Source organism: Aquarana catesbeiana, linkage group LG03 (genome assembly GCF_042186555.1).
Source record: "Aquarana catesbeiana isolate 2022-GZ linkage group LG03, ASM4218655v1, whole genome shotgun sequence".
Classification (NCBI taxonomy): domain Eukaryota; kingdom Metazoa; phylum Chordata; class Amphibia; order Anura; family Ranidae; genus Aquarana; species Aquarana catesbeiana.
Window position 1 is genome coordinate 542,988,985 of NC_133326.1, and position 144,179 is coordinate 543,133,163.

Below are 144,179 nucleotides of genomic sequence, written 5' to 3' on the forward strand. Positions count from 1 at the left end.
GCCTCGATCTTCGCCGTGAGTGTGGACTGGCATAGGGCAATACCTGACATTACGTCAGCCACGTAGCTCAGATGAGGAGAAGCTCCGGCAACTCCGTCTGTGACGCCATGTTAGTCCTCTTCATGGCACGGGCCTCCAAGTGTGCGGGAGGAGAGGGAGTCCTGTCTCCTCAAGCGGCAGGAATCCAAGCCTTTTACCCCTACCAGCTGCTTCCTTGGAAGAGCGGCGTCCCATCCACGTGAAATTCCCCAGTCTCGGATGTATGGAAAGCCCAGAAGAAGGATAAAATCTGTGCTTGCCAGCAGAGCTCAGCAATATGCAGCCATTCAGGAGGCCATCTTGGACACGCCCCCAAGTGCATCAAACCTTAGAACGTTACCAGGGATGCCATATTCCAAGCATTGTTTCCCTGTATTTTGGGACTTCTGGGAGTGAGACAATTGCAGGAGCAAGGAGATGAGGATTCTGACAATTCCCCTTCTTTTAAAAAAAAAATAAAATGAGTACCACTGCCATAGGTGTAAGAAAAATACTTTTTTTTTAGCAGTTGCAGAAAAATTATTGCTCAGTAGACTGAAACAGGAAGGTCATCTCCATCATGTTTAAAGACAAAGTAGCTTCTATGTTCTATAATTTTTTTTTTTTTTTAAACAAAACCAAATTGATGAACTGAGAGCAACGAGATGACAGTTAATGTGCGGTAAGAGAGCAGATAATGGAGCTGAGACAATTACTTGCCTCTTGTACTCGGTTAATAAATAGCCCCGGCGGCCTGGTTAAATCACGTTGTTTTGATGAGGCGAGTGCGAAGACAATTAGCTCCTCGCGCTTCACTCTCCATTGTGCGGCGTCTACAACGCGCGGCGCGCCCACCATTTCAATAGCAGAAAATGAAGCATTAGACAAAGGTAAAACGCTCTTCCCCAGATCACTCCATTCCTGGTAATAGCGGCTAACAAAGGCACGGGACACGGAACAATGGCGACAGATGTTTCATCCGTCTTGTTTGTCGGTGTCGCCGCTCTCTCTACCTCTCTAGCAGGTTTCTTAAATGCACAATTAAAAGCACAGAAAATCCTTTGTTCGCCGCGCGCCATCTGCCAGCAAACGTGTGATGTGTGTGTTTAAAAAGCCTTGTAATCACGGCCATCCTCCGCTAATCGAAAACGTCTATATTGTTCGAGATTCCAACAATGAGCGCAGCAATTACACCGCACTTGTATCGCCTGTGAAGTCATTTAATGGACATCTGTTCGGAGCTTGTTAGGGAGGTGATGCCGGGGATTGTGGGATGGCGCACATACGCTCTTTCTAGTTGACATTTATCCTTCCGTCTAGGCTCACTCCACATCCATGGGAACAGATGGGGGAAATGAAAATGTAATATATAGACAATTGAAAGTGCCACCATATGGAGGAGCAAAGATGCGCAATTTACCAAAAGGAAAGGAGACCTGAGAACTGTTTATCTGAAAGAAGGTGAGCTGTGATCATATGGAGCCTGAAATCCCCTGAGTTAAAGAGTACCTGTGAATATACACCATTGCTGCTTTGCTTCTAAAATGACTAGTTTACTGGCAGCCACACTTATCCCCTGACTTCCAACCTTTGCAACAAGAATAAGGACATTTTCATAAGAAATCAGCAGTAGCTGCCAAAATATAATCTCAGCCTAGGTTTCCTTATATATTTAAAAAAACATAATAATATTTGTCCAGCAGGGGGAGACAAATATTAAGTGTGGACCAGCTTCACAAGTCTATACTAATGAAATCCCGACATGTCACATTACACAGCAACAGTATCAGTTTTAGCCAAGCTCCACCTTTTATCATTAAAGTGATGTTCCACCCAAAAATAGAACTTCCGCTTTAAGTACTTTTGACCCCCTGACATGCCACATTTGGCATGTCATTTTTTTTGGGGGGGGGGGGGGGAAGCAGGTACCTAGTTTTCACAGATACCCAACTCCCACTTCCTCTCCTGGCCAGTGGCCGGAAGGAAGTTCACCTCACCCCCCTCCCTCCCTGCAATGTGACATGTCCCAGAAGATTACTCGGCCATTCATAACACGGGGGAGAAAACGAGGTTTCGGGCGGCCGCATCGCTGGACCATGGGACAGGTGAGTGTCTGTTTATTAAAAGAGTAGATGCTGACTTTTAAATAGGTGCAACTCCGCTTTAAAAAGTCTTCCTTAGGGTCCAGTCAGTGACTTTGCCTAGGATGAGATGATGTCATCAGTCTACTGCAGCCAGGCAGGAGGACACATTTCCTCAGTCACCTCTCCCCCAATGATCAGACTACAACATTGTAACTTTGTAGCAAGTCACAAGCCGAGAGGCTGCAGCAGAGGCTGATCCGTGTCAAACAATTTGTGAATACAGTCAAGAACTGCACAGGCACCAGGATTTACAGGATCATGCAATTTCTAAGCAGGCAACCCAGTATTGGAAATAGATGGTCATATTAGTTGAACAAAGCTGGCACCGTTCTTCTGGAGAGAAAAACAGATGAAGGCATTGTCAGGGAGGAAACTGTGATCTGCGTATAAATTTAAAATAAAAAGTACTGGAAATGGTCCACATATTGTCTGAAATACAGTAGCTGGGAATTTATCTTACGTCCATCATTGGTGGCACTTTCTCAGTCAACTTTTCCCCCATTCCTCAATCAGCTTAGGAGAGACTTTGCCAAGTGGTCTACGACTTTGTTTTCTTGGTTTGGAGTAATATGTTCAAAATTAACATCCTCCCTTGCCTTTGTAGTTTATCAAACACTTAAAGAAGGCAAGTAAGGGTGAATCATCAAGCAATTACTGGACCACATCCCATTTTTGTAAAACAAATTTGAAGGAAAGTATTTGGGATTTTTCAAGTGCTTACATCAAACACTTATTTAAAATGTCATCATTTATTTTAACATATTTAAAATTGGTGAATATGAGATACATATATACATTGAACTTTATTCCATATAGTTCCTACTTTGCATAAATGTTTTCGGAATCCCAACATGTTTTGCCCACTGAGCTTCTTCAGGGATTATATTTTGCCCTCCACTGGTCACAGCATTCTATCAAACACACAATGTAAGTACATATTTCAACAAAGTGACTATTATATTCAAGATGCTTCATTTGCATGCTTACCTCCATACTGTTTAATATACTACTTGAACAGAATACTTGAAAACGTTGTACTATCATCCAACCAGAAACGGGGTGCTTATGCGAGACCGCAGGAGATATATATAGACCTGCCTAGGAAAAAATAAGTAAAGAGGAGACCAATATAAACCAATTATCAATGCATCCCAAGCTTCACACTACAAGGGGACATTCTGAAAACAATGAATAAAAGGTACTAGGTGCAATGCATGTATAATGCAATGCAAATGTATAATCAATTTATAATAAATTTGCTTAAATTTATACTTACAAGGAATGTATTTTTGTTTGGACCCTCCTACCACCTCCAAGTGCAGGGGGTTGCCATGGGTACTCGTTGTGCCCCATTGTATGCCAACCTGTACCTGGGTGGGAGAGGAAACTGTTTGGAACTGACATCAGTGAATATCTTGAATGCATTGTATGCATTGTAACATGGCATAGTGATATTGATGATGTCTTAATTATTTGGTCTGGTACTGGTGACTAGTTCTTATCTGAAGCCACTACTAAAAAGTATCCCTTACAGTCAATATCTCCGATTGAGAAACTGTAGCAAAGATGAAGACTTTCACCTGGAAGCAAATAACTTTTATTCTTGATTAGACCAAAGAGGCCAAGTCACAGTAGCCTACAACAAAGCAAATAGACAAAGTAATTCTCTCATTTATACCCCTAGAAGAAGCCCAGTGGGCGAAACATGTCGGGATTTTGCCATCAGAATACAATTATGCAAAGCAGGAACTGTATGGAATAAAATTTAATGTATATATGCATCTCATTTTTACCAATTTTAAAGATGTTGACATAAATGATAACATTTTAAATAATTAAGGGTTATTTGATGTATGCACCTGAAAAATCCCAAATACTTTCCGTCAAATTTTTTCAAACACTTCTGATAAACATTCCTGGATCTTTTCTAAACCAGCTCAGGAGGTAGTTTGGGAATTTTCTCTGGACAGGTAAGGCACACCGAATCTTCCAGTTACTCCTGGCTCAGCTAAAGGCTGCAAGTGATATAGGCTTGCCGGACATATTTAAAGAACAGAGAGAAGCACACCGCTCCAGGCAAACTCAGGTGCAGGATGGATCACAGTTGCAGACCTCGGCTCACCACCGTGGAAGATGAACAAGACAAGGAATTGGTCGCACACTGGAACTCCAAATTATCTTGATGCCATCTTTATTGTCAGAAAAGGGTCAGACAGATACAGGCAATGGTAGACAATGGCAATGGTTGTGAACAAGCAAGCTATCGCTTGTGAAACGTCTACCATTGCCTGTATCTGTCTGACACTTTTCTGACAATAAAGATGACATCAAGATAATTTGGAGTTCCAGTGTGCGACCAATTCCTTGTCTTGTTCGGACATCTTTAAATTATTGTAAGGCAACACATATGGCCCACATCCATAATAGGTGACATCTCTCCTCTAGTAAGCGGTGGGTCCACCTAGAACAAGCATTCTTGGATTGCAGTATAGTGAGTTTCCTGTAGCTACACCAAGATGTACCCCGGCATCTCTTTTCTCATCCAACTATTGGTAAAACACTGTCCTTATTCAGGATCTGCAGGCTCCCAATCCTGACAGAGTCCATGCCGTCTGGACTAACTCCAATGATAGGTCACCCGAAGTTCCCTCTGGGCTTCCACGATGGGTTATTTACCTTAGCTGTGCAGCAAGGCTCCTTTTTGTTTCTTTATTAAGTATTAGGCATATAAACACATTTAGCAATACACAATATCTTCAAAAAGCAGATGTCAGGTATTAAGGTTCACAGGAAAAGGTCCAACAAAGTAAAACGTTGACCCTAAAAGTACAAACAGCGAAAAAGTGAACATGTACAGTCACGATTCCATATTCAACATATTATATTACGTAAGGTACAATGCTGCATAGTGTATTCACAACTAAAGTTCCTACTAATCTTACGTACAAGAAAAAAGGAGTATTCATTAACTCAAAAACTTTGAGAACCATTCTAACCAAGGTTGCCATAATTTGAAAGTAGAAAGATTTTTCCCGATGTACAAAATAATACTTTGTACATGCAATGGATGTGTGTGGAGTCAATCACTTCTCTTAAATCTGGGACCTTGGAGTCCTTCCAGTGTCTAACTAAGAACAATTGTGCTGCTATAAAGATGTGGAGGAGGCATAGCTTCTACTCCCAATGATAGTAAGGCAAAGCAAGGGGAAATTGAAATCGGGAAGTTCAGAACCTGCTCTATCATCTTAAGGTAGACGTAAGGCAGGCTGGGGACTGCATTCACTGAGGCTGCTAAAATGTGAACTGCGGCCCAGCGGCCAGTTGTGGCTCTTTGCTAGCCTTTACCCAACCCTTGGACCACTATTACTTCCACCAATACGAGGCACTATTCCTCCCACTGACACCAGTGTTGGGGCACCATTTCTCCCACTAATACCAGTGATGGAGCACTATTGCTCCTACTGATATCAACAATGAGGCACTATTCCTCCCACTGACACCAATGATGGGGCACTATTCCTTCCACTGCCCCCAACGAAGGGGCCTTTTTCCTCCCATTGATACAAATGATGGGCCACTATTTCTCTCCATAATACCAATGATGGGGCACTATTCTTCCTCCTACTGGCCACATGGGCTATGTAATTTACTCCTACTGAACACCAAGCCTGAGGCACTGTTTACTCCCATGGAATATGAGACATTTTCTGCCCCCACAGGCCACAGTCCAGCCCCCCTAAAAAGTCTGAAGGACAGTAGATTGGCCCTTTGTTTAGTAAGTTTGGAGACCCCTTCTGTAGATGAATGTGATCAACTTTTTTGTCTTGGTCTGTTTTGAACACATTCTAAGTTGTACCTTGGTTTAAGCAATGTGTATTGAAAAACCCAACCTGTATACTTTTGTGATCTTCAAAATGTTCCTGCATGTTCTGGAAACTGAAAATAAAGAATAAAAAAAAAAAAGACTACAAGGGAAATCCTTTTTATTAAACACTGTTTATTGATTATTCACATAAATCTACAAATGAACACAAAATATCTGGAGTGTTCAGGATGAGACAAACACTTCACATAGTATTCATCAGCCACTGGTCTGATTATAATGAAATAACTGGATAATACAGTACAGATCAATCAATATTATTGCTGGCACAGAACAGACAACTACAACCCCTACAGCTGCCTATCCTGAATATTAAACTACATGGAGGGTGACCAGTGAAAAAAGTCAGCAAACTAACGCCGTCACTGGTGGTGGAAATATTGTGGCTTTGATTTTTGTTAAATCTGGAACTGTTTAGAAAAGTGTATCCGTATACATTGCAAAGGCCACAAAGTGCTGTGCAGAAATGTAAGCTCAGATGCATCTGAAACTATTGCACCATGCATGGTGAATTTCAACCATACTGGATTTTTCTTGAACCTAGTGGCTGGTTTAAAAAAGTGAAACCTCAGAGCTGTCAATCGTGTCCTAGCTTTACTGAACTAGTCACCGGGGTTGATTTACTAAAGGTAAATTAGCTGTTAACTTTGCAAGGGAAGTTACACTTTGCAAGGGAATTTTTTTTTTTATTCACCAAGCCCAGAGCTTGTTGAATAAGGTGAAATTTCACTTTACAAAGAATACTCAATCATGTGCAATGAAAAAAAAAAAACAGCATTTTTGCTTGCATATTATTTGATGACAGAATTCAGCAGAGCTTCACCTGATTTGCTGACCTCTGGGTAAATTGTCATAAAAAGTGCAACTTCCCTTGCAAAGTAAAAGCTACTGCTTTTAGTAAATACACCCCAAAGAGTCAGTGACCTGGAACAGGTATACCCCCAGCGAGGCCCTGCTTTTAGACTTGCATGCTTGTGCTGAATCAGTGACTCAGGACAATTAAAAAAAGCAAGTTGGCACAGCATTATTCATATTTTATTTCAATAGGTTCTCTTTTAACCTCCCTGGCGGTTTTCCCGAGTGTGGCTCGGGGTTAAAATTCAGTACCATTAGCGGTAACCCCGAGCCACACTCGGGATCGCATTGCAGGATCCTGGGGCGGCGTTACTTACCTTGTCCCCGGGATCCTGCGATGTCACCCGCAGTGTCCGAGGGCTCCGTCCTCCTCCGAAGCCTCTCCGTGCCAGGCGCCGTTCCCTGCGAGCGGCGCGACGCACGGGGGCGGAGCCTGGCGGCAAATTAAAAAAAAAGTAAAAATCATAACACATACAGTACTGTAATCTTACAGATTACAGTACTGTATGAAATGATTTCACATCCCTTTTGTCCCCAGTGCTCTGGCCCATGCCCTGCATGCAGTTTTACATGATATACACTGTTCTTTCTGCCTGGAAACTGGAGATTGTCCATAGCAACCAAAAAGTGTCCCTTTACATCAAAAGTGGCTTTAGACCAGCTAGAAAACAGCGATAGTAAATTAGAACACTTGCAGAATTGAGCGATAGTGAATTGTGGGAAAATTTATTTTATTACTATTTTTTTTAATTTTTTTTAATTATTTATTTTTATTTATTATATTATAATTTATGTTTTTGTGTTTCAAACTTTATCATACCCGGGATATCTACTAGACTCTGGTTTGGACAGATTTAAGTGTGTTATTGTTAAGATTTACAGACCTACAATATAAAACGCCAAATTTCCATGCAAAATAATGGTACCGCTTTCAGCACCTAAAATCTGAAATAATCATACCACCAGGGAGGTTAAAGATTTTTCTTTTTAAATAATCAGGGGGGAGCTGCCAAATGGAAAATGTAGTTGGGGGTCAAATGACCATTGTATGATTCAACAGCATCTGGTCAGATTTAAAAGTCAAGCAAATGATCACATGAAGAAGTTTCTGTAAAATTAGGTAAAATCTTCAGGAACGTATCAGAGCAGAATATATTTAAAATTAAGCTGAGAAAATGGGGAGAAACTTTCCAAAACTTAGTTTAATTCTTGTACATCAAGTCTAGGTTCACATTTATGCGCAATTTTTTGTGCTTTCCTGACACGCACAGAAATGCACTGCAATTTAGCAAACACGTGGGGGTGCCATTAATTGTTAATGGCACTCCCATGCATCTGCAAACGTGCATTTTAATACACACCAAACCACATGATGCCACAACACACTGTGGTTCAATGCAGTGCGGTTTTGGAAAAGAGACAGGAACTTTCGGTTTTAGGAACTTTTCTTTTATTATTTACATAATTTCCCCTGAATTTTACTATTACTGCTACTATGTCACAGCAAAAATCCAGTAACAATGCCTGGCCTCCCAAAGTGGTGCCAATACCGGGCCAGACTTGTCATGTGCTGCAGCAGTAATGCCACCATTATGAGTGATGAGCGAGATCAAGAGTTTTAATTTCCAACAAAATGCCAGTGAAAATAAGGAGATTTCAGCAAGTGTTAGCATTTTGGAAAAAATGTAGAAGTAGGCTGGTTCATAAGGGTGCACTGGACTTTAAAAGTCTCTAAGGGGTTACAGAAGCTCTACTTATCTATTCTGGACTGTTCTTGTGCCCAAAAAAATGAAAAATGGCCCCACATTAGCCGCGTAATATTATGCTTTTTTTTTTTCACAAGAAAAAACACACAGCAAAAAAAAAAAAAAAAAAAAGAAGAAGAATAACAGTCCAGAAATGAATATATATAAGACATAAAATGATATAAGCTAAGCTACCTAAAAACCTTCTAAATAAAATGCGCAAATTTCTCCTAAGCAGCTCAGTGAGGAAAATTAAAACGTCAAGAGCTTGGTAAAAAATTAATTGTCAAAATCAGTCATTTCCCAGCTAAATCTATTCCACTTATCCCTAAGCACTGTGCTCGGGACAAGGTCGTTTAACACCCAAGACAAAAGGTCCAAAATGCCCCCCACCTCACCCTTTGTGCTGTGAACTATTTCAGCAGCATTGGTTGCAGGTCCTGCCCAGTTTGCTCTCCTCTCCTGTACTTAACACTCCTCTGCCTACCCCTCAGCCTGGCCCCGAATAACCATCACCTCCTGGTACTGGGCAATGGTGGGAGAGGAGCCCTAGTTATAGCAGGTATCAGCTGTCTCAAATAATTGATCTATTCCACTAAATGAATAGGGTAATACTGGGATCCCCTGGCTGTTACCGAAATAAGTCTAGTCATTTCTAAATTCTAGTGCCATTAACTTTATATGATGATACAAAAGCTATACAGCTGACATGATAGAGTCGGGTCTTCGGCATCACTTTGTGCTTCACAAACCTTGTGCTTCATCAGATATTGCTCTGCGATAATTTAAAGTATAAAATAGCCTAATTAAAATGTCCTTTGGCTGCTTCAGATACAAAACTGTTCACATTTTTGTGTGCTTCTCACCACAATGTAATAAAACAGATAATCTAATGCATAAAACCCTGATTAATCCACATTAAAGCAAGCACAGAGTAAAGGGACTTCACACTGTGCCCTGATATTGGTGCATTGGAAGAGAATATATGGTTGATACTTTGAGCACATTAGTACGAGACACCTCATTCAAGATATGATTGGGAAAAGTGCTTATTGTGTTTCACAGATTTCTACAGCTAGAAAAGATTTCTATTAGCTAAACCCATGGATAGGAACACCGACACCCACAATACATCGGGCGATACTATACAGCGGGCTCTACTTGTATGTCTTGTGTTCTTTGTGTTCACAATTCGGGAGGGTGTCTAGGAGCTGCCCACCACTATGGTCCAGGAATTCTCCATCCTTCCATACTGAAATCATAAAATACAATAAAAGTGAACAAATAAGAAAATAAGAAGCCAAACCAAAAATATTTTTCTCAGATATAAAAGGCGCCCACCCTGTGCTAAAAAAAAATGTGACAGCTGCCCCTTTAAGTGTTAATCACACTATTACATAAAACCAAAATTATAAAGAAGGCGCTAATAAACTAAATATCTCCTCAGACTTACAGTGGGGACGGAAAGTATTCAGGCCCCCTTAAATTTTTCACGCTTTGTTATATTGCAGCCATTTGCTAAAATCATTTATGTTCATTTTTTTTCCTCATTAATGAACACACAGCACCCCATATTGACAGAAAAACACAGAATTGTTGACATTTTTGCAGATTTATTAAAAAAGAAAAACTGAAATATCACATGGTCCTAAGTATTCAGACCCTTTGCTGTGACACTCATATATTTAACTCAGGTGCTGTCCATTTCTTCTGATCATTATTGAGATGGTTCTACACCTGCATTTGAGTCCAGCTGTGTTTGATTATACTGATTGGACTTGATTAGGAAAGCCACACACCTGTCTATAGAAGACCTTACAGCTCACAGTGCATGTCAGAGCAAATGAGAATCATAAAGATCAAAGGAACTGCCTGAAGAGCCCAGAGACAGAATTGTGGCAAGGCACAGATCTGGCCAAGGTTACAAAAAAATTTCTGCTGCACTTAAAGTTCCTAAGAGCACAGTGGCCTCCGTAATCCTTAAATGGAAGACGTTTGGGACGACCACAACCCTTCCTAGAGCTGGCCAAACTGAGCTATCGGGGGAGAAGAGCCTTGGTGAGAGAGGTAAAGAAGAACCCAAAAATCACTGTGGCTGAGCTCCAAAGATGCAGTCGGAGATGGGAGAAAGTTGTAGAAAGTCAACCATCACTGCAGCCCTCCACCAGTCGGGGCTTTATGGCAGAGTGGCCAGACGGAAGACTCTCCTCAGTGCAAGACACATGAAAGCCCGCATGGAGTTTGCTAAAAAACACCTGAAGGACTCCAAGGAGGTGAGAAATAAGATTCTCTGGTCTGATGAGACCAAGATAGAACTTTTTGGCCCTAATTCTAAGCGGTATGTGTGGAGAAAACCAGGCACTGCTCATCACCTGTCCAATACAGTCCCAACAGTGAAGCATGGTGGTGGTAGCATCATGCTGTGGGGGTGTTTTTCAGCTGCAGGGACAGGGCAACTGGTTGCAATTGAGGGAAAGATGAATGCGGCCAAGTACAGGGATATCCTGGACGAAAACCTCCAGAGTGCTCAGGACCTCAGACTGGGCCGAAGGTTTACCTTCCAACAAGACAATGACCCTAAGCACACAGCTAAAATAACGAAGAAGTGGCTTCACAACAGCTCCGTGACTGTTCTTAAATGGCCCAGCCAGAGCCCTGACTTAAACCCAATTGAGCATCTCTGGAGAGACCTAAAAATGGCTGTCCACCAACGTTTACCATCCAACCTGACAGAACTGGAGAGGATCTGCAAGGAGGAATGGCAGAGGATCCCCAATTCCAGGTGTGAAAAACTTGTTGCATCTTTCTCAAAAAGACTCATGGCTGTATTAGATCAAAAGGGTGCTTCTACTACATACTGAGCAAAGGGTCTGAATACTTAGGACCATGTGATATTTCAGTTTTTCTTTTTTAATAAATCTTCAAAAATGTCAACAATTCTCTGTTTTTCTATCAATATGGGGTGCTGTGTGTACATTAATGAGGAAAAAAATGAACTTAAATGATTTTAGCAAATGGTTGCAATATAACGAAGAGTGAAAAATTTAAGGGGGTCTTAATACTTTCCGTCCCCACTGTATATGTGATAAATAATTTGGACTTTAAACACTACAAGATTAATAATGTGCAATAAATAACATTATTCCAAAAAAAACGAAAACCTGTGGATATAAAATCATACAGTTCATATATCAATGTGCCATTTGTGATGAGTTTGTGCACATAGAATTTAAAAAAAAAATACAAATATAAAGTCCTTATTGAAATATGTCCACATCCGATTCTATATCTTGCACTTTAATTAAATGCTTTCCATCCACCGTCTTTGGCCAAATCAAAATATAAACGTGCTCCACCAACAGTGATACAAATGCTCACTCACCAGAGCCCAAAGGCCCGCTGAACCACAAAACGTATATATCAAAGTTTGCCAGCATGGGACTCTCGATTGATTCCTCTCCACTTCGCAGATGTTCCTTCCGCTCAGCGGGATATACACCAAATACCCAGAAAGAAAATAACATGGTAATCGTGGAATGCAGTTTTATTTTAGATTTCCACTTAAAACCAATCCCCAATTATATGCACTTACATATCAGGGCGCCCAGACCGGCACCAGCTCGACCAGCATAAACATGTATATCTACGTGTACTATCCACCACACTGCCTTGTGGTGGATGACGCTATACAGCAAAATGCATAGAGGTCAGAACGCTGTTGGCATTCCCGTGGACTACAGGTGACATCACATCCGTTCGAGCAGTGAGACGCACGCCAGAATTTGGTGAGACAGACGGCGCATTTGTCTGTACCATTCATCGGCAGTGTGGTGGATAGTACACGTAGATATACATGCTTATGCTGGTCTAGCTGGTGCTGGTCTGGGCACCATGACATGTAAGCGCATATAATTGGGGATTGGTTTTAAGTGGAAATTTGAAAATAAAACCTTGGTGCACAATTACCGTGTTATTTGCTGAACGGAAGGAACATCTGAAGTGGAAGGGAATCAATTCGGGAGTCCCATGCTGACAAATTCTGATTTTATTATACATGCTTTGTGGTCCAGCGGGTCTTCGGGCTCTGGTGAGTGAGCATGTTTATTTTTGCATGTGACCAAAGACACACGGTGGATGGGAAGCATTTAATTAAAATTAAAGTAATATAGAATCGGATGTGGACAAAATTCAATAAGGACTTTATATTTGTATTTTTTAGCACTATTCTATGTGCACAAACTTTGGAGGGAGTTGAAAATCCGTGTTGCCCAGCGACAGCCCCAAAACATCACTGCTCTAGAGGAGATCTGCATGGAGGAATGGGCCAACATACCAGAAACAGTGTGTGACAACCTTGTGAAGGCTTACAGAAAACATTTAACCTTTGTCATTGCCAACAAAGGATATATAACAAAGTATTGAGATGAACTTTTGATATTGACCAAATACTTATTTTCCACCATAATTTGCAAATAAATTCTTTCAAAAATCAGACAATGTGATTGTCTGGATTTGTTTCCACATTTTGTCTCTCATAGTTGAGGTATACCTATGATGACAGTTACAGGCCTCTCTCATCTTTTTAAGTGGGAGAACGTGCACAATCAGTGGCTGACTAAATACTTTTTTGTCTCACTGTAGATGAAATTAATTCAACCGAAAACATTTACTCATTCCTTTTAATAAATTTACTGACTGTAATCTGTAAACTAATGCTTCCCAAAACAATGGGGTTGATTTACTAAAACTGGAGAGTGCAAAATCTGCTGCAGCTCTGCATAGAAACCAACCAGCTTCTAACTTCAGCTTGTTCAATTAAGCTTTGACAAAAAACCTGGTTTCTATTAAGGTTGCACTGCTACCGATATCAGTGGCGATACTAAGCATTGGCACAAATATTGGTACTCCTAAAAATACTCCGATACCAGAAGCCGATACTTTTCCCCACTGACAGCTAAAATGTAAAAAAAATAAAATAAAAACCATGGCAATTATCGGTTGTTAAGGAGCGGGGCAGGCGCGTCCTTAACAATGGATGACTCAATCATCTGTCAGTGGCGTTCCCCTGTTGACAACTGAAGTGTAAACAAAGTCACGGCAATTGGAGCTGTCAAAAAAAAAAAAAAAAAAAAAAGCAGGCGGGCAATGTTTATTAACAACATTGCTCAGCCACTGAAACAGAAAGATAAAAAACATTGTTTCTTTTTGTATCTTTCTGTTTATTCACCTACAGATCAAAGGGATGAACTTCAATCTGCAGATGAAGTCAGTTAAATACAACCTGTCAAGTAAAAATAATTTTATGTTTTTTATTAAATGTTTCTCTGTTTAACCCCTTATTAATCCATAATTTACTCTGATCAGTCTTAGTTAACTCCTTGTTCTCCTTCATTTAATTATTTTCCTGCTGCTTTTTTTTTTTTTTTTTTGCTCACTTCTATTTTATAAACTATTAATAATTAAAACTTTTTTTTTGGTTTGCTTTGTTTGTTAATATTTTTACACCTTTAACATATATTTACAGGTTTCACATTGAAAAAAGCTCAACATTTAAAATAAAATAATTTAATTTGTAAAAAACTTTTCAATGCTTTGTACCATTGCTTACAGCTGAAATGTAAACAAAACAGTTGCGGTAGGTATCAGTTAATTGGTATCGTCGAGTACTAAGAAAAAAGTATTGGTACTCCTAAAAAAAAAATTCTATCGGTCCATCCCTAGTTTCAATGCAGAGCTGCACCAGATTTTGCACTCTACGGTTTTAGTAAATCAACCCCAATGTCTTACAGTTGGGTTTTGTTAATCTACATTTCCCATTTGACAGACAGGTGCAAGCTGCTAGCTGTCAGATCGTGCAGTAGCTAATGGTTCCAGTCTCCACCAATGACCAGGAAGCAACCAGCATGATCCCTATGATGGCAGGTTAAATAATGCAGACTGAAACTGCTAAATTTGATTTGGGCACTCATGCATCAAGGAAACTGCCTCCTTCAGTTTCAGCCTGTGACTGCTGAATACAGAACTTATCTAACAATCTTTTGGCAGATTTTAGATCAAAGCAGAACTTCAGCAGTACCTTTCTTCTTGCAAACATGTAAAGAGTCACCTCTTGGGCTTCTTCACAACACAATCATTAGAAGAAGGTATCTGGAGCCCACCTTATTTTCAGTCTTAACAACTTCAAGAATCATACAGCCCTTTCCTCTTGATCTGTATTGTCACTGGACTGCCTCTTACAGCTATTTGTTTACTCTGCCATCAATCTATCTGTCCCCAGTTACTGTACTGCTGTTCTGAATGTTATATGAAGAACACAACCTCAGCATCCCTTTGGATGTGCATGCTCCTCCCTGCTGGCCACTGGGTGTTACAGACTCTAGATTAGTGTTTCTCAACTCCAGTCCTCAAGGCGCCCCAACAGGTCATGTTTTCAGGATTTCCCTCAGATGAATCGGCTGTGGTAATTACTAAGGCAGTGAAACTGATCAAATCACCTGTGCAAGATAATGGAAGACCTGAAAACATGCCCTGTTGGGGCACCTTGAGGACTGGAGTTGAGAAACACTGCCTAGATATACATTATACTAATCATTTACTTGATTACACTATATTTATAAGAGCAAAAACGTCTAAAGGGATGACGGAGGATTATTTTTTTTTTCATATAATGAATGCATGGGTTGAACGCTAACATGATCTTACTGGCAAAAAAAAAAATAGATATATATATTAATAAAAAAGATTTTATGATGAACTTTCTGAAATCAAAGACCAACAGACAGATGCAGTCATTATGTCATTTGGTCTAAAAACAGGTGTATTTTGCAAACAAGAACAATTGAGATTAGAAAAATTTAATAGCCTGTTGATTAAGGGGGAAGAGGGAAACAAAGGAAATTATTATATACCGAGATTACAGTTTAGCTTTAAATCAGCCCTTCTTAATAAATTGTGATTGCACTTTGCAAAATTGCTCACTTCCTTATAAATAAAGCTGAAAAAGTAAACTGTACAAAACATGAAAAGGGTTCCTGCCTTCAAACAAAAAAGAGCGTAATAACCCACCTGGATATCAGCCAGCTCTTTTAATACACGAGCAGCAATTTTAGGTCCATTCTCCATTGTAGGGATATGTAAATTCTGGGGAAACCCAAATTACAAGGATTAACAAATAGTTACAACTACAAATGCAAACATTTCAAACCACCAATAAGGTATATGATTAATGTTGGTCTCTTTCTAATTGATATTCAACTTTTAATCCTTTTAAAACCATTTTGTTACAAAGGAATCTGAAGATCCTTACGATTTAGTCTGTTTAGCTACAAAAGGCATTTTTCTTGCATTCGATTGCGCTTAAAATCACGCTGCAGGTTTGGCCAACTGTAGTCTGTTTTTGTTTATAAATTGTAAAAAAAAAAAAAAAAAAAGACTTAAAAATTTTTTTTTAAATTTTTTATCCATATTCATTCAATTTATTTGGGCGTCAAGAAAACTGTTAAAGGCAGGTACAGTTGTGCTCATAAGTTTACATACCCTGGCAGCATTTATAATTGCTTGCCCATTTTTCAGAGAATATGAATGATAACACAAAAACATTTCTTTCACTCATGGTTAGGGTTTGGCAGAAACCAGTTATCATCAATCAACTGTGTTTACTCTTTTTAAGGCCCCTTTCACACAGGCGGATAGAATTCAGCTTTTAGCTGTGGCTAGATCAAGTTATCTACCGCAGCTAAACTCAGACAATGCTTTTCTATGGCCCCATTCACACACTGCGTTTAGGAACGGTTTCATTACATGGGGTTTTGTGCGGTTAGAAAAAATAAATTTGACTGCATCCAGGACCGATTTTTTTGCAGCTATCTGCACATAACTGCAGGTAATTGCAGTATACTATTTCTCCTGTGGATAGCAGCAGCAACAAGGAAAGAAAAACAACAGGAAGCACATCAGAAATGGCAAAAATGTACAACTGCAAGTGATCATTGTGCCTGGAGTCTTGAAATTTCAAAATAACAAAACATGCTTTTAACAACGGCAAAATAGCCGCCCGTGTTAAAGGGGCCTTAATCATAATGACAACAGAAACTAGCTGAATGACCCTGATCAAAAGTTTACATACCCCAGTTCTTAATACCGTGTATTTTTCCCTTTAACATCAATGACAGCTTGAAGTCTTTTGTGGTATTTGTGGATAAGGCTCTTTATCTTCTCAAGTGGTAAAGCTGCCCATTCCTCTTGGCAAAAAGCCTGTAAATTCTTGGGCTGTCTTGCATGAACTGCACGTTTGAGATCTCCCCAGAGTGGCTCATTGATATTGAGGTCAGGAGACTGAGATGGCCACTCCAGAACCTTCACTTTATTCTGCTGTACCCAATGACAGGTCGACTTAGCCTTGTGTTTGTGTGACTTTGTGCCAGAAGGTTTGAGGCTTGTCTCTGTGCTGTTTGGCGTATTGTAAGTGGGATACTTAGTGGCATTTGCGTTAGTAATGGCTTTCTTCTGGCGACTCGACCATGCAGCCCATCTTTATTTAAGTGCCTCTTTATTGTGCATCTTGAAATAGCCACACCACATGTTTTCAGAGAGTCCTGTATTTCATCTGAAGTTATTTATGGGTTTTTCTTTGCATCCTGGACAATTTTCTTGGCAGTTGTGCCTGAAACACTAGTTGGTCTACCTGACCGTGGTTTGATTTCAATAGAATCCCCTCATTTTCCACTTCTTGATTAGAGTTTGAACACTGCTGATTGGCATTCTCATTTCCTTGGATATCTTTTTAGATCCCTTTCCTGTTTTATACAGTTCAACTACCTTTTCCTGCAGATCCTTTGACAATTCTTCTGATTTCCCCATGACTCAGAATCCAGAAACGTCAGTGCAGCGCTGGATGAAAGATGCAAGGGTCTGTCAGGAGTCCAGAAACTCATTGACCTTTTATACGCACTAATTACAAGCAAACAGATCACAGGTGAGAATGGTTACCTTTATCAGCCATTCAAACCTCTTTGTGTCAAATTGTGTGCATGTTATCAGGGCAAAATCACCATGGTAAGTAAACTTTTGATCAGGATCATTTGGGTAGGTTCTGTTGTGATTATGATTTAAAAAGGGTAAACACAGTTGATTGATAATAAATGGTTTCAGCCAAACACTAACCATGAGTGAAAGAAAGGTTTTTGTGTTAGCATTCATATTCTCTGAAAAATGGCCAAGAAATCATACATTCTGCCAGGGTGTGTAAACTTATGGGCACAACTGTATTACATAAAAATATAATAATAAAATTAAATGAAAAAATATATAAAACGTCAGTTTTTTTCCTGTTTTTCATGAAATAAAAGCTCCTGGGTGCTCACAGAATGAGATCTACAATGTGGCACAGCAAGCGACGTCCATATTGTCAGACAAATTAATTACATCTACCACTGATTCTTTGTCAGCACAGACAACTCAGTCTCACCTCATCCTTGTACTGTACAGTTCCAACTGGACAAACCACACAGGCTGTACCGGAACCGAACATTTCCTTCACTCGGTTTTCTTTCAGTGCTGTCAACAATTCCTTCATGGTGATGTAACGCTCAGACACCTTAAACTCACCCTGTGAAAAGGCACAAAACACATATTGTATCAGGATACTTGAACTATTTGACTCCCACCTCTTGAATTTAGAATAAACCTGCTTGATGGTTTTTGGCTTTTGGATAAATAATTTTTCTGTACATTCTTACATTTCTTAAATAAGAATCTACATTTTAAAATAAAAATTAACCCCTATCTTCAGACCTTTCTGTCTAGTGTAGCCAGGTGCTAGGCTAGAGACAGAGAGAGATTTATGACACTTCAGCTGAATGGATTGACACTACCTCGCCTCCATCCACCAGGGGGAGCTGACAAGCAGAAGGAGCTCAAGAAACATGATGGTTGGTATCACTGAATCCTGGGAGATTGAGTTTGTGAAAGAAACTTTACTATGGCAGTCTATGGACCATTGGACTACAATTCCCAATGCAAGCTGGGTATAAGGGGGGCAGAGAGCTGTGTTTTCACAGGCTGAATACAAGGAATTTCCTCTTTGCTACAAGGAGACCAAGGTGTGCATGTCACTGCTCCTGTTTGCACACATCAACCTGCTACCAGCCTGTAGCTGTGTGCTGAGGTCCAGAGTTGTTTTAGGCAGATCCAGAAGTGAGCTGACATCTGAACAGCAGGATCCTTTTTGCTATATCACTGGGACAGATGAGAGGACATTGCTGCCATTAATCTGTTGCCGCTAGTAGGCACTGAGCACATAGGGACTGGCCATCCAGCTAGCAGCATTATTTACTGCATGCAGACTTTACTGGGACTGTACTCATGTGCACCACTGTAAAGACTGGACCCCAACGCTAGCCAGCTGAAAAACTAGGGATAAAGACTGCTCACTCAGATAGAGCTTTGCCTATTGTCCATAGTAAGAGGTACTTCTCTAGGGAGTTTTGAATCTCATTGCTGCCATTCATCTAGAGTGCACCCTAAAGTTCATATAGCCTACCGATTACAGAAGAGTTATTGCAGTATTATCATTGATGTTACTGTTTTCTAATGCCATTACTTATTGCAGATTTTGTAGATTACCAGGTTTACTCCCATTTAGCTGGATAGAACTCCATCCTACGCTGTTTTAGCCTAGTGAACATATTGTCTAGTGAAGTGTGATTGATCTAATCCTTCAGTTACTTATTTGCACACTATTTACTGCAACCTGTGACAATATATTGGGTTTATTCGCCAGTAACCAGTCTGATGTTTGCTTTTGATATTGAACCTTACTTGTAAACAGGATATCTATAAATGTGCTCCCGGTAGCAGGGCCATATATCAGTCTGCTTAACCTGGTATTTCATTGTGGGTGAGTTGTTCTCAGAGGCAAGGCAGAAGAACAGAGAACCCAATCTACCAAGCAGCTCCTGCAGGGGTAACACTACACTGGCAACAGAAAGGTTACAAACCCCATGAATGAAGAAAATGAAACTCTCATTCTAAATTGTAATACATAAACCTGCCTGTATACATTTAATGCAAGCAGCCATGCCAGTTTTAGTATACTGAGATCACATAAACGGAGACACATCTTTAATATCACATCAAGCTACTACCACCAGGGGTCATCAGTGTTCTCTGTACAGCAATTTGGAATATCTCAGAGCTTTATAAATGTATAACAATAGTGTGTGGAAGTGGTGGGGATATTAGAGTGTAAATTTTTGTTTATTAAAAAAATCATACATACAGCTTATTAATAAAAACATATTTACACAACAATAAACAACTAAACAAAAACAAGCGTGCTTTCATCATCAAGTAAAGAAAACCGTTTCCTGACAAGATAACATAGAGAGAAACATTTTAATGACAACAAAAAAGAGACTACAAACCCCAAACCTCAACCTAAACACAATCCAGGCTAAGAAACATTTTGAGATATAATCGTCATCAGGATGCGATTCCAAAACCCCCCCATTAACTCCTCCCCCCACATCATTCACCCCGCATTCTGCACCAGCCACTCTCATTCCCTTTCCTCCCCCTCCCCCCACACACACCATCATCTAATCCATCACTCACTCCACCCCTAGGTGTCTGCCGACCTCCAGCTGCACTTCTACCACACCGAGCAGAGGTTGGCACCACCATACATGCTGGTCCAGCACCCTCCACTGCCTTCACTACACTAGGAGAAACAATAGGTGCAGACACAGACTTGACAACCACACTTTCTGACACTGACTGGGAGACGACAGACTGGGGGGACACTGACACCACAGATGGCCTCACAGACACAGATACTGACGGGACAGGGACACTAGGATCCCCTGGTACAACCTCCACCAACCCAGACTCTTCTCTATCCTGATGGAAGAATTCCTCCACCAACTCTGGATTATTGTGCAAAGCTTCAGGGCACCGGGTATATGGGTGACCAACCTTATCACATTAGCACTTATGTTCTGGACAGTTAGAGGAGAAATGTCCCTTGACTCCACATTTATGGCTCAGCTTAGGGTGACCAGGGTAGAAGACAGTAATCCTATCTCTACCAATAAAGGCAGAGGAGGGTAAATGCTGGATCACATTCCCACACACACTCACTGAACCTCATTGACACCGACCACCCACCCGTCCAGATTCCTCTATCATCCACAATCTTTTTTAGGGGACACAACGTTTCACCAAACCTCCTCAACCAGACCTATAAATCCTTGGGGGGTATAGACTCATTCCTGGTCAGGATAGTCACATTTTTTATCAAGGGCTGTCGCGAGACAAATTTGGGGACAGGCCCCTTCCAGTAAATTTGTAGTCAAACCTAATACTTTTCTACACTAAAATTTGCCTATTGTAATTATTTTTATGAACCCCTTCATTCTCATTTTTTTTTTACCATTTGTATACAAACAGTCATAGGTGTGTGCACTCCAAAGCTTAAACACACATGCGTGTATCTATCTATCTATCTATCTATCTATGAAATGGACCGTAGAGCAGTGGATGTCATTGGGGCAGAGATTGGTGCCAGTTTATTTTTATTATGATACTTACCAATTTTTTTTTTTTTTTTACAACAATTTAAAACATTTTTTTTTTTTTTTTACAATTTTTTAGGAGCTCCATTGGGGTACTTTGGTGAAATATCAGACCCCTGATGTCTCACTATTGAGTCAGAGAAAGGGATTCTGCAGTCCCTTTCTCTGCAGCCAAGCAGTAGGGGGAATCTGTGCAGCACAAAGTGAATAGGATGTACCCAGGCACACCTGGCTCACCCTATGTGCATGCCCATGTAAACAGTTTACATTTGTGTAACATGGAATTAAAGGGCGGGGGCGGAGAACTGGTCATACTTTGGCAGCCTTGCCTTGGGTGCCAGAGGACCTTGTCCTGGCACGCACTTTTACAGACGTGTACTCACCCATTTCTTAGCGAGGTCTAGTATACTATGCCTTGTTACTCCAGGAAGAATGATCCCATCTAGGGGTGGAGTAGCCAGTTCTAGTTCTGCAAAGGTACAAAGTAATTAAGTTTTTTTTAATTGCTGGCAATACAAAAACAGAATGTGAAGGTTAGTGAGAATAAAATAATTCCTTCAATTTAACAAATCCTTTGCAGAGTTTGAGACAGTTACTAAAAGAGTTGATAATCTTTACACACTAAATTGCATGAAATTTCCTTCCTTTTTTAAATCATACCAAAAGCAAATTCTTGTTTACTTATTTCATCTGCACATCAATGGGTATTCAAAGTGAACAGGAGTTTGCTTTTCACATGATCGGCTAGTTAAAGTGAATATTCACACACAGTTTATTGTGTGAAGGTTTTCAACTAATTTAAAATCAGCCTAGTTGTATATTGTATTCTCTCTTAGTCAGCTGATTCCTCCAATGTGCCATCACTGGCTGTATCACCTGCTGGGTGCCATATTTTATGAATGGGATGCAGAGGACCGCCAGTTGTCACATTAGCCATAAATCCACCAGACTGGGGAAGCTGACACCGAGGGGCTGCAGAGCAAACCCAATAACAATGTGAGAGATCAGCAGTTGCTTAGGAAGACGATATGGAGATTTCTAGTAAAGGGAAGTGTATTTCACTCCTCTCATGTCATGGCAGCATCTGAGGAAGAGTTAAATATAGCTGTCCGCACACATACCACTTTTAACCAGGGCTGCTGTTAGAAATCTTGGGGCCCTGTGCAGCATACCTGACAGGACCCACTCTTTCTCCAGAAAAGATCAAAATGATATGTTCACAAAAAATACACTAAAATCATTATTAGCGGACAAAGGCAACAAAATATCTGCTAAATCTAAAAGATAGAACTGCATTGGGTAAATAAAGCTCTGTTCTGTGAAGCCCTCAGAGGTTTGTTAGAGAACCTTAGTGAACAAACAGCATCATAAAAAGGCAAGGAACACACCAGACAGGTCATGGATAAAGTTGTGAAGTTCAAAGCTGGGTTTTGTTATAAAAAAACTATCCCAAGCTTTAAACATCTCACGGAGCACTGTTCAATCCATCATCTGAAAATGGAATGAGTATCACACAACTGCAAACCTGCTAAGACATGGCTGTCCTTTTAAACTGAGAGGCCTGGCAAGGAGAACATTAATCGGAGCAGCAGCCAAGAGGCCCATGATAACGCTAGAGGAGTTGCAGAGACCCACAGCTCAGGTGGGAGAACCTGTCCACAGGACAACTATTAGTCGTGCTCTCCACAAATCTGGCCTTTATGGAAGAGTGGCAAGAAGAAAGCCATTGTTGAAAGAAAGCCATAAGAAGTCCAGTTTACAGTCTGCGAGAAGCCATGTGGGTGACACAGCAAATGTGGAAGAAGGTGCTCTGCTCAGATGAGACCAAAATGTAACTTTTTGGCCTAAAAGCAAAACGCTATGTGTGGCGAAAAACTAACACTGCACATCACCCTGAACATACTGTGAAACATGGTGGTGGCAGCATCATGTTGTGGGGATGCTTTTCTTCAGCAGGGACAGAGAAGATGGACAGAGTTGATGGGAAGATGGATGGAGCCAAATACAGGACAATCTTAGACGAAAACCAGTAATGCCAAGTACACACGGTCGGATTTTCCGACGGGAAATGTTTGATAGGAGCTTGTTGTCGGAAATTCCAACCATGTGTAGGCTCCATCGGACATTTTTCGACGGAATTTCCGACAAACAAAATTTGAGATCTGGATCTCAAATTTTCCGACAACAAAATCCGTTGTCGGAAATACCCATTGTGTGTACACAATTCCGATGCACAAAATTCCACGTATGCTCGGAATCAAGCAGAAGAGCCGCACTGGCTACTGAACTTAATTTTTCTCGGCTCGTCATACGTGTTGCACGTCACCGCGTTCTTGACGTTCGGAATTTCCGACAACATTTATGTGACCATGTGTATGCAAGACAAGTTTGAGCCAACATCCGTCGGAAAAAAAATCATGGCTTTTGTTGTCAGCAAATCCGATCATGTATACGCGGCATTAGAGTCTGCAAAAGACTTGAGACTGGGGCTGAGGTTCACCTTACAGCAGGACAATGACCCTAAACATACAGCCAGAGCTACAATGGAATGGTTTAGATCAAAGCATATTTACATGTTAGAATGACCCAGTCAAAGTCCAGACCTAAATCCAATTGAGAATCTGTGCAAGACTTGAAAATTGCTGTTGCAAAGAAGAATGGGCAAAAACTTCACTCTCTAGATGTGCAAAATTGATAAAGACATCCCCAAAAAGACTTGCAGCTGTAATTGCAATGAAAGGTGGTTCTACAATGTATTGATTCAGGGGGGCTGAATACAAATGCACGCCACACTTTTCATATATTTGAAAAAAAAAAAAAATTAAAACCGTTTATCATTTTCCTTCCACTTCACAATTATGTGCCACTTTGTGTTGGTCTATCACATAAAATGCCAATAAAATACATTTACGTTTTTGGTTGTAATATGACATATGTGATATGTGGCCCAAAACATAGACAGTGTGCATTTGGGACCACTCACCCACAACTGTACACCTGTCAGATTAGGACCTGCTGCTGTGTTCATACAGCTGCCATATCCCCATCCAGTACCAGGTGGCTCCAGTCACGTGAACAAACCACTCACTCACATGGCCAGAGTAGCTGTGTGAATGAGCCCGTAATTATGTTTTTCTTTAATTGTTTTTTTACATTTTTATTTTTTAGATTTTTTACCCTGTGGAGATGGGTGGGAGCTTTGGTGAAACATCAGGAGTCTAGACAGTCAGTCTGTTTAAACCCCTGATGGCTCACTTTCGAGACAGAAATCTCTCAATCCCTTTCTCTGCAGCCTAAGCTGCACTGCAGAAGGAATGTACAGGACTTGTTCTGTACAGAGGCTTCCTGTTCATTCACAAACTGAAGTATAGTAAACACAATTATGTCACTTATGAATGCACAGAAAAGCAATCGGTACCAATCACTCGCTGTGTTCATTCGGGAAATTAGGGGCAGATAAACACGTGACATGTTTGCCGGTCCCCACTCTCCATCCTGACACCAGTCCCCCTGTGCCACACAGCAACTAAATGCCAATGGGAGGGAGAGAAAGAAAAGCCACACAGTCGGAGCTGTGGGAAGAGGTAGGTAGGATTCAGATTGAGGACCGGGTAAGGACAGGGTGGTGATCATAGCAACAGGAAGTGGGGGGGGGCATAATTACTGTAACTGATTCCCTGTAGCTTCCCCTGCAGCAGTGAAAACCAGTGGGAGGGAGGGGGGAGGAGAATCCTCAGGGGAATCAGTTTCAGGGATTGCTGATCTGATCACCCACCTCCTGCTTGTCAGCATCATAGGCCCCCTGTTAAACTGATGGGACCCAGGCCTCATACAGGAGAGCCTGCGCTATCCCCTTTATGGCAGTGCTGGGTGTAAAATCCACCAACTACTGACAGACAAGAGAGCCTGGAATCCAAGAGATTTGGGATACACTGTATACGCAAAATCTTATTTGCCAATATCTAAGATTAAGGAAGGAACAGAATCCGCAAGAACAGCAGATTATTTCAGAAGAGAAGAGTTATGCCGCGTACACACGAGCGGACTTTCTATCCTACTTGGTCCGGCACACTTTCCGACGGACTTTGTCCGCCAGGTGCGCCGGACTTTAAAACGGACGGACTTGCCCACACACGCCGGGACTTTCCGGCGGGCTAAGTCCGCCCGTCTTTCCGACGGACTTTCGCCGGAGTTCCGGCGGACTTTCAGAATGAACGGACTTGCCCACACACGGACAAGTCCGTTCATTTTGAACGTGACTCAGGTGCGACGGGACTAGAAAAGGATGTCAATCTTGCCGCTTTTATCGGCGAGATTGACACCTTGCTAGCCCCGTCGCGGGGCATACCAGGCCCTTAGGTCTGGTATGGATTATAAAGGGGAACCCCGCTACGCCGAAAAAACGGCGTGGGGTCCCCCTAAAATCCATACCAGACCCCGATCCGAGCACGCAGCCTGGCCGGTCAGGAAAGGGGGTGGGGACGAGCGAGCGCCCCCCCCCCTCCTGAACCGTACCAGGCCGCATGCCCTCAACATGGGGGGTGGGTGCTTTGGGGGAGGGGGGCGCCCTGCGCCCCCCCCCAAAGCACCTTGTCCCCATGTTGATGAGGACAAGGGCCTCTTCCCGACAACCCTGGCCGTTGGTTGTCGGGGTCTGCGGGCGGGGGCTTATCGGAATCTGGGAGCCCCCTTTAATAAGGGGGCCCCCAGATCCCGGCCCCCCACCCTATGTAAATGAGTATGGGGTACATGGTACCCCTACCCATTTACCTAGGAAAAAAGTGTAAGTAATAAAACACACTACACAGGTTTTTAAAATATTTTATTAAACAGCTCCGGGGGGGGATCTTCCTCCGGCTTCGGGGGTCTTCTTCCGGCTTCGGGGGTCCCTCCGCTTCATCTTCTCCCGGCGTCCGGTTGGTTCTTCTCCGCTCTCCGGCCTCTTCTCCCGGTGTCGCAGGTCTTCGGCCGGCCCCTCCGCTCTCTTCATGTAGCTCTATTGCGAGCGGAGGTCCGGACTTCCGGACTTCTGGGCTTCTTGGCTTCTTGGCTTCTCTTCTCTTCTCTTCCCCCAGATGTTGACACGACGCTCTCTCCGGCTGGACTGGTCTCTGAGGGCTGCGTTGTGACTTATATAGGCGGAGACCCCGCCCCCATATGATGTCACAGTCCTTGGGCATGCTGGGACTGTGACGTTTTAGGGGGCGTGGTCGACCACGCCCCCTAAAACGTCACAGTCCCAGCATGCCCAGGGACTGTGACATCATATGGGGGCGGGGTCTCCGCCTATATAAGTCACAACGCAGCCCTCAGAGACCAGTCCAGCCGGAGAGAGCGTCGTGTCAACATCTGGGGGAAGAGAAGAGAAGAGAAGCCAAGAAGCCAAGAAGCCAAGAAGCCCAGAAGTCCGGACCTCCGCTCGCAATAGAGCTACATGAAGAGAGCAGAGGGGCCGGCCGAAGACCTGCGACACCGGGAGAAGAGGCCGGAGAGCGGAGAAGAACCAACCGGACGCCGGGAGAAGATGAAGCGGAGGGACCCCCGAAGCCGGAGGAAGATCCCCCCCCCGGAGCTGTTTAATAAAATATTTTAAAAACCTGTGTAGTGTGTTTTATTACTTACACTTTTTTCCTAGGTAAATGGGTAGGGGTACCATGTACCCCATACTCATTTACATAGGGTGGGGGGCCGGGATCTGGGGGCCCCCTTATTAAAGGGGGCTCCCAGATTCCGATAAGCCCCCGCCCGCAGACCCCGACAACCAACGGCCAGGGTTGTCGGGAAGAGGCCCTTGTCCTCATCAACATGGGGACAAGGTGCTTTGGGGGGGGGGGCGCAGGGCGCCCCCCTTCCCCAAAGCACCCACCCCCCATGTTGAGGGCATGCGGCCTGGTACGGTTCAGGAGGGGGGGGGGGCGCTCGCTCGTCCCCACCCCCTTTCCTGACCGGCCAGGCTGCGTGCTCGGATCGGGGTCTGGTATGGATTTTAGGGGGACCCCACGCCGTTTTTTCGGCGTAGCGGGGTTCCCCTTTATAATCCATACCAGACCTAAGGGCCTGGTATGCCCCGCGCTCGCCGCAATAGGAAGATTTGTTTTTCCTATTGCAGCGAGCGCGAGATGCAATACCATCCCCTCGTGTCGTATTTGGTCTGTCGGACCAGCCTACACACGAGCGGGCTTTCCGTCGGACCAGCACACACACGAGCGGACTTTCCGTCCGAAACTGAGTCCGACGGAAAGATTTCAAACATGTTTAAAATCTAGGTCCGGCGGGCTTTTGGGAAGAAGTCCGCCGGAAAAGTCCGCCGCCGCCCACACACGGGCGGATTGTCCGGCACACTCTGGTCCGCCGGACCAAGTATGCCGGAAAGTCCGACCGTGTGTACGCGGCATTAGATAGAGGAAGGAGCAAAGTCCTCAAGCAGTGCAGAGTATTTCGGGAGGAGGAGAGTGAGATAGAGGAAGGAGCAGAGTCCTGCAGCACAGCAGAGTATTTCAGAGAAGAAGGGTTGGATAGAGGAAGGAGCAGAGCCCTCCAGCAGTGCAGAGTATTTCAGGAGAGGAGAGTTGGATAGTGGAATGCGCAGAGTCCTTCAGCAGTGCAAAGTATTTCAGGTTACAAGTGTGGTATAGAGCAGCCTTTTTCAACCAGGGTGCCCAGGCACCTTTGGGTGCCTTCAGGTTTCTTCAGGGGTGCCTTGGCAAAATGCCAAAAAATTCCCCAATTTATGTAGATAAGCCAGTTAAGCTAAGCTAGTTACACAAAGCCACAAGTTTTCCTTGCGCATTATTACACTCTTCCAGCCACCGGCGTCCTAACAACCAATGACATCAGTTGATAAGAAGAATGTCGGGCACTTACACAGCATCCTTGTTTGCCCCTCCCCTGCCGCTCTTCATTGGGTCACAGTAGCTGAGTGATGGCGAGAAACTGAGGGACATGAGAAATAAATAAATCCCCTCTAATGTTGTGTGCCCTCTGTGTATGGCTGTAGCTGTGATATGTAAAGCTATTTGTTTTGTTTTTGACATTTTAGAATGGGGTGCCTCGAGATGCATAATTTTAAAGGGTGCCATGACTTAACTGCTTCCCGTCATAGATATAGCTGAATGACGGCTACAGCGCGGACCTACATTGCCGGGAGGCTGTCAATATACATCCTCCCCTTTGCATGCTCCCCGCGCGCCCCCTGCAGGGCGCGCATGGCACACTCTGTGATCACCGAGTCAATCAGACTCGGGTGATCACAGATCGGAGTAAGAGGCCGATCCTGGCCCCTTATCACGTGATCAGCTGTCAGACAATGACAGCTGATCACATGATGTAAACAGCAGATCGGTAAAATTTTATTTGGGTACAGTGTAGTATGACCGCGCAATTGTCGTTCAAAGAGTGACAGCACTAAAAGCTGAAAATTGGTCTGGGCAGGAGGGGGGTTTAAGTGCCCAGTAAGCAAATGGTTAAAAAAAGGTCCTCCACAGCACAGCAGAGTATTTCAGAGAAGGAAAGTTGGCTAGAGGAGGGAGCAGAGTCTTTCAAGGGGGAGAGTTATAGGAAAGACATTTCAAAAAAGAAAGTTCTGACATTGTCGGACTGATTTTTTTTAACTTTACATTTTATATGTATAACAGAGAGCTGAGAGCAGGATATTTACCAGATTCCGAAAACGTGATGTGACCACAATTAAGACTTGGAGATAGAGACATTCTATCTAGATGTCCTGGGCTGTGCGCAGTTACAAATACAACATTGTCTTTGTTTTTCTCATATTTTTGGCAGGAGAGGAACATTTAAGTCCAAAATTGGATTGAATTGAATTTGCCTTCAGACCATCTGCCCCCACCCAGATCTGTGCTCTGTTCTCCTGCTTTGTGGTTCTGCAACACATACAACTTCTACAATAAACTCACTCTGTACATTATTTAAAGAGAATTCAATGATCACCTAATGCAACATGATGGATAGAGTATATAAGGTACATTTAAGAAGTAAAGTATCAGTTCCATTGTTCTTTTCCCATCTGACACCAGAATCAGAAAGTTTGCTGCATTTATAATACCCATTCAACAGCTGCATGGATCTACCCTGAGGGTGTGACAGGACAGTGAAGGAGAAGCAGCACAGTGATGAGGACAACTCTACAGCTCCTTTCAGTGTTTCTTTTGCACTGCAACATAGCTGATTGTTTTCTTTGTGCTGCTTCTCCCTTCACCAGTCTGAGTTCTGCTGCACAGGGATTGTAAGAGGCTGATACCTGGTCACATTGAGGTACACAGACTGCTTGCAATTACATGTATTGATGTATCAGTGAATATAGAGCTGCATTACTGTGTGTCTTTTATATATGCCTGATGTTCAGCTTTAAAGTGTCACTAAACCCACATCATAACTAAAACTATCAATAAATGGTGTATTACATGTTATTCATACTCACTCAGTTACTATGAGTTTTCTATACTCTGCAAAAAAACCTGGTTGATCCTGCTGCTCTCTATCTCCACCTTCTGTTCATGTCCCCAATTCAGCTAAGGATTTTGCAGAGTAGTCTTGGCAGTTCTGCACATGCTCAGTTTTCAGTGACTTTCTATGCGGAGCATTTCCTCTCTATCACATCTGAGCAGCTCAAGTGACTATATAGTCTCACATGTGGGCAGCCCACTCCCTCCCTTCTCCTCCTTGCCCCACCAGCTAAACACAATGGGGGCAGGATAGTACATGTAGATTAATGGAAGCTTCACCTCCCTCTTATTCTAAGACACAGGCTGGAGGGGCATGACACAGCCTGTGACTGTCAGAAATCTGTCCACACCATGTTATTTCTGCAAAATAATAAAGATCTGATTTAAAATATATATTTGTGTTACAATTTAAAACAGTTTATTGATATTATTTATTTTCTTATTTTTACTCTGTATTCCAAAGGCTGTTTTTTTATGTTGAACACGTGACCAGCAGCAGAGGATTAGAAGCTCCTTCTGCTTAGGTTCCCCTGCAGACAGGCTGGGAAAAACCTGGGTCATGTGACAGCTGTAGATCGATTAAGGAAAATGTAATTAGATGTTTTTTTGTCATTAAAATAAATTACAGTGCTATCATCCACATACAGAAATAGAAGGGACAATCTAAATTGAACGGTTTGTGTTTAGTATCACTTTAAGAACAGAGCCCGCCAGGCGAACAGTATTTCAAGAAACAGCTGAGCAGTGAAAGTTTCTGTTCAAGTTTCCTTTACATAAATAAATAACCTACCTCCATTTTCATTTGTCCAATACAGGAAGAGGTTCATTGTCCCAACTTCAGTGATCTGCTCATCTTCCCCATATAACCAGAGGACCTGCTGACAACCCGCATCCTGAGCCTCATACTGCGCAAACAGGGAGTTCCCATAATTCCTGGGGAGAAAACAGATAACATACATCTATAAAGTGCAGCACCAGATAAATCAGTGAATCACAAATGCTGATCAGGAAACACAACAACTGACTGAAAGGCTAATGGGCAATATAGTTACATAGTAGGCGAGGTTGGAAAAAAAAAGAAAAGACACAAATCCATCTAGTCCAACCCATCATTCGTGTGATTATATGTCAGTATTACCATGTATATTCCTGTATGTTGTGGTCGTTCAGGTGCTTATCTTATTGTTTTTTTAAATTATCGATGCTCCCCGCTGAGACCACTGCCTGTGGAAGGGAATTCCACATCCTTACTGCTCTTACAGTAAAGAATCCTCTCAGCAGTTTAAGGTTAAACCGCTTTTCCTCTAATTTTAGTGAATGGCCACGTGTCTTATTAAATTCCCCAATGCTGAAAAGTTTTATCCCTATTGTGGGGTCACCAGTATGGTATTTTTACAATGAAATCATATCCCCTCTCAAGCGTCTCTTCTCCAGTGAGAATATGTTCAGTGCTTGCAACCTTTCTTCATAACTAACATCCTCCAGTCCCTTTATTAGCTTTGTTGCCCTTCTCTGGACTCTCACCAGTTCCAGCACATCCTTCCTGAGGACTGGTGCCCAGAACTGGACAGCATACTCTAGGTGAGGCCAGACCAGAGTCTTGTAGAGCAGGAGAATTATTGTTTCATCTCTGGAGTTGATCTCCTTTTTAATGCATGCCAATATTCTGTTTGCTTTGCTTGCAGCAGCTTGGTATTGCATGCCATTGCTGAGCCTATCATCTACTAGGACCCCCAGGTCCTTTTCCATCCTAGATTCCCCCCAGAGATTTCCCCCCCAGTGAGTAGATTGCATTCATATTTTTGCCACCCAAAAGCATTAATTTACATTTTTTCTACACTAAACCTTATTTGTCATGTAGTTGCCCACCCCATTAATTTGTTCAGATCTTCTTGCAAGGTTTCCACATCCTGCGGAGAAGTTATTGCCCTGCTTAGCTTAGTATTGACTGGAAATACAGAGATTGAACTGTTTACCCCATCCTCCAGGTCGTTTATAAACAAATTAAATAGGATTGGTCCCAGGACAGAACCCCCGGGGGACCCCACTACCCACCCCTGACCATTCCGAGTACTCCCTATTTATCACCACCCTCTGAACTCGCCCTTGTAGCCAGTTTTCAATCCATGTACTCATCCTATGGTCCATGCCAACGGACCTTATTTTGTACAGTAAACGTTTATGGGGAACTGTGTCAAATGCTTTTGCAAAACCCAGATACACCACGTCTACGGGCCTTCCTTTATCAAGATGGCAGCTCACCTCCTCATAGAAGGTTAATAGATTGGTTTGGCAAGAACGATTCTTCATAAATCCATGCTGATTACTGCTAATGATACCGTTCTTATTACTAAAATCTTGTATATAGTCCCTTATCGTCCACTCCAAGAGCTTGCATACTATTGATGTTAGACTAACTAGTCTGTAATTCCCAGGGATGTATCTTGGCCCTTTTTTAAATATTGGTGCTACATTGGCTTTTCTCCAGTCAGCTGGAGAAATCATGTTCCCTTTTCCACATTAAGCAGGGCTTGCAGAGTACTTCCATGTGTCTCTGAGCAATTATCCTGTACTGTCTAACCTTCCCTCTCCCTATGTGCACAAAACACTTTCAGAACACAAGGTGTGCTTAACTGAATCCCAACTACAGCCATTTTTTTGTCTTTTTTAACTTTAGACAGATGGGGGAAAGGGATATTACCTCTGGCAGGTGTTTATTAACAAACTGTTTCATAGTTTGTTATAAAATTTTGCAAACAGGTAATTTTTCTCCTTTACTGATGCTGATGAGGTGGCACTGATAGGCTGCACTGATGGGAACTACTGAGGCAGCACTAGTAGGCACCGATGAGGCGGCACTGGTGGACACTGATGAGGAGGCACTGATGAGACTGCACTGATAGGTGGCACTGACTGGCAGCACTAGTAGTTACTGGTTTGGCATCACTGGTGGGCACAGATTGGCAGCATTGGTGGGCACAGATTGGCAGCATTAGTGGGCACTGTTGGGACTGCACTGATAATCAGGACACTGATAATCAATCCACTGATTATCAGTGTAGATGTCCCTTTTACACAAGCCGGTTATTGGCTCTCTTTTCCTCTCCTCACGCTGCCAGCATAAGGAAAGGAGTGCCAATAACCAATAGCTGTGATTAGACTGATTGGCTCTTTACCTCAATCTGTGATCAGCAGTGTCTTGGGGACACTGATCACAAACTGCGCTGCCCGTGCCCCGCAATCACGGGAGGCTGTCATATGATGGCCTCCAAAAACTAGCTGGCCACGCTGAAGCCGTCATTCGGCTATAGCGCCGTTGGCAAGTGGTTAAAAGCCAACAAAATTTTGAAGTACTTTCAAACAACATCCGTCGAGTCATCAAATTGAATGTACTGAGTATTTTTGTACAAATGTTGATACATATATTTGTACGAAAATTTGTTCTAAGATGTACTAGTGTATGGCCGTCTTAAAACAAATTGTTCTATCTGAAGTTAGGTTTTAACATGAGACCATTGCAGGCCATGCACGATTATACAAGGAGCCTTTATAAAGGAATCTGGTCAATTTCAGGCAAAGATATGGTGTATGGAAGTTATTGTGACAATTTAGGGCAGACACTACAATGAGTTACAAAAGTAATACGCACCCTCCAACCTTGCTGTCTCCAGTGCCTCCCTTCCAAGCGCGGACGTACTTTGGATTGGCCCACAGTGACACTGGACTAAAAGCCCCACTTTGGAAATAAGCCCCGACCGGGCTGAGGATGACATAGAGCGCCGCCTTGGAAGGTCTCTTTACACCTAGAGAGGGCTGCAAACATAAGAAAATCTCTGAATTCACCTGAAATGAAGGAGTGCTGACATATACAGAAGCCAAGCCCAGATCAACTACCAGACCCCTTTCATACTGAGGCAGTTTTCAGGTGTTTTAGTGCTAAAAATAGCACCTGTAAAGCGCCTCTCAAGCCACCCCAGTGTGAAAGCCTAGTGCTTTCACAATGGGGCGGTGCGCTTGCAGGACAGGAAAAAAATCTCCGCAAGCAACACCATTGGAATGAATGGGCACCGCTTCCGAAGCACTTGAAAAGCACTTCGGAAGCGCCGCATCACAGCCACCTTTAACCCCTTTTTAACCCCTTCTTGGGGGTTAAAAGTAGCGCCAAAGCCACACTATAACAGCGGTAAAGCGCCGCTAAAATGAGCATCGCTTTACCGTTAACGTCCGCACCGCCCCAGTGTGAAAGTACCCTCAGAGTTTACCTATTAAATTTGATCTCCAGCCTTCCCTGCAGTCTTTTTTTTTTTTTTAAATTCTATATTTTATTTTTTTTCCAAAAATTATTATACATATAAACAAAAACTTTTTTTTGTTGCATGCATATCAAAGAATATATCTTAACATAAATGAATTCTTTTTTCATCCGATATATACATAAGACCATTATTTAAAAAAAAAAAAAAAAAAAAAAGAAGAAGGAGGGGGAAACAATATCCCCCCCCACTCTCTAATCCAGGGATATGCAATTAGCGGACCTCCAGCTGTTGCAAAACTATAAGTTCCATGAGGCATAGCAAGACTCTGACAGCCACAAGCATGACAAAAAGAAAAGGAAAAGAAAAAAGGTTAGATTCTCTCCACCCTCCCCCGCCAGCTCCCCCTCCACAAGCGCACAGCCATATTTCCTAGTACATACGAAAAGGGACCATGATTTCCATTTTAAATCCCTGCAGTCTTGCACAGTTATAAAGGCTCCTCTCCTGTACGGAAATGGCTTACTCTGATTTCACTGCACACTGTGAGCTTCTCATAATGTGCATTAAAACTGCAGGTAGAGCTCGCCTCATTTCCTGGCTGCAGAACATCTATCATCATCATCTAACTGTTTCCTCCTCAGCCTGATTGTCCCTGGCCCACCACTTCAATTCATTGGATTTTAGTTCTATCAATCATGGAGGCTCAGCATCATATGTGGGTATTATCTAAGGCAATTTACATGCAAATACAACCTACCTAGTAACACCCACTCCTCCAGACTGACATTCACCCATCAAGGCATTTTGGTATTTGATGAAATCACTGAATCCAAATAAGGTATGTAATGATAATGGAAAGGTTTGATTTAAAAAAAAAAAAAACATTAGTTTGTTGATGATGGGGGAGGGAGGATCAGGGAAGGCAAAATATGGACGGAATAAACCTCAGCTCCAGTGTTAATTTCGTTGACTAAAACATTTTTATCGACTAAATGAATACTATTTTAGTTGGCTAAAATACAACTAAACTAAAACAATTGAGAGGACTAAAATACGACTAAAATTAAAATGGCATTTTAGTCAAAAGACTAAAATGGGACTAAAACTAAAATGCCATTTTAGTCAAAAGACTTATGCCCCGTAAACACGGTCAGATTTTCCGACGGAAAATGTGTGATAGGACCTTGTTGTCGGAAATTCCGACCATGTGTAGGCTCGATCACATATTTTCCATCGGATTTTCCGACACACAAAGTTGGAGAGCAGGATATAAAATTTTCCGACAACAAAATCCTTTGTCGGAAATTCCGATCGTGTGTAGACAAAGCCGATGGACAAAGTGCCACGCATGCTCAGAATAAATAAAGAGATGAAAGCTATTGGCCACTGCCCTGTTTATAGTCCCGACGTACGTGTTTTACGTCACCGCGTTTAGAACGATCGGATTTTCCGACAACTTTGTGTGACCGTGTGTATGCAAGACAAGTTTGAGCCAACATCCGTCGGAAAAAATCCTAGGATTTTGTTGTCGGAATGTCCGAACAAAGTCCGACCGTGTGTACGGGGCATAAGACTAAATCTAATTTGAAATTTGACTTCAAAGTTAACACCGGTCTGTAGTGCATGTTCACACCTCAATACCATAAATAATATCATATTCGATTTCTCACTCCAGCAGCATATAAATGAGTTTGGAAATTGTAGAGAAATGTTAACTAATGCATTACAATTTAATTACACCCATTCAATTTTAGACAACTAAAATTGGTTTTAGTCGACTGAAATATACTGGAGATTTAGTCGACTAAATACAACTAAAACTAAAACAATTACAGAAGACTAAAATGGGACTTAAACTAAAATGCCATTTTAGTCCTAAGACTAAGACTAAACTGAAATTTGCTGCCAAAATTAACACTGCTCAGCTCTAATAGCTTTTAAATGGTTATAGGATTAGAAGCCCCTGTTTTTTTTGCTGTCTGTGTCTCTGCAGGAGGGATTCTCCCTCTCTTTTTGTTGTAATCAGTGGCGTAGCGTGGGGGTGCAGGGGGTGCCGTGGCCCCGGGCGCGACATTTAGGGGGGCGCCAGTATGTGTCACTACTGGCTGCCTCCTCCTAATTTCAAGTTCCTGTGTCCCCTGCGCTCCAGCCGCCATGTTAAGTGTCCGGTGCCCTGTGATTGGGCGTATGGGGGTCATGTGAGGCGTAGGGCTGGCTTGTCCTCGATCGCTCCTGAAGTCCCGCCTCCGCACATGACCCCTATACGCCAAATCACAGTGCGCTGGACACTGAACATGGCAGCAGCCAGAGCGCGGAGGGAGAGAAGCAACAATGTGAGCTGCCGCTGTCTTCTCCTCCTCCTCCAGACAGATGCAGGCCAGGACAAGAAGGTGAGTGAGACTCCCTCATGAGAGTCTTGTTACTGGCCCTGGGGGGTGCGAGAGAGAGAGACTGTAGGCAGGACAGTATAGTGTAGGCTGTGTAGTATAGTGGTCAGTATAGTGTAGTATAGTATAGTGGTTAGTATAGTGTGGAGGTCAGTGTAGTGTAGTGGTCAGTGTAGTGTAGTATGGTGGTCAGTATAGTGGTCAGTATAGTGGTTGGTGTAGTATAGTATAGTGGTTAGTATAGTGGTCAGTATAGTGTAGTTTAGTATGGAGGTCAGTGTAGTGTAGTATAGTGGTCAGTATGGTGGTCAGTATAGTGTAGTTTAGTATGGAGGTCAGTGTAGTGTAGCATAGTGGTCAGTATGGTGGTCAGTGTAGTGTAGTGGACAGTATAGTGGTCAGTGTAGTATAATGTGGTAGTCAGTATAGTGGACAGTGTAATGTAGTATAGTGGACAGTGTAGTGGTCAGTGCAGTATAATGGTCAATGTAGTATAGTGGTCAGTGTAGTGTAGTGGGCAGTGTAGTGTAGTATAGTGGACAGTGTAGTATAGTGGACAGTGTAGTGCAGAGGACAGTGTAGTGCAGTGGTCAGTGTATTGGACAGTATAGTGTAGTGGACAGTATAGTGTAGTGGACAGTATAGTGTAGTGTAGTGGTCAGTGTAGTTCACAGTGTAGTGGTCAGTGTAGTTCACAGTGTAGTGGTCAGAGTAGTATAGTGGTCAGAGTAGTATAGTGGTCAGTGTAGTGGTCAGTGTAGTGTAGTGGTCAGTGTAGTGTAGTGGTCAGTGTAGTATAGTGGTCAGTGTAGTATAGTGGTCAGTGTAGAGTGTAGTGGTCAGTGTAGAGTGTAGTGGTCAGTAAAGGAATCAGGTTGGTCAGTGTTGAAATCAAGTTAGTGTAGTGGTCAGTATAGGAATCAGGTTGGTCAGTACTATTGTATTGGAAGGGACTCGGGGAATGCTAAAATCCACAGGTTAGGGGGCGCAAATTACTTGCCTTGCCCCGGGTGCTGACAACCCACGCTACACCACTGGTTGTAACAACCATTGTCAAAGTATTAAAATATTACAGCTGTTACCACAGCATCCAAGAATGGGTTTCCCCGCACTATGCAGAGCTCTCACTTCCTTTTGTGTCACTGGGACAGGAAGTAATGGGAAATCCCCCCCAGCAGGACACCGTCATGGGGATCTGAGCACTGCTTTATCCAAAAAAATGAATAAAAACGTTTCCAAGTGCAGTTCATTGAAATCTGATGGTTGCCAAGGTTTACTGCATCAAAACGATTTTTTTAGACGCTACTGTCAATTGTATGCTCAGTTGCTATTAAATATAAAATAGTTTTGGTGGATAGATAAAAGTAACACATTTTTTTTTTTTCAGAAAAACAAGTAAAAAAAAAAAAAAAAGTAGTGGGCTCCAGCCTCCAGAGGTCTCACGATCGATTGTTATCAGTCATGCAATGCTCTGGTCATTGGTCATGGCAATGATCCTGTACAGTCTGGCCATATATTAACCATGGCTGCCATTCAGATTGCGATCTCACCTCAGTGCTCATAAAGATGGGGCGGACGTACAGACTGGCATCGGTGGACTTTGGCACCCACTCTCTGTCTATGTCGATCAATTTCTTGATGCATTCCAGAAGTTCCTTCTTATCGAAGGGCTGAAAACACAAACTGAGTTTAGAATAAAGTGGGAAGGAAGACATTTTCCTGTGCACAGCTTACTTCATGTCAGCAATCCTACGGATGCACAGTATGATCTGAAATCCCAGATAAAGGACTACTGAGCATAGATTACAGTATATAACAGAGCATTGATCATTATCCACACAGAAGTTTCTAAAAGTTTTAATGACTGGGTGTATTTAAAGCGGGATTCCGGCCGGCTACATTTTATTTTTTAAGTCAGCAGCTACAAACACTGTAGCTGCTGATTTAAATAAGTACACTTACCTGTCCTGGGTTCCCGCGATGTCGGCCGCCCAAGGCCGACCCGTCCCTCGGCTCTCGGGTCCCGGCACCGCCATCCTAAGTAAGGGAAACAGGCAGTGGAGCCTTGCGGCGTCACTGCCAGTTTCCTACTGCGCAAGCGGCGATCTGTGAATGGCCCCGTGGTTTTCTGGGAACACACACAGTTCCCAGAAGGCAACGGGGCCGCTCACCGAGGAGAAGTACACGCCGCGGAATAGGAAGAGGCAGATTAGGAAGACTGCCTAGCAACAAGGGTTTCAGGTGAGTACATTTTTTTCACGTTTAAAAAAAAAAAAAAAAATTTTAATTTTTTTAAATTAAAATTTTTTTTTTGGGTGGCCCTCCACTTTAAAGGGTTAGCCTCCTAAAACTGATACTTCAATGTTTGGTAGATACTAGAGAATGAAACTAGTTGAAGGTCTTCTATCTCTTGGGGTCTCTATTGATAAAATCCAGTTGATGAATTTCTGGCTCTACACACTTGCTGTGCCCATGGGTTCCCACAATGTCTGTGCTGAGTTCCAGGTCTGCACACCTGCTGTGTCCATTATGAGGGGTTCCCACCATCCTTGTGCTGATGTTATACCCCAGAATTGATGTCCTTCTGAGGCCAGCCTGACCAGAATAAGGATCTGCTACTATGAGACCTTCAGAGGCTATAACAGGGTAATAACCGGCACCCATTAGTACAATAAGGAAGAATAGAGACTGACATTTTTTACATTCTCTGAAAGTCCTTACAGTCATACAAATGTCAGTAACTAGTCTAATCAGGTTACTGGTTTATAAGACTTTCTAATATGCCTCCAGCTAATGCTGGGAGAGTCCTTGACTGCAACATAACACAACAGATCCATAATACAAAATGTGTTCAGGCTGCGTTTGTTCACATGTACCGGCAGAGTCATTCTGATGGCAGAGCGCAGCATTCGATCCATGTTCAGTTGGGGTCGAAACAATCGGATCTTCCCATCCACACCACGGTAAGCCTTCAGTCCTTCAAACAGCTGAAGGAGAAAAGATACAAATTATTATGTCATACAATGTGCAGTAAAAATATTACATTGAATTAAAGCTGAACTCCAACCATTCCTTCAAGTCTTTAAAACTTGAAAGTCAGGAGCTACAAATCCTGTGGCTGCTGACACTTAATAAAAAGGACACTTACTTGTCCATGGGATCCGGTATCATCCTTGCCCAGGCTAGTTCTTTACTAGTCTTCGGGTCTCTGGCGCCGGCATCTTTAGTGTGGGAAGCTGGCTATGACAAGCTTGTGGCTTCAAAGTTGGCTTCCTACTGCGCATGCACAAGCTGCACTGCACTTTGTGAATGGACCCACAGCCTTCTAGGGCCTGTGATGTGTCCCAGAAAGGTGCGGGTAGAGATAGAGGAGAATTAACTTCTGCTTGGATCTCCTAGGCAAACCAGATGGAAGTGAGAGTGGGTACAGGTCAAAATTAGGTACTCCCTCCGTCCACCCCTCAAAAATAAATAAAAAGATATACCGAATGTGGTAGAGGTAAAGGGAGAAGGACTTAAGACGGAACTTCCTCTCTTGGGTGATATTTCTGCTTTAAGTGGAACTAAAGTTCCACTGTTGTTGGCTGTGAGCAGGCAGGATTTTCATTGCAGAAGAGACATGCAATGTCTGTTCTGTGCGAAAAATACTTTTACTTGCTTGTTTACAGCACCCCCCATCATGTAAACTGAGCTGCACATGTGCAGCTGAGCTTTCAGCAGCTGGCCAGATTGGTGTGTCCCGGATTGACAGCCTCCTGTGCTGGAGTGACGTCATCTCGCACCAGTGAATGAAGCTGGCCAAATACCAGGTACACAGGAGAAGATGCCAGCACCTGCAAGGAATGGGGCTATTGAAGGAAAGGCAAGTATAAACTGACTTTAATTCTGTTTTAAACAGTTGTACAGGCTCCTCTTCTATACTGAAATAGCTTTCTCTTATTTCACTGCACACTGTGAGCTTCTCACAATGTGCATTAGAAGCTGCAGTAAGTCAGATAAAACCCATCTCATCTTCTGGCTGTAGGATGTCAAGCATCATCCAGCAGTGTCCCCTCAAGCCTGGTTGTCTTTGACCCACCCCTTCCATTCACTGGATTGTATTTCTTTTTATCGTGAAGGCTTTGTATGAAATACAATGTACACAAAGAAGCATCTGAAATAAAACAATGGGGTTGATTTACTAAAGGCGAATCCACTTTGCACTACAAAGTGCACTAGGAACGCACTTGGAAGTTCAGTCGCTGTAGATCTGAGGGGGACATGCAAGTAAAATAAAAAACAGCATTTTTACTTGTACATGATTGAATGATAAAATCAGCAGAGCTTCCCCTCAGATCTACAGTGATTGCACCTTCAAGTGCGCTTGTAGTGCAGAGTGGATTTGCCTTTAGTAAATCAACCTCAATATATCTTTAAGTAGATGAAACCCAATCTCTAAAATGTCACTGAAGCTTTAAAATACTATAAATCTGCAGCTTTCAATAACATAATCCTGGGTGATCCTCCAAGGTCCTTGTCCAGGACAGGGTGACAACATCTTGTTCCCCAGTTGTGCTCCTGCAATGTCACCTGGCCACATCCCAGGTAAAGACTACAAGTGCCCCTTGGCCCCTAATCCCTCCATACTCTATTGAAAACTACAAAGAAAGTTTTGCCCATAAACCCACTTTCAATATTTTACATTGTGTGTAGAGCTTTCATGCAGACCCAAATGAGGGAAGAACATGGGACAAAGGGATTGGTTTCTAAAGCAGAGGCCGTAGGTAGATGTACATCATCAGCTCCCTGTAGTTATAAACAGCAACTTGATCCTGACCTCATACGGGCCAACGATGCTGATCCAAAACATGCAGCGAAGGGTAACAATCCTCCCACTGTGAAAGCCCCAACACAAGTTATCACGAAGGTTAATATCACCACACCGGCTGCAGCAGAAGCTTATGGCTAAAAATAAACATGATCTAAATAGGATCAAACTGCACCAGATTCTGATCCTGCTGACGTTGGTTTACGAGCTGTACCCTCTATTCCACACTATAAAACTCATTGGATCAAAAAAGGGAAAAAAAAAAACAGCTCCGGGGAGATCTGGATTTCTACTGGGAGATGCAGATGGATGGTCAGCATTTGGCATATACACGGGCATCTACACACCCACCCTGTCTGGTATCAGAGGGTCAGACAGGTGGTGTGGCACTCATTAGGTCCCCTATATCCCTTAAGATAAAATAAAAAAACTGATTTAGTTGCAATAGTCACTTTCAATCCAGGGCTCTTCCTTGCAGTACTTCTTTTCCACCAAAGATGCCCTCAGTCTGTCACTCTGCTCTCTCCTCCTATCAGCACTTTCTTTGCCAGTGCATGATCTGATCCTGGCTCCTTGTGCTATCCCCCCACCCCAATGAGGCTGATCTGACACTGGGTCATATGTACAGTGGGGAAATTATTTGATCCCCTGCAGATTTTGTATGTTTGCCCACCTGCAAAGAAATGACAGGTTTATAATTTTTATCATAGCTGTATTTTAAATGATCAAGACAGAATATCAACCAAAAATCCAGAAAAACACATGATACAATTGTTAAAAATTGAGTTGCAGTTCAGTGAGTAAAATAAGTATTTGATCCCCAAGCAAAACATGACTTAGTACTTGGTGGAGAAACCCTTGTTGGCAATTTGCGCACAGAGGTAAGAAGTTTATTGTAGTTGGTTACCAGGTTTGCACACATTTTAGGAGGAATTTTGGTCCTCTCTTCTTTACAGATCTTCTCTAAATCCTTAAGGTTTCTTGGCTGTCGCTTAGCAACTCGAAGTTTCAGCTCACTTCATAAATTTTCTATAGGATTAAGGTCTGGAGACTAGCTAGGCCACTCCATTGCCTTAAATGATAAATAAAACCAAGCGCAATAATGGCCACACCGTGATGTATAAACTAGATGACTGTAAATCAAGATATGTGAATGCACGTGAGAATAAACTCTGATTAAGTGAATATTAATAAGCGTTTGATTGAACAATACAAAATCAAGCTGCTATCAATTAAAAACAGTGATCAGAATCCCATAGAAATTAAATTATATATACAAATATAAATTGATGCGCTCTAATAAATAGTTCAATCAATGTGAATAAATAAGAATCGTGCTAAAAGCCAAATGTGATCAGGTATAGATAAAAAACTGCAAAGTCGCTAAAATAAAATGAGTTTAGAGAAAAACGTGTGCAACTCTAAAAGTATTAAAAATATTAGAAAGATGTGCATATCCAATGTAAAATGTGCTGAGGCAAGTAAAATTTCTCCAAAGTAAGAAATGCAAAGGTTAAAATTATAAGGCGAATGTGTGCAGGTGTGCTAAAATGCACTACAAATTATGAATAGGCTAAAAAGATACATACAATTGGTGCCAATACTCCAAAATAAAAGGTAAATGTTAAAGTTACTAAATAAATAATACTTAATTGCACATATTCCCTGTGATAAGCACTAAACACTCCATGATGCTGAAAATTAATAAATGTGTAAATATATGATAACTTATGGCAGTGTTGTATACAAATAATTGATAAATATAAATAAATAAATGCCAATTGGGTGCGATTGAGCATAGGTGGTTTAGTTCATGAGATGGAATTGATAAACAACAGTTCACTCCTCAGTATCCTGCAATACTTGTATGTTCACATTATAGATTATTTCCTCCACAGCCGCAATAATGTAACTAGTATTTTCTCCGTCCCAGATGATTTATGTAAGACAAACAAAGAAAAGAATCATTGCGCAATATTGCTACAAGGAAAGTCCACAAGCAAAACAGCACAACAACACTGCCATAAGTTATCATATATTTACACATTTATTAATTTTCAGCATCATGTGTTTGCATTTCTTACTTTGGAGAAATTTTACTTGCCTCAGCACATTTTACATTGGATATGCACATCTTTCTAATATTTTTTATATTTTTTTGCACACATTTTTCTCTAAACTCATTTATTTTAGCGACTTTGCAGTTTTTTTTATCTATACCTGATCACATTTGGCTTTTAGCACGATTCTTATTTATTCACATTGATTGAACTATTTATTATAGCGCATCAATTTATATTTGTATACACTCCATTACCTTAATGTGCTTCTTCTTGAGCCACTCTTTTGTTGCCTTGGTGGTATGTTTTGGGTCATTGTCATGCTGGAAGACCCATCCACGACCCATCTTCAGTGTTCTGTCTGAGGGAAGAAGGTTATCATCCAATATTTTAGAATTCTCATCCAAGATTTTAGAAATAATGGCCCTGTCCACTGGCCCCTCGATACGGCAAAGTCGGCCTTTACCTTTAGCAGAGAAACAGCCCCAAAGAATAATGTTTCCACCTCCATGCTTCACTATAGGAATGGTGTTCTTAGGGTCATAGTCCGCATTTTTCTTCCTCCAAACAAGGGAAATTGAGTCAATGCCAAAGAGCTCAATTTTGGTCTCATCTGACCACAGCACTTTCTCCCAATCCTTCTCTGAATCATTTAGATGCTCATTGGCATGACTGTACATGTGCCTTCTTGAGGAGGGGGACCTTTCAGGCGCTGCATGTGGCATATTGTGTGGTTTGTTAGATAACTGTGGTCCCAACAGTCTTATTTATTTTGTTTCAGGTACTTATATAGCGCCGTGAATTTACACAGAGCTTTACATACACACATTGTACATTCTTATCAGTCCCTACCCTCAAGGAGCTGCCTTGAGATCATTCACAAGCTCCTCACATGTAGTTCTGGGCTAATCCCTCACTTTTTTCATGATCATCCTTATCCTATGAGGCGAAATCTTGCACAGAACTCCTGACCAAGGGCAATTGATGGTTATTTTGTATATCTTCCATTTGCAAATAATCGCTCAAACAGTTGTCTCCTCCTCACCAAGCTTCTTCCTGATGGTCCTGTAGCCTATTCCAGCCTTGTGCAGTTCTACAATCTTGTCCCCAACGTCCTTAGACAGCTCTTTGGTCTTGCCCATGATGGTAAGGTTTAAATGGAGGAAGGAGATTCTGTGGACAGGTGTCTTTTATGCACATAAGGAGATGTCGTTAGGAGCACCTTCTTAAATTGACAGGACTAGTCTGTGTACCACATGAGCACATACTGTAGCCAGTCTGTGGGAGCCAGAATTATTGTTGGTTGGTAGGGGATCAAATACTTATTTTACTCACTGAACTGCAACTTAATTTATAACATTCGTATCATGTGTTTTTTTTCTGAATTTTTGGTTGATATTCTGTCTCTATCATTTAAAATACACCCATTTCTGATAAGAAATATAGACCCTACTATTTTCCCCACTGTAGGTACTTACATTGTTTCCATTTAAAAAATATATATGTAATTATATATAAAAGAACCTGGGGTCACCTCAGAAGTGCCCCTGGCAGAAAGGAGAAAGATTTGGACTATCTCGGTACCTCAAGGACATAGACAACGTTATATATTAAAAATAAAATTTAATAGAAAATAGAAGGATAAAAACATTGTGGAAAAAAAAAAAAACACATTAACAATGACTGTTAAAATACAGTCAACAGTTCCAGACATATATACTGCTTGAACATTGTAAAAGGAGATGAAAATGACCCCCAGTGTTGAGATGGGGTATCAAATACGATGCATCTTAGTGATTATCCTTTACTAGTTTTGCAGCAAAAGCAAATATTTAAAGAATATGCAGTTTAGACAAGGATCAATAAAAGAAAGAGAAAAGAGCCCCCCCATTTTTGCTTCCCCTCTTTTTCTCCTCTCTATGTTATCACCAATTCCCTAGTGCCTCCTGTGTCCGCCTTGGGGGGGGGGGGGTACGCCTTTGGGTGCCTCGGGCGCCTACTGCCGCAGCTTTCAAGGGTAAACAATGCATATCTCTTCTCAGAACCCATACCAGTTCTGCCTTATGTTAAAGAAAATATATTTTTTGCTTTGAAATATGTATTCATTTTATATACAATTGTTTAAATATGAAATTACAATCATGATTTATTTCAATAGATGCTTATGACTGGCTCCTTCTGAAGAAGCAGCTTTTGCTGCGAAACTAGTAAAGGATAATCGCTAAGATGCATCATATTTGATACCCCATCTCAGCACTGGGGGTCATTTCCATCTCCTCTGCAATGTTCAAGCAGTATATATGGCTGTAACTATTGACTGTATTTAACAGTTATTGTTAATGTGTTTTTTCCACAATGTTTTTATCCTCTATTTTCTATAAAAATGTATTTTTAAAAATATATAACATGGTCTAGGTCTTTGAGCTACTGAGATCCAAATCTTTCTCCTGCCAGGGGCACTTCTGAGGTGACCCCAGGCTCCTTTTTCTTTAATAAATGGATGATGGTACCCACCCCCACTTTAAAAAAAACTCTTAATGAGGCAATAGCCTACTGACAAATGTAATTATATATGAATGAAAACAGAGCTTCATTAATTTGAGCCTTTTACAAGTAGTATCAGTCTAGAGTTCAGCTTTAATACAATTAATACTACATGATTATGGTTAGAATGCCGCAGTGTATCGGAGTTTGGATTCTGAACATGTTGGCCTCTATATTGATAAGGGATATAGCTGTACCCAATAAAACAGCCACTGACTGACTGTACAGAGATGCTGAGTGCTGCCACTGCCGTTTGCCTGCTCACCTGGATGGCATAGTGAAGTGCTGAGCAGGCAGGGTGGATGGAAATGTTCTGGAAAGGCTTGATGGTAGGTTTCTCCCATCCGTTCTTCACTGACCATTCAACAATGAACATGTGATCAGTAAATGCTGAGCCAAAAACCAGAGTGCTTGGGTCAGGCTTTTCTTTGGGTGAGGTGGTCAGTTCAACAGTGATGTCCGACGCCTGAAACACAGAAAAAAAAAAACAGATGACGTTTATTAGATGCTCTGCCATCTCTGATGGTCAGGGGAAAATATACCTCCAGCCATGACTGGCCAATAACACTGCAGTCAGAGCTGTGTGCGGTTTTCATCAGTGTCTGAAAAAATAAATATTTGCATCTCTCAAAGGCTAGAAGCCCATCACTGAGTGGTGCACCAGAGGACAGCTTTCATTAATGATAAATGTAATATAAGCAAAGGGGAAGAAGCAGGAAGGTACAACTTGGGACTAGTAGTCCATCACTGATGGGTGACCCACAGGACAGCTTCCAATGATGTTAACCTGTAACTTTAGTAAAGGGAAAGAAGGGGGAGATACAACTTAGCACTAGAAGTCTATCATTGATTGGTCCACCAGAGGACAGCTTTCATTAATGATAAATGTAATATAAGCAAAGGGGGAGAAGCAGGAAGGTACAACTTGGGACTAGAAGTCTATTACTGATGGGTGACCCACAGGACAGCTTCCAATGATGTTAACGTTTAACATTAGTAAAGGGAAAGAAGGAGGAAGATACAACTCAGCACTAGAAGACTATCATCGGTGGATGACCCAGAGGACAGCGCCCAGTAATGATAAAATGTAGAATAAACAAAGGGGCAGAAGAGGGGAGGATACAGCTCAGCAGCAAAGGTTTATCATTGATGAGTGACCCAGAGGACAGCCAATAGCAGGTGATCGCTATTAGTAGGAGCAAGAAGTGAACATTCAGTTCTCAGATTACATGCAATAATTCAATGCAAAAAAAAGCTGAGATGAAACAGTGGCGGCGTTACCATTCAGTAATTGTAGATAAAGCGATATTGAACCCAAAAAACTAAAATGAATTATATTGCAGCTTACCAATCATTAGAATTGGTGGCAGCATACGATTTCTTTTATTAGGCTTTTTCCTTCCTGTTTTCACCTGGTGATCTGGCCAGTAACACACCTCCTGTATTAGTAAAACACAGCTCTGGAGGAATGAGCATAGGAGGCACAGTGGACAACAGTATTGTCAGTCTGGGGGGGGGGGGGGTAATTGTGATCACCCCTGCCAGTGTTGAGTCGATTGTCTCATTTATCTAAACTGACACATTCTGCTGGAAAGTTTTTGTGGTGAAAAAAAAAAAAAAAACAGACTTGCTGGCTGGATCACCAAATGAGAATAGAAGGAAGCTTAAAAGGGCAACTAATACAATCATATCTAAGAATTGGTAATCTGCAATATAATAAATGTTTGCTTTTGAGTTCAATACTGCTTTAAAGCGTATCTATGGTCAAAATGTAAAATCATATATACATATCCACATTGTATTTCAATTCCTTCTAGCCTATTTCTATTAATCTGGATGATCTTGACGTTTGTAAACTTACACTATATTACCAAAAGTATCGAGACGCCTGCCTTTACTCTTTAACTTTAATGACATCCCAATCTTATGCCTCATACACACAATCGGACTTTCCAACAACCGTGGATTTTTGTTCGAAGGATGTTGGCTCCACCTTGTCTTGCATACACACGGTCACACAAATGTTGGCCAACAATTACGAACGTAGTGACATACAAAACGTAAGTGATATCTCCATTACATACTTGATTCCGAGCATGCATAGACTTTTGCCTTCCAAGAAGAGTTAAAGCTGTTATAGCTGCAAAGGGTGGGCCAACTAAATAATGAACCCTACGGACTAAGACTGGGATGCCATTAAAGTTCATGTGCGTGTAAAGGCAGGCGTCCCAGTACTTTTGGTAATATAGTGTACTTTGTGAAGATCACCACACATTTACTTACAGGAATTCTGTGACACATATTCAGGATGTGTCAGGGCTGGGCTCAGCCCTTCCTTCTCAAAGCTGGCTGCTCAGCTGTTGGCTAATTGGCAGCTCCTATCTCTCCACAGTGACTCACCTGTTGAGGATATCCTGCTCGTCAGTCCTGCCTACTTAAGCCGTCCAGTCCAGATGATCTCTGCCTTCGCCTTGGTCACATCTCTAGAGACTTTCTCCTGTGTTCCTGGTAAAGACTTGCTTGGCTGACATTTCTTCTGGCTCCAGATCCTGCTTGCTGTTCTACTACGCTCATCTCTGGCTCCCTGACGTTTTGGCTTGTCTGACTATCCGTTCTGGTTCCTGAACTCTGGCTATGTTTTGACTACGTTTACTCTGTTTACTTTGTTTTATTACTAATAAACAAGTGTGATTTAACTGTACTTCTGCTTCACTCTGATTGTTTCTGACAGGATGCCCTGTGAGTAGGCACTGCTGTCACACATTTCACAGAGCCTGCCTTCTGAACTACGGAGGTACTGAGAGGAGGAGTTTCAGCAGACAGAATCCATACAGGAATCACTGCTTGCAGGCAGCAAGGTACCATGGGTTATGTAGTCCTTGGAAATTGCACGTAAGCAGCAGAGGAGAAGCTGTAAAGCATGTGGGGAATGCAGGAAGTTGTAGAAAAAGATGTCCAGCAGACAGGCAGCGCTCACAACATGAAAGGAGATTTTTCAAATAAGCTAATATTGGATTGTCAGATATAAATATTGTTTGTATTGTTTTAAAAATGCGGATGTTATAAAATGAAAGTGTATGCTGTGACCATAGAATTCCTTTAAGTGGCAGAGAGGCCGGTGTCTTGCCGAATAAGTTCCTTCGGCGGATAAGTTCCCCCCCTGTACTGCGCAGGCGCAGTGCCTGCGCAGTACCAACTAGTAACAGCCGCCGGAGATAGCCGAAGCTAAAAATCCACAATCAGCTGTACACGGCGCCTGCGCTCTGGGTCCAGGTTCCTTCCCTACCATCCAAGTGGACCTAGAGGGGGAATCTAAAAGAGCCGGACGCAGCGAGGCCGTGCCCGAAGCGTGGCGAGCGAAGCGAGCCCACGAGGGGCCCTCTTACAGGCGCCGTCTACAGCTGATTTGGACCTATTCCCCTTCGGCTATTTCCGCCGGATCCTACTGCGCAGGCGCAGCGCCTGCGCAGTAGAGGGGGTCCTTATCCGCCGAGTGGAACTTTCTCGGCAGAACACCGGCCAGTAGTGTATGAAGAGGGTAGTGTTGCTCAATCTCTTTGTTTCAGGCTGTCTGCTCATTCTTTGTTTGCCTCCTTTATAGCCTTTATCTGTATGATGTAGTGGTAGGGAATTTTATGACCTCTTTACACCCTTGCACTTAAGTGTCTGATGAATTCACAGTATGTTATGACCCTTCCATACAAGATCCTCTCCCTCTGTTCCTTTAACAATTTAGAGCATGCGATCACATGCCCACACACGATGTGGAAAAAATGTTCTCCTGTACAGAGAGAAAAATGTATAACTGAGTCAACAAAAAGGAAATGACCTTGTTACAGCCAGTAACAGCGGCACTTCCAGGAATTCAAACAGAGATAACGTCCTGCACTATACAGGTCGTGCAACAAGCAAAACCCCATCTAAAAACCAACACCATTCTTGTTAAAGGGTCCGTCCACCTGATATCTCAACTTTTAGTAGATGCTGGGGAGTTAGGGCTCATTCACACTTGCTCTGGTCGCTGAAAAGTGATCCACATTCATATTGCTCTTCAGAGAGCATCTGACAGGTGGGGAGGAGGCATTGTATTGCCTTAAAGGGGTTGTAAAGGTACGTGTTTTTTGACCTTAATGCATCTTATGCATTAAGGTCAAAAAACACCTGGCAGTCACCGGCCCCCTAGCCCCCCGTCTTACTTACCCGAAACCCCTTCATTTAGTCCGTGGGGATGCGCTGGTTCCTTCTCCACAGGCTCCCAGCTCTTGACTGGATAGATTAATAGCAGAGCAGCCATTGGCTCCCACTGTTGTCAATCAAATCCAATGACGCGGGCGCCGAGGGGTGGGGCCGAGTCCGGCATTCTGTGTCTATAGACGCAAATGCTGGACTCAGGAGTGCGCCCGCAAGGTAACCCCCTTTGGGGAAGCGCTTCTCCAAGGGGGTTATCAGTTGTGGAGAGGAGTCGCAGGAGTTGCCGGGGGACCCCAGAAGAGCAGGTTCGGGGCCACTCTGTGCAAAACGAGCTGCACAGTGGAGGTAGGTATGAAATGTTTGTTATTTAAAAAAAAAAATAATTACCCTTACAATCACTTACAAAATTTAGCGCGATCTTCAGGCAGGTCACATGACTCTCAGCCACTTTCCAGGCCCACTGCAGGAGAGGCTGAGCGGTCATGTGATCTCGCCAGCTGATGTCAGAGGGACATCTCGGCCCCTCCTGCAGAAGCCATATATCAGATGTATACAGCGGCCGCGAGTCACGTGATCGGCCTGAAGATCATTCTAAATAGGTATTTACAACCCTCGTTTTTATAAAAGACTAATGCAGTGTGCTATGCCAGGCTCTAATAGAGGGTCTGGCAGTGTTTGTTATATATGAGTTAAGAAACACTTTAAAGCTTACACTAGCAAGTTGCAACCACATGCACAGTGCAAGAAGAACTCTTGCCATGGTCGTGAAGCAAAGCATTGAGGCTCCAGTATGTGTACACCTTTAGCCACTGCCTCTGCATCTAAGGAGTAGCAGCTGGGGGGCAGTAAATCATAATTTAACCAACCCTCAACTGCTAATGTGAATGAGCCCTTAAAGTGGTAGTAAACAGCATTTTTTTTTATATTTTTTAACCTTGTTAGACGATGGCATAATGTGCTAGTGTGCATCGTATACTGGCAGTTTTGAAATACTTACCTTAGAGGGAAGCCCTCCAGGAGGCACGCTGTCTCCACTGAGGGGGCTTCCATCTTCACCCGATCTTCCTTTCGGGTTCGCGTCCTCGGGCATCAGATCGCCATGTCGCGATGACTTCACTCCCACGCATGCGGTATGCTGTCCCTTCAGAGCATGTGCCAGTGACGTCACCGGCTGCACGGTTTAGGAGATATTTACTGTACCTACAGGTAAGCCTTGCATGTAGGTACAAGATCAAAAAAAAGGGTTTACTTCCACTCTAAAGTAAAAGAAAAGCTTAACTATTTTGAACCCCCCCACCTATCCTGCCTAACCTGTATGGCTGCTGCAAGGAAGAGGAGGCCAGCTGTCCATTCCCTTTGTTTGGCAATTCCAAGCCTAATAGCCTTAAAAATGGCCAGACTTATTTTATAGATTTGTCTTCTATTCATTTCACTGAGGTTCAGATTAACATTCAGCAGCAGTTCAGTGACTGTCCAGTGAATAAAACCTAGGTAGGTTTGTTTCAGCCCTATTAGTAACTTTATTGGGGCTCCACAATACATTAGAGAGCTTCAAGACTATAGCAATCATCCAGCCCTACTGTATTTATTATACGGTATGGAGCACCAAAAACTTCAAGGAAGACCAGGAACTATGATGGGTCGAATATGCCATTGGAGCTCCTGGGGGAAACATCGGACTTAATTGTAATATCTCATATGTTGTGTTTTGTTTTTACCAAACAGGCTGAAATGGAAAAAAAAATCCCAAAATCTGATTTCCCCACTTCAGATCTGTAATCTACAAGAAGCTGTTTGTTCTGAGAAGGAATTCTTCAGTAAGAAAACAGAACAAAATGTTATCCTCTTACAAGGATAATCCCACCAAGAGAGCTGCACAGAGTACCCAGTGCTGGACATGACAGGATGGAACATTGGACTGTGCCCCACTATGAGTCTCATTCCCCGTTAGAACAGTTAGATGCTGCAAAATGCGTTACTGGACGAAAAGCTAAGCTAAATGAATTCAAGATTTAAAAAGACAACCTGTAGCTGGGAAATATAATGCGACCATTAAAAGGTGATCACTGGAATAAGTATGTATTCTTTAACCACTTCAATACCAGGCACTTTCCCCCCTTCCTACCCATGCCAATTTTCAGCTTTCAGTGCTGTTGCGTTTTAAAATGACAATTGCGCGGTCATGATACACTGTACCCAAACAACATTTTTATCATTTTTTTCCCACAAATAGAGCTTTCTTTTGTTGTTATTTTGGTGGTATTTGATCCCCTCTGGGGTTTTTATTTTTTCCTGAACAAATAAAAAAAAAAAAAAAAAAAGACCGAAAATTTTGAAATTCGTTTCTTAGTTTCTGTTATAAAAGTTTTTGTAAATAAGTAAGTTTTCTCCTTCACTGATGGGCACTGATGAGGCTGCACTGACAGGCACTGATGAGGTGGCACTGATGATGGGCACTGTTAAGCGGCACTGATGGGCACTGAAAGGCTGTACTGATGGGTGACACTGATGGCCATCACTGATAAGCAGGCACTGACAGGCATTAGTGATGGGCACTGATTGGCATCATTTGTGGGCACAGATTGGCATCCATGGTGGTCATCAGTGGCGGGCATCCCCGGTGGTCCTGGTGGCATCCCCGGTGGGCATCCTGGGGGGGGGTGGGGGGGGGTGCTGCGCTGATAATCAATGAGCGCAGACCCCCCCTGTCAGGAAAGCAGCCGATCGGCTTTCCCCATTACTGCGTCTGTCAGACGCGATAGAGGAAAAGCTGATAGACGGCTTTTCCTGTTTACACCGTGATCAGCTGTGACTGGACACAGCTGATAACGTGGTAAAGAGCCTCCGTCAAAGGCTCTTTACCTAGATTGGAGTTGCGGTGTGTCAGACTGACACACCACAACAGCGATCGCTGCGTGACCCTGCGGGCGTGCCCTGGCTCATTATCCTGAAAGACATCATATGATGTCCAGTTAGGATAACGGAACCACCGCCTGGCCGTCATTTTACTATAGGCCAGACGGGAAGTGGTTAAATAAGAGACATATGTATCCTTACATTAATCTTGGAGTGCTTTGTGTATTTCGTCCAGATCTGTACAGTAATCCAGTGTGATACTTTACCTTTGTGCAGGAGCTTCCTGTAATAAAGACCGGTCATTGCTGTTCTCTCTCCTTGTGCAGAGTAACTGGTCTTGTCTCCACCCCCTCCCATAGTTTCCTGCAGTCAGCCTATAGTGAGTGGGGCCTGCTAGACCCCTCCCACAACTCTGCCCTTTGCACAGGCTGTGTACAGCTCAGTGATGAGATCACTGCTACTTTTATATGGTATTATCTGGGTTTGTAAAGTCATTAGGTGCAGAAAATATGGATTTATATTCTAAGTGGCTATATATTTAATTTAATGTTAGCTTTAAATGGCATCAGGCTCCATAAGCTTAGAAAGCAATCTTCCACCTTGCAGAGGCCCGAATTACTTATTTGGAAGCCCCTACCCAGAAACTTTTGGTTTAAGAAAAATAATTAAAAAATATCCTACACTCTGGCTTCTAGGTAAGAGTGATTTCACTGGTCCTTCTCCTGGGAAATTAGGGAATCCTAAATACAGTATAGAGCACATTCCCATAGGTTTTGAGGTACTCCACTTTCCCAGGATTCTAAGAAATGTCCAATGTTCTCACTTTTGCTTATAAGTCAGGGCATCATTTCTATTTTACTTCTACCTTCCCTTTTTTTATTTTTCTCCACAGTAGATGGATCGCCAAAATCTAATAGACATTTTAACGTAATTCCAAAAGTTACCTTCTGTCTTTCTAAATCTACAACTTTCATGAAAATAATTCCTGGTGGTCTCCTGCCATGAATGTCCTTGTTCAGGCAATTCCTGTTATGACAATGCTCTGTGCCTGTTCCACTTGACCTTCTGTATGTTCACCTTGTCACAAAGGCTTTTGAGACTTTGAGACCACACACAGTCATTTCAATACACGATACAGGCATGGACCATTGTTGTCACCATCAGGAAACCTGCCTTCAGAAATGTCATGCAGCCATCACTGAAGTGCATGTAGACAGGAACTGCCTGCAAAAGAGGCTGCAGGGAATCAGGAGTATTAAGGTGTAGCAAAGGACAAAAGAAGTGAAAACAGTGGGGATATTTACTAAAGGCAAATAGACTGTTGCTCCAGAGCTTAGTAAATGAGGCAAAGCTTCACTTTGCAAAGAATACCCAATCACGTGCAAAGGAAAATGTAAAAAACAGCATTTTTGCTTGCACATGATTGGATGATGGAATCAGCAGACCTTCTGCTCATTCACTAAGCTCTGGACCAACTGCACTTTGCAAAGTGCACATTCTATTTGCCTTTCGTAAATCAACCCCAATGTTTTTATTAAAGCTACGCTCCTGGCAAAATAGTAAAGATTTGTCTGCAACATCTTGTGGAAAACATTAAATATATTAGCAGGACAGGTAAAGAAAAGGTGTTCTGTTAACTGATTTTTTTGGAGACAAGGTTGATATCTCCCCACTTTTTCTCTCAGGGTTTGCTTACCTTAAAGTGGACGTAAACCCTCACATATACCCAGTGAAGTGAACATCCTCAGATGCAGTGTTACCAACCTACCAGATTGAAATTTACTGGCACAACACCCAAAATTAACTGGCACCACCACGTTTTTACTGGCATTTCACAAAAGTTCCAAACTTACATTTTTAGGTGCAAATTTCAGTATTTAGGCTACAAACAAGTATGCTAGGCAAATAGCAATGTGGTTTAAGGTAGATATTAAGGTACAAAAACATATTTTTTTATTTTCGACATAATAAGGGCGAATTATCTAGTCCAATCACCTCCTGCCTCCATCACCTGTCACCATCGCTCCCTGCCATCATCGCCCCCTGCCTCCAATCGCCCCCTGCCTCCAACACCCTGTGCTACCATCCCTCCCTACCACCATTCCCCTCCGTCACCATCATACCCTGCCTCCACCCCCCTCTGCCACCATCACACCCTGCCTCCACCCCCCTCTGCCACCATCACACCCTGCCTCCAACCCCCTCTGCCAGACTGCCTCCATCACACCCTGCCTCCACCACCACCTGCTCCATCCCCCTCTGCCACCATCGGCTGGGCTGTCAGTCACTCCATCCCCGACTTCCCCCGGTCCCCGCATGGACTCTGGAATCTGGATTGCCTGGCCCTGCGAGATGCGCCCACGCCCCCCCCCCCCCCGCCGACCGAATACAGGTTCTGCTTACCAAGCTCCGGAACTGCACATGCGTGGTCCCAAGCCAGACCGGTCACGGCTATTTTTTACTGGCACATTCCCACTACTACGGGCATTTACGGGCGGGGAAAAAAGTGCCCATTTTTACGGGCTACCTGTAAAAATACGGGCGGTTGGCAACACTGCTCAGATGCAACACTGCACTGATACACAGATCTTCCTGTTCAGCACTGAGAGTGGATTCTTGGCATACACTGTGTGACAGCTGATTGGAGGAAAAAGGCCCCCCCCAACTCCACATAGGCAAAGGAAAGAAGTCATATGTAGAGCTGTGCTGTGACAAGACAAGCTCTCTGCTAATCTATTTATAGCACCCACGCAAATTTCAGGCTGCTTTTATCTTGGTTGACAGGGAACTTGTCAGAAGTTATCATGCTGATAACACAGCAACACGGGACTTAGTGCTTTGGAGAGAAAGATAAGAAAACACTACAGATGTCCGATATATGTGCTTAGGTCAAATTTCACAAATCAAGTTTACATCCACTTTAATGGGGTCTGTTTTCAACAAGCTCCTAGCCTCATCTCTCCTATGCGTACATGACAGGGCTGTCACATAACAGCCCTGTGTAGTCTTCAGTAGTACAGAACAGTGGGGGGAACCTTTCTGTGGATCCCTTGCTGTCTTTTCCCTCCATGAGGATCCATCAAATTTAATGGACAGTCCGTACAAGTCAGACACTGCAGCCCTGTTGATGATGGGGGTAATAACAGAAAGGAGAGAACTCCCCTGTCACCAACCACAGCGTGGAACAGTTATTGTAATGTCCGGGCACATTACATAGGACCTTCCAATCAAAGCCCAGCCATAGCAAGGATTTTGGCTGCTACAAGTTGGGTCACAAGTAAGTAAAATGTCTTAATTACATATTTTACAATTAAAAGTATTACAATTATGGACTATGCTTGGGAGAATCAAGGATTGGGAGCACTTAAAAGATGATCCTGGTGTTGGATTTTAACAAAAAATGAACTAAATGCCATTCAGTTAGGGTTTACATCTACTTTACATAGCAGTTTTTCAATCTAAGGATGGGGGAAGTGCTAATAATTAAATGACCCTTCCATTGTTAGCTTTACTAACTTAGGGTAGCCATTAAAGGGCATCACTTAAACTTTAAATTTCTGCATTAATAAGGGAGTAACATGTTACAAGATTCTACTAGGACCTTTCTCTGGAAGTTTTCCCAGATGTTTTACTCTACACAAAGCGATCAGAGGAGAGCAGTGTAACTTTCCCGCGCTCTATGGTCCCAGCGCCAAGAAAAGCCCCAGCTAGGACAAAACTCTGTAGTCGTTTTTCTGCCGCAGGAGTCGAGCTGATCCAGACAGCGGGAAGCGGAGGAGATGGAGCAAGACAATACAAATGTCTTCCAAAAACAACTGCAATCGCAGGAATGTGCGACTGTGCCAGATGTCAGAGGGAGGGTCAGGTCACACGAGGTCAGTTCTGGAGGAGGAGATGAAACGTCGACTAGTACAGCACGAGATTCTGACAATCTAAAATACCGGCTAAAATGTTTACTTTATACAATATGTATTATATTAACCGCTTCAGCCACGGAAGATTTTACCCCCCTTCCTGACCAGAGCACTTTTTGCAATTCGGCACTGCGTCGCTTTAACTGACAATTGCGCGGTCGTGCGATGTCGCACCCAAACAAAATTGACATCCTTGTTTTCCCACAAATAGAGCTTTCTTTTGGTGATATTTGATCACCATTGCGGGTTTTTCTTTGCGCTATAAGCAAAAAAAGAGCGACAATTTTGAAAAAAAAAAAAAAAAAACACGCAATTTTTTTTAATTCTTGCTATATTAAATATCCCCCAAAAGTATATAAAAAAACTATTTTTTTCCTCAGTTTTGGCCGATATGTATTCTTCTACATATTTTTGGTAAAAAAAAAATCGCAATAAGCATATATTGATTGGTTTGCGCAAAAGTCATTAGTGTCTACAAAATAGGGGATAGTTTTATGGCATTTTTATTATTCATTTTTTTTTTTACTAGTAATGGCGGCGATTTTTATCGGGACTGCGACATTATGGCGGACACGTACCTGCTCCCACTTCCGCTCGGATCACTTAATTCTCCCTCCCCGCAGTCTGTTGGGACACCTCGCATGTCCAAGAAGACTGCGGGACCTTTCACAAAGCACAGCACGATCATGCGAAGTGGGCAGCTGGCTATGAAGCCGAAAGCTAGTGAAGAACTAGCCCGGATGAGGATAGTGCCTGATGTTTGGTCTGGTGAGACCAAAATAGAACTCCATGGCAGAAGGTCAACGCTATCTAGGGCAGAAAGTCAACAACGCTTACAACTCTGAGGGCACTATCCACACTGTAAAGCATAGAGAACACTATCCACACTGTAAAGCATGGTGGTAGCATCATGTGGTGGTGATGCTTTTTTTTTTATAAGTTATTGGGAAACTGGTCAGGTCCAGCCAAATACAAGGCAATTCCAGAGGAAAGACTGTTTGGGCTCATTTAGACCCTGGCGTCCTGGTGCTTTTGTTACTGCACATGCGTTAGGATGCCTTTTTTTGCATGTTAAAGTGGAACTAAACTCTTCCATCCTTTACAGCCAAGGAAACTGCCATCTTAGTCTCTGTTTGATCTGCAGTTGACATGGTGCTGATGCCATGATCAGGTATATCACTGCGCATTTGGTGGCTTGACATTGCATTGAGCACAAACGACTGACAGTTATCGTTATGGTATGCCTAGAGCTTAACTATTTTGGGAAACTGTTATATTGATGGGTTTAGTACTGCTTTAATGTGCATGGGCAGCCCAGGAAAATGAATGGGTTGCCCATATACCAAAGTGTCCAAAAAAAAAACAAGTAGGCAGGTAGTGGTTAACGCAGCCCTGATTGGGAAGGTTAGTGTTAATTGTGTTTCCCGCATCTTTCTAGGTGGGTTTTCTTGGGTCAATAAACAGGACGGAAGCCCGGACCCTGGGGGGCAACTTACTAAGGGTGCTCTGACAGAGACTGGGCCCTGCTTACTTGTCACGGACCCACTTACCACTGTCACCAGAGTCTGGATTTACAGTGCCATGCCAAGGTCAGATTTCCCGCTACCTAGGGGGATTGCTGGGGCTTGCAGTTTTCTCTGAAGAAACTAAGCATGAACTCTGTCAAGAATGGACTCCTTCCTATGCAGATATGCTGGGGTGGCCACAAGCCTGAAGTTAGGGACTAGGGATGTTAGGAAAATACTGCACTTTATTTTAGACTGTGGTCTGTTTATATCATCATGTTAATTTATTCATGTATAGCATTTGAAACTTTGCCTTTGCCTGGTCTGCAGTTAAAGGGTTGTAATGCAAGTAACTGGCACATCCAGTTTATAGCTTGGGTCACTAAACACACTGGGGTATGAAGATAACAGTACAAGAGTTAAGGTGTTTGTAACCCTAAAAATGATCCTGCCTGTTCCTGTGTCCCCCTGTCTCTGCTCACCTTGGTAATCATGGCTGCTGAGCCCTGATTACCGTGGTCAGTTTGAGTGAACCCATCATCTGCAGCTCTCCTCTGTGCCCCTCACCCCTCCCTCCCTGTCAGCTTTGTGTGTCTGTGTCTCCGCCCCCCCTCCTGCCGCTATTAGTAGTCAATAAAAAGTTTAACTATTGTCACTGGCTGCCCCTCTCTTGTATCCAGGCATAATGAAATTGTTTCTTTTAAACTATGCTTCTAAATACCCTTTTTCAACTATGTTCAGGCTATTCACGTGACTCCCGGCTGCTCTGCTACTCCGGGCTACAGAGGGGGGAGCTGAGTGGCCACATGACCTCTCCGGCTGACGTCTGCAGGAGATCTCAGCTCCTCCTGCTGTAGCCCTGGACCGGAGTAGCAGAGTGGGCGGGAGTCATGTGACTTCCTGGCTATAGCTGAAAAAAATGGTATTTAGAGACAAAGTTTAAAAAAAACACTTACTAGTGCATTATTCCTGGATTCAAGAGAGGAGCTGCCACTGACAATTATTTGAAAGGTTATTATTTGAAAGGTAACAACCACTTTAATACAGTGTGAAGACACAAGTGGTTAACAAGGGTAATAAAGGTTTCTCTAGCAGCCTGTCATAAACGTGTACATGTGCCAGGTGGCATAGCCTTTTGCAGTGAAGGAGATGTTGGCACGCCTTCCGCAGCGATCCGTCTCTCATAGCCATGGGAGCAGATCAGCACTGCTGGGGCCCTCATACTGTACACAGGTACGGAAGAGGAAGCGTTAAGTGTAGTGCACGCATGGAGTCGGCAAGACCCCATACCGTTACTGGGAGTGAGGCAGCGGTTATACACTGGACAGTAGGAGATGGGCAAGGGCTCTGCATGTCCCTCCTAAATACACAAGTAACTGTGATGATGTATATCTAGATCGAGAGAGTAATGCCGCGTACACACGACCGGACTTTATGGCATACTTTGTACTTTCCGAATGAACGGACTTGCCTACACACGATCAACCAAAGTCCGACGGATTCGTATGTGATGACGTACGACCGGACTAAAACAAGGAAGTTCATAGCCAGTAGCCAATAGCTGCCCTAGCGTTGGTTTTTGTCCGTCGGACTAGCATACAGACGAGCGGACTTTTCGACCGGACTAGAGTCCGTCAAAAAGATTTGAAACATGTTTAATTTCTAGGTCCGTCAAACTTTTGGGGAAAAAAAGTCCGCTGGAGCCCACACACGAATGAATTGTCCACCGGACTCCGGTTCGCCTGACCAAGTATGCCGTAAAGTCCGGTCGTGTGTACGCGGCATTAGAGTTAATTCGTCTGTTCAAGTTAAGGTACCCCATGTGCAAGGCAATTACCCTAACCAGAGTCCCCAGCGTAGCCCATAAGAACCCAACCCAGGGCAGGCCTCTCATGTGAACCAGAGAGAACTTGGCGATCACCTTATCCCTGCACACAAACAGACATGTGCCAGTTTTGGCAAAGCAACACACCAAGGTAGTGCTTTGCCATGTGTTGTGGTGCACAGCAAACATGGGTGTTGGAGCTGCACTGCCCTAGTGATGAATGACAGAGCAATGCGCTAATGCACATTGATTCCCTCACTGTTATGCCGAATGCTGAATGTTATCTGAGTCACTGACTTGGAACAGGAACAGAGATACTAGAAAATTCTGATACTTTTCTAACACTCACCAGCATGCTTTTTCTGGACCTCTTACTCAAAAAAAAAAAAAAGTAAAAACAGCCAGACAACTAGCATTGTTGGAGATAGCATTGCAATAGCAGCCCCCATACTTTCCTGACCGATGTATCCTAAATGGTAATTGAAGCAATGTTCTGTCTTTAACACAGCTGCAGTGTTTTATGGATAACATCAACAGATAATTGGTTTATTATACTTGTAGCGCGGAGTTTAAGTGATGCTGCCAAGATTCCGGTCTATTTCTGGGTACATGCTGAGCACTGGTGGTTGGTGAAAGAGGAGAGGAAAGGATTCGTCCTGGCTGAGAGACCTTTGAGAGAAAGTCTCAGTCTGCTGAACAAATAATATTTTACTGAGCAGGTTTTTGAGACTCATCCCAGGGTTCCTGAGATCTGCACAATGTATGTATGACAAGATGGAACAAAGGAGCAACTCCAACAGTTTATAACTAGCAAGGAAGATCGTCCATGGGAGGGGCATGACCGATTTCTCAGTTCCCAGCCAGCAAAGGAGACCCATTAAAACTTTCAGCATTTTAATAAATGCCAAGATATTGTCTGCTCTTGGTGTGATTGCGGGAAACCGTCCCCGCTGAGAGAAGACAGTGATTATCGCTAGCGGCTATAGCAGTCGCTATCGATAATCATAAGAGAATCCGGCAGGCTGGTTGTACCCAAGTTGATCGATTAAATTGTTACATTCAGCCTGCCCATTAACGGTTCGAATCTCGGCCGGTTCCTGCTGAACTGGCCAAGATTCGAACCGTCTATGGCCGGCTTTAGACACAGGCTGGAGGTGCATGACACAGACTGCGACAAGAAAAAATTGATGGAGTGTGGAAGGGTCAGAACCACCATCAAGTTTCTCTAGTGGTCTGTGTGGGAAATTCAAAATCCCCAAAATCTTCTGATTGAGACATCTGTTCCGGTGACAACTGTACCATACACTGGTAGTGGTACGAATTTCTTAAAATGGGTGGCCCCGTTGGCCCCTTCCCACTCATCATCCCTCAATTGAAAAATTTAAGGAACCAGGCAGAAAACTGCATCCAATCAGGTGCAGTCACTGTTCAGGAATTCCGACAATCGCTGGTGCGGGCTGTCTTAATACGACAGCCACAGTGATAGTTTTGTCCCCTAGCAGTACAGCGTGAATAAAAAGGAATTTGTAGGCTGAACGAAAAAAATCTAATAGTGCATGGCCAGCTTTAGAAATTATTTTTCTTCAACCTGGACAGATTTTGTTTTATTTCCTATTGTGTCTCTGGAACAGGAAGTACAGGGAAATCTCAGCAATAGGATACAGACTGCAGAAAAAAAAAAAACATGACAGAGGTTATCTTTCCACATTTCATGCCGCCCCATCCATAAAAAAAAAAGCTGGCTTTAGATACACTTTAGGATACAGTAGAATAGGAGAGATCAGGACTTAAAACAGACGCTTCTGCTTTATATGATCATAAGCTCTGGTTATCATGCACATGACTGATGGATAACATATGTTGTACAGTTATATTAATCCCTTCTTACCGTTCTACTCCCAATAAATCAAACACACCAACTTGGAGTAAAAAAGGCCGTAGCAGCCTACTTTATTAAAATAATATATATTTTAACTTTCTTATAAAACTCTTTTATCAAAACAATCTAACAATAAAAACATCTTTTCTTCCCTGAGAACATTTTTAAACTAAAGAGCGTTGGTCTGCGCTATCACTTGAAATCCTTCTGCTGTTCATCACCCACTCAGCACTGCGGTACTTATCAAAACTATCTCAAACTATGCCTCAAGCCGACAAGCTGGCTCAGAGACTAACAATTCCCGCAGTGCCCCATTATCACTTCCCGGTTAACCTCCGTTAACCGGGAACCAAAAGACCTCCGGATCTATAACACCGTTAGATCCACCCACTTACTTTTTCCATCTTCCTTCTTTTTTACAGACCAACGCCCGCCACTGCATCCCACGAGTAATACCTTACTCTTGGATGCCCCTCCACACCCTTATGGCTCGTTGTATTCCATCCTGCAAACCTAACATCCACAAATCTAACCCCACATCATTAAGATGAACCCCATCAACTCTCAGATATCTCCACGTTTCAAATTCTAGTTCTGGATGTCTGATTGCTAAACACCCATTGCGTACCATAAATTTGCTTATGTCCCTATTTATCTTTTTTCTGGCCCGATTCACACCTTCCACTGACCTGGCCATTCTCCATGATGTCCTAGCCACCATATCCGACCATAGAACTATAGTTTTTGGGAATAATTCCATTAAACGCCACACATCTCCTTTTATATCGCGCGAAATGTCCACCATGGATCTGATACTTAAATCATTACCACCTAAATGCAAAATTAACACATCCGGTGGTCCCTCCCGCAGGGCATGCTTTTTAACTTCAGGAAGTAATCTACTCCACAGCATTCCAGGTACTCCCAACCACTTAATATAAACCTCCCGTTTGTCAAAACCTAACTGCCTACCATCCCTACGAGCATCCCCTCTTCTTGCCCCCCAACATACATAAGAATGGCCCATAATCCAGACCATTCCTGGCGCCGCACCTGTAATTAGAAAAAGACAAGAAGACTATACTAAAACACTATCCCGCAATAACAACTTCCATTACTATTACTTAATTATCCTCCTTTAACCATAGCTTCCTTTCCCTTATACCACCAAATGAGGCCTAATGTAAGACCGAAACCTGTGAGATTCCCACCTTCCAATGCGTTTTACCGCCTCCACGTCCAAACCCAATCTAGCTGCTTCAGTAGCCGCCCCAATCCTAAAAGAGTGTGATGAAAATTCTTTTCCTTGTAATCCCACCCCTTCTAGGCACCTTCTAAAAATTGTGATGAACTGGAACTTAGATAAAAAACTACCGTCCTGGTGAATCAATAAAGGACCCTGTACCCCTGGCCGTACTTGTAAGTACTGCCCAACCGTGCTCACCGGGCACAGGAAAGATCCCTGAATCGGGTAAACCCTCACTACCCTGCCTTTTCCTACTTGATCAGTTTTTGATCGTTTGACCACCACCGTCAAACCTCCCCTCTCAACCTGAACCTCTTGCCAACCCAAACCACCCTGAACTTTTTTAGCCGGACTGACCAGCTCGCCAATCCTGAATGCCCCAAAAAAAACCATTACAAAAGCCGCCTTAAACAACTCTACCTCATACTCTGAAGAGCATACCTCCCTCAACTTCTTCACAATTCTCCCCAGAATAGAAAACGTCACAGGTCTTCTCGCATCCTTTACGATTCTATTTTTTCTATACCCTTTAAGCGCTTGACGCACCCAAAAATCTTTCGTGACATCCCGCTGACCCTGCAACTTAAACAAGAACGCTAACCCTGCTAACTGCATGTTTATCACCGCCACTGACGCCCCTTCCTCCATTTTTCTTGCCACGTAATATAGTAGCAACAAACGCAAATTGTTTTCAGACGGCTCTTCCCCTAAGACCTGAAGAAATCCCGTCCACTCTTTCCACACTTTTGAGTACGCCGCCCAAGTGGACCCACTTACCGACTGTTTGATCCATCCTGCGATGACACCAACGGAATCTCCCACAACCAATCGGGACAAGGTACCCCTTGTTGCTCCGCTTCCGGCGCCAACTCTCGGAACCTGTCCCACTGGAAGCGAGATAACGCATCAGCGACCACATTCTCAACCCCTGGCAAATGTACGGCATGAATGTACACATTCAATTGCAAACATCTTAACACTAAATGTTGCAACAATTTGATTACTGGCGGAGACGAAGCCGTCACCCTATTGATAACCTGTACCACCCCCAAATTATCCCCGTGAAAGCGCACCTTCAGATCCCTGAAGGAAGTGCCCCATAGCTCTACCGCCACTACTACTGGAAACAGTTCCAATAGTACCAAATTTTTGGTAAAACCCTCCTCTATCCATGATTGAGGCCAAGGACCTGCACTCCACCGCCCTCGAAAAAATGCCCCAAAACCCGTGGACCCTGCCGCATCGGTGAATAATTCAATATCAAAATTACTTACCGGGCCCGCCATCCACATCGCCCTTCCGTTGAAAGATTCCAGAAACGTATGCCATACCCTTAGATCATCTCTGTGCGACTTTACCAATCGCACAAAGTGTCTCGGTGATTTCACCCCACCTGTGCTAGCCGCCAGCCGGCGGCTGAACACTCTCCCCATAGGTAGTATGCGGCAGGCAAAATTTAGCTTACCTAGGACCGATTGCAGTGCCCTCAGCTGCACTTTCTTTAAGCCAAGTAACCCCGCAATCTCTTTTTTTAAGTCTTCCAATTTGTCTTCCGGCAACCTACATTCCATGGCCTCAGAATCAATGACAATGCCTAGGAACGTGATGACCTTGCAAGGTCCCTCCGTCTTTTCGTTTGCCAATGGAATGCCGAATCTGTCAGCGATATGTTGCAGTGTCGCCAATAACACCGAACAGATCTACAATCTGAAGCTGTCCGGGTGTACCGGCAATAATCGAAAAGCCGATTCGACGTCGGCTTTTGCCATCAACGCTCCTTTGCCATAACGCCTCACCCAACCCACAGCGGCATCAAATGACGTATAAGTCACCGAGCATGCTTCCGGATCAATGGCATCATTCACCGATCCACCCTTTGGGAAAGACAGGTGGTGAATGAGCCGGAACTTATTGTTTTCTTTCTTGGGCACCACACCAAGCGGTGACACCACTAAGTCAGCTATTGGTGCACAACGAAAAGGACCTCCCATTCTCCCCATTGCAACCTCCTTTGCCAGCTTTTCAGAAACCACCTCCGGATGTTGCAATGCGGACCGTAAATTATTTGGCACTTTGGGCACTATAAGTAACCTGCACGGTATCCTAAACCCCCCCGTGAAAACCTCGTCCAACAACCTCGCAGCTTGCCTATCCGGATACTTACCGAGAAACGGGCGCATCCTTTCCACTATCACCGGAGTCCTCCCTTTTGTTCCCAACGTCCCCAAATCTGCCTTTTCCTTGCTTAAAGCATCTAGATGCTGGATGCGTTCCCCCGCAGCCTGAGCACTCGTGCTTATACTTACATGTCGCACCAAATTTACAGGCTCCGGAATTGTATTGCCAACACACCCCCTTTTTATTTCCAGCCGAGTGTCCCAGGGCAAATGGTCCACCGGCTCCCCCCTGAAAAAACTGGTTCGGAGCCCTCGTATTCGTCATCAGGCGCATCCACAAGCTAATGTCCTTGTGGTCCCAACGCAGCTCTGGCCGTATCGCTCTCCTCTGCCTGAACTGCTCGTCGTATCTCAGCCAGCCCGTGCCGCCATATACTCTGTAGGCCTCCCCTATCGCATCTTGATAGCAAAATAATGCTGAACAGTGTTCCGGATGTTTCTCCCCAATCACGCTTGCCATGATAGCAAACGCTTGCAGCCAGTTTGCAAACGTCCTTGGTATCAGCCGATACCTCCTCTTCTCCTCATCGTCCTTCTTGGAACTGTCTGGCTTAACCCTATCCAAGTTAAATTTTTCCAAAGGTAATAGTGAAAATATTTCCACGTACTCACCTTTCCACAATTTGTCCCGTACTTCCTGTTTTAAATGTGCTCCTAAAGGCCCCTCGTAACACACATACACTTCGCAGCGCGCTGCATCAGCCAGCCTAGTTATATCCTGCCTATCTGTCGTCTCTGTAGCTTTTTCCTTCCCCTGCGCAGCTTCACTCCCTGCAGACTCTGGGGCGGTAACCGCAACCGTCACTGCGGGCGTCCCCACTCCTGCCGCATTAATGCTACCCCCTGCTGGCGGTACCCACGCCGCTGCCGGGCTTCCTGCCATGCGCTCTCCCACCTCAAACTTTTTCACCAAATCTTTTATACCCTCCAAAAATCCCAATAAGCCTGAGCCCCCCGCTTGTGAGGCCGCCCCCCTTATGTTGCTCTCGGGCCTGTTTGTGTTTTGTACTACACTGCTTCTCCCAGCTAACCCCAGATGTGGTGACTTACCGGGCTGCACAGGTGTTGCCCCATCAGCCGACCGTCTGCTCTCCTCCTCGTCCGTTCTCCTGGAAGGGGGGGCCGCCTCCTCCTCCGATTCCGACACCTCCTCTCGATCTCCTGGATCTTCCTCTGCTTCTTCCACCTCCGAAAGCCCGCCTGGCCTGGTAACTGAGGCTGCCGCCGTCATCTCTGCACTTTCTTCCCTGTTGCTGGTATCCTTCCTGGAAGCCTTGTGGACAGCAGTAGCAGGGCCGGTGCAGGATACCGCAGCCCTGTATGCCTCCACTCCTCCATCCCTCCTTCCTCCTCTACCTCTGGCTTTTTTAGCATCCTTCCTGCTGTCCCCTGCCGGATTAGACAGCCCAGGGACAGCCGCATCTCTTTCCACCGCATCTGCGCCCTCCGCCGTTAACCGTGGGGCGGGGCTCGCGCTCACCGCTCTACTCCTCCTGTCAGTCCCGCTGCGCTGTCTCTCCCCGCCATGCGACGCCGGGGATGTGACAGCTCCTCCGCTCCTGCCGCCTTGCTTCTTCTTCGCCGGAGGGCATCCCTGCTCTTCTTCACCGCTCCTTCTTAGTCTACCGCCCACCGCCCGCTCTGGGGAGAAACGCTCAGGCGGACGGGACCTCCGTGCTCTGACGCCGCTCCCCTCTCCCAGTGACATTCGCTGTTCAGTTCTCTCCATTGCCGCCCCGATCGCAGCCTGCAGCCATGCCGTGCCCCTAACCTCAGCCTCCGCTCTAAACTGCGCCATTATCCTCTCTACCTCTGCCATGTTCAACTTTCCTCCAACTTTCCTCCAACCTTCTGTTAACCCCTCCCAGGTCAACCCTCTTAAATAGTACCCCACCCTATCCTGTCCCTCCCCCTCGGCTCCATTTTAACTCTACCTTCCCCCCACTGTTCCCACTGTCATGTATGCCCTCCATTTTAAGCATTACATGCTGCATTTTGGGCCTTTCTTGAAAAGGACTTAGCCAAGATATGACATGCGGTAAATACAGTACAATGTGTCATGTGTTTGGATAGCTGTGTCACACCCAGCTGCACTTTCAAAAAATGCTGCTGCAAAACCAAACCAGAAAATTGGACATTATTACTTGTCTGTTTGGAAAGCATATTTACTTAGTATTGGGGAGTTCAGCAGAGTCATGATTGCTTTGACAAATATCTTCACATTCACCGTTTCATGTTTTCAAACGCTGTAAGAGACAACCACTTTTCAGGTCTAATGGCAGTAGCAGGGCCCTATACTTCTGTCTGTGAAATCTATATACAGCTGCGCTGTAGTTGGGTGCCCTTGGGTTATATGATGTGTTATGGGAGCTAAGCAAATTTACTGTTCCTAAGAGAGGATGTAAACGCAGGCTAAGAGTGATACATGCAATTTAGAAAGTGCCAGGAACTCAGCTGAAAGAAGGTCACGGGACGGAAATCAAAAGGTCTAATAAGCAGGTTGGACACAGCGCCTGGAGGTAATGCAGAACTGCGGCAGAGTCCAGCACTGAACAGACAAGTCACATGTCATAGCAAAAAGTCAGGAGGTGATGTCCACTCAAAGCCAGGATAAGCAAATGAGAAGCAGGACAAACCCACCAGGTCTTATTCGTAGGGGCAGTAGAGAGTAAGCCCCTCTGGTTCAGAGATTGATGTGACTGGTGTTCAGTGTTCTCTGTACAGCACTGCAGAGTATGTCAGAACTATATGGATTATATAATAATAGTGTGTAACTGTGGTGGTGACAGAGTGTAAGCCCCTCTGGTCCAGAGACTGTGTTCTCTGTACAGCACTACAGACTATGTCAGAGCTATATAAATGTATAATAATAGTGTGAGACTGTAGTGGGGTCATTAGAGTGTAAGCTCCGTGTTTTCTGTACAGCACTGCAGAATATGTCAGAGTATATAAATAAATAATAATAATGTGTCACTGTGATGAGGACATTAAAGTGTAAGCTCCTCTGGTGCAAAGACTGATGTGACTGGCTCAGTGATCTCTGTATAGCACTGCAGAATATGTCAGAGCTATATATTTATATAATAAGGCCTCATGCACACTGGACATTAAAATAATGTTATAAAAACGCCAGTAGCTTTGCAGTGAGTTTTTCAACTTCTTTCAAAATTTTTACAATATCGTTTTTTAGCGTTTATTAGCGTTTAGCCTTTTTTTTTTTTTTTTTTTTGAAGAAAAAGAAAATTTTTTTTTTTTTTTCAATGGATCAAAAACGTTAAAAAAAACGCTGGTGAGCAACGTTTTTGAGCGTTTATCAGAGTTAGAGCGTTTTTACAGCTGAAAAACGTCTCTTAGAACCCACTGGCTTTGGGGTTTTTTTTACTGCTCAAAAACGCCACTGCCCAAAACTGCTGATAACAGCCTAATGCCCTGTACACACGGTCGGACTTTCCGACAGAATATGTGCGTTCAGAGCTTGTTGTCGGAAATTCCGATTGTGTGTGGGCTCTATCGGACTTTTTCCATCGGAATATGTCAGAGCTATATAAATGTATAATAATAATAATAATAGTGTGTGACTGTGGTGAAACATTAGGAGTGTAAGCCCCTCTGGTTCAGAGACTGATGTGTTCTCTGTACAGCACTACAGACTATGTCAGAGCTATATAAATGTATAATAGTGTGTGACTGTGGTGGGTCATTAGAGTGTAAGCTCCTCTGGTGCATGGACAGATGTGATTGGTTCAGTATTCTCTGTACAGCACTGCAGAATGTGTCAGAGCTATATAAATGTATAATAATAATAATAATAATAGTGTGTGACTGTGGTGAAACATTAGAGTGTACGCTGTTACTGGCTTAGTGTTCTTTGTACAGCACTATGGAAAATGTAAAATAATAATAATAATAATAGGGTGTTACTGTAAGGAGGACATTAAAGTGTAAGCTCCGCTGGCGCAGAGACTGATGTGAATGGCTCAGTGTTCTCTGTACAACACTGTGAAATATATTAGAGCTATATAAATGTATAACAATAACAGTGTGTGGCTGTGGTGGGACATTAGAGTGCAAGCTCCTCTGGTGCAAAGACAATTTTAGTTGTGTGGTCAATATTGGTTTATTTGTTGCAGAATTTTTCTATTAATAAATAATATATATCAGTCAGGAAACGCCTTATAAGAACACAGCACCCACGATGTAATATTCACCTTAAAGGCACCAGGTACGTGATCATTATCCACATCATAGCAGGGGGCTCCATTCTCGCAGCCATTCTTACAGTTCTGTTAAAGAAAAAAAAAACAAGAAGTTAGCCAGAAGATGAATTATAAGGCAATGAGCAATATTAATGATTGTTGTATTTTGTGGCCACGTGTCTTATCTGACTGCTATGTACACAGAACATTTATGGAGGTGAGATGATCTCTGATAAGTTCATATTTGCACAATATATTGCTAGATAAACATGGCCTTCACATGACAATATAATGTACCTCTGGAGTCACCTTCGCATACGACACTACAGAAGTGTGCGGTTCAGAGACATTTATTTCTGAACCCTATAGAATCATCTGCTGCCTCTCCATTCAATCTGAATTTAGGATTTCGACTTTTCCTTGTGATCACCCCATACACCCAACTTGTCTTGTTGTCGGCTTCAATGATTCCACAACACATCAAAGTAAAACTTCTTGGCATGAGAAAATTGTGACTTTAAAGTAGAACTTTTCATTTGGGGAGGGTTATAACCCCTGTCAGATTTTTTTGCCATCTGTGTCCCATTGCAGAGATTTCACTTCACGTCCTGTCCCATAGTCAAACAGGAAGTGAGAGGAAATCCCTGCAAATTAAAGGGAATTCTTCTGGGACCACCAGGTCACCAGAACTAGTGTCCCCATAGGAAGATTTCCCCCCTATTACTTTTCTGGGGACAACCCAAAATGTAGGATTTCCTTTACTTTCACTTTCAATGATAATGGTAAAAAGGACAAATAAAGAGGGCGAATCTCCCTAATGGGGGCACAGACAGCAATAAAAAACTGACAGGGGTTCTAATCCCTCTTCACTCTATCCAAAACTAAAAAAAAAGTTTTGCCTTTAGTTATACTTTAAAGTATAACTAAAAAGGTAAAACTTTTTTTCTTTTTGGATAGAGTAAGGGAGAGTTATAACCACTGACTTTTTTTTTTTTGCCAATTGTGTCTCATTGGAAGATAAAGGGAAATCTCCCCTAAGCGAGGGAGTGTCTGGTTGTCACCAGGGTCTTCACATCTGGTGTCCCCATTGGATGATTTCCCCTCTATTACTATTCTGGTGATAACTTAATTTTTATTTTTTTTTTTTTTACTTTTTACTCTCGAAGATAATGGTAAACAGGACCCATAGAGAGGGTGAATCTCCCTAATGGAGGAACAGACAGCATAAAGATACCAGACAGGCGTTTTAATCTATCCAAAACTGAAAAACATAAAAAAATGTTGCCTTTAGTTACACTTTAAGACAAAAGTTTTGATTTATTTTTTGGATAGATTAGAACACCTGTCTGGTATTTTATGCTTTGTGTGCCTCCTTTAGGGTTGATTCACACCTATGCATTTTTTGTGCTTTTTGCATTTTACAGATTTGCATACAAAGAAACCAAAACAAATACGTTCTGAAATGAAGTTATGTGTAATAAAATGGAATGACACCAGGAAAAAGGTATTGAACCCGCTAACTGAAATTTATTTAATTGTAGCGGTACCCTCGTGAGGGCTGCCGAGTGTTGTAGTCCACCTGTCACCCTGCCCAGCCAGGTACACAATTTCCAGTCACTCTTATACAGAAAACAGTCCATGCACTTTGTTATGTATTTTTATTGAGGGGAATTAACTTGGATGGGGTAAGGGTACATGGGATGCCCAGATGATGAAAACGTTAAAGTTGGGACTACTATATACATCCACAGTATATAAAATTTCCTCTTCTCCTCCTGTGCATCACTTCCTTTCTTTCTCTCCAGCACTTTACTGGACAATTGATCTCACTCTCCAGGACTAGCTAGCACTGATTTGGTAGGCCAGAACACACTCAACCAGGCCTAAAATGAATGCCCTTTGCAGGCAGGGACCGCGGGCCCCTTTAATGTAGTGACAAGAAACTATGGTAGTCTTTTAGTGCTGGCTGTCTGCGTGGCTACTGAGCCCTGTACCACATCTTCAGGCCCTGCCAGCCCTCATGGCTGCAGCTGCCTCTCTCCACTGTCCATGTTTCCACAGTTCTCTCTTCTGGTTCTGCACCCATTCCAGACTGCTCTCTATCAGTCCTCACAGGCGTGTCTCCCCAGTCCTCTCAACTGTGCTTCACTCACCAGCCCAACTGGCTGCTGCGACCTGTTGTTCCTCCTTGAAGACTTGCCTAGTAATGCTTTCTCCCGCTGTCCTCTGCTTGCTCCTCTTGGCCAGGACACCTTTGGGTGTTGTAGGAGGGTCCCGTCCGCACCCGAGCCCAGGTCCAAGGTCACCCCCCCCCCCCAGACTGTGGGGCTCCCTCCAAGGCCACCGACAGCCTAGCACTCCATCTCCAACTTCCACCCGAACAACTTCTTCCCAGCTGGGATGACCCCCTGGGTATTTAAGGAGGCCTGCCCCCCGCCAATCCAGATTGGGGATTGGTCAGGGATCCTCAGAACACCCCAGGCAGCTCCAGCTCCCCTCTCCACCTCTCTTTCCAGAAAACACCAGAACGTTTTGGAAAGAAGTTGGAGGTCCTGGTGATGCTGTCTGAGTCACCCAGCACTACCCTGAGCCAGCCCTGTCTAAATTTACCTACTCTGCCAAAAACCTATATACAATACTCTAGCAACCTAGAGGGTTCTAAACTATACTTCGTACAAAGTCCTTTGTTGGTAATGACAGCTTCAAGACGCCTCCTGTATGGAGAAACTAGTTGCATGCATTGCTCAGGTGTGATTTTTGGCCCATTCTTCTACACAGTCTTCAAATCTTGAGGGTTTTGTGGGCCTCTTCTATGAACTCTGATCTTCTGTTCTTTTCATAGATTTTCTATTGCATTTAAGTCAGGTGATTGGCTGGGCCATTCTAGCAGCTTTATTTTCTTTCTTTTAAACCAATTGAGAGTTTCCTTGGCTTTGTGTTTGGGATCATTGTCTTGTTGAAATGTCCACCCTCGTTTCATCTTCATCATCATGGTAGATGGCAGCAGAGTTCTATCAAGAATGTCTTGGTACATTTTTCCATTCATCCTTTCTTCAATAATATGACGTTTGACAGTACCGTATGCTGAAAAACAGTCACACACCATGATGTTCCCACCTCCAAACTTCATGGTTGGTATGGGAGTGTTTTTGGGGTGATGTGCAGTGGAATTTGACCTCCAAACATTACATTATTATGGCATCCAAAGAGTTCAATTTTGGTCTCATCTGACCATAATATATTCTTCCAGTATTTCACAGGCATGTCTAAATGTTGTGCAGCAAACTTTAAACAAGCTTCAACATGCTGGTGAGTGTGGATACAGGCCATGGCAGTTGAGTGCATTACTTATTGTTTTCTTTGAAACAATTGTACCTGCTAATTCCAGGTCTTTCTGAAGCTCTCCACAAGTGGTCCTTGGCTCTTGGAAAACTCTTCTGATAATTCTTTTCACTCCTCTGTCAGAAATCTTGCGAGGAGCACCTGGTCGTTTCCGGTTTATGGTGAAATGATGTTCTTTCCACTTCCCGATGATGGCTCCAACAGTGCTCACTGGAACATTTAGAAGTTTAGAAATCCTTCTGTAACCAATGCCATTAGTATGTTTTTCAACAATAAGGTTGTGAAGGTCTTGAGAGCGTTCTTAGCTTTTACCCATTATGAGATGTTTATTGCGTGACACCTTGGTAATGAGACACCTTTTTACAGGCCATCAGTTGAGACTGAACCAGCTGATATTAATTTGCACTGACAAGGGTCAGGATTGCTTCCTAATTACTGATAGATTTCAGCTGGTGTCTTGGCTTACCATGCCTTTTTGCACCTCTCTTTCTTCATGTGTTCAATACCTTTTCCCTGTGTCATGCCATTTACCTTCATTTCTGAACTTATTTGTTTTGGTGTCTTTATATGTATTGATTGCATGGGTCGTTACGGACGTGTGTGTGTGTGTGTGTGTGTGTGTGTGTGTGTGTGTGTGTGTGTGTGTGTGTGTGTGTGTGTGTGTGTGTGTGTGTGTGTATATATATATATATACATATACACACACACATATACATATATATATATATATATACACATACACACACATATATGCACACACATACATACATTAATGTTTTCAAAGAAATTGAGCGTGCCAACTTTATAACAAAAAATGTCAACTTCACATTCTCAATCACGAAAATGATTTTTTTATAAAGTAAATGCTGTAAACTACTTTATTAGTGAGAAATTAACATCCTGAACTCACGCCTCAGATCAGCCCCAATTCCTGCAACTCCACACCTCAGATGAGCCCCAATTCAAGCACTTTTCACACCTCAGATTCCTGTCCCCCCTGCTCATCTGCCCCACCACTGTACCACCCTGGTCATCTGCCCCACCAATGTACCCACTTTCTCATCTGCCCCACCACTGTAACCCCTCCTGTACTTCTGCCCCACCACTGTACTAACCTGCACATCTGCCACACCTCTGTACCCCCTGCTCATCTGTCCCACCATTGTAACCCCCTGCTCATCTGCCTCACCAATGTTTCCCCTTTCTCATCTGCCCCACCACTGAATCATATTCTCATCTGTCCTAACACTGAACTTATCTGCTCATCTGCCCCACCACTGTAACCACCTTTCTCATCTGCTCCATGACTGTACCTCCTGCACATCTGTCCCACCTCTGTCCCCCCTGCTCTTCTGCCCCACCACTGTAACCCTGTGCTCATGTGTTCCACCAATGTACCTCCTTTCTCCTCTGCCCCAACACTGAACCCCCACTGCTCATGTTCCACTGATGTACCTCCTTTCTCCTCTGCACATCTGCCACACCTCTGTACCCCCCTGCTCCTCTGCCCCACTGCTGTAACCCCCTGCTCATCTGTCCCACCAATGTACCTCCTTTCTCCTCTGCCCTAGCACGAACCCCCCACCACTGTAGCCCCTTGCTCATCTGCCCCATCACTGTACCCCCCTGCTTTTCTGTCCCATTGAACCCCCTTCTCATCCCTCCCACCACTGTAACCCTCCTGCTCATCTGCCCCATCAATGTACCCCTTTTCTCATCTGTCCCACCACTGTACCTCCCTGCACATCTGCTCCACTGCCGTATCCCCATGCTCTTCTGTCGCACTACTGAATCACCTTCTCATCTGTCCTAACACTGAACCCATCTGCTCATCTGCCCCACCACTGTAACCCGCTCTCTTATATGCCCCACCAATGTACCTCCTGCACATCTGTGTCACCTCTGTGCCCCCCTGCTCTCCTGCCCCATCACTGTAACCCCCTGGTCATCTGCCCCACCAATACACCTCCTTTCACATCTGCCCCACTGCTCTACCCCCTGCGTTTCTGCCACATCACTGAACCCCCCCTGCTCATCTGGCCCAACACTGTACCCCCTTGTTCTTCTGTCCCACTGCTGAACCCCCATCTCATTTCTTTCACCACTGTACCTCCCTGCACATCTTCCTCACCACTGTACCCTCTTGCTCTTCTGTTCCATCTCTGAACCCCTCCTGCTCATTTTCCCCACCACTGTACCCTTCTGCTGTACCCTCTTCTCATCTATATGTGATATGCAGAGTGGTGAAAGGAGCAGAGATGAGACACATCTACCTGTCCTGGTACACTCATCCTGCTGATCCACCTCTCGTATCCAGCCCACGTGCTTGTATGTGATGTATGGGATGTCACATACAGTGGCTTGCGAAAGTATTCGTCCCCCTTGAACTTTTCAACCTTTTGCCACATTTCAGGCTTCAAACATAAAGATATAAAATTTTTATTTTTTGTGAAGAATCACCAACAAGTGGGACACAATTGTGAAGTGGAACGAAATCTTTTGGATTTTTGAAACTTTTTTAACTAATAAAAAAATGAAAAGTGGGGCGTGCAAAATTATTCGGCCCCCTTGCGTTAATACTTTGTAGAGCCACCTTTTGCTGCGATTACAGCTGCAAGTCGCTTGGGGTATGTCTCTATCAGTTTTGCACATCGAGAGACTGAAATTCTTGCCCATTCTTCCTTGCAAAACAGCTCGAGCTCAGTGAGGTTGGATGGAGAGCATTTGTAAACAGCAGTTTTCAGCTCTTTCCACAGATTCTCGATTGATTTCAGGTCTGGACTTTGACTTGGCCATTCTAACACCACGTTTATTTGTGAACCATTCCTTTGTAGATTTTGCTGTATGTTTGGGATCATTGTCTTGTTGGAAGATAAATCTCCGTCCCAGTTTCAGGTCTTTTGCAGACTCCAACAGGTTTTCATCCAGAATGGTCCTGTATTTGGCTGCATCCATCTTCCCCTCAATTTTAACCATCTTCCCTCTGTCCCTGCTGAAGAAAAGCAGGCCCAAACCATGATGCTGCCACCACCATGTTTGACAGTGGGGATGGTGTGTTGAGTGTGATGAGCTGTGTTGCTTTTACGCCAAACATATTGTTTTGCATTGTGGCCAAAAAGTTCGATTTTGGTTTCATCGGACCAGAGCACCTTCTTCCACATGTTTGGTGTGTCTCCCAGGTGGCTTATGGCAAACTTTAGACGAGACTTTTTATGGATATCTTTGAGAAATGGCTTTCTTCTTGCCACTCTTCCATAATTGGCCAGATTTGTGCAGTGTACGACTGATTGTTGTCCTATGGACAGACTCTCCCACCTCAGCTGTAGTTCTCTGCAGTTCATCCAGAGTGATCATGGGCCTCTTGGCTGCATCTCTGATCAGTCTTCTCCTTGTCTGAGCTGAAAGTTTAGAGGGACAGCCAGGTCTTGGTAGATTTGCAGTGGTCTGATACTCCTTCCATTTCAAAATGATCGCTTGCACAGTGCTCCTTGGGATGTTTAAAGCGGGGGTCCACCTATCTATGTTTTTTTTTTTGAGTTCATTCACAAACTTTTCTTCTCAGCATTACATACTCACATATTGTGTGTAATATGTCCGCCTGTGTCAGATTTCGTCGGAAAGAATAATTTATATTATTCACTGCAGGCGGTTTCCATCTTCATTGTGGGCATTTGAAGCCCACAAGCATTTATTTCCTGGATGTGGTGAATGCTGTGCTCCCAGCATTCACCGCTCGTTCCCGCACATGCTCAGTGGCATCCTGGGAAGCCTGAGACTAGCTCCCAGGAGTCTGGGAGAGGCTAGAAACACGCCTACTCCCACGGGAGGAGAACCAGGAAGTGCAAAGAAGAATAGAAAAATAAAAGGTAATTACGGCAATTTAAATTTTTTTAAACGGCATGTCAGCATCTAGGCAAGGAAGAGAATACATACAGATATTGTTCAAAATTTGGGTGGAACTCCGCTTTAAAGCTTGGGAAATCTTTTTGTATCCAAATCCGGCTTTAAACTTCTCCACAACAGTATTGCCTGGTGTGTTCCTTGGTCTTCATGATGCTCTCTGCGCTTTCAACAGAACCCTGAGACTATCACAGAGCAGGTGCATTTATACAGAGACTTGATTACACACAGGTGGATTCTATTTATCACCATCAGTCATTTAGGACAACATTGGATCATTCAGAGATCCTCGCTGAACTTCTGGAGTGAGTTTGCTGCACAGAAAGTAAAGGGGCCGAATAATTTTGCACGCACCACTTTTCAGTTTTTTAAATTGCTAAAAAAGTTTAAAATATCCAATAGATTTCGTTCCACTTCACAATTGTGTCCCACTTGTTGGTGATTCTTCACAAAAAATTAAAATTTTATATCTTTATGTTTGAAGCCTGAAATGTGGCAAAAGGTTGAAAAGTTCAAGGGGGCCGAATACTTTCGCAAGCCACTGTACAAGCATCTGGAATAGATGCGCAATGATGAGCTCAGGTCAGGTCAATGATGAACTCAGGTCATTTTCTGGAAGCAGCGGGCCTGTGTGCAGGATCATAGTGTGGGCCCCCGCAGCTGAGTAAAAGTGGTTGGGTGTGATTTTCATTGTGCTGAATAATGGCTCTGGCTTAAAGGGACACAGAGTGCAGGGGTTCAGTAGTAAGTGACGCAAAGGTTCAGGAATAATTTCAACAAAGTTCCCAGAAGCTCAACAGTAATTCCACAAACTGTTATCTGATTGTGGTTTTCTCAATCACAGTGAAATCCCTTCTTTCTGAAATTTGTAGTGGTAATCAAGCGAGTGATTTTCCTCCAGGTGGTGGTGGTGGGGGCTATCAAGACTGTGATTGGTTTTAGCAGTGGACAATGACAGTCCTCCTCCTCCTGGAAACAGGGACTGCCCCCCCCCAGCGGAACTGCACCCAATCTCTTCCCCATCACAAAATCTGACGATCGCAGCTACAGCAAAGTTAGAGAACCAAACAATGTTTCCCATCTTTTACAATGTGTGGGGGCACAGTGCAGGTGCGGCATGGGGAACTCTGAAATTGGAATGCATCAGTGTCTCACTGACATTTCCCTGCGCTAATCTGCTGATTGGGGGGGGAGTCGAGTGCCGGCAAAAGAGGCTTTGTGTGCCGCTTGTGGCACCAGTGCCAGGGGTTGCCTACCCCTGCTCTAAACCTTGTTGAATGTATCATTTTACAAACACCATGCGGTTGGGGGTGGTTCCATCAGCAAACTGCACTTATTCTATAGATGACCTTGATGCATTATTATGGTGTTCTCAGACTGCACACATTACCAGTGTTAGATGGCAAGGGAGATGTTATGAATGAGGATCCTTGTAATGATTAACTCCACCTGGACAACACACACACGAGTTACCAGGCCCCGTCACGGTACATTACGCTAAACTATTTTTTTCACTCCTGTGAATTTTTTCACACGCATTTTAGCGTGAGATTATGAGCAAAGCCTTGTTAAGATAAAATAATATACACAGAGCAAAGCATTCAACTTCGACCCAAGATTCTCCACATCTCCACATTCATTCCACATCAATTCTCCATCATGACTGCAATAAAAAGTTTTCTGATAAAGATATCTGACAATATAATTAATCTCTTAAAACATTTGGCCTTGGATCTGCTTGAGAGAATGATTGTAAACCATATACAGCACAGGAGTTCCCAACTCAATTCATTTTACTGCTATACAGAGGAGAGTTAGAAAAAAAAAACATTGAGCCCTCGTTCACATTGGTGCGATTTGCTATGTGATTTGACAGTTCCAAATTGCAAGACCGGTCGCACCCTATTGCTGGCAATGGAACCATTCGAATCGTCGCAACTCATGTCGAAGCGACTTTGAAAAGGGTTCCTGCACTACTTTTTTCAGATTTCATTGTGACTTGCATAGACTTCTGTTAAATTAAGTCCCAAGCCGCAATGAAATCTGAGAATAAAATCGCACAGATCTGCGGTTTTGAAATTGCACTGAAGTAGCGCAATTTCAAAGCCGCACTGGTGTAAACCAGGGCTGATGGAAAAACAAAAGGTTTGACTTGTCACAGGAACAGGAGGTGAGAGGGAACATTCAATGGAGAAGTCATTGCTGGTGACCACTGGGTAAGAGGGAATATCTCCTTACTTTGTCAAGATTTCTGCTTACTTCCTGTTGCATCTCTGGGACAGGAAGTGAAGGTAGACCCAATTGGGCACACACAGGGAACAGGGATAGCAAGGGTCTATAGGAATTAGGGCTGGAGGAGAATGGAGGAGAGGCTATAGAAACACGGGGATTGGGTGGGGAGTTTCAGAATTGAAGGGTGGGGATGGGAGAGGGGCTATAGAGATTGAGTGGGTAGTGATAGAAGAGGAGTTGAAGGAACTGAGGAGTAAGGATAGAGTAGGAGGTTAGAGGAATGGAGGGTTATAGGAATTGAGGGGGTACGGATAGGGGGTTTAGGACTTAGGGGAGGGGTGACAATGAAGGAGGGGTTACAATGAGGGATAGGAGTTTTGTACAACAGGTCATGGAGCAGGGTTTCTCAACCAGGGTTCCTCAAGAGGTTGATAGGGGTTTCTTGAGCAATTACTAAGTTCCCAGTGACGCCATTGATCTTTTTAACCATAAACTGTAAGGAGAATTCTTCCTACTGACCCTCATACTAATGTACACTATGTTATCAAATGTATTGGAACACCTGCCTTTACATGCACATGAACTTTAATGGCATCCCAGTCTTAGTCCGTAGGGTTCAATATTGAGTTGGCCCACCCTTTGCATCTATAACAGCTTCATCTCTTATGCGAAGGTTGTCCACAAGGTTTAGGAGTGTGTCTATGGGAATATTTGACCATTCATCCAGAAGCACATTTGTGAGGTCAGGCACTGATGTGAACGAGAAGGCCTGGCTCGCAATCTCTGTTCCAACTCATCCCAAAGGTGTTCTATCTGGTGCAGGCCAGTCAAGCTCCTCCACCCCAAACTCTCTCATCCATATTTTTATGGACCTTGCTTTGTGTACTGGTCTAAATCATTTAGTGGAGGGGGGATTATGGTGTGTGGTTGTTTTTCAGGGGTTGGGCTTGACCCCGTAGTTCCACTGAAGAAAATTCTTAAGTTCATAAACATACCAAGACATTTTGGACAATTTAATGCTCCCAAGTTTGTGGGAACAGTTTGGGGATGGCCTCTTCCTGTTCCAAACATGACTGCGAACAAGTGCACAAAGCAAGGTCCATAAAGACATGGATGAGCCAGTTTGGGGTGGAGGAACTTGACTGGCCTGCAAGGAGTGCTGACCTCAACCCGATAGAACGCCTTTGGAATGAAGTAGAGTAGAGACTGCGAGCCAGGACTTCTCGTCCAACATCGGCGCCTGGCCTCACAAATGCGCTTCTGGAAGATGGGTCAAACATTCCCATAGACACACTCCTAAACCTTTTGGACAGCCTTACCAGAAGAGTTGAAGCGTTTATAACTGCCAAGGGTGGACCAACTCAATATTGAACCCTACGGACTAAGACTGGGATGCCATTAAAGTTCATGTGTGTGTAAAGGCAGGTGTCCCAATACTTTTGGTAATATAGTGTATCATGAATTGCACATATAGTAATTTTTAGAAGGGATTCCCTGATATCAGAAAATTATTTCAAGGGTTCCTCTGTGTTGAAAAGGTTAAGAAAGGCTGTCTTAGAGTGACATATTAAAACAGAGGAAGTCATAGTGCTTGGGGTTAGTCCATCCAGGGCAGGGAGTACAGGAGTGCCACTCACAGCCTCATGCTCACACCTTGCCCTGGGGCTTAGGTAGGTCAAACTATCTCTCCATAGCAACCAATGCATTCTCATCTGACACCTGTCTGTCATTTTTCACTTTGAATAAAGAGTAAAGATTTGATGACTTGGTATGAAAGGGAATGAGTTCAAGTTCACTGTTTTGTACATGTGTGATGATTAGGTGTTTAAAGCCTGCAGGAAGAAGCATTACAGAAAATGTTGCAATAAATACAGAAATTTGATTTGCAGGATATAGCGCAGACACAGCTGGGGCAGAGTGTGGCCTCCCAGGGCCCCTAACAAACAATTGGTTCCAGAATCACAGGATGCTGACATTGGGAATAGTGGATCACATAAACATCCCCCTCCCTCTTCATCCTGCCAGAGGGTGAAGGGATAAAAAGGTATAGGGATGTCTGACATATATAATGAGGCCAATGTGATTGGAGGATCCTATGAGCAGCCAGTAGGGAGGGTAGAATTCTGTTAAACATTATGGATGTAATATAAAGCCATATATGGCTGACGTGTAATATTAATAAGAGGGATATCAGAGAGCTATGCATTATTAGTCAAACACTGATAATCATACTCGAGTCTTCACTGTATAGATAAAATGATGTGTCTGTAAATTACATAAGGACTGACCTCCATAGGGAACAATGGTAGATCTATAATTCAGATACATCTATATACAGAGCCTGCAGCATTGTTATAATAGGGAATAATATAAAATGTAACCTCAATGGGGGACAATACTGAATCTATAGCTCAGTGTACAGAAACCTCTATATACAGAGCATGCAAAATTATCTAATAGGGATTTTATCAAAACTGACCTCTGTAAGGGATAACACTGAATCTATAGTTCAGTGTACAGATACATCTATATACAGAGTATGCAGCATCCTATATGATGGGGATTATATCAAATCTGACCTCTATAGGGAACAATGCCGAAAACATAGCTCGGTGTACAGATACATCTATATACAGAGCATGCAGCATCCTATATCATGGGGATTATATAAGAGCCAACCTCTATAGGGAACAATGTTGTGTTTCTAGCTGGGTATACAGATCCCTGTCTCCTCCTATATGATGGGGATTCTATAAAGGACAGTATGCTGGGACAGGTGACATGTAGATTATATAAGCTCCTCTATATGTGATGTAATTTCTGTACGATGAGGTTATATAAGAAGGGTGATCGGGCAGAGAGGTTTATTCTACAGTTACGTGACCCCCTATAATAAGCGCCCGGGCCCCTCCCTCCCCCGGGTGATGCGGGTTACCTGGTGCCCCGGTACCCTCTGCCGCTGTGCCAGGCTCGCCATCCCGCTCCGCCTCCACCCGAGTGACGTCACCCTTCTTCCCAACCCGCTGCAGCTCTACCCACCGCTGACGTCAGAGCCCCCCTAAGCCACATAGTACTCGGGTGTGCGGTGACGTTAAGACTTCCCCCCAGCGCTGAGGATAACATTGTATCAGTCAGTGTGCTCCGTACTTATAAGAACCATCCGACTGAGCTCGCTGTAAGGTCGGAATTACAATGTGATGTCATCAGTAGATGATCGTCATTGTGTGTGATGTCAGAAATCTCCTGAACCTACGTCATCATGTCAGAAATGACAAGTGTCATTTTCATTACACTGTGCATCATTGATCATCTGTTTAGTGTGACATCATCAATGCATGCATGACATCATCCCACGCTAGCACTACTGGAATGATTTTCCCGTACGCTACATTACACCATCTCATTGCGCTGACATACACATTACTTCACAGGTTACCGCAACACGCCGTGCGTTGGGGTTTTGTGGTGCCATTTAATGTCATACAGTATGTGGTATTTTCATGCAAGTCAGCAGAAGAATTATTTTGTTTTTTAGTGGTGGCCTGGTGGGTTATGGTGACCTTCCTGGAAAGTTCTCACAATATTTCCGGAGTTCCCCCTTAGATGCCTCCCTGGCATGGCACCATGTGCGTACCCTGGAAGGCCTGGCGCAGTGCCGCAAATAATCTGTGAACAATGTGTTTGCACAAGCTGATTACACTGCCACAACTCTGCCAATTCTTTACAAGTCGAGCGAGATAATACGGTGGGCATTTGAGGTCGTTCCCCATAAAAGTCTCATGACAAAATGTGGAAGGGATTTATGAAGGTTCTGGAGTTTGCTGAGCTCCACAAGTGCCAGTGGTGATGCACTATCTATTATGGTTGGCCTGGTGTGCAACATTTTTATTACTTGCCGCGGGAGGTTTCATAGACGCCACCCAACCTGTAATACTCCAGGGATGAGGAAGGTTTGTTATGGGTCATAGTTATGAGTTCAGGAACCGCACTGAGATCTGGTGTACACACTGGTTGTTAGAAAAGTTTTAGTCAGATAAAAGAGCTTCCAGTGCCTGAAACATGACCACCAAGGCCAGCCATACACCGGCCGAGATCCGAACCTTTAATGGGCAGGCTGATTGATCAACTTGGGTACAACCAGCCTGTCAGATTTGCTTCAGATTATCACAAGCGGCTGCTATAGTTGCTAGAGACAATCACGGTCTTCTCCCAGCGGGGACGCAAGGAGAAGACAATTGGCGACTTGCCTGTCAGCACTGTCTGTGTTGATGGGGGGAATGATACGAATTTCTTTCCTGCAACCCGTGAGATGGTTTGAAAACATTTAAACTCGTTACTTCGAGTGCCTGAAATATGAGACTGTCTAAAGACCCTTAGGCTGGGTTCACACTTATGCAATGCCAGACATCGCATGTGATTTGCACCACATTGCTGTACACATCACATGCAATGTATGTGCGCTGCAAATTCAGCGACACAGTTTGTATGGCTGGAATTGCATCACATTCGCACCAAAATGGTGCAGAACCCTTGCGATCCAATTCCACAGTTCACACCGGATTCCGCAAACCGATTTGGGAGTGTCATCAACTTTATATTGACACCCGCAGTGGTTCCCCATTCTCAGTGTGAACTGCTGGCAATTCCGATGCAATGCGGAATCCTGCACAGAAATTGCGGTGGTTCCCACATCACGCCAGTGTGAACCCAGCCTTAACTTTAAGTGGTTGAAGCATGAGATGATTTTAGGCTTTGTGAGGCTGGCTCAGGCAAAACTTAGACACGAGGCCCCGCTCACAATGGGAAAAATAATTCAAGCAATCTGTCCATCAGCTATGCAGCAGGCCTTCCCTTAACAATGGATGAGTCTTCAGTTGTCAGCGGGGTTTCCCGCTGACAGCTGACTGTAAGAAAAAACAAAAAACATTGCCGGCAAAAGGAAAATGTGAAACAACAGCATGGGGTCCAATCCATACCAGACCCTTAATATCTAAGCTTGCAGCCTGGCAGGCCAGGAAAGGGGGGAGAGCAAGGGCTCTCCCCTCCTGAACCATACCAGGCCATATGCCTTCAACATAGGGGGGTGGGGTGCTTTGGAGCATAGTACCCCTACTTGTTCACCCCTAAAAAAAAAAAAAAAGTGTACTGAAAACAAACAAAAAAAAAAAAAAAAAGGGGGAAGACAGTAGGCAGTTTGACATGTCCTGTATTTAAAAAACAAAAACATCACCTGGTGTAGATCCATCGTCAATCATGATGCCCGCCGCCACCGCCGACCTGGAAAAAAAAAAAAAAAACCTCCGGTCCTGACGGAGGCTCCTGTCGTCTGAAAGCTCTTAAATAACTAAGGGGCGGGGCCACCCAGTTACGCCACCGGGTGAACCCACACCCCTGTGACGTTATTAACCGAGGGCATGCTTGTTTAAGAGCTGTCAGACGGGTTGGTGGTGGGCGTTGGATCTACACCGAGGGACATTTTTTTCTATTTTTGATTTTTTAATAAAAGGACTTGTCAAAAACCTGTGTTGTGTTTTTATTTACTTTTTACACTTTTTGGTGAATGAGTACTATGTACCCTATACCTTCTCACATGGGGGGGGGGGGGGGGGAGATACCATACGTTTGAGGAGTCATGCCAAAAGAAAATTCCAACTTTTAGACCATAAATACATAAAAAAAAAAGAAGTTTTACATCTCTATTATTAACATTCCATAATAGACATTAAAAAGACAAAATATACATTACATTTAGACAAGAGTAAAAAAGTATACGTTGATGTATATTGTAATGTAGCACATTATGATTTATCATAACAGCAGAAGTGTATATTGTAAACCAGGCACTATGTTCTATACCGATGCGTTTCGTGAAATAGAGTTCACTTCCTCAGGTGATAAACAGAATTTAAGTTAATAAGCAACATCTGCAGAGAGACCATGTCATTAAAGCACAGAATATTGGGACATGTGTGCCGAAATAAGGTAATACATAAAGGGACAGAGCTCACATTATCAATGAAGAATACAATATAAAAGTTTCACTATACTTACACATCGATCACTAAAAGAGAGGAAATTGGGATCATCTCTCACATAAAAAAAACAAAAAACAAAAAAAACAAACATAAAATGCAATGAATAGGCACCACTGGAGTATTTGCTTATCAGCTTGAATTCTGTTTATCTCCTGAGGAAGTGAACTTTGTGTCACGAAACACATCGAGATAGTACATATCAGATCAGTGCCTTGTTTACAATATACACTTCTGCTGTTATGATCAATCATAATGTGATACATTGCAATATACAGTACATCAACATATACTTTTTTTTAATATGGTCTAAATGTAATTTTTTTTTTAATGTCCATTATGGAATGTTAATAATAAAAGATTTTATATTTTCATGGTCTAAAAATTAGAATTTTCTTTTGGGGTGACTCCACAAAAGTCCCATGGGTACTCGTTTTATATATGTGAAGAACCTTTCATTCATTCGATGCAAGTTCCTTGAATCATGGAGGCATCACATGCAGGCATTACCTAAGGGAAATGCCCATACAGCATGTGCTGCACATACCCATACGGCATGTGTTGGAATGCCCTCTCCTCCAGACTGATATTCACCCATTGATATTTGCAGAACTCCTCCCAAGAGCCAGCCCAGTACTTGCATCAAGACTGAGTCTTCTTGAGAGGAGTACTGAGGAAGGGTGCTGTGATGTCATCAGGAAGCTATCTACAGCACCCTGCTAGCTCCTCCCACAAGCCAAAATGTGCCTGCATTGCATAGAGAAGCACAAAGAAGACCCAATAATGATGTCACCGGTTCTAAAATAAAATATCTAATAAAAAACAGAAACATTTCAGTGACAGGTCATTGAATGTAATTGAAGGTGAAATTGATAATTTTGCTGCAAAATCAATTTCAGCAAAATATCTCCACTCATCCCTACAGATGTGTAACATACCCTCGTAAAAAAAAAAAAAAAAAAAAAAAACTACAAATAAACATTGTTGTGCCATTCTGACTTGAACTCACTGGAAGTCTGTCAGTTTATAAATGTTTTCACCCAAGATTCATAAAAATCAAATTGACAGTAATTGGGAAAAAAGTGTGAATCTTGAGTAAAAGTTGGTTGAATTTTTCACATTTATTCGAATTGTCGTTAATAGGGGAAATGTGTGAATCCTAGGTGATTTGATTGTAGCCGTATTAGTGCAATTGTGACAGAGAAAATTGAGTACTGTCCGTGATACTTTTTTTATTTGCACTAACTGCTTGGACCTTGAAGAAGGGGACATACCCCGAAAGCTTGTCCTGAAAAATTGTATGTTAGTGCAAATAAAAAAAAAAAAAAAAGTATCACGGACAGTACTCAATTTTCTCTGAATCCTAGGTGAAAGTTGTTTGACTCTTGTGTGAAAACATAGATTATAGATTATAAAAAGATCGCTGGAGTTCTGCTTTTACTGGGAAATCCAGAAAGCATGACCTGTATAGTAAGAGCAAGGAGGCTGTAAGTGAGCAGAGAGGAAGAAGCTGCTGCTTTTCAACCACAGTGTTTTCTGTAGCAGTTATTAGATATTGTGGGAAACCAAATAGGAAGTTTGTCTAATTATATTCACAGCAACTATTGCACGAGTTTCTGTAAACTCTTTCAACAAATGCCCTAGCTTTAGAAGTAAACTGTATCTGGGCAACATTTAGTTTGCTTTCTTCACTGTATCACAAACAACTGTCATTTTTTTTCCCCCATCCTTGTTTTCTCAGCGCTACTGATCTCCTACAGCCTCTTTGCAGCCACTATCTGTCTACATGCACTCCAGTGATGGCTGCATGCCATTTCTTAGGGTGGGATTACCCAGGAAGTCTCAATATGTGTTTCTCAACGGTGCTCAGCGTCCATCCCATAATCCAGTGTTTATCCCCAACACCCTACTCACTGCACCACTGTGGGATGTGGGGGTATGAATATCTGAAAGCCAACCGAGGAATGTCCAGGTCTGTACATTGTGCAGCAGAGGGGTTTTGATTTTGTCATTTTGCAGTACCTTGTCCTAGTTACTCAAGTTAGGTCTCTTTCACACAGGTGGACCCAATTGGTAGTCAGTTCGTTAGGCGGACCCGATCAGACCCTCCATTGCCCTCTATGGAGGGTTGACACCCACCACCATCTGATCTATTCGCTAATAACAGATGGGTGGAGGATCTGTTCGCCATCTGTCTGGCAAGTCAGATGACAGTCAAATGGAAATGGACAGGTGGTCCGTTTCCATATGACCGCTCATAGAGGACAGTGGGCTGACCGCTCATAGAGGACAGTGGACTGTGTCCATGTCTGCTCTGCATAAGTGGAGCGGAAACGGACCTCTCATCCGCCTGCTCAGTGGGGATCAGAGCAGGCGGACCCGCTGCCAGAGTCCGCCCATCTGAAAGGGGCCCTACTGATTATTATTATTACTACTATTATTATTACAGGATTTATATGGCGCAAACGGTTTGTGCATCGCTTTACAGTATGAGGGCAGACAGTACAGTTACAATACAATTCAAGAGGAATCAGAGAGCCCTGCTCTTTAGAGCTTACAATCTAAGATGAAGAATTGTCAATGCCTTTTGGATAATGATCATACCCGTATATTCCACTGGTTTAAAGCCTAGAGTGGATCAGTACAAAAGACCTACAAAGTATTGTCTCCTGTACTGAACATCTGGTTATTGTGTATGTTGTGTTGTTTCATTTTGTTAAACGCCTAGGCCAAGATACAGCGTTGACCCTTATGCTTATGCAGGACAAAAACTTGATTTTATCAGCCCTAACTCCCATTTGCTCGACCCCTATCATTTCGTACCCAAGCTTTACCCCGGGATTACACATTAGTCATTTTTTTACAATCCTGAAAGATAACCTATTCAGGGTGCGACTTTTCAATACGGGAGGTACCTGACATTCAAGCTATGTTTGAGCCTCCTCTCCCTCTGTGGAAGGCACTGCAACTGTGTAATTTCCTAACTCACCATTGGGGAAGGATACTCTCTCTTCTGACCTCCACGGAGTTTGAAAATCTTTGTTTATCACAGGAAGCTGTTCCACATGGACTTTCACAGTCCTATAGAATATCACATCCGCAGAACTTGTTGCCCCCGGAGTTCCTTCTCAAATGGGAAAGGGATTTGGGTGTTACTTTCACAGAACAGCAGAGGGACAGAACTATACAGATGACTCAGAAGGCCTCCATCTCTAATAAGATCCAAGAAACTGCATACAAATACTTAACTACATGGTACAGAGTCCCCAAAACCCTGCATCAATTGTTTCCCCAGAGCTCCTTGTTATGTTGGAGATGTCAAAAGGGAGGAAGGCTCCATGCTCCATGTTTTCTGGTCCTGTGAGGGTCTTAAAGATTTCTGGCCACAAATCAAACACTAGATGCAGAGGTTTACTGATATCCAGAATCCGGATGATGCAGCCGCTTTTCTGTTGCATTTGACCCTCATGTCCTTGAAACGGTACAAGGGCTCTCTTACATTTGCTGAACATTGCAAAAGATTGTATCCCGCTATTTTGGAAACAAACCACACACTCGCCCATTAAGACTTGGTTTACCAAGATGAAAGAGGTTCAACTAATGTAAGATCTTATGGCAGTGGCACACCATGGAGAGGAACGGTTTCGTAAAACACGGTTTTAATAAAACGGAATTCACTTTCACATCTGAATATCAGGATATTCTGGACTCTCAACCTTGACTCCCTTGACTCTCCCTTTTGAGGTGATGCCTTTGACCCCAACAGGCTTCCTTGTGCCAGCTATGCTTAGACAGCATACTCACTTTCTTTTTCTTACCTCTTTTCCCCTTTTTTTAAACTCCTTTTTGTCTTGCTTTTCCATTTGTATTAAAAAAAAAAAAAAGTTAGAGGATACAAGCTTGTCATGGTTCCTTGGGCAAAAGGAACTCTATGGCTACTGTCTGGACGCACCTTGTTTTAGCTAGTCTATCTGCAGCGTTTTTACTGTTGACTATATTCCTGTATGTGAACTATGCTCCTTGCACATGCCGACTGTTGTCTTGTGGAAGCCTGTATGAAGTAAAATCCCACGAATAAAGAAAAAAAAATAAAAAGCAAATCAATGTCCCTTTCTATGTAACCCAGAGGGGTTGGCACCTTAAAATCTAATTTTCTGCTAGTGCGATTCGCTCCTTGGTTTTCCTGGACAGAGGTGCAAGATAAAATCTCAGGCATTTCAACGTTTATTTTTTGGTGGGATACCCTTTTCTATCCTCATCTACGGCGATGCAGACACTGCAGCTTTTATCATTCCAGCACTGTAACTGCTTAGGTGTGATAATAAAAGGCGACCCTCTCAATCATCAATTAGGAAGGAAATGGTGAAACACAGCTTTTTCAGAATTACGAATTGTGAATCTCTAAATCTTCCAGAAATGTGCTGATCACACACCCCAGGGTCGGAGATGTTATAGTCACACAGATGAAGTTTTGTCTGCTTGGTGGTTTCTTTCTATGGAACGCCTTTGACGTCCCACATCTGCACAGACACGTGGGGTTTCCTTTTCATCGTCTGCGTGGCTCACGTTGACATCACGTGAATGAGCGCGCAAATCATCTGAGAACTCAATTAATTAAATTAAGGCTAACAGTTATACCACAATAACAGGAAGCAGATGACAATGAGCTCCTCTCAGCCAGAAATGGGCACTGCTGACATGAAACATCTGGGTTTCTTAATATAGTGTACGCTCCTGAAAAAATGAGCACTTTGCATTTAAACTCAGAGGATGTGGCCTGTCTAGAAACTGGCAGGATTTCTTATTCTGGCACTGAACACATGGCTGCTAAATCATTGTACTAGTCCTTCTTTCTTATCCTCTGAATGGACTTGAATGTGACACCATGAATTCAGTGTGTTCCCTGGTTCCAGCTCCTCCCTCCTGCAGCCCTGTCCACATATAGATAGGTCATCATGTGACATGAGGCTGTAGTTCCAGCATGACATAAAACCAAGTAAATTTTCTGACATCTCCACTTTTCCAGTGTTTACTGAACCAGCATAGCAGCTCTCTGATTTATTTAGTTAGATGACCATATTACAGACCGAAAGACGTGACCTTCGAAGGTCTGTATCTGACTTCTGTGTCTGGCCTGGGAAATTCTGGTTTTAAAATCTGCAACTGTCCTGTAGAAGTTGTACTCCCAACAGTGCTCGAAAGCTGCTTTGAAGGGGCAAGTGTTATCAGAGAGTGCAATGACATTATTTATAGAGTTTTAGAGTGCAGAATCCAACCCAAATTCCAGATGGCCCATAGCAGCCTTGTAATTGTACGAGGGGCTGCTGGAAATAGATTGGTACTCCCAAAGTGGTACAGAGGCTGCTAGTCACCGAAGCACAGTCCCAGTCTAGGAGAGATCTTTTAAGTATTTATTGCTGCAGAATTTTAACAGAAGAGGGGTTTAGGGTCACAGGATACTCCAAACTGATCAGTAACAATGGGAGGACAAAAATTCTCCCTAGATCTTGTAACAGCAGCTCTTCATGGAGGTAGGAATCCATGGCCAGTAAGTATATCTAGGACCCTACAGCAGTCCATGTAACCACTTCTAGCACCAAATACCCTTCTGGCACTTGCACAGCAAGGTCTTTACTCAGTTTTCCAGAAGCTGTCTGCCACCCCAGCATCCACAGGTAGATCCTCAGTGAGGGAGATTACAAGATCCCTCTCCAGACCAAGGACCCCAGTGCAGTACCCCAGCAAATATTGTCCTCTGGCAATCTTCCCTAGGCCCGCAGCCCAACAGCTGCTGAGGCTCAGACTGAATATTCCTATCTTAGTAGAGCTACCTCCAGGGTAGGCAGCCCCAAGAGAACCAGAACCCTCTCCTAAAAAGGGAAATAACACTCTGTACAGGACTCCTGCACATTTATCGCCTCCCCAGCCACCTTCTGGATGCCTCACTCCAGGAATTGGCTGGGGTGTGATAAATATTCAACTGATCATTTTAATCTCCATGCCTTATACTCAGGAAACTTCTTTCAGAGGCCGGTGGGAGCAATCAAACTCTCAGCTCAGGAAACACTGAACAGATCAAAACAATCACTACTTGCACTCACTACAGTGGAACCAAAACTAAATTTAACCTTGCAATCTAACTAGGAGGATGGTTCTACAAAATGTAACTATGAGCTTATTTCTAAAGACCAGCAGGAGTCCCTGCCTATGTAGCAATTGATGAGAGGTCGGTAAACTTTCTATTATTGCCAATGAAGGTGTTTCCAGTAGGGGTACCGTGTAACCTACGGGGAAATATTAGATCCCTAAGAGAAACACATACAGTGCCTTGCAAAAGTATTCACCCCCACTGGCATTTTATTGGCGTTTTATTGCCTCACAACCTGGAATTACTATGGATTGTTTGAGGATTTGCAACATTTAATTTACAGAACATGCCCACAACTTTGAAGATTTTTTGTTTTTTTATTGTGAAGCAAACAACAAATAGGACAAAATAACAGAAAAAGTCAATGTGCATAACTAGTCACTCCCCTAAAGTCAATACTTGTAGAGCCACCTTTTGCAGCTATCACTGCTCCAAGTCGCTTTGGATAAGTCTCTATGATCTTGCCACATCTTACCACTGGGATTTTTCCCCATTCCTCCTTGCAAAACCGCTCCAGCTCCTTCAAGTTGGATGGTTTGTGCTTGTGAACAGCAATCTTTAAGTCTGACCACAGATTTTCTATTGGATTGAGGTCTGGGCTTTCACTAGGCATTCCAACACATTTACATGTTTCCCCTTAAACCATTCAAGGGTTGCTTTAGCAGTGTGTTTGGGGTCATTGTCCTGCTGGAAGGTGAACCTCCGTCCTAGCCTCAAATCAAACACAGAGTGGTACAGGTTTTGCTCAAGAATATCCCTGTATTTAGCACCATCATTCCCTCAACTCTGACCAGTTTCCCAGTCCCGACTGCTGAAAAACATCCCCACAGCATGATGCTGCCACCACCATGGTGTTCTTTGGGTGATGTGATGGTTGGGTTTGCGCCAGACATAGCGTTGTCTTTGATGGCCAAAAAAGTTAAATTTTAGTCTCATCAGACCAGAGCACCTTCCTCCATACATTTTGGGAGTCTCCCACATGCCTTTTCGCAAACTCAAAATGTGCCATTTTGTTTTTTGCTGAAACTAATGGCTTTGCTCTGGCCACTCTGCCATAAAGCCCAATTCTATGGAGCGTACAACTTATTGTCGTCCTATGTACAGATACTCCAGTCTCTTCTGTGGAACTCTGCAGCTCCTCCAGGGTTACCTTAGGTCTCTGTGCTGCCCCTCTGCTAATGCCCTCCTTGCCCGGTCCATGAGTTTTGGTGTGCAGCCATCTCTTGGCAGGTTTGCTGTTGTGCCGTGTTCTTTCCAGGGCCGGTACAAGGGGTGGGCAGAAGGGACGGATGCCCTGGGCGGGACCATTTACTGGAGGAAGGGGGGTGCAGTAGAGGCCACGCTACAGACCGCTTTGATCTGTGGCTGCAGCACGTTCCCTTCCCACCTCCTCCTCCTCTTGTTTGACACACTGCGCCGGGAGCGCTGTGTGTCACACAGCTGGGTCTGTGTGTGTGTTCGGCGCCGCCGTAAAAAGGACCTGCCCCCCTAGAGCGGCTCATGTGGTAGCAGATTGAATCAGTGTTCCGCCTATCACACGAGTCAGTCTAAGGGGGCGGGACCTTGTTACGCCGCCGAACACACACACAGATCCAGCTGTGTGACACACAGCGCTGCAGGAGATGTCGGCTGTATGATCCATCCAGGGCAGGGCTAATTATGTGACTTCTGAAGGTAATTGGTTGCACCAGAGATTTTTATGGGCTTCATAACAAAGGGGGTGAATACATACGCACATGCCAATTATCAGTTTTTTATTTCTGAAAAATAGTTTTATGTATATATTTTTCTAATTTTACTTCACTAACTTAGACTATTGCGTTCTGATCCATCACATATAATTCAGATTGTAACAAAATAGGTAAAAAGCCAAGGGGGTGAATACTTTTGCAAGGCACTGTATGTGACTTCTGAATGCCTGATAACTGTCATGCTTCATACAGCGTGCCTTAAATGCTATCCCAGGCACACAATAACTCAGAATGTATATCTAAGGCTCAAAAATTGGCCCTACTTCTCCGGGATAGGCAAATATTGTCTAAATACATAAGAAGTGTATTCTTACTTGAATCTTGGTGTGCTTTGTGTATTTATCCAGATCTGTGCAGTAAACTAGTGTGAGACTTCACCTCTGTACAGGAGTTTCCTGTAATAAAGACCAGTCATGGCTTCTCTCTCTCCTTGTGCAGGGTGACTGGTCTTGTCTCCGCCCCCTCCTGTAGGTTTCTGTAGACAGCCTGAAGTGGGTGGGGTCTGAAGGGCCCCTCCCACAGCTCTGCTCTCTGCATAGGCTATGTACAGCATAGTGATAATGTTACTATGACATCATGGAAAAATGAAAATGATAGGACAAGGTTTTCTGCCTGATGCCTATATTTCCTGACAGAAGCACTGGAGGCACGATGAAGTGCTACAGCTTTACAGTGTCCGCCTCTTCCTAATTTTTATTATGTGCACTCTTTGCTAAAAGTAGGCCGAGGCACAAGGCACAGAATGCCGCCTCAACCTTTTCAGGGAGCTAGTGAGGTCACCGAGGCACGAGGCACTTGTTTAAAAAGCAATCTATTTTTCTGCAGTAATTCCAACAAACTGGAAACACTCAGTGCCTCTCCTATAAAACACATCGGTCATTATACCAGGATGGGGGTGATACAAATATCTTCCCAGACACACAATGACCCATTTACAAGGCGCACAGCTGTCCCCAGATAGAAATCTCTTAGATTGTCTCTGAACATCTTGAAACACATGAACACAATATCCGGCTGAGAGGACACAAAAACCTCCTCCGCTCGCTGCAGACTCTGGATTATCAGATTACTAAATCGTTTTCCACCTGAAAGTGTATCTAAACCCAAAGCTTTCCTTTTTTAGTTTTTGACTGGAAAGGATAATAGTTAAAGATGAACTCGAGATGAACTTTCCTTCAGTCTTGCATCATCTAGCCCAGGGGTAGGCAACCTGGGACCCTCCAGCTGTTGCAGAACTACAAGTCCCATCATGCCTCTGGGAGTAATTGTAACTGCCAGCCTTGCAATGCCTTATGGGAAATGTAATTCCACAACAGCTGGAGGGCCCCAGGTTGCCTATCCCTGATCTAACTCTTTCCTCCCCGGCCTGACTGTCCCTTTCATTCATTGGATTTAAAGCGGAGTTCCACACATTTAAAAGTCAGCCGCTACAAAAAAGTGTAGCTGCTGACTTTTAATGATCAGACACTCACCTGTCCCACAGTCCAACGATGCGGGTGTACAAAGCCTCACTCCTCTCCCCCTCCTCTCTGTGGTGCCGGCATTCCAACTGTGGGCGCCCGGCTGTGGCTCCACAGAGCCGGGAGCGCACTGCTCATGCTCGAGCCGCGCGCTGTGAATGGCCGGGCAATCTTCTGGGATCTGTGACATGTCCCAGAAGATTGCAGGTAAGGGGGAGAGGTGATCTTCCTGCGCCAGGGGAGGAAGTGGGAGCTGGGTGCCTCTAAAAACAGGGTACCCGCTCCCCCCCCCCCCCCCCAAAAAAAAAAAAAAAAAGACATGCCAAATGTGGCATGTCAGGGAGTCACCATTTTTGGGTGGAACTACGCTTTAAGTTCTGTCATTCATGGGTGTTACCTAGAGTGAGCCTGCCTAGGTGAGCCCACTTCTCCAGACTGACATCCACCAGTCAAGACAGTAAAGCGGTGTTCCACCCGCAATTTTTTTTTTTTTAAAAGTTAGCAGCTACAAACATTGTAGCTGCTGACTTAATAAGGACACTTACCTGTCCAGGGAGCCCGCGATGCCGGCCCCCCGAGGCCGATCCGTCCATCGAATCGAGTGCAGGCGCTGCCATTCTAATGAAGGGAAACTGGCAGTGGAGCCTTGTGGGAGCCTTGGTAAATAAAGCAACCTGCCAGGAGTATAGAAAGACATGGCTGCAAAGCACAGAAAGAAGTGAGAAAGAAAAAAATTGAGGGTTTAGTGAAAGCAGCAGGGGGGCTTCTACAACTGAAAAGGTTTTATTTGTGAGAATGTGGAAAATGCTGCCAGTCTGAAGACCCTGGGAACTGAGTGTATTGTCAGGGACAGGTGAGGATTTGCAGTTCTGAATATCATATGTCACAATGATGAAAATGGGATCCCACTGGAAATGGAAGGGGCCCACATGTGGCAGCTGAGACTCTGGGCTGTATTCCTCCCATAGATCAAAGGGCGACCTGCTGACCCCTCATCGGTGGCCCCTATGGAGGGCAGCAATAATTGGATCTCCATCTCTCAGCAGGATCAGACTTGTTCAATGTGCACATTCCAAAAACTTCCCAGCAGAGAGGAGACATGAATCAAAGAGGAGATCCCTCCAAGGATCAAGTTGCACATTGTCAGAGATTGGGGTCATGTCTGCGCATGGTAGGTGCTGATCTGCCTGCCTGTCCTAGGACCACAAGTGGATGAGGATTGTAGAGCGCCCTGTGAACACACAGTATGGGCCTCTATTGATACAAATGATTATTGCTGCATGCATATGCTGACCAGTCTGTCCCCAATGATTTTCCTGCTTTCCCAGCCACATGTTCGCAGAACCACCAGTGGACCCAGTCCCATGTCACACAGTCTGAGCGCACCCGTAGACAGACAGCTGTGAAGATACATCCACATAAAATACTGATACTGCAGAGATTTAATAAACAGATAGTCTGTAGTCTCTGACAAACTCCTATAGTATGTCTCTGACCATCTCCTGTAGCATGTCCGCAGTCTCTGACCATCTCCTGTAGCATGTCCGCAGTCTCTGACCATCTCCTGTAGCATGTCCGCAGTCTCTGACCATCTCCTGTAGCATGTCCGCAGTCTCTGACCATCTCCTGTAGCATGTCCGCAGTCTCTGACCATCTCCTGTAGCATGTCCGCAGTCTCTGACCATCTCCTGTAGCATGTCCGCAGTCTCTGACCATCTTCTGTAGTATGTCACAAGTCTCTGACCATCTCCTGTAGTATGTCACAAGTCTCTGACCATCTCCTGTAGTATGTCACAAGTCTCTGACCATCTCCTGTAATATATTTTCAATCTCAATCTCCTGTAATATATCAGCAGTCTCTAACCGTCTCCTCTAATATGTCTGCAGCCTCTGACAATCTCCTATATGTCTGCGGTCTCTGATCATCTCCTGTAATATATCTGCTATCTGTTACTATCTCCTGTAATATATCAGCAGTCTCTGACCATCTCCTGTAGTATGTCTGCAATCTCTGACCATCTTCTGTATGTCTGCAGTCTCTGATTGTCTCCTGTAGTATATCAGTCAATGACCATTTTTTGTAATATGTCTGCAGCTTCTGACTACCTTCTGTCATATGTTTACCATATCTGACCATCATATGCTGTATGTCTGCAGCCTCTGACCATACTCTGTAGCAATAAATTGACTGAATATTATGTGTGGCCCACAGGCGATGCCAGAATCAGAATAATCAGAGCCAGAATAACTGTCTTTATGTTGTAGGTTGATCACTGCTGATAAAATGAAAATGTCTTTTTTTGCATTTTTGAGTTTGCAAGTTGGCAGTGACCGATCAAAAGGTGGGTGAAAGTACTTCCGGGGTGAAGGTAGTTTTAGAAAGTGGTGAAAACTTTCTAGCTGTGCTTGGTGTGAACATAGATCATACTCTCATTTCACATAAATACAGACAGCAAGAAAAAGAAAAACACAAAAACAAAGGCGAGTTGCAAAATGTAGTAAAAAATGCATCCATTTAGAAAAAATCTGATGTTCTTTGCAATCATGGACACTCACAATCTAAGAATAGGCATGGAGAAGAACATTGCAGACCAGAACTCTTGTGTGATAGGTCAGCTACAAACATTTCTATGGTCACCAAAATACCTGAATTTCAGCTCCACCCTCCTAATGATGGTAATTATGGTAATTATTGGCTCCACACTACCAAACACGATAGCCTACTGCTCACTAAATCAGTCTGCTCTAGAAGATCATATAACAGGTTGGTTAAAGGTGAATCCAAGAACGACAGCGGGTGTAAATCGTCCTCACATGAACCGTACTATGGAGCTTATTATAACGAGTGATGCTTCAATGCTTTTATGTTGGCCATACACTAGGGTTGCCACCTCATCCCTTAAGGCTGGGTTCACACTGCTGCGGTGGCAGACATCGCATGTGATTCGCAGCGCACTGCTGTTCACATCACATGCGATGTCTGTGCTGTGCGATATCAGCCATACAGATAGTATGGCTGATATCGCACCGCATTCGGTCCAAACTCGCACAGGACCCTTTTTTTTGTTCGGACCAAAATCGGATCGCATGGGTGTTCACACCTATGCGATCCAAAAATGTCCGAATTGTCAGTTCGCATTGCGATATGCGGGCTGAACTGGGGGTGTCATTAACATTGTATGACACTCCCCAGCAGTTCGCATATGGCAGTGTGAACTGCCGTGCGAGTTGGTGCGATGCGGGAACCCGCAGTAAATTCGCTGCGTTCCCGCACCGCAGCAGTGTGAACCCAGCCTTAAACCCGAACACATATGAATTACACAGGTTCTGTGGCTGATTAAGGTGGTAATTAAACTCACTTGGTGCCTTATCTGCATTAAATTAGCCTCAAAACCTGTGTAATTCATATGTGTTCAGGTTTAAAGGGATGAGGTGGCAACCCTACCGTACACTGGAAACCGCACTGGTGACCACCTACGAGTTTGATCAATCCATGGTCAGAATTTGGTCAACTGTGAAGTGGTAACTGGGCAATAAATTGAAAGGCTCAATATAGTTTATTGAACGATTGAACCAAAAACAGAAAAATAACTATGGAAGTGTGTTTGAAAGCGGTCAAATTTTGGGCAATTTTAATTCCATATTCTTGTGGCTGATCAAAAACTCAATAATAGTTATTTTTTCAATTGCTTTGCGAATCTGACAAAAAAAAATGGAAATTAAGGTTGGATTGTTCAATCACATAGCCACTTACATAGTCAGCTTACGGGTGCATTCATCATTCATACTTTTGTATGAGTGAACATACAAAAGCATAGTAAACAAAGTTTACTATGCTTCAGGTATGAATGAACACAGTAAGTGAGTGTGTTCACTGTGTTCGTTTACAAAAGGAATGGGCTGGTAAAGTACATATTTACTAGCCCCATCCCCACTTATTCTAAAACATCCCCCCCCCCCCACCACAGTAGCTAAGGGGAGAGGAGGAAAGCCAGCAGCACTGTGGGGAGGGGGGGGGCAACTCGAGGGAAGCGGCACTGCACAGAGTGATTAGGGTGTGCACACCCGGCATACCCCCTGCGCACACCTATGTCAACAGATATGGCCACCCCATATAGAATTAAAAACAATAATCAAGATTGTTAAAGATAACCAAACACTGTCCAATCCACTTATTTCCTTGCAGCCAAATTAGCCAGAGATCAGGCAATACAACTATGTTAGAAAATACAATCCAAGGGAACATTTTCAGTGCAGTTCATTCACTGCTAGCTGTGTGCATGAGTCACTGTGACATGTGCTCTGTCTTATCTGTCACTGTCACACACAGATCTGTCTCTGTCACCTTCTTGCTCGGCTCCTTGTAGGGCTGAGCTCAGCTCTATGGTCTGTGTGGGGAACATACACAGGAGCGCACTCATATACCAACCATATAACTATATCCTCCCCTCTGATACAAGGATGAGGGGCAGAGGATGGCTCTTCTGTGCACATATCAGATTTGCAAATGACAGCCACAGTCATGGTGTATACATGGTGTCATAGGCCATTTCACCCAAAAGTAACATTTCAGTTCTGAGTGGATATTAGTAAGTAAATGCAGCAAGATGCGCAGCCCCCCCACCTTCCCCATATCAAAAAGTCACATTTTCCTAGTCTTTTCCAATATGGTGAAATTATGGGGGGAGCTGTATACTCTCAGGATGGTCACAGTGGATGAGCGGAGCAGGAGGACCAGATGTGGGAATCTCAGGGCTGGAGTATCTAGCAGGCATTAGAAGATGGTTCGATGGTTCAATCATGCAGCATCCATCCAAAACCAAAATATCAGTGCCAAGTACAGTAATGCTTAAAGAGGAGCTGCAGTCTGCTCACATAGTTTGTAATAAAAACACCTTTGCCATTCTGAAGCAACCACTTTGCATATTTTATATATACTGTGATTCTGTACTTGCCAAAAATGCTGCAGAAATCTCCCTCCACCGAGTCTGGCTGCATCCATTTTAACTGTGGGCAGCTGAAGCTGCTGCCTGTTCACTACCTGGATTTACACAGACACACAGAGGCACGCCTCCAGCTCTGATTGGCCCTCTTATGACTCACCCCCCCCCCCTCCTGGCAAACTCTCATGAGAGTGAGCTGTGCATGATGTCATAAGCCTAGGCTTTTTACCAGACAAGAAACAGGAAGTGGGCTGTATAAGGTATTTACTTTCAGAAAAAAAAATGTTTTTACTCTCCAAAGTTAAAACAACAAGGGCAGAAGATTTAACAGATGGAAAGTGAAGTTCCGCTTTAAGACGCTTGGATGAAGATTATCAGGGAAAACAAAAAACATTTTGGTTGCTGCAAATGACAGTATAGTGGTAGATATACAGGCACTGGTTTTATGTGAACCTGCAGTGGTCTTCCAAGGTCAAGGAACTTCTCCATGTCTGATAGAGTTTTACCTGTCCTTAAATCAGTTTTTCCTAATTGAATAAATGCCTTTTACATTCATTTTTCTACCTATTTAACTGGCAGATATTAGAAACTAAATTTGTTTGGCTTTCACTGCCAATAAAGGAGAAGTCCAGCCTGAGCTCATTTGGCTGGGCTTCTCCTAAGGGTCACAGGAGTGCAGCAGAGAGCGGTCTGAAGTTCGCTCTCCCCTGACTTCACAGGAATCAGTCCCAGCACCGCGTCATCCTGACAATGGAAATCTGGATCCACCGGGTGCCTGGACTGACACCCCTCTGAGACGGCCGCTCCCCGCCCCTCCATAGCTCAGCACTCCAATGAGCGTGGAGAAGCAGAGACTAGCCACTTGCCGACCGCCTCACGCATATATACGTGAGCAGAATGGCACGGGCAGGCAAAATCACGTACCCATACGTGATTGCCTTCCCGCGGGCGGGGGGTCCGATCGGACTCCCCCCCGGTGCCAGCGGCGGTCGGCATTTGGCTAGGAGCGATGGGAGACAAGGGGGAGACCATCCGATCGTGGCCCCCCCCCTCGCGATCGCTCCCAGCCAATGAGGAACATCCCCTGCCTGTGTATAGTACACACAGGCAGAGGATGTGATGTCATCTCTCTCGGCTCGGCAGTTTCCGTTCTAGCGCCGAGGAGAGAAGACATGTAAGTGCACCAACACACACACACACACAGTAGAACATGCCAGGCACACAAAACACCCCCGATCCCCCCCCCGATCGCCCCCCGATCCCCCCCAATCACCCCTCCCCCCTCCCTGTAACACTGACACCAAGCAGTATTTTTTTTTTTTTTTCTGATTACTGCAGGGTGTCAGTTAGTGACAGTTACTGTGGTAGGACAGTGAGTGTTACCCCCCTTTAGGTCTAGGGTACCCCCCTAATAAAGTTTTAACCCCATGATCACCCCCTGTCACCAGTGTCGCTAAGCGATCATTTTTCTGATCGCTGTATTAGTGTCGCTGGTGACGCTAGTTAGGAACGTAAATATTTAGGTTCGCCGTCAGCATTTTATAGCGACAGGGACCCCCATATACTATCTAATAAATGTTTTAACCCCTTGATTGCCCCCTAGTTAACCCTTTCACCACTGATCACCGTAAACCCTTACGGGTGACGCTGGTTAGTTCGTTTATTTTTTATAGTGTCAGGGCACCCGCCGTTTATTACCGAATAAAGGTTTAACCCCCTGATCGCCCGGCTGTGATATGCGTCGCCCCAGGCAGCGTCAGATTAGCGCCAGTACCGCTAACACCCACGCACGCAGCATACGCCTCCCTTAGTGGTATAGTATCTGAACGCATCAATATCTGATCCGATCAGATCTATACTAGCGTCCCCAGCAGTTTAGGGTTCCCAAAAACGCAGTGTTAGCGGGATCAGCCCAGATACCTGCTAGCACCTGCATTTTGCCCCTCCGCCCAGCCCAGCCCACCCAAGTGCAGTATCGATCGATCACTGTCACTTACAAAACACATAACTGCAGCGTTCGCAGAGTCAGGCCTGATCCCTGCGATCGCTAACAGTTTTTGGTAGCGTTTTGGTGAACTGGCAAGCACCAGCCCCAGGCAGCGTCAGGTTAGCGTCAGTCGCGCTAACACAAACGCACGCACCGTACACCTCCCTTAGTGGTATAGTATCTGATCAGATCAATACCTGATCCGATCAGATCTATACTAGCGTCCCCAGCAGTTTAGGGTTCCCAAAAACGCAGTGTTAGTGGGATCAGCCCAGATACCTGCTAGCACCTGCGTTTTGCCCCTCCGCCCAGCCCGGCCCAGCCCACCCAAGTGCAGTATCGATCGATCACTGTCACTTACAAAACACTAAACGCATAACTGCAGCATTCGCAGAGTCAGGCCTGATCCCTGCGATCGCTAACAGTTTTTTTGGTAGCGTTTTGGTGAACTGGCAAGCACCAGCGGCCTAGTACACCCCGGTCATAGTCAAACCAGCACTGCAGTAACACTTGGTGACGTGGCGAGTCCCATAAGTGCAGTTCAAGCTGGTGAGGTGGCAAGCACAAGTAGTGTCCCGCTGCCACCAAAAAGACAAACACAGGCCGTCGTGCCCATAGTGCCCTTCCTGCTGCATTCGCCAATCCTAATTGGGAACCGACCACTTCTGCAGGGCCCGTACTTCCCCCATTCACATCCCCAACCAAATGCAGTCGGCTGCATGAGAGGCATTTTTATGTCCTCCTGAGTACCCCTACCCAACGAACCCCCCCAAAAAAGATGTTGTGTCTGCAGCAAGCGTGGATATAGGCGTGACACCCGCTATTATTGTCCCTCCTGTCCTGACAATCCTGGTCTTTGCATTGGTGAATGTTTTGAACGCTACCATTCACTAGTTGAGTATTAGCGTAGGGTACAGCATTGCACAGACTAGGCACACTTTCACAGGGTCTCCCAAGATGCCATCACATTTTGAGAGACCCGAACCTGGAACCGGTTACAGTTATAAAAGTTAGTTACAAAAAAAAGTGTAAAAAAAAAAAAAACAAAGCAAAAAACACATACAAAAATATAAAATAAAAAAAAATAGTTGTCGTTTTATTGTTCTCTCTCTCTCTATTCTCTCTCTATTGTTCTGCTCTTTTTTACTGTATTCTATTCTGCAATGTTTTATTGTTATTATGTTTTATCATGTTTGTTTTTCAGGTCTGCAATTTTTTATACTTTACCGTTTACTGTGCTTTATTGTTAACCATTTTTTTGTCTTCAGGTACGCCATTCACGACTTTGAGTGGTTATACCAGAATGATGCCTGCAGGTTTAGGTATCATCTTGGTATCATTCTTTTCAGCCAGCGGACGACTTTCATGTAAAAGCAATCCTAGCGGCTAATTAGCCTCTAGACTGCTTTTACAAGCAGTGGGAGGGAATGCCCCCCCAACGTCTTCCGTGTTTTTCTCTGGCTCTCCTGTCTCAACAGGGAACCTGAGAATGCAGCCGGTGATTCAGCCAGCTGACCATAGAGCTGATCAGAGACCAGAGTGGCTCCAAACATCTCTATGGCCTTAGGCTCGATTCACACCTATGCATGTTGCTTTTGAGCGTTTTTGGAGGTTTTTTTTTCCATGCCTGGCACGTTTTTGAGCAGCGTTTTTGTAGCATTTTTGCGGCGTTTTTGCCGCGATTTGCGTTTTGCGTTTTTTTTTTTTTTTTTCTTTTTTTTTTTAGTCTTAAAAAAAAATTACAAAAAAAAAAAAAATAAAAAAAAAAAAAAAAACGGCAAAAACGCACCAAAAACGCTGCAAAAACGCTGCACTTGCGTTTTTGATGCTTGTCCATTGAAATCCATTACATGCAAAACGCTGCTTTTTGCATGAAAAAAAGTCCCCGACCCTTTCCAAAAACGCAGAGATACAAAAAAGCATTGATGTGAACATGTTCCATAGGAACCCATGTTAAAAAATTCCCATGCATTTCTGCAAAATGCAAAATGCATCAAAAAACACGCTAGTGTGAATGGAGCCTAAGAAACCGGAAGCTACGAGCATTTTATGACTTAGATTTTGCCGGATGTAAACAGCGCCATTGGGAAATTGAGAAAGCATTTTATCACACTGATCTTGGTGTGGTCAGATGCTTTGAGGGCAGAGGAGAAATCTAGGGTCTAATAGACCCCAATTTTTTCAAAAAAGAGTACCTGTCACCACCTATTGCTATGATAGGGGATATTTACATTCCCTGAGATAACAATAAAAATGATCTAAAAAAAAAAAATATGAAAGGAACAGTTTAAAAATAAGATAAAAAAAAGAAAGCACCCCTGTCCCCCCTGCTCTCACGCTAAGGCGAACGCAAGCGTCGGTCTGGCGTCAAATGTAAACAGCAATTGCACCATGCATGTGAGGTATCACTGCGAAGGTCAGATCAAGGGCAGTAATTTTAGCAGTAGACCTCCTCTGTAAATCTAAAGTAGTAACCTGGAAAGGCTTTTAAAGGCTTTTAAAAATGTATTTAGTTTGTCGCCACTGCACGTTTGTGCGCAATTTTAAAGCATGTCATGTTTGGTATCCATGTACTCGGCCTAAGATCATCTTTTTTATTTCATCAAACATTTGGGCAATATAGTGTGTTTTAGTGCATTAAAATTTAAAAAAAAGTGTGTTTTTTCCCCAAAAAATGCGTTTAAAAAATCGCTGCGCAAATACTGTGTGAAAAAAAAAAATGAAACACCCACCATTTTAATCTGTAGGGCATTTGCTTTAAAAAAATATATAATGTGTGGGGGTTCAAAGTAATTTTCTTGCAAAAAAAAATAATTTTTTCATGTAATCAAAAAGTGTCAGAAAGGGCTTTGTCTTCAAGTGGTTAGAAGAGTGGGTGATGTGTGACATAAGCTTCTAAATGTTGTGCATAAAATGCCAGGACAGTTCAAAACCCCCCCAAATGACCCCATTTTGGAAAGTAGACACCCCAAGCTATTTGCTGAGAGGCATGTCGAGTCCATGGAATATTTTATATTGTGACACAAGTTGTGGGAAAGAGACAATTTTTTTTTTTTTTTTTTTGCACAAAGTTGTCACTAAATGATATATTGCTCAAATATGCCATGGGAATATGTGTAATTACACCCCAAAATACATTCTGCTGCTTCTCCTGAGTACGGGGATACCACATGTGTGAGACTTTTTGGGAGCCTAGCCGCGCACGGGACCCCGAAGACCAAGCGCCACCTTCAGGATTTCTAAGGGTGTAAATTTTTGATTTCACTCTTCACTGCCTATCACAGTTTCGGAGGCCATGGAATGCCCAGGTGGCACAAACCCCCCCCCAAATGACCCCATTTTGGAAAGTAGACATCCCAAGCTATTTGCTGAGAGGTATAGTGAGTATTTTGCAGACCTCACTTTTTGTCACAAAGTTTTGAAAATTGAAAAAAGAAAAAAAAATTTTTTTTCTTGTCTTTCTTTATTTTCAAAAACAAATGAGAGCTGCAAAATACTCACCATGCCTCTCAGCAAATAGCTTGGGATGTCTACTTTCCAAAATGGGGTCATTTGGGGGGGGTTTGTGCCACCTGGGCATTCCATGGCCTCCGAAACTGTGATAGGCAGTGAAGAGTGAAATCAAAAATTTACACCCTTAGAAATCCTGAAGGCGGTGCTTGGATTTCGGGGCCCCGTACGCTGTAGGCTCCTAAAAAGTCCCACACATGTGGTATCCCCATACTCAGGAGAAGCAGCTAAATGTATTTTGGGGTGCAATTCCACATATGCCCATGGCCTGTGTAAGCTATATATCATTTAGTGACAACTTTGTGCAAAAAAAAAAAAAAAAAATTTGTCACTTTCCCGCAACTTGTGTCAAAATATAAAACATTCCATGGACTCAACATGCCTCAAAGCAAATAGCTTGGGGTGTCTACTTTCCAAAATGGGGTCATTTGGGGGGGGGGGGTTTATGCCATCTGGGCATTTTATGGCATTCAAAACTGTGATAGGTAGTGAGGAGTAAAATCAAAAATGTACGCCCTTAGAAATCCTAAAGGCAGTGATTGGTTTTCGGGGCCCCGTACGCGGCTAGGCTCCCGAAAAGTCCCACACATGTGGTATCCCCATACTAAGGAGAAGCAGCTAAATGTATTTTGGGGTGCAATTCCACATATGCCCATGGCCTGTGTGAGCAATATATCATTTAGTGACAACTTTTTGTAATTTTTTTTTTTGTCATTATTCAATCACTTGGGACAAAAAAAATTAATATTCAATGGGCTCAACAAGCCTCTCAGCAATTTCCTTGGGGTGTCTACTTTCCAAAATGGGGTCACTTGTGGGGGTTTTGTACTGCCCTGCCATTTTAGCACCTCAAGAAACGACATAGGCAGTCATAAATTAAAGGCTGTGTAAATTCCAGAAAATGTACCCTAGATTGTAGGCGCTATAACTTTTGCGCAAACCAATAAATATACACTTATTGACATTTTTTTTACCAAAGACATGTGGCCGAATACATTTTGGCCTAAATGTATGACTAAAATTGAGTTTATTGGATTTTTTTTAGAACAAAAAGTAGAAAATATCAATTTTTTTCAAAATTTTCGGTCTTTTTCCGTGTATAGCGCAAAAAATAAAAACGGCAGAGGTGATCAAATACCATCAAAAGAAAGCTCCATTTGTGGGAAGAAAAGGACGCAAATTTCGTTTGGGTACAGCATTGCATGACCGCGCAATTAGCAGTTAAAGCAACGCAGTGCCAAATTGTAAAAAGTGCTCTGGTCAGGAAGGGGGTAAATCCTTCCGGGGCTGAAGTGGCTAGAGATGCTGACTGACAGTCAGCTGCTCTGCTCAGTGAGCTGTGAGAACCAAGCCATTGGCGATGTTCGATCGCTCGGTTTTCAGTGCAGAGGCGCTGGGGGACACATGGAGCATCGGAACGATGCTGTATCCACCTAGGTAAGTATAAATGGGAAAAAAAAATAAAAATAAATCCATACTTTTCTTTTAATGTATCAAAAATCAGAACATTGTATCATTAATGCAAATAAAAGCCACGCAAATTCAATGTAATAGAATGCCTGTAAAATAAAAAAATAAAAAAAGCCTCCAACACAAAACTCGCTTCAAAGTTACAATGTTGCAGTCAGATCACTGGGGGGGATAGAGGAGACTGAGGAAATGTTTCCTCCTGCCTGCAGTAAACTGAAGACATCATCTCAGCCTAGCCAAAGTTATTAACTGGAGCTCAAGGATAGTTTTAAATTACAAAAAGTGGATTTTTTTCTGAAAAAAAGCGATATTGTGACAGTTCAGGTATTTATTCTTGGAGAAAGTAAAGTTAATAAAAGGTCTATTTTAACTGTTTTATTTACTGTTATTTAACTGTTTTATTGCAGTTTTTCAAAATGTTAAAATAAAGAACTGACAATAAAGGTTTAAAGTAAACCCTGTGGATCCTTCCAAGGGAGCAGCCAACGAGGGCGAGGGTTGTTAGTGGTTATAGGAACCTGTCTGTATGAGTGCTGCAGAATATGTTTACGCAGGACCATGTCCAGGAACGTGACAATGAACCTGGATTAATGACCCTTCTGTCCAGTCACCAGACCATCTGCAACAGCTACATTGAAACCCATTGACAGCTGATAGTGTATAGCTAACCTTAAAGTGGTAGTAAAGGCCGCTTTGTGATTTTTACCTACAGGTAAGCCTATAATAAAGCTTACCTGTAGGTAAAATGAATATATCCTGAACGTGCACCGTTTAGGAGATATTCACCCTGGATGCAGCACGTGACGTCACCAGCACATGCTCCCTGAAGGTACCTTGCCGGACCTTCAGAGCTTCGTGCCGAAACCAAGGGTCCCCGCATGCATGCGCGGTAGTGACGTCATCGTGGCTCTGGCCAATCACACAGTCGGAGAGCACGAACCCAGAAGAAAGATTGTGGGAAGATGTCAGCCCTCTCAGTGGTGAAAGTGCACCGGTGGAAGGCTTCGTTCCAAGGTAAGTATTTCATAATGTACTAGTATGCGATGCATACTAGCACAATATGCAATTGCCTCGCAGGTGTTTTTTTTTTTTTTTCAGCCGGGGTTCACTACTGCTTTAAGCTAGCTATACACTAGTAGATTTATTAATATTGGTTTGACGTACTGTACATCATTCTAGAGCAATTCAAAATATATTTTGCTTTTAACATTCAATTTTGAAATGAATAGACTTTACTGAAAGAAAACCATATACATCAATTTGACTCCACTAATGAATAGAAAATTAAATTAATTTTCTTAAACTGAAAAAATGTAAAACAAAATTCTATTAGTGTATACAGTAGCCGGCTTTATATGGATCAGTGGTGTGGCACAGTGTGCATTTCTATGGGGGCACCAAGGATCTGCTTCTTAGCTGGGTACTTACTACCCAGGCATTGAACCCTCAGCAGATTTTTTCTATCCACATACTGTAGAAGATACAATTCGTTTTGTCAGACAGCTGACAGCAGTAAATCAGAATCCAGCAGCAGCCAGAATGCATCACACTGCATGAAATGTTTTACACAGCAGGAGGGAAAGAGGTTTACAGACTGACACTCTGAATCTGAACCAAACACTTATATAATGTATCTGAACTGCAAGCAAACAGCTAAAAACACAGCTAAAACCTACAGATGGGAGTTTTATTTTTTTTTTATGCCAAAGATTTTTTTCTTATGTATAGGCAGTCCTGAGATTTACACATCCTAGCCAGACATAAGAGTGTAGTTGGTGGCCTGACTTTTCTCCACTCCAGTAAGAATAATAAAGCCTGGTTACCTCACCATTTACAACGTATGATTGGACAATGAAGGAGCAGCAGGAGATTGATAGCCACATCTCTCTGCTCTCCTGATAACAAGCTCTTATTAATGCCTCTCCCACTCCCCTACAGCATTCTGCTGTACAGGGGTGGTAGTAAGGGGGCTGATGCCAAGTCCAAGTTATTTCCACTAGTTGCATTTAAACACATTTATTGATTTTAATGAATATACAACTGCATCATATTTGTTATTTTATTTGCTTCCAAAGATATGTTGACTTTTGTTGCATGACAGCAAAAGATTGGTAGAAGGTGACAGGCCTGACAATAGCTCCTAAATACATCAGTGCCATCACACTAGTGACACTGGATGGCATTACATATTGCATTGCTCTGGGCACCACTCTCATTCCAGGAATATGGCCCTGCTGTGGCGTTACTGACATGGTGCTAGTCTACCTCTGGTGACATGGGATAGTTAAGCACTACAATTTGGTGCCATAATAAGATTTAATTGAGCTTCATGTAATATAACCCTTGAACCATCTCTGGGCAGCATGGAGGCCACTCAGGTCAGGTAAGTGACACCCCTGCAGAATGCCACACAGCATGTTGTTCAGTCGCTATGCAATCACATGATCACAATGTCAACAAAGCAGCTATTAATGTATTAATATGTATGTGTTGCCTATGCTGTGATTGGCCCAGGTACCATGTGATAGCTGTGGGCCAATCACAGCACCCTGTACCATGTGATTAGCTGTAGCCAATCACAGATTACTAATGGTCACAGCTGTCATGAATGGTTAACCCATTCATGACAGTTGAAAACTTTGCTGTTATAATGATCTTCAAGTGTAGGTAAACCCTCCTATCGTTTTCAGCCAAGGAAGCTGCCATATGTGCCTCTGTTTATTCTACAACTGCCATGATGCTGCACATGTGATCAGTTATGACACCAGCCATTGTATGGTTTGACAGATTGGTTGTGCTCTCAACCAATGGGAGTGTTACATTTCCGGCACGTGCTGGAAATGAAACAGTTTTTTGGATGGGTTTACTTCCGCTTTCATTGTAACAGCAACCAAAGTGTAAGAAAAAAAAAAAATAAAAAATTAAATACATTTTATAAAAAAAAAATTGAATAAAAAGGTTTTTTTAACATACTGTCACCAGTCAGTGTCCCTGATCACCGCCACACCAGTCATGACAATGCTGTACTGCACTGGTGATAGTATGTATATAAAAAAAACAAAAAACAAAAAACAAAAACAAAACAAAACAAAAACAACCTTGCCATGCCTCTTACTAAAAGCCTGACTGTCTACTTTCCAAAAAGGGGTCATTTGAGGGGGGGTTGGCAGATTTGTACTGCCCTAGGATTTTTTTTTTTTTAGGGCCACAAGAAATGAGTACATCAGGATTGATTAATTGTCAAATATACAGTATCTCACAAGAGCGAGTACAACCCTCACATTTTTGTAAATATCTTATTATATATCTTTTCATGTGACGACACTGAAGAAATTACACTTTGCTAGAATGTAAAGTAGTGAGTGTACAGCTTGTATAACAGTGTAAATTTGCTGTCCCCTCAAAATAACTCAACACACAGCCATTAATGTCTAAACCACTGGGAACAAAAGTGAGTACACCCCTAAGTGAAAATGTCAATATTTTGTGTGGCCACCATTATTTTCCAGCACTGCCTTAACCCTCTTGGGCATTGAGTTCACCAGAGCTTCATAGGTTGCCACTGGAGTCCTCTTCCACTCCTCCATGATGACATCACGGAGCTGGTGGATGTTAGAGACCTTGCGCTCCTCCACCTTCCATTTGAGGATGCCCCACAGATGCTCAATAGGGTTTAGGTCTGGAGACATGCTTGGCCAGTCCACCACCTTTACCCTCAGCTTCTTTAGGAAGGCAGTGGTCGTCTTGGAGGTGTGTTTGGGGTCGTTATGTTGAAATACTGCCCTGTGACCCAGTCCCCGAAGGGAGGGGATCATGCTCTGCTTCAGGATATAACAGTACATTTTGGCATTCATGGATCCCTCAATGAGCTGTAGCTCCCCAGTGTCGGCAGCACTCATGCAGCCCCAGACCATGACACTCCCACCACCATGCTTGATTGTAGGCAAGACAACCTTGTCTTTGTACTCCTCACCTGGTTCCCGCCACATACGCTTGACACCATCTGTACCAAATATGTTTATCTTGGTCTCATCAGATCACAGGCCATGGTTCCAGCAACCCATGTCCTTAGTCTGCTTGTCTTCAGCAAAATGTTAGCAGGCTTTCTTGTGCATCATCTTCTGGGATGACAGCCATGCAGACCAATTTGATGCAGTGTTCGGCGTATGGTCTGAGCACTGCCAGGCTGACCCCCCACCCCTTCAGACTCTGCAGCAATCATACGTCTATTTCCCAAAGACAACCTCTGGATATGACGCTAAGCACATGCACTCAACTTCTTTGGTGGACCACGGCGAGGCCTGTTCTGAGTGGAACCTGTGCTGTTAAACCACTGTATGGTCTTGGCCACCGTGCTGCAGCTCAGTTTCAGGGTCTTGGCAATCTTCCTATAGCCTAGGCCATCTTTATGTAGAGCAACACTTCTTTTTTTCAGATCCTCCGAGAGTTCTTTGCCATGAGGTGCCATGTTGAACTTCCAGTGACCAGTATGGGAGAGTGAGAGTGATAACACCAAATTTAACACACCTGCTCCCCATTCACACCTGAGACCTTGTAAAACTAACAAGTCACATGACACCGGGGAGGGAAAATGGCTAATCAGGCACAATTAGGACATTTTCACTTAGGGGAGTACTCCCTTTTGTTGCCAGCAGATTAGACATTAATGGCTGTGTGTTGAGTTATTTTGAGGGGACAGCAAATTTACACTGTTATACAAGCTGTACACTCACTACTTTACATTGTAGCAAAGTGTCATTTCCTCAGTGTTGACACATGAAAAGATATAATAAAACATTTACAAAAATGTGAGGGGTGTACTCACTTTTGTGAGATACTGTATATACCATAGTTTGTGGACGCAATAACTAACGCAAACCAATTAATATACCCTTATTTTATTTATTTCAGGTACTTATATAGCGCCAATTTATGCAGCGCTTTACATATACATTGTACATTCACATCAGTCCCTACCCTCAAGAAGCTTGCAATCTAAGGTCCCTATCTCACATTCATACATACTAGGGACAATTTAGACAGGATCTAATTAACCTACCAGCATGTCTTTGGAGTGTGGGAGGAAACCGGAGTACCTGGAGGAAACCCACGCAGGCACAGGGAGAACATGCAAACTCCAGGCAGGTAGTGTCGTGTTTGGGATTCAAACCAGCGACCCTTCTTACTGCTAGGCGAAAGTGCTACCGACTACACCACTGTGCCACTTACTGAAATTGTTCTTAGCAAAGACATGTAGCAGAATACATTTTGACCTAAATTTATGACTAAATTTGATTTTATTAGATATGTTTTATAACAGAAGGTAGAAAATATTGGTGTTTTTTTTCCAAATTTTCAGTATTTTTTATTTATAGCGCAAAAAATGTAAAACCCAGTGGTGATCAAATATCACCAACAAAAAAAGCTGCATTTGTGTGAGAAAAATTATACAAAATGTAATTTGGGTACAGTATTGCATGACTGCGCAATTGCCAGTTAAAGTAGCGCAGTGCTGAATAGCAAACAATGTCCATGGTCATTAAGGGGATAAAACCTTCCGTAACTGAAGTGGATATATTACATAGGTGGCACTACTTAGAAAATATACATTATATACCCCACACAGATGTGCCAATATGACAAGCATGTTGCATCATATCCTAGCACTGGCAATATGGGGAAAAAAGGAGGAAGACTGCAGGGTGCCAGGTTTATATAGTGCTGTACCCCCCCATTGAAGAGTGCCAGGTGTGTACAGCGCTGTACCCCCAATACAGTATAGGAAGGAGCCAGGTGTATAAAGCATTGTACTCAAATACTGTAAGAGTATACAGCACTGTACCCGCCACTGCAGTACAGAAGGGTGCTTTTCCCTACACTGATCCCACCACCATATGTTAGGCAGTACAGTGCTGAAAGTATCTGGGCCCTTTAAGAAAAGGATAGAAATATTATTGTATATTTCATACTGATAAGAAAATACCGGAGAGTTACCAAAAAGAGAGGCAGAGAGGAGAGAGAAGGGAAGAGTCTAAATATGGTGTAATCTATGCTGTATTACAACTGGATGTATAGCAATGGTTCTCAACTCCTGTCCTCAGGACCCACTAAGACCCCATACACACCATTAGATTTTCTGCAGATTTTTGTCTTCAGATGTACCAAAACCATATAATATGAGGTCAAACCTTAAGACCCGAGTGCTTTCACACTGGAGCGGTGCGCTGGCGGGATGCTAAAAAAAAAGTCAAGCCGCTTCTTTATGGCGCTTTAGGAGCGGTGTATACACCGCTCCTAAAGTGCCCCTGCCTATTAAAATCAATGGGCAGCGCGGTTAAAATCACCCCGCTAGCGGCCAAAAAGCGCTGCTAAAACTATGGTAAAACACAGTTAAAAATAGCAGCACTTTACCGCCGACGCCCCCAACGCCCCAGTGTGGAAGTGCCCTAAGAGTATGAATTTGTATGCAATCAGCCTGGCCCTTGCACTACATTGTTTTGGTAAATCTGAAGACAAAATCTGCAGAAAATCTAATAGTGTGTATAGGGTCTTACCAGGCCAGGTTTGCAAGATAACTGAAATACATCACAGGTGGTATCATTTGCTGCTGAGTGATTGCAGTATTCTAGTCTGCATCTCCTCAAGGTAATACATAAAATCTGGCCTGTTCCAGAATAGTATAGTATATGGGTCAGGGTATGCGATAAAATGCGATATAGAGGATATTATGGGGTTGCCACCTCATCCCTTTAAACCCGAACACATATGAATGACATATGGGGCTAACTTAATGCAGATAAGGCATCAAGTGAGTTTAATTAACACCTTAATCAGCCACATAACCTGTGTAAATAATATGTGTTCGGGTTTAAAGGGATGAGGTGGCAACCCCAATAGCATATGGGTCAGGGTATGTGGTAAAATGAGATATAGGGCATAGTATGTAATAAAATGGGATGTATAACACATGGGGCAGGGTACACAGTATAGGCGGTGTATATTATAGGGCACATAGTATACAGGGGATGCATTGTACACAGCTTCTGGTAAAAGTAACCAGCACCGAAACGACAACATGATACATGGCATACACTATGCATCTTTAGCATATTGGAAGGTAGCAGGCTGCATAAGAATGGGGAAGGTGGTATAGGAGGGCAAAAAGGGACTAGCATAATCTGCATAGTATGAAAGTGCCATATTGTATACAATAATGCCAGCAAAGGATATACAATGTATACATTAGTGCCAGCAAGAGATATATAGTGTATACAATAGAGCCAGCATGGGATGTATAGTGTGTAGGTGAGCCAGCAAGTTCTCAATAAAGTACAGCAGAGACAGCATGCGTTGGCTCCCTTGAAGCAGGAGTAGCAGAAGCATGTGGTGTATAATATATATATATATATATGAAGTATAAAAGTACATTTAAACATCAGTCCCAGCATGTGGTACAGAGTACACACAAGAAAATGTTAGTGCCCCTACAGTGTGCCCCCCTCTTACCTCCATCTGGGGCAGTAGACGAGGCTGATACAGCCCGGACACGTTGCAGAGTTGTAGTCTGGAATGAATTGTGACTTGATATCCGCCTGTCGGGAGGAGACTCTCCACCACTACTACTCCTCCTTCCTCTGCTGCTAGTAGTACTACTACTCCTCCTTCCTCTGCTGCTAGTAATACTACTACTCCTCCTTCACTCTATATAAGTCCTCCTTCTCTCCTCTGCTTGTGTTACGCTTTCTTCCCTCATCTATCTGTACTACTTCTCCATCTGTATGTATTATTTGTCATCATCTGTCCGTATTACTTCTTCATGTGTCTGTATTACTTCTTCATCTGTCTGTACTACTTCTCCTTCCCATCTTTATCTACTACTCCTTCCCTCCGTTGTCTGTACTATTTCTTATTCCCTCCACTGCCTGTACTACTCATCCTTCCCTTCTCTGGTTGTACTGCTCTTCCTAACCTCCTCTCTCAATACTCCTCATCTTCTCTCCCTGTGCCATTTCTTCTCTCTCTGTTCTCTAAACTACTCATCCATCTCTCTTTTCTATGTACTACTCCTCAGACCCTCTTCTGCCTGTACAATTCCTCCTTCCCTCATCTGTCTGTATACTTCTCTTTCCCTCCTCTGCCTGTACTACTTCAATTTCCCTCCTCTGCCTGTACTACCCCTTCTTCCATTATCTGACAGTACTACTCCTCAGTCCCTCCTCTGCCTGTACTATCACCCCTTCCCTCACCTGTCTGTACTACTCCTCTTTCCCTCCTCTGCCTGTAATACTTTTTCTTTCCTCCTCTGCATGTACTACTCCTCTTTCTCTCCCCTGCATGTACTAACCCTTCTTCCATTCTCTGACAGTACTACTCCTCCTCCTCTCCTCTGCCTGTAATACTTTTCCTTCCCTCCTCTGACAGTACTACTCCCCCTCCCCTGCCTGTAATAATTTGTCTTCCCTCCTCTGCCTGTACTACTCCTTCTTCCCTCCTCTGCATGTACTAACCCTTCTTCCATCCTTTGCCTGTTACAGTACTCCTTCCCTCATCTGCCTGTACTCCTCCTCCTACCGTCCTTTATGTGCACTACTCCTTCTCCCCTCCTATCTCTGTACCACTTATCCTTCCCTTCTCGTTCTCTCTGTACTACTCCTTCTATCATCTGTACTCTCCCCCCACCCCTCCTTTGTCTGTACTACTACTTTTACCTCCTCCACCTGTACTCCTCATCCTCAACTTTTATGTACTACTCCTCCTTCTGTTCTCTGACTGTACCACTCCTTCCCACATCCCATTGTACTTCTTCTCTTCTCCTCTGTCCTGTGGTCCTCTGACTGCACTACTGCTACTCCTCTCCTGTGCCTGTACTACCCCCTTCCCCCTATACTCCTCTTATTGTAGTGCTTGTCCTTTTCTCCTAGGACTGTACTTCTCCTCAATGTACTATTTCTCTTCCTCTCCTCTGATTGTACTACTTCTCCCATTCTCTGCTGACTGCACTATTATTCCTACTTTCCACTGACTTTACAACTCTTCCTCTCCTCTATTTGTACTTACCATTCTCTATGTTGACTTTCACACTCCTCTCACTATACCACTTCCTTTCTTATCACTGTACCACTGTCCATCCTCCACATTGCATTTACTGCTCTTCCTCTCCAGCATCACCTGCCACATATTTTGACTGTTGCTGCTTCATCCTCCCTCTGATCACCACTACAGTAGGTTCAGGCCTGTTGAGACATTCCTTGTGACAGTTTTCCTTCATCTGCTACAATGTTAATCTCATCATCACTGCTACAAAGTGTAGTGCTGCAGCTGATTATTATTCTTCCTTCTAGCCTTCAAATGTTCATCGCTATTGTTACATTACTTGTTGAAATCATCATCTGCTACATTGTTAGTTATGATAATCTGAAGCCATTGCTGCTCCATCTTTACACATTACTAGAAGTAATGGCTAATATAGTTTGTAAGAACCTTCCTCCATCCATAGCTGAGCTCCTCATCTTCTCACTGCTTTGATAATAATGTCCTCTCCTCAGCAGCTCTGTATCCCATCCCTGATCATCCTGACACTGATTACTGGAAATAATGACCATCCTAATCCATACCGCTGCCGGGTATTAGTGCGGAAACCAGAAACATGTATCTGACATTTTATAATTCACTGTTCCTGTGTCATTGGATATACAGGCTGATTCTGGAGCATCTTCTGCTTTTCTACCACTGAGGCGGAGCAGAAGGAGGGGATGATGATGATGATGATGATGGTGGTGTGAAGAGTGCGGTAAAGTTTAGCAACCACATCTTTCCTCAGCTTGGGGCAGTCAGAGTTACTAGGGGGTTCTGGCACTTATACATTATTCCGATCGAATATTATCTGAGCTTACTTATTTATTGACCCACAGGCCCCTGTGGGGAAATAAAGCATAAGCTCCTCTGTATACTAATACAGGGTGTGGCTGTAGGGGCACATTAGAGTGTAAGCTTCTCTGGTACAGAGACTGATGTAACTGGCTCAGTGATCTCTGTACAGCATGCAAAATATGATAGAGCTATAGAAATATAATGGTGTGTGACTGTGGTGGGACATTAGAGTGTAAGCTCCTCTGTTGCAGAGACTGATGTAACTGGCTCAGTAATCTCTGTACAGCACTGCAAAATATGTCAGAGCTAAATAAAAATATTATATTGGTGTGTGAGTGTGGTGGGGGCATTAGAGTGTAAGCTCCTCTAGTGCAGAGAATGATGTGACTGGTTTAGAGTTCTCTGTACAGCACTGCATAATATGTCAGAGCTATATAAATTTATATTAATAGTGTGTGACTGTGGGAGATGTTAGAGTGTAAGCTCCTCTGGATTAGAGACTGGTGTAACTGGCTCAGTGTTTTCTGTACAGCACTGCAAAATATGGCAGAGCTATGTAAACATAGTATAATGGTGTGTAACTGTGGTGGGGACATTAGAGTGTAAGCTTCTCTGGTTCAGCGACTGATGTGACTGTCTCAGTGTTCTCTGTACAGCACTGTGAAATATGTCAGAGCTATGAAAGTGTACAATAATAGAGTGTGTGACGGTGGTGGGACATTAGAGTGTAAGCTCCTCTAGTCCAGAGACTGATGTGACTGGCTCAGTGTTCTCTGTACAACACTATGGAATGTGTATGTGCTAAATAAATGTATAGTAATACTGTATGACCGTGGTGGGACATTAGAGTGCCAGCTTTTCTGGTGCAGACACTGATGTGACTGTCTCAGTGTTCTCTGTACAGCACTGTATAAATGTATAAGATGTATAGATTCAGTTTTTACATAATGTTCTGATGGCCATGGCATCTTGTTTAAAAATCTGGTTGCCTGTCATACACATAAAGCACTTTTTAAAAGGCTTACCCCCAGGTTATGTACCATTTGAAAAAAACATGTATAAATATAAAAGAAAACATATACATTTGTAAACTTGGAGATGTTTATGTAACATAATAAACACTCACACTGACACAGAGAGAGAATCAGTATACAAACAACAATGACCCACACTAATGAGAGTAAATGATAAATTACTGCATTATGTCAATAAACCACAAAATTATTATGGAAAGAAAGTGTGTGCTCAGCACATGACAGTATCAACCCTACAGAATCTCCCAAAGTGTATTGTTAATGGAGCTGCAGCACATCTACAGTATACATTTCAAAAGCATTCCATCCCATCCATACTAACTAGACATGTTTATACAATGCATTATGGTAACACATGTCATTTTCTGTGCTGTATTATATGGAACCATCCAGGGGGGTGCATGCAGAATGCAGCATGCAGGAATTCTGAAATTCTGAAAATATTTGGAAACAGCCATTAACAAGCCCTAAGATGGTGACATCAGCTTCACCAGTGATATGGGAATTGAGGTTCAGCTCTGAAGTCGTTTGTATTTAACTATAGGAGAAGATATTTAAGGCTCTATTCACACCTGAGTGTAGCAATTTACTGGCGTTTTTCGGGTGTTTTTTTTCCAAGCGTTTTTGCAGCTTTTTTTAAACGTTTTTGCTGCTTTTTTAAAGCATTTTTGCAGCTTTTTACATGCGTTTTACAGATTCAGAGAGAGGGAGAGCATATTAGGAGTAGACATCAGTGGTGGCGGCTGTTGTTTTTTTGGGGGGGGCAGCAAACAACCCCCCCGGGCCGCTAGCACAACTGCCATCTACCCCCCCCCCCCACAACGGCACAGCACAGCACTAAACCCCCACCACCCCCACCACCACCACGCGCTGTCCTTACTGTCCTGGATGCGGGCGGTGAGAGCAGCAGTGGGACCTGATGCAGCCATCTTCCAGCGTGGTGGGCTCAGGGAAAGCTGCTACGGTGTCTTCTCCTGGAGCAGCTTCCGCGGTGCATCTCCTCTTTGCTCCTACCAACACTAGGCATCCAATAGGATCGCCTGATGTTTTGGCCAATCCGGAAACGTGTTTCACACCTGCTTCCCAATTGGCCGAGAGGAGGGTCAGTGTTGCCCTCATTCGCTGTTGCAACACACCTGGGTGGGCTCCAGATGCATCCTATGCAACCCAAGCCTGTCCTATTTTGAAGCCTATTAGATCCTCTGGCTTTAAACAGGTGCTTCAAAAAAAAAACCCTGGCCACTGTAATTCATGTGCCCCGTGCCCTGAAAGGGGGCGACCGTGGATAGATTCATGCTATGAATTAATCTATCCACTGCATATAGGGGGTGGCGAGGAGAGAGGGGGTGGCGCCCGGGCGCCCCAAATGGACAGGCCACCACTGGTAGACATGTACAATTCAGGTCAGTTGAAAAACGATCGACCGATTCAAATTCTGTGTAAAGAATAGCTGGTTGTTAAGCAGCGAGCTGGGAAGCTGATGAGTCATCAGCTGTCAATGGGCTTCCCCACTGACAGCTGAATGTAAAAAAGAATGCCGGCAATGAAAAATAAACAGAAAAAACTGCATGGGGTCCCCTCCCCAATTCTGCGGGTCTGTTATGGAATTTAAGGGAAACCCTATGCCAAAATTAAAAGAAAAATGGCGTGGGGTCCCCCCCCCAAAATCTATACCAGACTCTTATCCGAGCATGCAACCGGCAGGCCAGGAAAGGGGGGGAGAGCTAGTGACCCAACTTTTTGAACCATACTAGGCTACATGCCCCCACTCCAAAGGGCCTTGTCCCCATGTTGATGGAGACAAGGGCCTCTTCCCCACAGCCCTGGGCTGTGGTTGTGGGGGTCTGTGGGCGAGGGGCTTATCGGATTATGGAAGCCCCCTATAATAAGGGGGCACCCAGATCCCCCCACCCCTATGTAAATGAGTATAGGGTACATAGTACCCCTACCCATTCACCAAAAAAAGTGTAAAAAGTGAATAAAGAGTTTTCAAAAAATTATTGACCGATCTGAATTGTACACGTCTACCCCTAATTTCCTCTTCCTCTCCCTGAAGCTGTAAAACACTTTTTAAAAAGCCGCAAAAAGGCTTTTAAAAAGCTGCAAAAACACCCGAAAAATGCCAGTAAATCGCTATGCTCAGGTGTGAATGGAGCCTTACAGCCCAGTCCAGACAATTTAAAGCCTAATTCGAGAAAATAAATTTGGTTGGTGTGTTTGTTTTGGATGGGGTAGGGAGAAGGTGGCCGTACACAGTTCAAAATTGAATTGAATTTTGTCAAAGGAACCCATCAGAAAAGGTTTCCCCGAACAGTGCCCTCACCCAATCAGATGCAGGCACTGTCCAGAATCAGATATTCAGCAGCTGCTGGAGCAGCAGCTGCTGAATATAAGAGTCAACAGTGGGGTTTCCTCTATCATTTTCACACTGTTTAGCTTGAAGGGAGAAATTTTATTTTTCTAGCCTTAGTTGCTGATCCAGAAAAATATACACATGTATGACCAGCTTTAAGCTAGCCATACAACAGAGGTGCTCAACCTGTGACCTGGGGGATACATGTGGCTCTCGGAGCTCTTTGATGTGGCCTTAAACCAGGGAAGAGCACTTCCATTTTTTCCTGCAATTTCGGTGCCTTTCTAGCGCACCACAACTTCTGAGAGAGGGTTTCCAGAAACTGCACCACGCCCCCAAGATATAATAGAAGTCTATGGCAAAACCCAGATAACTGCACTGCACCCGCGGTGCATGTAAAAACGCAGCGCATCAGTGTAAAAGCAGCCTTTTGGGGGGTCTGGACAGTAAGGACTCATTTACATTTGCAGTTTGGGTGGTGGGAAAACCCTATACAATTGAGATGTGTTTTTACCACACTCCCCCCCAACCAATGGTCTAGCATCAGGGGTCACAATGGACCCCCCCCCCCATGCTCCATGGGGCCCGTGTAGCTTCCCTTTTACATTCTGTTATACACTTGGACAGGAGGGGCGGCATATACAAAAACCAATTCTCTCCATTTTCCTCCTGCAACCACTGAAAGCCGGCTTTTCCTCCTCTACCTCCCACCAGCATTCAGAGGCTGCAGGAGGATAAAATGTTCATTATGCTATTTAAAATAAATAAATTCTAAATTCTGAACTATATTGTTTTGTTGTGGCCGAAACCGGTTACCAAATCACTTAAGTGGCCCTCGCTATCCAAAAAGTTGAGCACCCTGCCAGGGATTTTTTGTCAGTTGCCTGCGGAATCGGCCAAAATTTGATTAGTGAGTGGTCCTGCCGGCACCACTTGGCTTAACAAGCTTCAATCTGAAGATTAACGAGGCTGGGTAGAATATTGTCCGCTGAACATTGATTGCAGTCACCCAGCTGAAGTCATTGTTCAGGTATTCTGACCATCACGGGCGCCGCTTTTCAGAATACAGTAGTCGGGGGGGGGGATTTGTCCATCTGCACTGGTTAGCATGGATGGAGGCCCGTAGGTTGAATGAATGAGTGTATGGCCAGCTTTAGAAACCCTGTCTTGTGTTGTCTGTGTCTCACGTAAGAACATTTGCCCTAACTTTTTTCCCTGTGGTACACAGATCAGATATCACTGGGATAAAAAGATTAATTAGACAGCAACAAACACTTGGCACAAGCTGTAACCTTTCCCCGCTCTGCTGAAAGACATGGTTCAGCTGTGATGAGCTGCTGCTGGTATCGGAGGGGGTTATGCCCATCTGGGTGGATGACGTGTGCGTAAGGTTCACAGCAGTTTCAACATTTCAGTCATTTACATCTGTTACTAATTCATTTTTTTTTGTAAAACAGGTGTACACCAGCGATATAGCAACTTGGAATTCTTGCATGTAAAATATACATTTTAGATGTCCGTGAAAAATGTGAGTGTTCTGAATAGTTTAAATGTGAAGATGGCAAATTATTTTGGCAGCTAGGGTTGACACCTCATCCCTTTAAACCCAAACACATATGAATTTCACAGGTTCTGAGGCTAACTTAAAGCATATAAGGCACCAAGTGAGTTTCATTACCACCTTAAAGTGGAGTTCCACCCCCCCAAAAAAAAAAAAAAATTAGTAATGTTCTTAAAAAAAATAAAAAAAAAAACATTTGGAGAAAAATTTTTTTTTTACTCACCTCCAAATGCCTGTTGCTAGGGGGTCCCTCATAGTCTGCCTCCTACGGTGCCTGGGCTCCTGACGTCACTTCTCACGGCGCAGGAAGGGAGATTGCCTCTCCACCCTCCCTCTTGTCAATTATCTGGGACACGTGGCCAGTGACGGCGCGGCTCGCGCATGCGCAATGGCTGCCCGGCTGTGAAGCCACAGCCGGGCGCCCACAGTTGAAATGCCGGTGCCGACGAGCAGAGGGGGGGGCGGACGAGCGGGGCTTTGATCCCCCACATCGCTGGACCCTGGGACAGGTAAGTGTCCAATTAAAAGTCAGCAGCTGCAGTATTAGTAGCTGCTGACTTTTTAATTTTTTTTTTTTTTAAATGGGAACCCCACAGAAACAGGCTAAAAGCATGGCAACTTGCAGTGGCGTAATTTCCTAATGGCACCACTCCCGTGCATGCAGCACGGGTATGCCATCCCTTCTGAGCGCATGCGCCGGTGACATAACCGGCTGCATGCAGTGCGAATATCTCCTAAATGGTGCAAGTTTAGGAGATAGCCACTGTACCTACAGATAAGGGATTTTTAAGGCAATGAAATCGCTGTCATGTGGGTGGAAGCCCATCCCCCCCCACAGTTAGGATCACTCCCTAGGACACACATAACCCCTTGATCGCCCCCTAGTGTCTAACCCCTTCCCTGCAAGTGTAATTTACACAGTATTCAGTGCATTTTTATAGCACTGATCGCTGTATAAATGACCATGGTCCCAAAATAGTGTCAAAAGTGTCCGACATAAAAATCGCAGATCGCAGCCATTACTAATAAAAAAAAATAATAATAAAAATGCCATAAAACGATCCCCTATTTTGTAGACGCTATAACTTTTGCGCAAACCAATCAATATACGTTTATTGAGATTTTTTTTTTTTTTTTACCAAAAATATGTAGAAGAATACATATCGGCCTAAACTGAGGAAAAATTTTTGGGTTTTTATATATTTTTGGGGGATATTTATAATAGCAAAAAGTAAAAAATATTGTTTTTTTTTTTTTCAAAATTGTCGCTCTTTTTTTGTTTATAGCGCAAAAAATAAAAACCGCAGAGGTGATCAAATACCACCAAAAGAAAGCTCTATTTGTGGGAAAAAAGGACGTCAATTTTGTTTGGGTGCAAAGTTGCACGACCAAGCAACTGTCAGTTAAAGCGACGCAGTGCCGAATCGCAAAAAGTACTCTGGTCAGGAAGGGGGTAAAATCTTCTGGGGCTGAAGCGGTTAAGATCCGTGGTCTGTTTGATATTCTTAGGCTGGAGATGAAGGGTTCTTTATGGCCTTCTAGAACGCTTTTGGATGTATTCTGACCATGATGTGATCCATGTGTGCGGGGTCTGAGAGGGGGGGCTCACAATGTGCCTAAAATCACAGTGATGTCACCAGGTTCATGTCACAGAACATGTGTTCCTGCATGACAGGTCATCTTTATACGCACCATGTCCAAGTGTCTATCATATTTCACTCCTCCCTCTTGGCTGGTCTCTGTTCTCTTCCTGCCAAAATTCTAACACATTACCACATGGAAGACCACATAGAATCTAGTGGGGGTCTGACACAGCTATCCTGCGAGCCTTATCCTTTATTAAGATGTAAAAATGTTGACGTTTTTACTCGTCTTGCAAGCTTTAAAAAGGCATAAATGTGAAATATACAGCATAATAATGGTGGAGTAGAGAATCAGCAGGGGAGTTTTGTGACCGGATGATGACTCACGCTAAGCAAATATGCATTCTGAATAAATTCCATTTAACTTAGGCTTGGTTGGATGCGTTTTGAACCACATGCGATTCGCATGACATGTGAAATAACATTGATTTCTATTGCAGTGCAGTTCAGGTGCAAATTCTAGGCTCAATAAGTTCCGGTTCACACTTGTGCACTGCAAATTAGCAGCAAATTCTGTGTGGATTCCGCATGGCATCCAAATTGCACCCCATTCATGCGAACCGCTGCGGATGTGTATGTTAAGTTAATGGTACCCCAAAAGTGCGATTTGCAGAATCGGACCGCATAGGTGTTCTGGTATACCGATTCTGGTACACCAAAAAAGGGTCCTGTATGATTTTGGTGCGGATTCGGTTTGATTTGAGCCATCCAGAATAATGGCCCAAATTGCACTGCTGAAGGACAGGAATGGGGTGCAATTTCTGTTCAAAATCGCATGCGGTTCCCGCGCCACATAGTGTGCACTGGCACTGAGTGCTATGTGAACGCTTCTGAATTGCACATGCGTTTAGTTGTATTGGAAGTTTGGAAGCACCAGGGAGGGTGGAGGTGACCAAGAACCTGATGGTCACTCTGACAGAGCTCCAGCATTTCTCTGTGGAGAGAGAGGAGAACCTTCCAGAAGAACAACCATCTCTGCAGCACTTCACCAATCAGGCCTGTATGGTAGAGTGGCCAGATGGAAGTCACTTCTCAGTAAAAGGAACAAGACAGCCCACCTGGAGTTTGCCAAAAGACACCTGAAGGACTCTCAGACCACGAGAAACTTGTTTCTCTAGTCTTATGAAACAAAGATTGAACTCTTTGGCCTGAATGTCAAGCGTCATGTCTGGAGGAAACCAGACATTGCTCATCACCTGGCCAATACCATCCCTACAGTGACGCATGGTAGTGGAAGCATCATGCTGTGGGGATGTTTTTCAGCGGCAGGAACTGGGAGACCAGTCAGGATTGGGGAAAAGATGTGTAGCACCCCCTAGTGTGGATAGAGTGCTAGTGATAGGTTTTTGTTTGTGTAGGTAAATTTTAAGGCTTGGCTGGTAGCCATGCCTGTGTGTTTTTCTGGGTTGGGTGAGTGACTCAGTTAGACTGGATGACTCAGCAGCAGCTTCTTTGGTAACTCCTTCCTGGTAACTCCTTACTTGGAGAAGGTTCCAGAAGCAGTCAGGAGGAGTTGGCTGGAGTATTCTGAGGGCCCTGACCAATCCCCAACAGAAGGGTTGGGCAGGGGGCAGGCCCCCTCAAATACTCAGGGTCAGCCCAGCAGAGGTACGGCAGTGTGGTGTTTGGTTGGAAGATGGAGATGGAGTGTAATGCCCCGTACACACGGTCGGACTTTGTTCGGACATTCCGACAACAAAATCCTAGGATTTTTTCCGACGGATGTTGGGTCAAACTTGTTTTGCCTACACACGGTCGCACAAAGTTGTCGGAATTTCCGATTGACAACCACACGGTCACGTACACCACGTACGACGAGACTAGAAAAGGCCGGTTCAGAACCAAGCGCGGCACCCTTTGGGCTCCTTTTGCTAATCTCGTGTTAGTAAAAGTTTGGTGAGAGACGATTCGCGCTTTTTCAGACTTGTGGCTTTCAGATCGTTTTCTGCCGTTCAGTTTGTGCTTGTGGGTTTGTATCTGCTCTTCAGTGCGTGCAAGCAAGTTCCGCGTGACTTTAAGTAGTCATTGTATTCTTGTTCATTCGTTACTGGTTTTCAGGTCGCTCTTCACAGGCCTTGCTGTTCTTCAGTGCGTTCTGTTACTTCGTTCTGAGCAGCCGACCGTTTTCTAGCCATGTTTCGTATGCGTACTCCTCGTAGAGTTCGTGCTGTGCGGGGGCTTGGTGTTGGGGTCCTGACCTTGACACAAGTCCAGTCCATGAACAGGGTGGGGAGGAGTTCATGGACCAAGAATTGGTTGCTTCGGCGTGACCAGTTCTGTCATATGCCTTTGCTCCGTGAGATCCGTGAGAATAATCCTGATGATTTCAGGAACTTTCTCAGGATGACGGACCCCGTGTTTCACCGTTTGTTGGCTTCGCTGACCCCCTATATTAGCAGGTAGGATACCTGCATGAGGCAAGCCATCACTCCGGAGCAGAGGTTGGTCGCTACCTTGCGGTATTTGGCCACAGGGAGAAGTCTGCAGGACTTAAAGTTCTCGACAGGCATCTTCCCCCAGGCTCTGGGGATCATTATCCCAGAGACCTGTTCTGCCATCGTACAGGTCCTGCAGAAGGAGTATATGAAGGTAAGATTTTTATGCTTTAATATCACATTTTATTGTATTGAATGTTTGCTAATATATTGTATTTCTTCCCTCATTCCCGAATTAACATGATTGTAATATGCTGTGAATGTCCCCTTTGTCCTCATGCATGCTGGATTTTTATGTAATTATTATTTTAGGTCCTTCATACATATTTGCCCTTCAATAACCTCTCCAGCATGGTGTCTCCTGCCCCTATATTCACCTCATGTAGTCACTTAACAATGTATTTTATCAGCTCCATAGTAGTGCTTTACCCCAAACACCCCCTAAAATGTTTGGAAATGTTATTTTTGATTTAAATTCAGGCAGAGTGCCAGAGGCTTTTTTTTTGTGGTGTCCCCAAATTTTTTGTAACCCTCCTTCCCCCAACTGCTAAGTCAGCTGATCCCAATTCTCTATCCTCAATCATCTATCTGCTGACTTTGCCAAACCCATACACACTATACCCATCTCTTTACTGGTCAGATTTATGGATGAATTCCCCAAAGCATGTAGTGCAAGGGCCTGCCTGTATACTTTCCAATGGTACTGTTTAAAGTTTTTGTATCCTATTATTATCTTGATAGGTAATAGCAGAATGTTCAAATGTGCTCAAATGTGTACAGTGTGTATTTATATCTTTGTATTATGACACTTCTTACCTGTCCAGTGGTCTGCCAATAGTGTAACTAAGGAGGGGCTGTTCCAAGTAATACCCTGTATTTAGGCATTCATCTCTCAATGAAGTGAAGAGGGTTACCTGTCCAAGAGTCCCCCCCCCCCTATAATGTTAGAAATGGCCCATGAGAGGGGGGGAGGGGGAATATGATAGGTGTACCTTATACTTTGTTGTTGTTAAATTCCCCTTAGTAAATGCTATCTGGAGGTTGCCCCATAATGTTTGTGTATAATCTGCTTGCCATGTATCTTTGAAAAAATAGTAATGTTTTTTGTTTTTTCCTCAACAGTTTCCTTCAACGCCACAGGGATGGCAGACTGTGGCCTCCCACTTTGCCCAGCCGTGGGACTTTCCTAACTGCGGAGGGGCAATTGATGGGAAACACGTCCACATCGTCCCACCACCCAACTCGGGGTCGTACTATTATAATTACAAGGGGTTTAATAGTATAGTGATGTTGGCGGTGGTGTCGGCTAATTTCGAGTTCTTGTATGTGGACGTGGGGAAGAATGGCCGGATGTCCGATGGTGGAGTGATCGCCCAGACGGAGTTCTACAGGCGTCTCCAGAATGGCAGCTTGGACTTGCCACCTCCAGAGGACAATGTTGAAGGTCTCCCATTTGTGTTCGTTGCTGATGAAGCATTTGCGCTGGGGGACCACGATGAGGACCCTCACCCCGGAACAGAGGGTTTTTATTTACCGGCTGGCCAGAGCCCGAAGAGTGGTGGAGAACACATTTGGAATCCTGACCAGCCGGTTCCGATTATTTCTGACACCCATCCATATGGCGGAGTATAAACTGAACCATATAATACTTGCCTGCTGTGTTCTCCATAATTTTTTAAGAAAACATTAAGCCAACTATGCTGGCTCAGTTGGGCCTGAGGCCGGAATCCCAAATCCATCAACACTGACGGCGCTTGAAAGTGGCCGTCCTGGCTTGCCCTCCCTGAATGCCCGTGATGTCCGGTTACGATACCTGGAGTTCTTTGCGGGTAGGGGGGCTATCAATATGCCAGACAATCTGTGACACCTTTTTCAAATAAAAAACAACCAAAAGAAATTCTTGGTGGACATTTACTGCTTGTGTTTGTTTTAGCTGACTCTGACAGAAATGTGTTGAGTGCAGAAAATGTCGTGATTGGGTAACCTTATAAAAAACAGTGTTGACTGGTACTTCCTAAATGCAAAAACACATTTCACTATAAGTGCACTTGCAACTGCACTGAACCTGCACTTGTAGTGCAAAGTGTATTTGCCCTTAGGAAATAACCCCCATTTTTGCCTAAAACAGCAATTACATCACCCCAAAAGTGTTGTAGTGTTGAGACAATAATCCACATTCTTGAGTAAGGCACTTTTTTATACCTGCACAATCACATATGCATTTACCAAAGGTTTTAAAAACAAACCAACATGTTTGTTGTATAACAATTTTTGCAGTAGCATTATCAAAAATCGAAATATCCATTTCAGATAAAACAGGCCTATGTAAAACCAACAAGAAAGCCAAAAAACTTGAACTTACAAAGTTCACATATGGTAAAACCTGAAGGCTATATCAGACATCAGTATTTAGGAACTGAGTTTGATATAGCGTTCAGATGGGGGGAAATCACCCCTGGAAAACCCAAATTTGGAAGATGCACACCAATTTACGAATGTCAACATGTGCTATCTGCCATCAGGGGGGATCAAGGGACGTGTTTTGGGGGAGCAAGCCCTTCCTCAACGCGACTTTATAATTGAGGAAGGGGTTGCACCCCCAAAACGCGTCCATTGATCTCCCGTGATGGCAGATAGCACATGTTGGCACACTGTGTGCATCCTCCAAATTTGGCTTTTCTAAACATTGAAAAAATTTTGGTAAGATTGGACCACGATAAAACAAGTGATTTTGTGGGGTTTGAATTCGCCCCAAAACATCAATGATGTTATTATTTTTTTAATAACATCACTGATTTGTTGCTGGATGTTTTGCAATTGGAGATTACACCCCATGATCTCCCCGATCAGTATCTGGGCACTTTCAGATGTAAAGCGTTCTCTCTCCCTCACATCACGATCACCTAAAAAGAGATAAAGAACAAAAAAAAGGTCTAAAAAATCTGCCACCATCCATCTCTTTTACCTGAGCCTGTGGTCGCAGACACTCACCTGTTGTGGTGCCAATCTCCACCACATCTTCTTTTTCCTCCTGCTCAGCTTCTTGGGTTGGTATTTCCCCTTCTTCCAGAGGGGGGGGTCTCTGGTCTCCTGGGATGAGGGGTGTCCGAGTCTTTTCTCCCCTATGTAAAACAAAAATGGTATAATTAGCACACAGATATTTGATGGCAGAACTAGAAATAGGAAACATTGCTTGGAAGTGGGGTACAATTGTCTATTTTAGCCGAGTTCCAAGATGTATATTTTTTATTGCCCTTTGTCAAGCTGCAATACTTTACCTGTTTGGTACAAGCTTCACAGATGTAGCCCCCCCTATAGTATACACTGGAGCATCAGTGTGCCCCCCCTAATAAAAATGGTGTTCTTGTGTCCCACACTAGTGCTCCAGTGTCCAGATGTGAAAACAGCTGCTCAGTGTCCTCTCCTTACACACAATCTAGTTTGCATTTCATTCTAGTAACAAACCCATCTACACAAACAAATATTTGGCATCCAAGTAGGCCCCCAAAAATGTGGGAAAATGCATATGGCCTAAACAATGGTGTTCTAGAGGCCGAAAGAAAAATGTTTGATACGAACGAATAATGGGCCCATGAACATTAAAGTTGACCTTTTTAAACGTTACAATTAATAAAAGCATTTGGAGCAGAACGAACGTAATAAAGACAGAAAGAATAGGAACACAGCACAACTACTTACTTTTTTGCAGCACTCTCCGGATCTTTCGGTACTGCTCTGGCTCTCTCAACTTCAGGTCCGACCACCGCTTCCTGAGCTGATCTTTAGATCTTCGTACCCCGAAATTCCTCTCAAGACTCCTGACCACTTTCGCCATGATTTTGGCCTTTCGGATGTTGGGGTTGGGGTAAGGCCCATATTTTCCGTCATAGTCGGACTTCCTCATGATGTCGACCATCTCCAACATCTCCCCAAACGACATATTTGTGGCCTTAAAACGTCTCCTTCTGGATCGGGACGTGCCTGGATCCGGGCTTTCCTCCTCCTCCTCCTCGTTGCTAGAATTAGCACGCACCCGCTGTAACTCCGCCATCATGCTCTTCCCCCACTGCGCCGAACGAAAAGGGGCGGGGAATACACTAGAAAGAACGTCAGGGGCGGGCGGAGTTACACGCATGCGCAGTGTGTATAAAGCGTAACACGCGTGCGTATTACGTACGATCTGTGAGCGGAGGAAGGAGCATTGGACGCACCGATCGTAAGAACGAAGGTAAGAGACAAACTTGTGCCTATACTGCTTCTAGATTGAGGCCTATATTGTAACAAGATTAGGAGAGTTTTGTCTGACATTAGGCTTTGTCTTGTGTTGTGTCTTGCAGTGAACATGGATATCTTAATGAAAGACAATGACTTCATGTCAGTATTCATAGATATGCTAAGTGAGCTGCCCTGTCTGTGGGAGATTACCCACCCCCATTTCAAGAACCAAGCAAAGAGGAAGGCAGCACTGGAGCAATTGTGTGAAATTGTGAAGCAGGTGATCCCCACGGCAGACATCACTTATTTAAAGATTTTCATTGGTGGCCTGAGGAGCACATATCTGAGGGAGCGCAAGAAAGTCCTGGATTCACAGAGATCCGGAGCAGCAGATGACATCTATGTGCCCAGGATGTTGTACTACGACAGGCTGCACTTTCTGGCAGGCCAGACTGAACCCAGGCCATCCCTCTCCAGTCTTCCTTCCACGCTTCCTTCCCCCCCGGCTGAGGCTTCTGACGCCCAACCTGGGCCTTCCAGGCCACATGTGGAGGAGCCCAGATTGAGCCAGGTATAGCATTCTTCTAAATATTTCTGCTTGTCCAATCAATGATGTTAACTAGATGTTAGTTGGGAGTACTAATTTAGGATTGTGATTGATGATGCAAAAACTAAAACCATGTCCCTTTTTCATACACAGGCAAGTTTCAGCCAGGAGGTGGCCGGGCCAAGCCGGCTGGCTGATATCAAGGTCCCTCCACCCCCCCTGAAAACAGAAAGTGGCAGTAGGTGGAGTACCCTAGAGGAGGCTGCTATAGCATTCTTTTGGAGGGCTACAGAGGTCCTGGGAGCACTCCACACCATGCAGGAGAACATTGCTGCCTTCATAGCCTATAAAATGCAGAGGATGGAGGAGGGCCAAAAAGTCATGTGTGAGGCCCTCATATCGGAGGCTCTGAAGAAAGGTATGAGGGGCCAAATTACACCTCACACACAGCTTTGGGATGGTCCTCCTCCTCCTCCTGCAGGTCCTCCTCCTCCTCCTCCCTCTCCTCCAGGTCCTCCCAGTCCTCCGCCAGGTCCCCCCAGTCCTCCTCCTCCTCCAGGTCCTACTCCTCCTCCTGCCACATCTCCAACTGCACAGCCACAGCCCGGAAGGAAGCGTGGAAGGAAGACCAGACAGTGATTGCCCTGGGTCCAGTCTGGTCGGCCAAAAAATGCAGCCTCTTGTGGTACCACAGCCTGGGGACACTGATGTCATCTGCTGCTATCCAAGTCTCTGTGAATCCCGGACCAGACTGCCCTCCCTTAGATATGGACTCCTCAGGCCACCAATTTTGATGTTGAAGAATTGATGTCTGCCGTGGGGGTCCCAGGCTTCGCTAATTTCTCCTGTTGATCCAGTGTTGCCTTCCTCTTTGTTTGTTTCTGATCCCTTAATAAAGGATTTTTGTTTGGAATTATACTCTCCTATGTGTTTTACTTCAAAAATGACAGTTGGTTTGTGAGGATTCAGGTACATTTCAAATATACAATGTGAAATGAACAAGGGACACCAACAACAATCTCCTTGAGATTAAATAATAAAAGATATCAATGGTGTTGGGGTAACTTGACACACAAAACACAGACAAAAATATTCTGGAGTAAAAATAAAAATTACATTGAACAAAGATCAGCCTTGGAAAAAATCCAAACATTAAAGAAAAAAAAAGGCTTAAAATCCAAAAAAAATAAAAATTAAAAAATATAAAACTGTCAGATGTGACAACTAATAACAATATATTCAGGGAATCCCACTAAAAAAACACAAATAAAAGTTTGTGAGAAGTGTGTGTGAATATGAGCAGCAAAACTACTTAATTATTGTCACATTATAAAGAAGTGCGCTGTATTAAACCATTTTTAACATTGCAGCGTGACGAAAGTGCTGTATCCATTGCGAACGCTAAGTTTACCAGAACGAGCTGTCCCGTGTCGGAATTTCTTCTGAGCATGCGTGGCACTTTGTGCGTCGGAACAGGCCACACACGGTCGGAATTGACGCGATCGGATTTTGTTGTCGGAAAATTTTATCTCCTGCTCTCCAACTTTGTGTGTCGGAAAATCCGATGGAAAATGTCCGATGGCGCCCACACACGGTCGGAATTTCCGACAACATGCTCCGATCGGACATTGTCCATCGGAAAATCCGACCGTGTGTACGGGGCATTAGACTGTTGGAGGCCTTTAAGAGTAAAGAGTAGCTCCCCAGTCTGGGGGGGGGGGGGGTGAACTCAGGCCTGGGCTTGGGCACGGAATGGACCCCACTTCATGACACATGGGGGGATCCTGACCAGGAGGCACAGGAGCAAGGAGAGGACAGCAGGAGAACACTACAGGGCAAGTCTCCAGGGAGGAAGACAGCCAGGAGGGCCGCTGAGTGTTACAGTTAGAGGACTGAGAGGCATGCCTGAAGGGACTGGGTGCAAGTCAGTCTGGGAGGACTGTGGAGAAGTAGCCAGGAGGGCTAGTGAAAGGGGCAGCTGGAGCCAGGTGGGCTGGCAGTGCCTGAAGAGGCGTTACTGGAATTAGTAGCCAAAGAAAGGACAGCTAGCACCAAAGACCTCTAGTTTTGCATTCACAAGGATCTGAGATTTTGTTGGAACCAACCATCAGTGCTAGCTGGTCCTGGGAGTTGTAGCTCTAGAAGCAAGTTTGTGCTGGAAGTAGAAGAAGAGAAGTGTATATACCGGATGTATGTAGTTGAGTCCCTGAGGAGTTTCTACTGATCAAATGGGCACCCCATAATAACCCTTCCCCATCCAAGTTCAATTCCCATAAATAAAAAAAAACAAACAAAGCTGCAAGGACTGCTTCTTGTATCAGGGATGATTGAGAAATGTATGTGCCTAGCTGTGCAGGGTGGGAGATAACCAACATTCACCAGTGGCTCCTGCGGGGGTAGCACTACAGATGAATGCAGCAATGTACAGAGGCATCCTTGATGCAAACCTGCTCCAGAGCGCTCTGGACCTCAGACTGGGGCGAAGGTTCATCTTCCAACAAGACAACGACCCTAAGCACATACCCAAGATAACAAAGGAGTGACTACGGGACAACTCTGTGAATGTCCTTAAGTGGCCCAGCCAGAGCCCAGACTTGAACCTGATTGAACATCTCTGGAGAGATCTGAAAATCACTGTGCACCAAGGCTCCCCATCCAATCTGATGGAGCTTGAGAGGTCCTGCAAAGAAGAAATGGGAGAAACTGCTCAAAAAATAGGTGTGCCAAGCTTGTAACATCATATTTAAAAAAAAGTTGAGGCTGTAATTAGTGCCAAAGGTCCCTCAACAAAGTATTGAGCAAAGGCTGTGAATAAGTATGTACAGGCGATTTATTTTTTTTGTTTTTTTATTTTTAATAAATTTGCACAGATTTCAAACAAACTTCTTTCACCTTGTCATTATGGGGTATTGTTCGTAGAGTTTTGAGGAAAATAATGAATTTATTCCATTTTGGAATAAGGCTGTAACATAACAAAAGGTGGAAAAAGTGAAGCGCTGTGAATACTTTCCAGATGCACTGTATAACACAGCTGTAACAAAAATCTGGTCCTGAGCCTTGCAAATTCACATTGGAAATGCACCTGAACTGCTGAACAAATGCTTTTTTTTATTCGCAGTGAAAACGGACATACAATTCGCACTGGAGAGATAACTGGCAGCATACACAGTTTTAGACTTTAGCGCTACGGCTAGTGAAGTCGCTAACTACAACACATGAATGGGGCTGGTGCACCAACAAATATGGTAGCAGTCTAATCACACCAATAACACTTTGAACATTCAGAGAATTTGACTAGTATGTTTACTTGCCTTTTTTTTGGAAACAGGCTAGATCCTGTTAGGTTACTTTTTCCTCCTAACACCTATAAAAACAGAATTCCATTCATCATCCCACAATCAACTTCCTGATTGCATCACACCTGTATATAAAACAGGACTGAGCTACTACTACACTGCTCTGCACAATTACGCTCTATTGTACAGGAGTGACATCACCACTCTCCAGATATAAGTTATATTATAGAGGAGTGACATCACCACTCTCCAGATATAAGTTATATTATAGAGGAGTGACATCACCACTCTCCAGATATAAGTTATATTATAGAGGAGTGACATCACCACTCTCCAGATATAAGTTATATTATTTAGGAGTGACATCACCACTCTCCAGATATAAGTTATATTATTTAGGAGTGACATCACCACTCTCCAGATATAAGTTATAGTATAGAGGAGTAACATCACCACTCTGCAAATATAAGTTATATTATACAGGAGTGACATCACCGCTCTCCAGATATAAGTTATATTATACAGGAGTGACATCACCGCTCTCCAGATATAAGTTATGTTATACAGGAGTGATATCTCCGCTCTTCAGATATAAGTTATGTTATACAGGAGTGATATCTCCGCTCTTCAGATATAAGTTATATTATACAGGAGTGACATCACCGCTCTTCAGATATAAGTTATATTATACAGGAGTGACATCACCACTCTGCAGATATAAATTTATATTATACAGGAGTGACATCACCGCTCTGCAGATATAAATTTATATTATACAGGAGTGACATCACCACTCTCCAGATATAAGTTATGTTATACAGGAGTGACATCACCGCTCTTCAGATATAAGTTATATTATACAGGAGTGACATCACCACTCTGCAGATATAAATTTATATTATACAGGAGTGACATCACCACTCTGCAGATATAAATTTATATTATACAGGAGTGACATCACCACTCTCCAGATATAAGTTATGTTATACAGGAGTGATATCTCCGCTCTTCAGATATAAGTTATATTATACAGGAGTGACATCACCACTCTGCAGATATAAATTTATATTATACAGGAGTGAGGTCAACTCTCTCCAGATATAAATTTATATTATACAGGAGTGACATCACCTGTCTCTAGATATAAGTTATATTATACAGGATTGACATCACCACTCTCCAGATATAAATTTATATTATACAGGAGTGACATCACCGCTCTCCAGATATAAGTTATATTATACAGGAGTGACATCACCGCTCTCCAGATATAAGTTATGTTATACAGGAGTGACATCACCACTCTCCAGATATAAGTTATGTTATACAGGAGTGATATCTCCGCTCTTCAGATATAAGTTATATTATACAGGAGTGACATCACCACTCTCCAGATATAAGTTATGTTATACAGGAGTGATATCTCCGCTCTTCAGATATAAGTTATATTATACAGGAGTGACATCACCACTCTGCAGATATAAATTTATATTATACAGGAGTGACATCACCGCTCTGCAGATATAAATTTATATTATACAGGAGTGACATCACCACTCTCCAGATATAAGTTATGTTATACAGGAGTGGTATCTCCGCTCTTCAGATATAAGTTATATTATACAGGAGTGACATCACCACTCTCCAGATATAAATTTATATTTTACAGGAGTGACGTCACCTCTCTCCAGATATAAATTTATATTATACAGGAGTGACATCACCTGTCTCTAGATATAAGTTATATTATACAGGAGTGACATCACCACTCTCCAGATATAAATTTATATTATACAGGAGTGACATTGCTCTCTAGATATAAGTTATATTATACAGGAGTGACATCACCACTCTCCAGATATAGGTTATATATTACAGGAGTGACATCACCACTCTCCAGATTATGGAAAATTGTTACCAAATACTTACCATAATTTCCCTTTCCTGGCCTATCCTCACGTCAGCACACTATGAGTTAACGCCTCATCTGGCGCCCACATGACCACCTTTACCTAGCTGAATAAAAGACAGCCCTTCCCCCACTGATGTGTTCGATAATCTAGCCTGCGACAGGCCACTTGGGAGGGAGTCCTGTGCTGACGTGAGGATAGGCCAGGAAAGGAGAATTACGGTAAGTATTTGATAACAGTTTTCCATACTCCTGGCCATACCTCACATCAGCACACAATGGGATTTAACTAGCTGAATAAATGGGTGGGAGGGAACACATGAAAAGAAACATTGACAATCGCAGAAAAGCTACCAAAGACAAAAATAATTTATATGTCTCGTCCCAAACTTTGCAGAACTTGCCGACTGCACGCCTAGCTTGTAAAGTTGAATGAAGGGCTAGCCATCTCTCATATACTCTTCACTGACATCCTGGCATAACTGCCCCAAAGGCTGCCACCCCTCAGTTCGAAGGAGCTTGCCCCTGTTCCTGAGCAGAAAGGCCCACTTCCTGCATGCCAATCTAATCACCCTGGTGAACCCATAGAAGATGACTCAAGAACCTGACGGGGAAATGAAAAAGATTGTCCACTTTCCTCATGTCTTTGATCTTTGCATGTACACTGTTAGCAACTTGTGTAAGGACCTGAAGTCTTCCTGCTGTATACTCAGTAACTCCATGTGAATGCTTGTTGGGACTGCCCCCAGGTTTTCCTGGAAACTGGATACCACTTGGAGACGGACTTAGTATCACTAAAAAAGGCACAAAAGGGATCTTTGCAGGAAGGTGCTGCAACCTCCAACATCCTTCTGTCTGAAGCAACTGCTGTCAGAGGAACTAGTTTTACCACTAGGGACAGCAATGGAAATGAAGCTATTGGAACAAAGGATACCTGTATGTGAACTTTCAGAACCAAGCCTAGGACCCATGAAGGGAACAAGAATTTCCTTGGTGGTTGTAGATTATGGATTACAGCCTGCATGAAGCATTTATTCAATGGAGTTGTATGCCAGACCAATCTCAAGCGCTGATTGTAAAAAAATGTCTAGAGCTGGGGACACAGGAGAGAAAACTTTGCTGAGTAAACAGAACAAACTTCCTTCATATCCTCATATGTAGCGTTCATGGTCTTGTAGTCTTTGCCAAGGTCTGAACCAACTCGGATGAGCCTCCCTGCACCTCTAGTCAAGTCATTTCAATAGCCAGGCTATTAGGAGTCTCACTGGATTGGAGTGCTGCCATTAATGTTGGCATAAAAGATCTTGTTTGACTGGAAACAGGATTGGTGGTGCTGAATGATAACCAAGGCCTCTTCGCCAGGTGGAAAGCACCTGTATGGCATAAACGTGTTTTATCCAAATCTTCATAATCAAAAGAGACTGGAGGAAGACAAACACCAAAACGGAAAACACCTATGGCATTGTGAAACCACCTTCTATATCACTTCACCTTTGTACATTGTTACAAATACCAGAAGCTGTGTGTTCAGAGGACTCTCTATGAGAACTACAGCTGGAATGTACCATAGAGCCAATACTAGTTGAGATATGTCTTGTTGGAAAATAATTTGCCCAACTGATCCGTTAGTGGATCCTGCTTTCCCGGTAAGTAGACTGCCTTTAACTGCCTGTAAGCAGCTCTCTGTCCAGCAAAAAGTAACAGGAAAAGACAGACACTTGGTGCCCCCTTGGTGGGCAATGTAAGCTACTGCTGTCTTGCCAATCATCAACTTTACTCGGGCCCCTTGGAGAAAGATCCTAAAAGGCTTGCAATGCTAGAAAAAACTGATTTAAGTCAGTCAGAGCATTTGCATTTCACTAGGCTCCAATGGCCTTGCACTTGTATCTTCAGACTGGAGGCAGACTGGCATCCAACGTCAGAATTATTCCATCTCCTGGGCTGATAGGCACACCACAAAAGAGGCACACTGGTGTCCAAAACTCCAGTTCTTGTTAATTTGTGCAGACACAAAGACTTTCTGATCCATAGAAAGCCCATTCTATTGACAGAGGAAGGCAAATTTAAAAGCCCCCCCCCCCCCCCCATGTGCCACCTGGCCCAAGGCAACACTGGAATGGCTGCTGTAAAATGTCCCAACGGGGACAATGCAATCCCTCGCTGACATAAATGCTGTCTCCATGACTCTTCATACGCAGATTTTCATTTGCCGTTTTGGAAAACCTCTTGACATATTTGGGTATGATAAAATACCCCAAAATCCTTCATAGCTTAAGAAGGGGTTAACTGCTTTTCCTGTTTGTTCACTAGTCGACAACTTGGAAAAGGATTTCTAGGACAAGGTTGTGATGCTTTGCCAGCTCCTGGCTTACACCTGTGACAATCAAAACATTGTCCAAGTAATGGCATAGCCTTACCCTCAAAGACAGATTACTGCCACTACTGCCTTCAAAATGTTCAAAAAGTTTCTTGGTGCCATGCCAAATTTTTAAAATGGCAAACACCTAAACTGGAAGTGACAGCCAGTCACTGCAAATCTCAGATGTCTCTGGTGTTACACACTGATTGGTATATGGAAGCATACGTCCGGCAGGTCGATTGACTCTAACTGGTCCTCATGCTGAACAATCGCCATGAATGCTTGCACGGACTCGATCTTGAACCTTTTGTTGTGTATGTACCCATTCGATTTCTTCAAACCCAGACAGTAGGGAAAGCTCCTGAAGCTTTGGGTACTAGAAAGAATGTGGAGAAACCCACAGATTTGTTATTTTAGTGACACCAGCACTATGGACTTGTTGCAGTATAATTCTATATGTAATCTTGCAGTAATTCTTTCTTCTTGAGATCTGTTTTTTCATAAATGAAAGGATTTGCTGATTGTACTCCCAGCTGTCTTTGATGTTTGTCGCCCAAACCCTCCAAAAAGGAGGCTATCCTGGCTCCCACAGGAAGACACTAAATGAGCCCACCTTCAGCCTGCTCTGGATTGGATACCACGTACACAGGAAGTTTAAGCCCCCTTCATTGTTATCTGGTAAATTTCAGCCTGGCCTATTAGATTTGGCCTCCTGAACACTTCTGAAGATCGACCGATTTGAGTAAAAAGACGGCTGCTTCCTCTTGTTAGTCTGTGACCACATCCTGGACATTTCTTCTGTTAGCAAGTTGAAGAGGCATGCGCACTTTTCAGGTGCTTTTTCAATGTGTTTGCCAGGTTATAGATATGTTCATTAGAGGAAGTTGACTGTAGTGGAACACACACAGCACCGGTGTGATGTAGGCCATTGGGATCCATGGTAAACACTGTTCATGCATTTTTGACTCTAATAAAAACGCATTGGACTGAATCCAGTGTGAACCAGCCTTAAGTACATTTTTTCAACCCCTGGGATTCCTGAAAGGTATTAAAAGGCAAAGACACTTGCACACCTGATGCTGGCAGGCCCCATCCACTCCTGGAAGTGCGTTGCTTAACCGTTTCAGCCCTGGAAGATTTTACCCCCTTCCTGACCAGAGTACTTTTTGCGATTCGGCACTGCGTTGCTTTAACTGACAATTGCGCGGTCGTGCGAAATTGCACCCAAACAAAATTGACGTTTTTTTTTCCCCACAAATAGAGCTTTCTTTTGGTGGTATTTGATCACCTCTGCGGTTTTTAATTTTTGCGCTATAAACAAAAAAAGCGCAACAATTTAAAAAAAAAAAAAAATTTTTTTCTATAAGAAATATCCTCCAAAAATATATAAAAAACTATTTTTTTCCTCAGTTTAGGCCGATATGTATTCTTGGTAAAAAAAAATTGCAATAAGCGTATATTGATTGGTTTGTGCAAAAGTTATAGCATCTGCAAAATAGGGGATAGTTTTATGGCATTTTTATTATTCTTTTTTTTTTTTTTACTAGTAATGGCGGCGATCTGTGATTTTTATCAGGACTGCGACATTATGGCGGACACATCGGATAATTTTGACACATTTTTGGGACCATTGGCATTTTTACAGCGATCAGTGCTATAAAAATGCATTGATTACTGTAAAAATGTCACTGGCAGGAAAGGGGTTAACACAAGGGGGCGTTTAAGGGGTTAATTGTGTTCCCGTGTGTATTCTAACTGAAGGGGGGAGTGGACTGTGTAGGGTTGATGACAGATCGCAGTTCATACTCTGTATGAACAGACGATCTGTCTGTTCTCCCCTCAGAGAACCAGAAACTGTGTTTACACACACAGATCCCAGTTCTCCGTGTGCCCCGAGCGATTGCGGGAACCCGGCGGTGATCGTGACCGCCGGGCAGTCGCATCGGCTCCGTGGGCGAGCAGGGGGCGCGCATGCTCCAAGCGGCCACAGGGTAAGGCGACGTTACATAACGTTGTTTTGCTCAGCCGAGCCATTCTGCCCCAGTACAACTGTGGCGGCTGGTCGGCAAGTGGTTAAACATGCATCACCCTGCTTCATTGAATAAAGCTTGGAGACCTTTACTGTAAATTGGTCTTCTTATCACATCTCTTCCATTCTTCATCAATGAGCTTTTAGCGCCGTCATTATGGGAAAAGAAGTTCTTCCTTTTTTCATATTTGGAAATATCTGCGTGTGTTTGCGATGGTTGGGCCTGTGTCTTGCCTTTTCCTTATCAATTGGCATTTGAGGCGATCCATGCCGATTAATGGCCAATGTTTGCTACAGGGCTGGGCAAGGCATTTTCTATTGTGCTGATGTAGACGCATGTGAGCCATTGCCACGTTAGCTGCTTGAGGAGCATGATAGCCACCCTGTGCGGGAATATGAGGAATGCACATTGTCCTGGTCAGGGGATGACCAGTGGCGGGTCTTCTCTCCTCTCCTAAAAGCATGCAGAACACCATACTGCATTCCTTGAGCACTCTTTTGAAGATATGTTCCACGCCGCCCCCTCGTACCTTCGCTAATCTTCTGTGCCACTGACAGGTGTGGTGAGCTCATATGTGCAAAAAAATATGGAAAAAAAACATAATTCTGTCACCAAGAAAAAAACAGGTACCTTGTCTCTTTAAGACCCATTCACTTTTATCTACTTACTTAACCACTTGCCTACTGGGCACTTAAACCCCTCTCCTGTCCAGACCAATTTTCAGCTTTCGGTGCTCTCACACTTTGAATGACAATTACTCAGTCATGTAACACTGTACCCAAATGAATTTTTTGTCCTTTTTTCATACAAATAGAGCTTTTTTTTGGTGGTATTTGATCACCTCTGGGTTTTTTATTTTTTGCACTATAAATGAAAAAAGACTGAAAATTTTGAAAAAAAACACATTTTTGTTAGTTTCTGTGATAAAATTTTGCAAATTATTAATTTTTCTTCATAAATTTTGGCCACAATTTATACTGCTACATATCTTTGGTAAGGGTTGGTTCACACTACAAGGATTTGGGATCCAACTTGTCAGCCCTCAAGTCGCCCCAAGTGGCTTGACATTGGGAATTGCATTATAGTCAATGAGAGCCTTCTTAATGTACACTACTGAAGTCGCTCCGACTTCAGAAAAGGTTCCTGTGCTACTTCAAGGAGACTTCTAGGTGACCTGTACCCATAGAATTCAATGGCAGTCGCCTCCAAGTCAGATCTCCATCTATATTGAAGCGACTTTACAGCAAAAGAAATTAGTTTACCCAGGCAAACCCCTCTCTTCCAGAGAGCTGATTATTCGGTGATTGGCCACAGCCAAAGTCGCCTATCCTGGAGGCGACTTGAAGTCGCGTTGTAAGTTGCTTAAAGTCGCGCTGAAGTTGCCTTGCAAAGTCACGCTGAAGTCGTGTTGCTCCTGTGTGAATCGGCACTAAAAATAACCCAAATTAGTTAAAATTATTTGGTCTGTGTGAAAGTTAGAGAGTCTACAAGCTGTGGTGCAAATCATAAAAAATTGATCACACCTGATGTACTGGTGGCCTATTTCATTTCTTGCGACCCGAACAAGCCAGGAAAGTACTAATACCCCCCAAATGACCCCTTTTTTGAAAGTAGACATTCCAAGGTATTTAGTAAAATGCATAGTGAGGTTTTTGATGTTATCATTTTTTCCCACAATTCTTTGCAATATGAAGAATTTTTGTATGGCGATACCACGTGTGGGACTTTTTCACAGCCTAGCCACATAGAGAGGCCCAACATGCAGGGAGCACTGTCAGGTGTTCTAGGAGCATGAATTACACATCTAACTTGTTGACTACCTATTACACTTTTAAAGGCCCTGGAGCACCAGGACAATGACACGTGACAGTGATGTGGCACTGATGACAGATGGCACTTATACGTGGCACTGATGACACGTGACACTGATGACAGATGACACTAATACGTGGCACTGATGGCACATGACACTGATGTGAAACTGATGACAGATGGCACTAATATGTGGCACTGATGACACGTGACACTGATGTGGCACCGAAGACAGATGGCATGTGACACTGATGTGGCACTGATGACAGATGGCACTAATATGTGGCACTAATATGTGGCACTGATGGCACGGACACTTATGTGGCACTGAACACAGATGGCACTAATACGGGGCACTGATGACACGTGACACTGACGTGGCACTGATGACAGATGGCACTAATACATGGCATTAATGGCACATGACACTGATGTGGCACTGGATTGAGATTATCTCCCATTGGACACGCCGATCGAGTGCTAAATGGCCGCTGTGATTGGCCATTTAGCACGATCTGTGATTGGCTGTGTCCAAGGGACATGGCCAACACAGATTTTCCCTGATGTGCACCCGCGGCGGCGCGTGGGGAACAAGTAAACAGGAAGATGTCCAGGGACGCCCTCCCGGCAGTTAAGCACCGCGCTGTAGCCATCTTTTGGCTATAGCGCGGGCGCAGAGTGGTTAAGCAGTTGCAGGTGAGGTCAGACAGCTATCCAGAGGCAGACAGGAGACACAGAATCTGAGACAAAACCAGTCAGACTGTCTAACCCTCGGGAACACACAGCACAGCAGGGGAGCAAACAGCAACAAGTCTTTACCACACAAGAAAAAACTGTCAGGACCGCAGAGAGAGGAGAGAAACCAATTCCTCTGCCGGCTCTAAGACTGTTTTTTTTTTTCCCTATCTCAAATAAAAACTTTGTGTGAAATATATATGACATTACAGAGTCCAGAACATATGCATTCCATTTGGATAAAACATTGCGTCAAACTGGCATACAACGTGGTGATAGATAACAGATTAGAAATGACTTCGCTCACAGGCCAGTTATAGTATAGATACAAGTATTAAGTCAGAACTTTACACCTCTACTGTCCGGAGGTTCTAAGACAGTTTAAGCTGCTGCTTGGTGACTGGCAGTCGCTACCCCACACCGCCCGTCTTCCTGCCCTCTGTGACATCATCCACTGCTGCTCTCAGACTGAAGACAAAGCCAGGGGAGCAGCAGGCTGCCTATACAAGACAGGAAAACCCCAATGGTGACATTGCAGAGCATACTAATGCCACACCTGGAAAATATTTGTGCTACTAAGCAACTTTGCCCGCAACCCGGCACAAGGGATACCCAGTTTCAGGAGGCTTTACCGTCCACCATTCTGGGTCTTCCAACTCCATGAGAGGCTGAATATGGAGGGGCGCTGCGGTAGGGGGGATATCCTTGCAGCAAACAAAGTACTTACCACTGCAATCCACAGGTGGCCTGGAGCATGACCAAAAAAAAGAACACGCCAGTCAAGGTGGGCGCTAGATGAGGCGTTAACCCATGGTGTGCTGGCGTGGCGTATGGCCAGGAAATAAGTTATATTATACAGGAGTGACATCACCGCTCTCCAGATATAAGTTATATTATACAGGAGTGATATTACTGCTCTCCAGATATAATTTTTGTTATACAGTAGTGACATCACCACTCTCCAGATATAAGTTATATTATACAGGCGTGACATCACCACTCTCCAGATATAAGTTTTATTATACAGGAGTGACATCACTACTCTCCAGATATAAGTTATTTTATACAGGAGTGACATTACCTCTCTCCAGATATATTATGCAAAGTATCCCAAACAGGGGGGACAAAGAAAAGTGGGGCTAACAGAAGGGCAAAACACATATAAATATGTATCAAAAATGAAGATTTTATTGGTATACACAAAAATATGTAGGTAAAAGGATGAAAAGCCAATACAAGACAGATCCTGGACCGGTACAGATTGCTGACTAACCTAATAGGCTAGTCGATCGCAACCACGGAAGGGGGAACAAGACAACATGTAACAAGAAACATAAAACAGCGTCCGGACGCAAAGGAAGTTGGTGTCAATCTTGCTTTCCACCTGGGGGGATTATTCAGCAAGATGCTGGGTATGGCCACAAAGCTGACACCAATCCCCCGGGTGGGGAAGGCTGGAACTCAGGAGGGAAAGGGGGCAGGAAAAAAGTGGGATGTGATAAAGCTGTGGTGTGTCCTTGGGGCTCAATGTAGAAAAAAATCTAAATGGGATGTCCGTCTATCAGCCTGCCTTCAGCCTGCATTATACCGGACAACATGAAAAAGTAGGCAAAGATAGCAAAATTTAGTACTATATTAATCTTATCACAGTCAAACAATGTTGCTGTGAGTTGCCGGAAGTCCGGCATATCCTGATGTGAGAGTTTTCCCAATTAGAGATTTGTGGTTGATCAGCTGTAAGTATATACTCCTAGCATAAACGGATAGTTCAGTCATTGAAACAGCCGCAATACATTACTGTCCCCAGTAATGGATGAGAGCTGTCTTATGCCCTGGAAGTGATGCGTTCCTGTATAGGTGCTCTGCTTCCACACGGTCCTCAAATCATCCAAGTGATGTCCCTTGTGGGAGCGTTCCATACGGAGTGCAGGTGAGGCTGGTATGCATAGAGGTTGGTCACCTAAGTGAAGAGCCGAATCTGTGGACGTTTACGTCCAAATTTTTTCCTTTCTTTCATTGCGATCATATGATCATCATCTTCCCTTCAGTATTGCGGGCTCACAGACGCCCATGGGGGATGACG

General features: G+C 43.6%; 1 protein-coding gene across 2 annotated transcripts; it reads right to left on the reverse strand.

Annotated features, from left to right (window-relative positions):
- Positions 1–6,139: 6,139 nt before the first annotated feature.
- BCAT1 (branched chain amino acid transaminase 1) lies at positions 6,140–114,596 on the reverse strand. Of its 2 annotated transcripts, none has more exons than XM_073621461.1 (11): positions 113,804–114,596; positions 69,535–69,609; positions 45,999–46,199; positions 39,199–39,309; positions 37,873–37,992; positions 33,329–33,492; positions 30,470–30,612; positions 21,601–21,686; positions 18,112–18,252; positions 15,711–15,785; positions 6,140–9,897 (listed from the first exon to the last, which is right to left on the reverse strand). In XM_073621461.1, the coding sequence occupies exons 1-11, from the start codon at positions 113,807–113,809 to the stop codon at positions 9,850–9,852; spliced, it is 1,170 nt and encodes a 389-aa protein (XP_073477562.1). In that variant the 5' UTR covers positions 113,810–114,596; the 3' UTR covers positions 6,140–9,849. The 2 variants fall into 2 exon arrangements, with proteins under 2 accessions (XP_073477562.1, XP_073477561.1); XM_073621460.1 differs by lacking the exon at positions 113,804–114,596 and adding an exon at positions 81,932–82,077.
- Between the last annotated feature and the right edge of the window lie 29,583 nt (positions 114,597–144,179).

Coding starts and splice junctions, on each gene's coding strand:
- BCAT1 (XM_073621460.1), bottom strand. CDS start 81,973: ATGGCGAGCCTGGCACAGCGGCAGAGGGTACCGGGGCACCAG. Junction 69,610..81,931: donor AGAGGGTACCGGGGCACCAG/GTAACCCGCATC, acceptor TTTCTTTAACAG/AACTGTAAGAATGGCTGCGA. Junction 37,993..39,198: donor CCATCAGAATGACTCTGCCG/GTACATGTGAAC, acceptor TTGTGTTTTCAG/CCCTTCGATAAGAAGGAACT.